Source organism: Staurois parvus, unplaced genomic scaffold (genome assembly GCF_062004578.1).
Source record: "Staurois parvus isolate SC_StPar_1 unplaced genomic scaffold, SC_StPar_1.0 ptg000867l, whole genome shotgun sequence".
In the NCBI taxonomy this organism is placed as follows: Eukaryota; Metazoa; Chordata; class Amphibia; order Anura; family Ranidae; genus Staurois; species Staurois parvus.
This window is the reverse complement of record NW_028318663.1, coordinates 484-144662: the sequence shown is the minus strand read 5'-3', so window position 1 is coordinate 144662 and position 144179 is coordinate 484. Positions and strand designations below refer to the sequence as shown.

The window sequence follows — 144179 nt, the reverse complement described above, 5'->3', positions numbered from 1 at the left end:
GAACACAGTCTGCTGAACATAATACTACACAAACATTAGATGTTGCCATGGTTTAATTACACATAACATGTAAACATTCACAGTGCAGGGAGGAAAAAGTATGTGAACCTTTGGACTTAATAACTGGTTGACCCTCCTTTGGCAGCAATAACCTCAACCAAACGTTTCCTGTAGTTGCAGATCAGACCTGCACAACGATCTGGAGTCATTTTGGACCACTTCTCTTCACAAACCTGTTTCAGTGTAGCAATATTCTTGGGATGTCTGGTGTGAATCGCTCTCTTAAGGTCATGCCACAGCATTTCAATCGGGTTGAGGTCAGGACTCTGACTGGGCCACTCCAGAAGGCGTTTTCTGTGCTGTTGCAGCCATTGTTTTGTTGAATTACTTGTATGCTTTGGGTCATTGTCCTGTTGCATCACCCATCCACTGCGGAGCTTCAGTTGGCGGACAGATGGTCGTATGTTTTCCTGCAAAATGTCTTGATAAACTCTGGAATTCATTTTCCCATCAATGACAACAATCCGTCCATGCCCTGAGGCAGCAAAGCAGCCCCAAACCATGATGCTCCCTCCGCCATGTTTCACAGTGGGGATGAGGTTTTGATGTTGGTGTGCTGGGCCTTTTTTTCTCCACACATAGTGTTGTGTGTTCTTCCCAAACAACTCAATCTTGGTTTCATCTGTCCACAGTATATTTAAATGAACAACATAAATAAAATAGTAATAATAAACTTATATCAAGTGCAGGTGCACAGTGGTAAAAATAGAGTCCTAAAGGGATAATAATCAATCCATATGTGAGAAAAAACTCAGCCCAAATGAAATAGTAAGGTCATTCAACGCACATACACAGTGCACCACAATGCACAAATGTGAGCACTCTGTGCACTGTGTTGAAATGCGTTAGCAAAATGGCGCAAATGTACTCTTTTGCGTACTAAATATAATTCAATGGACCTCTGCGCCTCTGGAAATAATGTAGTCCTTTGCGTGTTATGGTGCATTGACGGTCTGTTTAAAATGAGCGATCTGCCTTAACGCAACACGCATGCGTTGACACGGTGAACAGGCCTTACACATCATCACAATCCACACAACCTAAAATTTGTACCTTGTGCTTCTTCAGGCCCCATTTACATATCCTGATTTGGGATCGCGGGCAGAATCGCCACAATTCTGCCCACGATCCCAATTTTTGGCAGAACACGCATTTAGGTGTAATTTTTTAGTGCCACCCCAAATGCGATGCGATTCTGCCATGAAAGTAGCAAAACGCAAGATTTAAAAAAACGTGCCACTCTTGTTGCCCAGAAAGGAGCACGAGTTTCTTTTTGGGTGACAAACGTGCATAGGGCAGCCTATGAAGTCAATGGGCTGCCCTACATACGACAATGCACAATCGCTTGCAAGGACGCTCAACCAAAATCGCAAGCTTTGTCTTCCCGCTACGCGAAAAGTGTGAATGCAGCCTAGTGTTCTAAAGTGACCCCATTTGCCAGTGCGCATGCTCCCGGCCACGAAGGCGTTAAATGGATTAGCTCTCCCAAAGCCCGCGCTGAAGCTGTGCTTCCTAGACAAAGCCGAGCGCTGAATTATTCATGCTCACAGCTGACTGTGGATGGACGTGAGCCCAAGAGCTTACACTTGTCAGCGCCGTTCAGCTGCTCTTGGCAGCCCGCTATTGTGCTGGGTGCAGCCCCTGCCATGGGCGACGCTTGGCACCGTCAAGTTTACCGCGCCTGTAAAAGCTGCTGCTGGTCTTGGACGGGCCACAAGCGGCTCCATGCAGAGAGCAGGCTGTAATCTCCGGCTGAAACAATCGCGCCTTTTCTGGGATGGCGGTTTACGTGGTGACGGCCATCCCCGAGGCTTAGCCGGCAGATAATATTACAGCTTAGGAACATTGTGACAACTTGCATGTGACACTCTTATCTCTATTAAACTCCAATAGAATGGATGTTTTGAGTAGACCCAGCGGGGAGGTTGAGGGGGTCAGTGCATGCAGACACATCGGAACAAAGGCTCCCCATCGTGGCACGCCATGGAAACGATTGGATTAAAGCTATGAATAATTAAATCATGAAAAATTGCCAACAATCGCTCTATTCAGGCCGTCTGGCATCACCTGGGTTGCTGGTGACCGACCCGCTGTTTGCTATTTATCGATGTCATGGTGGCGGTGACAGGTTTTCATTAAGCCATTCATGCCTAGCTGCGTATTGTGCGCTCGGGGGCACCAATAGACGGGCAGACAGGTGCGGGGAGATCTGAAAAAAGAAAGGAGATTGGATTGGGTGCTGTAAACCCAACTGAAGCATCTGATAGGCCTTATCGAGAGGTCCAAACAACACTGAAGAGTCAAGATATGTGTTAGAATTTAAGTAGCTGTGATTTTCAGATATTACAAGTCCTTTTGCTGTTGAATCCATTAGATCCAACTATTTAAAGCCTAGCCCTGGGCTGGTCATGAAAAATTAAATTGCACATCCCCAGTAGATGAAGAGTATAGTGCAAGTGGCATAGGAGTACCTGGTGTAGTTCCCCAGTGTGGCCATGAGGTGTCCCCCTAGTTAGTCATGAAAGTAGACTCAGGAATCCCTTGCAGTGAGTAGGCAGTGTACTATCGTATGTAGCCACTAGGGGCCCAAGAGTAGTAGTGGGGTGTTACCATAGACAGCCTTGCTCATGCCAATGTGGGACATCATGGGAATAGGGCACTGTATTTATATTGTCCGTCATCAATATGCCCAGGGTGGTCATGAGAAGTGTGTGGAGAACCAAATGACATCAAGGGCATAAGCTGTGAGGCTCTAATATTGTAGGGTAGGGCATGGGAGTGCCCAGGGTAGTTCCCCAGTGTAGCCACAAGGTATCACCCTAGTTGCCATGAGTAGATGGTGTGGTATCCTAAGTAGCCACTAGGGTCCGCCAAAGTAGTAGTGGGGTGTGACCATAGACCGTCCTGCCCATGCCAGTGTGGGGCATCTTGGGAAGTAGGGCTTTGTATAAATAGTCTGGTGGGAGTCTGCCCAGGGTGGTCATGGGAAGTGTCTGGAAGACCAAGCTATAGCAATAATGTAGGCTGTGAGGTTCTAGTATTGTAGGGTAGGGGCGTAGGAGTGCCTGGTGTAGTTCCCCAGTGTAGCCAAAAAGTATCACCCTAGTTAGACATTAGAGTAGGCTCAGGGATCCCTTGTAGTGAGTAAGCAGTGTAGTATCCTATGTAGTAGTGGGGTATGACCATAGACAGCCCTGCCCATGTCAATGTGGGACATCTTGGGAGGCTGGGCTCTGTATAGTCCGATGAGAGTCTGCCCAGGATGGTCATGGGAAGTGTTCAGTGGACCATTAAGGACATAGGCTGTGAGGCTCTGTATTGTAGGGTAGGGGCACAGGAGTGCATGGTGTAGTTCCCTAGTGTGGCTAAGAGGTGTCAGCCTAGTTAGCCATGAGAGTAGGCTCAAGGAACCCTTGTAGTGAGTAGGAGGTGTAGTATCACAAGTAGCAGCTAGGGGACCCAGAGTAGTAGTGAGGTGTAACCCTAGATAGTCCTGCCCATGCCATTGTGGGCAGTCTTGGGAAGTAGGGCTCTGTATAAATAGTTTGGTAGGAGTCCACCCAGGATGGTCATGGGAAGTGTCTGGAGGAACTAACTACATCAAGGACGTAGGTTGTGAGGTTCTAGTGTTGTAGGGTAGGGGCATAGGTGTGCCCGGTGTAATTCTCCTGTGTGGTCACATGGTCTTGCTCTAGTTACCCATGAGAATGTGCTCAGGGCTCCCTTGTACTGAGTAGGCAGTGTAGTATCCTAAGTAGCCACTAGGGGCCCCAAGAGTAGTAGTGGGGTATGAGCATAGACAGTCCTACCCATGCCAATGTAGGGCATCTTGGGAGGCTGGGCCCTGTATAGTCTGATGGGAGACTGCCCAGGATGGACATGGGAAGTGTTTGGAGGACCAAACCACATTAAAGACGTAGGCTGTGAGGCTCTGTATTGTAGGGTAGGGGCACAGGATCACCTGGTATAGTTCCCTAGTGTGACCATGAGGTGTTACCCTAGTTAGCCATGAGAGTAGGCTCCGGGACCCCTTGTAGTGAGTAGGCAGTGTAGTACCCTATGTAGCCACTAGGGGCCCCAAGAGTAGTAGTGGGGTGTGACCATAGACAGCCCTGCCCATGCCAGTGTGGGGCATCTTGGGAAGCAGGGCTTTGTATAAATTGTATGGCAGGGGTCTACCCAGGGGGGTCTTGGGAAGTGTCTGGAGGACCAAGCTACATTAAGGACGTAGGTTGTGAGGCTCTATCTCTTGGAGCTTCCTCTTCGGGTGGGACAGGGGAAGAAAGGTGTAGGACTATCAGGACTACTATTATGGGTCTCCTAGCATCTCTTCTGCGGCACTCTAGTTACTAGAGTGCCGCAGATGAGATGCTAGGAGACCCATAATAGAGTCTAGTAAACCCTCTATGAAGTATGGGCTCCTCCACTCCGCTCTTCTCTCATTCTCTGAATTATTTGCAGCCACAAGGAACATGCCGCCACCTCTGGGATGACTGAAGAAAATATGTCTCTTCCTTCTCCTCAACCTCAAGATGGGGACGTCCTCGTGAAATGGACGTGGAGTAGATGAGGCTGTCATTGGGATCCATTGCCATAAGGCCTGATGCCCTCATGGGACGGGCTACTAGGAGGGTGGTGGTTGGACCAGGCTGGGAGCTGCTCTTTTATTCAGAAAACTATAAGGCATACACTAGATGGAGCTGATGATACAGGAATGAATCTATTGGAAAACATGATGAAGTTTTGTTCAGTTTTCACGAAGGTTCCTTCCTGCAATGAATGTTGTATGAATGGACCCCTTTAGTGTAAGTATCCTTTAAAAATCAAACTTTTTTGTCCATGTATTGCTGGTTTTTGAGAGGTTTGCTTTTAAAGGACAGGTCTACTTTAATGTGACTTTAATCTCTGTTTTTTTTTTTAAATACCTTCTATTGCTCTCAGCCCCCTTCAAATATTTAATTTTTTTTTCCTGTTGAAGGGTGGCTACCTTCATTCTCCATGGTCCCACTGCTGCTGTCATCAGACTTCCCATAAGAGGATGGCCTGCCAGTAACACACTTCCTGTCATAGGGTGACAACACTATCTGTACCATGTTTATGAAGGAGCAGCGTTGTCATCCTAGGACAGGAAGAGGATTTGGACTACAGCACACCTCCAACTTTGATCATTTTTATAACCTAAAGGGTAGGTGTTCTGTAATAATTAAAGTGAACAGATATAGTGAATGTAGGGAGATCCGATATAGTGAATGCAGGGTCCAGGGAGACTGGATACAGTGAATGCAGGGTCCAGGGAGACCAGATATAGTGAATGCAGAGTCCGGGGAGAGCGGATATAGTGAATGCAGGGTCCGGGGAGACCGGATACAGTGAATGCAGGGTCCAGGGAGACCGGATACAGTGAATGCAGGGTCCCGGGAGACCAGATATAGTGAATGCAGGGTTCCAGGGAGAGTGGATACAGTGAATGCAGGGTCCAGGGAGACCAGATATAGTGAATGCAGGGTGTGGGGAGAGCGGATATAGTGAATGCGGGGTCCAGGGAGACCGGATACAGTGAATGCAGGGTGTGGGGAGAGCGGATATAGTGAATGCGGGGTCCGGGGAGACCAGATATAGTGAATGCAGAGTCCGGGGAGAGCGGATATAGTAAATGCGGGGTCCAAGAAGACCAGATATAGTGAATGCAGGGTCCGGGGAGAGCGGATATAGTGAATGCAGGGTCCGGGGAGACCAGATATAGTGAATGCAGGGTCCAGGGAGACCGGATATAGTGAATGCAGGGTCCAGGGAGAGTGGATATAGTGAATGCAGGGTCCGGGGAGACCAGATATAGTGAATGCAGGGTCCGGGGAGACCAGATATAGTGAATGCGGGGTCCGGGGAGAGCGGATATAGTGAATGCAGGGTCCGCGGAGACCAGATATAGTGAGTGCAGGGTCCGGGGAGAGTGGATATAGTGAATGCAGGGTCCGGGGAGAGTGGATATAGTGAATGCAGGGTCCGGGGAGAGCGGACATATTGGATGCAGAGTCCGGGGTGAGCGGATATAGTGAATGCAGGGTCCGGGGAGACCAGATATAGTGAATGCAGGGTCCGGGGAGAGCGGATATAGTGAATGCAGGGTCCAGGGAGAGCGGATATAGTGAATGCAGGGTCCGGGGAGAGCGGATATAGTGAATGCAGGGTCCGGGGAGAGCGGATATAGTGAATGCAGGGTCCAGGGAGACCAGATATAGTGAATGCAGGGTCCAGGGAGAGCGGATATAGTGAATGCAGTGTCCGGGGAGAGCGGATATATTGGATGCAGGGTCCGGGGAGACCAGATATGGTGAATGCAGGGTCCGGGGAAAGCGGATATAGTGAATGCAGGGTCCGGGGAGAGCGGATATATTGGATGCAGGGTCCAGGGAGAGCGGATATAGTGAATGCAGTGTCCGGGGAGAGCGGATATATTGGATGCGGGGTCCAGGGAGAGCGGATATAGTGAATGCAGGGTCCGGGGAGACCAGATATAGTGAATGCGGGGTCCGGGGAGACCAGATATAGTGAATGCAGGGTCCGGGGAGACCAGATATAGTGGATGCAGGGTCCGGGGAGACCAGATATAGTGGATGCAAGGTCCGGGGAGACCAGATATAGTGGATGCAGGGTCCGGGGAGACCAGATATAGTGGATGCAGGGTCCGGGGAGACCAGATATAGTGGATGCAGGGTCCGGGGAGACCAGATATAGTGGATGCAGGGTCCGGGGAGACCAGATATAGTGGATGCAGGGTCCGGGGAGACCAGATATAGTGGATGCAGGGTTCGGGTTCAGTAACACTAAGTATTCTTAACTCAAAAAAGTCCTGTCTGTTGTTCTCAGCCTCCTCCAATCTCCAAATGTCTTTTTTAATTTTTTTGCTACTGTGAATGTAGAGGATGTCCTGTTATTAACACGCTTCCTGTCTTAGGGTGACAACACTTCCTGTACTGTGTGTATGTAGGAGCAGCGTTGTCACCCTAGGACAGGAAGTGTTTTAGGACTACAGAACACCTCCACCTTTGATCATTTAATAACCTAAAGGGTAGATGTTCTGTAATCCTTAAAGTGACACTGAACTCTGGTTTAAAAGAAAATCCTATTCAAGTGTGTATTCTTAACTGAAAAAAAGTCCCTTCTATTGCTCTCAGCCTCCTCCAGATCTCCAAATTCCTTTTTTTTCCTGTAAGAGGGTGGCTAGGTTCGTCCTCCATGGTCCCACTGTATGTAGGAAGGTAGCCCCCCTCTCTTGCTCCAAGATGGACTATGGATGATGGGATCTGTAGTGTGCATAGAGCAGTGTACATGACCGCAGCTAATGTGCACTGCTCCTTCCAAACAAATGGCAGTGAAGGGGAAAAGGGGAGGTTTGGGAGCTCACAGAGGATGCTACAAGGAGGCAAACCATGTAAAGAAAACAGATTACAGGGCCATTAAGTAGTGGATGTGTACAGATTATTTCTGGAGAATCAAGGTATCATTTAGTGTCACGTGAAGTTTGCAGCTTTCCCTGGTCATGCTGCCGTTGAGGTTCCTGTTATGGGGTGACAACTGTCTCCCAGTTGTGCTCTGGCGTTGTCACCCCCGTCATATCCATCCTCAGTGGAGACTGCAAACAGCCAGGAAGAAGTCCCTGTGATGACGTGGAATAGATGTAATGGATGTCAGGGACCACAGGGGACGCTAGTTGGACAGCTGTATAGCGGCGGTTCCATCGCTCAGTGCGTGTTGGTAAACATGACACACGGGCACCTGTCTTGGCGTCTCCAGCGCTCCAGTCACTCCTCTGCTTATGAAAACATCCACCTGTCTGCTGTCAGTTAAACAAACAGGATTTTACCTTCCAGTCAACAGCGGGCTCCAGCCTCCGCTAAAGGGGCCCGGGAGAGTCACAGAACCAGTTCTGGTGTGATTTCCCCACGGGGCCCCATCTTGTTTAACCCCGTAAGGACCAGTGTATTTTTCACATTTCCTGATTTTTTATTTTTTTTGGGGGGGCACTAAACTTTTCATGATGGGGTCATCTTTGGGCTAGAATCTCAGTCCTGGATGTAGATGGTGATCCTGAATGATGCCTGAACAAAGATGGCGCCGTCCTTTTGGAGGGAAGAGTAGGGAAGGCATTGTTAGGGGGAGGCCTGTGATCTCCATGAGAGGCAATAAATACTTGGAAGTGTTCCACTGACACAGCACTCAGCATGCAATCGACGTGAAAAACGTATATCCCATGCAAGGTCTGCTTTAAAGTGTTACTAGACCCAGAACCCTGCATTCACTATATCTGGTCTCCCCGGACCCTGCATTCACTATATCTGGTCTCCCCGGACCCGGCATTCACTATACCTGGTCTCCCCAGACCCTGCATTCACTATATCCGGTCTCCCCGGACCCTGCATTCACTATATCCGGTCTCCCCGGACTCTGCATTCACTATATCTGGTCTCCCCGGACCCGGCATTCACTATACCTGGTCTCCCCGGACTCTGCATTCACTATATCCGCTCTCTCCAGACCCTGCATTCACTATATCTGGTCTCCCCGGACCCTGCATTCACTATATCTGGTCTCCCTGGACCCTGCATTCACTATATCTGGTCTCCCTGGATCCTGCATTCACTATATCTGGTCTCCCCGGACCCTGCATTCACTATATCCGGTCTCCCCGGTCCCTGTATTCATTATTTCCGGTCTCCCCGGACCCCGCATTCACTATATCCGCTTTCCCAGGGCCCCGCATTCGCCATATCTGGTCTCCCCGAACCCTGTATTCACTATATCTGGTCTCCCCGGACCCTGCATTCACTATATCTGGTCTCCCCAGACCCTGCATTCACTTTGTCTGGTCTCCCCGGACCCCGCATTCACTATATCTGGTCTCCCCGGACCCCGCATTCACAATATCTGGTCTACCCAGACCCTGCATTCACTATATCTGGTCTCCCCGGACCCTGCATTCACTATATCTGATCTCCCCGGACCCTGCATTCACTATATCCTCTCTCCCCGGACCCCGCATTCACTATATCTGGTCTCCCCGGACCCCGCATTCACAATATCTGGTCTACCCAGACCCTGCATTCACTATATCTGGTCTCCCCGGACCCTGCATTCACTATATCTGATCTCCCCGGACCCTGCATTCACTATATCCTCTCTCCCCGGACCCTGCATTCACTATATCTGGTCTCCCCGGACCCTGCATTCACTATATCTGGTCTCCCCGGACCCTGCATTCACTATATCCGGTCTACCCAGACCCTGCATTCACTATATCCGCTCTCCCCGGACCCTGCATTCACTATATCTGGTCTCCCCGGACCCTGCATTCACTATATCTGGTCTCCCCACACCCTGCATTCACTATATCGGGTCTACCCAGACCCTGCATTCACTATATCCGGTCTCCCCGGACCCTGCATTCAATATATCTGGTCTCCCCGGACCCTGCATTCACTATATCTGGTCTCCCCGGACCCTGCATTCACTATATCTGATCTCCCCGGACCCTGCATTCACTATATCTGATCTCCCCGGACCCTGTCACCACATATTTAGAGGTGGATCTGGGTGGGACCAACCTGTAAAGTAAGTGTGATGGGTGGTTCCTGCAAATTTAGAGGTGGGGGGGGGTTGGGCAGGACCAACTTGTAAAGTTTGGTGGGCTTACTCTTCATATTTAGGAGGTGGGTTCTGGGCAGCATCAACCCATAGAGTGGGCATGGTTGGTGGTCACTGCAGATTTAGAAGGGGGGTGGGGGTTTGGGGGTTGCCTACCTATAAAGTTGGTGTAATTTAGGCATCCCCATCTAGAAAGTGGGTGGATGAATGTGGGCGGAGTTACGAGTGTTGCAGAATCTGGCACCATAGTATGGGTTAGTATAGTTTACCAGTCGGCGTTCACACAATGCAAGCATCTTTGCGCACTTTACATTGAGGGAAATGATGGAGGGGGGGAGGGGCGCTTTGCAAGATACCGTCAGGTTGCCCAGCAGGTAAATCAACTTGCATCATCCTTTTAAGGCGGAACTCTAGCTTTCTACATTTTTGTTTAGATATGTATTTGGTGAAAGCGATCAGCATACACATTTATCAAACAGGGTCCGCAGCCTCTAATGATGTCAAATGCCCACAATGCGGCCTAAGCCTCAGATTGCATTAAGAGAAATGATTGATAATTAGATTGCATTTTCCACCCGGTCTGCCAGCTTCTTATCCAATCACAGGGGGCCGCTGTGACATCATCATGGCAGCCAGAAAACATGGTTTATACAAAAAGACAAAGCTCCAATTCTTCGTAACCCCGAGCAACCAATCAGAATTCATCTTTTCACCAGTCTGTCATCGCCGTATCTCCCGGCTCTGCCTAGCAGAATAAGCCCCTTTTTATAATCCCATAATTCCCCTCTTCCTCCTCTGGATTAATTCTGGATATTTCACCGATCTCATTCCCGTCACGTCGTGCGCCAAGCTTGCCGCTCGGAAGGAAACCACATGGATCGCGTCCAACGCACAGAAAGGGGGATCTGATTTTATGTTTATTTAATGGCACGCTGAGGAGCTGAGTATGAAAATAGAAACACCATTAGCATCATTACGGGGGAAACCTGCGTGCCGGAGTAGCACCGCTGTCCCCAGGCACGCAGAGGGTTAAACACGGCGTATTGTTCCTGCCGGTGACCTGTATTCTTTTATATAGACACCCATTTTATTTATCCCTGAGAGAGCGGCTAAAAATAGTCACAGACTCCCCTCCCCCCCCTTCTCCTTCTCCATCCGGGGAGACAGGAAAATATCCCGTTGCCAGGAGACCAGTGTTACTGGGGGAGACAGCCATCACTAGGCGACAGCGGTTGCCTGGGTGATGGCAGGGGTCTGAATCATCCGCACTGCAGTTGGATGGAGTGTTGTGTACATCCAATGAGGAGGCCGTCCCCGGATAACGACTGCATCTTCCCTGGATGTACATCCCAGATATATATATATATATTGTATACATAGACAGAGCCTTCCCTGGGCGTACAGGAGGAGGAGGAACATGGGATCTATATATACAGAGAGATGTACAAACTGTATAAATAGAGATAGATAATTATGGGATGGATAGACAGATTGATAAGAAAAATAGATAGATAGATAGATAGATGGATAGATGGATAGATAGATAGATAGATAGATAGATAGATAGATAGATAGATAGATAGATAGATAGATAGATACATACATACATACATACTGTACATACATACATACATAGATAGATACATACATACATAGATAGATACATACATAGATACATAGATACATACATAGATACATACATACATACATAGATAGATACATACATACCTAGATAGATACATACCTAGATAGATAGATAGATAGATAGATAGATAGATAGATAGATAGATAGATAGATAGATAGATAGATACATGCATACATACATGGGTAGATAGATAGTTGTGGTCAAAAGTTAAATGAATAAATAAATAGTGCTGCGCTACTCACTAAACCTAATCAAAAAGAAAAAAAAGTAAACATCCAATTCAGCCCCTAACTGAGGTCATATAAGTGCATACCTTAGAAATAACCAGGCATAAGTCATGCAACTTCACTATACGTGAAAATAAACATATTAATAGATATATATCAAGGCATAAATGATGATAATAATAATATATATAACAAAGCACACAAAATATAAAGAAAATCTTAAATAATATATTAAATAAAGACCCGGCTGAGCCCTCAACACATCGACAGTCTGTGAATAAATGTCTGCAAATGTAGTAAAAATCAGGATCTGTAATGCAGAAAAATCTGCAAATTAGCATATATTCCACACATGACTTGAACAGTGATCACCCTTAAAAATCCTCCACCAGCTAGCGTGCCCTCTCACCTTCCATTTTGACCTATAGGGAATATAGGTCAAATACGCTTAAATATCAACCCAAAATCCAACCAGCTCTCCTCTGTAGGCGTACTTTACTGGCTCCTTCTCCAATTCCTCATCAGAAATCCCTGTTCAAAAAAAATCAAAGGATATCTCATAGTGTAATACGTCCATGTTTAACCACTTTGGGCTGGCGCCTCCCAGCCTTTTAAGAGTTTCAGAAGCCGGGAGGCGGATGGAGTTTTAAGGTCATATAACCGCCGTGATTCGTCATCACAGCAGTCACATGATCAGAAAAGGTCCCGATCGCAAGGGGAGATCGGTACCTTTCCGTGAGTCACGGACATATGTACAGGGAGCACGCACAGCGTTCGCTCTCAGCACATATGTATTTTCTAATGGCACGCAAATATGCGGCCACTCAGCGTCAAGGCCCAGACGCCGAAAGGCCGCATATTTGCGTGCTCTCATCGTCTAGGGGTTAATGTATAAAAACCAGATATAGAATACTCAACTTTTAAAATCAGGCCAGCAGACCCATACAAGCATTGGTAATAAAATACATAGGAACAGGTGTACCAAGATGGCAGCCGCCTTCTGACCAGAAATGATGTCACCACACTTCCTTCCACTCCGCTCTAAAGTTTGCACACCCTGGCAAAAATCGTGAAATTTTTGGCATGGATATTGAAAATATGACTGATCATGCCAAAAAACTGTCCTATATTTGAGGAAAGTGATCATAGGAATCTAATTACTATCACATGGTTGTTTGTCTACATATTAAATCATGATAACTGAAATCACCCAAATGGCCCAGATCAAAAGTTTCCCTCCCCTGGAATGTTGGGTCTTTGTTCAGACAATCAAGGTTACACAGATTAAAATGCCAATTAGAGGTTAATTTCCCACATCTGTGGCTTTTTAAATTGCAATTAGTGTCTGTGTATAAATAGTCAGTGAGTGGGTTAGCTCTCATATGGAGCTAGATATTGAGCCATAGGGAGCAGAAAAGAACTGTCAGAAGACCTGCGTAAATAGGTAATGGAATGTTAAAAAGATGGAAAAGGTGTTCAAAGCACTGAATATGGCAGTCAATACTGTTCAATTCTGGGATCTCTGGATACTAAGCTAAATACAGGTAGACCAAGAAAGATTGCAGCCACAACTGCCAGAAGAATTGTTCGGGATACAAAGAAAAACCCCAACAGGTAACCTCAGGAGAAATACAGGTTGCTCTGGAAAAAGACGGCGTTGTTTCAAGGAACACAATATGTCAATACTTGAACAAAAATGAGCTTCATGATGGAGTTGCCAGATAGAAGCATTTAATGCACCAATGCCACAAAAAAGCCAGTTTATAATACAGTATGCCCAACAACACCTTGACATGCCTCACCGACCTTTTTTGTGCCATTGGTGCAGTAAAGGCTTTTATCTGGCAACTTGACCATGCAGCTCATTTTTGTTCATGTATCGTCATATTGTGCTCCCTAAAAACAACCACACCGTCTTTCTCCAGAGCATTTCTCCTAAGGTTACCTGTTGGCTTTTCTTTATATCCCAAACAATTCTTCTTCTCAGTTGTGATCAGGGACGGACTGACCATTTGGAAACTCAGGCACTGCCCGAGGGCCCGGGGTCAGTAGGGGGCCCCACGAGATGCCCCTGGTACCTTTTTTCATAGGCTTTTTTGAGTCTGGGCAAGGACACAGGGGCCCCATGATCCCCTATTTCCCGGGGGCCCCATGAGTTGTCAGTCCGCCCCTGGTTGTGACTGCAATCTCTCTTGGTCTTCCTGATCTTGGCTTGGTATCAAGAGATCCCAGAATTTACCATTTCTTAATAAGTGATTGAACAGTACTGACTGGCACATTCAATGCTTTGGGCATATTGTTAGAACTTTATAAGGATGGAAAAGGATATATTACCTTGTTACGCAGGTCTTTTGACAGTTCTGTTCTGCTCCCCATGGCTCAGTATTGAGCCTGTTCAGTGCATCCACATGAGAGCTAGCAAACTTGCTGGCTATTTATACACAGACACTAATTGCCAGCTAAACCCACAAACAAATACTAGAGTACATCCTCACCAAACCCTATTCCCAAGGCTTGCATCTAAAAAAAAGGCCATTGTGGACATTTTAAACCCCTGTCCTGGTTGGGTCTGTCACAGTAGGACCAACCCACTAAAAAATATCTAGGATGGTCTTTATTAGATGTAACTGTTAACAAACGAAAGCCAGCACATTTCTATGGCTACAAGTCCCCTTTCATCAAGTTTCTGTTCCAGAACCAATGGCTTAAATGAGGCCTTTCAGGTCTACAATTGGGATCCTATTCCTCATAAAGGCCAGTCATTGGGAAATAGAAGCCTAAGGAACCTTTGTAGCCTTTGAAACATTGTTTTTTGTTTGCTGACTGTTACATTCAGAGCCAGGACAAGGTCATCCAGCACTCAGGGCAAAGATGGCAAATTGCGCCCCTCACCTGGTCATGATGTGCAAGAAGCTTAGGGGATCCTACGCTCGGCAGTCATTTGCTTCTGAGAATCACTGCCACCGTCACTACTCCTGTCAGCCATGTAACAGAAGGAAGGTGCCCATCCCTACAGTAAACCATTGTGCCCAAGGCAGCCGCCCCTTCTGCCCACCCTTTGTTCCAGCCCTAGTTACATCTCTTAAAGACCATTCTAGATATTTATTAGTGGGTTGGCGCTCCTAATTGTTCAGAATGGCCTTTATTAGATGCAGCAGCCAACAAGGGAAAACGTTTCATGAGCTACAAGTCTCCCTTCATCAAGGTTCTGTTCCATAACTGCTGGTTTGTATGAAGAATAGAGCCCTGATAAAGGGGGACCCTTGTAGCCCTTTGTAGAGGATGAGGGTGGGTTTGTAGTAATGGAAGGGAGGCCACTGGCACAGAGGGTATGCTGTTCTGCCATCTTTACCAGGCACCTTTTAAAGATTATCCTCCTGGTATGAATTAAATTTTTACAGAAGCTTTACTTTGGGTCCAAAAGTTGACTAGTCTAGTTTAGACCCTGGATGAAGTTTGATTGCTGAGCCCCCAAAACGAGATAGCTACCCAAGTTTTTTTTACCTGTTGCTATTTGCAGAATCACTAAAATACCGTTTTGGATTCTAAAAACTAGAGATGAGCGAAGTATTCAAAAATTCGATTCGGCTGATTCGGCGAATTCGAGGAATAAATTCGATTCGATGCGAATATATTCGCTGCGAATTTAACTTATAAAAAGGGTGTTTCTAGGCTTCAGAGAGCCTTTATATTAGTGCAGAACACTGTACCCTTAATTTAAATGCCCTTGGAGTCTGCTGGGGAAGAGAAATAATACTGTCAGTCAGTATGACATGCAGATGAGTGCCGTCGATCTTAGAATCACCACACACTTCACTCATTTGGGCAGTCACGGGGCCAAAACCAGAGTGTGGAGCCACAGTGTGGCGGTGGAGGCAGCAGCAATGGGAGGCCATACAGCACCCTATGACAAAATGGAACCCACCAGCAGTGTGAGGAGACCTGAAAGTGGCACATGGCACAGTGTGGCGATGGAGACAGCAGCAATAGGAGGCCGTACAGGGACCCATGAGACACTCTGGACCTGGCAGCAGCATGAGGAGGCGGTACGGGGGCCCATGGCAGATTACGGGCCTGGCAGCAGCAATGGGAGGCCCGTAATCTGCCAGCACCCTATGACAAAATGGAACCCACCAGCAGTGTGAGGAGACCTGAAAGTGGCACATGGCACAGTGTGGCGATGGAGACAGCAGCAATAGGAGGCCGTACAGGGACCCATGAGACACTCTGGACCTGGCAGCAGCATAAGGAGGTGGTACAGGGGCCCATGGCAGATTACGGGCCTGGCAGCAGCAATGGGAGGCCCGTAATCTGCCAGCACCCTATGACAAAATGGAACCCACCAGCAGTGTGAGGAGACCTGAAAGTGGCACATGACACAGTGTGGCGATGGAGACAGCAGCAATAGGAGGCCGTACAGGGACCCATGAGACACTCTGGACCTGGCAGCAGCATGAGGAGGCGGTACGGGGGCCCATGGCAGATTACAGGCCTGGCAGCAGCAATGGGAGGCCCGTAATCTGCCAGCACCCTATGACAAAATGGAACCCACGAGCAGTGTGAGGAGACCTGAAAGTGGCACATGGCAGAGTGTGGCGATGGAGACATGGGCCCCCTGGCCACGCTTGACTTTCTGGCCACATAGTCGACATACGGCTACATTTACTTCCTCGGGCGGCTTGACGAAAAATTGCCACACCGCCGAGTAGGAAACTTTGCCCCCGCTACTCCTCACTGGCTGACTGCTACTTCCTCCGTGCACACCGGCACCACTACTGGCCGTGGTGGTAGGCTGCAGTGGAGCTGGTGCTCTACTCCGTGGCCGTTTGCCTCCACTGACACTGCTGCGACCCTGCTGCCTCCTGGGCAACCCACCGACTGTTTTGCTCGCTGCCAAGCTGGCACCCTCTTCTCCTGATGATGCGGAAGCAATAGCCTGATGACGACGAGGCTGCCAAGTGCGATCAGCCTCATCATCATCAATTACGGTCTCCGCCTCACTACTAGCCCCCTCGGCTGCGTGTGGGTCAGGAGACAGACCTGTCTCTAGACCGGCTACCGAGCCACTCTCCTCGCCAGTACTTCTTCGCCTGGCTGCTGAAGAGGCGGATGTCTCCCCCCGTTCCTGACCGCCCTCTGTTTGCTCTTCCTCACTGTACAGTGGGGCTGAGCCCACAGCATGCGCTACTTCGCTTGGTGAGGGAACACCAAAGGACAGGGGCAGGTAGAGGACACGTGATTTCAGTGGGCTTGCTCCCGGGCCATGCCAACTAACGGTTGTGTCTGACGTACCCACCGACCGTTGGCTGTAGGTGTCAGAGGTGACCTGGGAAGAGGAAGACGACCGAGCCAACCAATCGATGATGGCAGGGTTGTCGGTGGAGACACGACCGCTGGATGACACCGGGAGCACTGGCCTCTGGCTGCGACTAGTGCTGCCTCGACCCCTTCCTCTGCTGCCACGTCTGCTCGCTCCTAAAACATGGCCTCCTCTGACACTCCTCTGCGTGTTGTCTGACATACTCTTTAATTCAACAATTCTGTGTCCCTGAGTAACAGTTCTGTGTCCCTGAGTAACAATTCTGTGTCCCTGAGTAACAGTTCTGTGTCCCTGAGTAACAGTTCTGTGTCCCTGAGTAACAATTCTGTGTCCCTGAGTAACAGTTCTGTGTCCCTCAGTAACAATTCTGTGTCCCTCAGTAACAATTCTGTGTCCCTCAGTAACAATTCTGTGTCTGTCCCTGAGTAACAATTCTGTGTCCCTCAGTAACAATTCTGTGTCCCTCAGTAACAATTCTGTGTCCCTCAGTAACAATTCTGTGTCTGTCCCTGAGTAACAATTCTGTGTCTGTCCCTGAGTAACAGTTCTGTGTCCCTGAGTAACAGTTCTGTGTCCCTCAGTAACAATTCTGTGTCCCTCAGTAACAATTCTGTGTCCCTCAGTAACAATTCTGTGTCTGTCCCTGAGTAACAATTCTGTGTCCCTCAGTAACAATTCTGTGTCCCTCAGTAACAATTCTGTGTCTGTCCCTGAGTAACAATTCTGTGTCCCTGAGTAACAGTTCTGTGTCCCTGAGTAACAGTTCTGTGTCCCTGAGTAACAATTCTGTGTCCCTGAGTAACAATTCTGTGTCCCTCAGTAACAATTCTGTGTCCCTCAGTAACAATTTTGTGTCCCTCAGTAACAATTCTGTGTCTGTCCCTGAGTAACAATTCTGTGTCCCTGAGTAACAGTTCTGTGTCCCTGAGTAACAATTCTGTGTCCCTGAGTAACAATTCTGTGTCCCTCAGTAACAATTCTGTGTCCCTCAGTAACAATTCTGTGTCTGTCCCTGAGTAACAATTCTGTGTCCCTGAGTAACAGTTCTCTGTCCCTGAGTAACAATTCTGTGTCCCTGAGTAACAGTTCTGTGTCCCTGAGTAACAATTCTGTGTCCCTGAGTAACAATTCTGTGTCCCTCAGTAACAATTCTGTGTCCCTCAGTAACAATTCTGTGTCTGTCCCTGAGTAACAATTCTGTGTCCCTGAGTAACAGTTCTCTGTCCCTGAGTAACAATTCTGTGTCCCTGAGTAACAGTTCTGTGTCCCTGAGTAACAATTCTGTGTCCCTGAGTAACAGTTCTGTGTCCCTGAGTAACAATTCTGTGTCCCTGAGTAACAATTCTGTGTCCCTCAGTAACAATTCTGTGTCCCACAGTAACAATTTTGTGTCTGTCCCTGAGTAACAATTCTGTGTCCCTCAGTAACAATTCTGTGTCCCTCAGTAACAATTCTGTGTCCCTCAGTAACAATTCTGTGTCTGTCCCTCAGTAACAATTCTGTGTCCCTGAGTAACAGTTCTGTGTCCCTGAGTAACAATTCTGTGTCCCTGAGTAACAGTTCTGTGTCCCTGAGTAACAATTCTGTGTCCCTCAGTAACAATTCTGTGTCCCTCAGTAACAATTCTGTGTCCCTCAGTAACAATTCTGTGTCTGTCCCTGAGTAACAATTCTGTGTCCCTCAGTAACAATTCTGTGTCCCTCAGTAACAATTCTGTGTCTGTCCCTGAGTAACAATTCTGTGTCCCTGAGTAACAGTTCTGTGTCCCTGAGTAACAATTCTGTGTCCCTCAGTAACAATTCTGTGTCCCTCAGTAACAATTCTGTGTCCCTCAGTAACAATTCTGTGTCTGTCCCTGAGTAACAATTCTGTGTCTGTCCCTGAGTAACAATTCTGTGTCCCTCAGTAACAATTCTGTGTCCCTCAGTAACAATTCTGTGTCTGTCCCTGAGTAACAATTCTGTGTCCCTGAGTAACAGTTCTGTGTCCCTGAGTAACAGTTCTGTGTCCCTCAGTAACAATTCTGTGTCTGTCCCTGAGTAACAATTCTGTGTCCCTCAGTAACAATTCTGTGTCCCTCAGTAACAATTCTGTGTCTGTCCCTGAGTAACAGTTCTGTGTCCCTGAGTAACAGTTCTGTGTCCCTGAGTAACAATTCTGTGTCCCTCAGTAACAATTCTGTGTCCCTCAGTAACAATTATGTGTCTGTCCCTGAGTAACAATTCTGTGTCCCTCAGTAACAATTCTGTGTCCCTCAGTAACAATTCTGTGTCCCTGAGTAACAATTCTGTGTCTGTCCCTGAGTAACAGTTCTGTGTCCCTGAGTAAGAATTCTGTGTCCCTGAGTAACAATTCTGTGTCCCTAAGTAACGATTCTGTGTCCCTAAAGTATCTGTGGCCCTAACTCTGTCCCTAATACAGAGAGGTCTGTCTCTCTTGAATGACCGGAGGCAAATGGAGAATTGTAAGATGGCCGCAATTTATAGCTCCACCATTACACAGTGCTGGCTGGCTGCTGATTGGCTAATGCGATCACATGTCATGAATGAATGCATTATGGGTCAGCGCGCCTTGTCTGCGCGCCTTCCCAGAGATCCCCTCTCCGTCGCCACACATGTCGCCGCCATTTTTGGAAAAATTTCGATTCGCGCATCCGAAGTCTGCTAACTTTCGGATTCGGCGCGAATCGAATTTTTCCTAATATTCGAAACGAATTCCACTTCGCCAAGTTCGATTCGCTCATCTCTACTAAAAACCTTTGTCACTGTAAAATAAGGGAAGAAGGGTGCACCAGCCTAGTGCATTACCTGAGATGAAACTTTAATAGTACAAAGATAGATATACCCACAAACAACTGTGATATCAATAGCTTATTTCGAAGGGCGTGCCCCTCTTCCTCAGAACCGTCTGGCATCGAGGAAGATAGGAGCACCCCTCGAAACGTGTCAGCCATCTGGAGGGTTTTCCCACGGTTTGGGAGTTGACTTGGTGACAAGGTCACTTTGAACTTAGATGTATACCCAAAAACAACTGTTATATCAATAGCTTATCAAAGTCCAAAGCGACCTAGTCACCAAGTCAACTCCCAAACTGCGAGAAGACCCTACAGATTGTTGACGTATTTCGAAGGGCGCGCCCCTCTTCTTTAGAACCCATCTGGCATCAAGGAAGATTGGAGCACCCCTCGAAACGCATCAGCCATCTGGAGGGTTCTCTCACGGTTTGGGACTTGACTTGGTGACCAGGTCGCTTTGAACTTAGATATATATTCACAAACAACTGTGATATCAATAGCTTATTAAAGTCCAAAGCAACCTGGTCACCAAGTCAACTCTCAAATCGCAAGAAGACCCTACAGATTGTTGATGAGTTTCAAAGGGCGTTCCCCTGTTCCTCAGAACCTGTCTGACATTGAGGAAGATGGGAGCACCCCTCAAAATGCATCAGCCATCTGGAGAGTCCTCTCGCAGTTTGGGAGTTGACTTGGTGACCAGGTCACTTTGAACTTAAATATATACTCTCAAACAACTGTGATATCAATAGCTTATTAAAGTCCAAAGCGACCTGGTCACCAAGTCAACTCCCAAACCGCGAGAAGACCCTACAGATTGTTGACGTGTTTCGAAGGGCGCTCCCCTCTTCCTCAGAGCCTGTCTTATACCTATACAAGGGTAATGCCTTATACCTAATACCATAGAAAACAGGTAACTGTATGGAATGGTTGGGGGGATGAGGAAAGAGGGTGTCCTATAAAGGGTAAGGGTGAGTGTGGAAGACGGCCTCTATCAGAAGACAACAATGGGATAAATGACCACAGAATTGTATTTTGTAGGCTACTTCTATGCAGATCCTTCAGATCTTAGAAGTTCAGTAGGGATTTAAATGCTTCTGAGGTGTGGCGTTTGGTCCAGCCTGCCCAGGTTCCAGACCCATGCAGTCATTGTCGCTCACTGTCAGTTCCTCTATGAGCACAGTTCCTTGGCTTTCCATTATTGAGGGCTATGTCTGATGAAGACCATTCTGGACATTTTCTAATGGGTTGGCTCGCAGTCATTTCTTATATTTGAATATTTCTAAAAAGACTTGAGGATCTGCCAACTAAGCCCTCAAACAAATACTAGGACACATCCCTACCAAATGTTCTACTGAAGGGCCAAGTGCTCCTCCTTTATTCTCTTACATAAATCAAAATTCTGGCCCACATGTGTTTTTTATGTCTTGTATAAAAGTGCATCAGGTTATTATTGTTCTATAGTATGCTGACATCTAGTGGAGGTCTTGGGCCACTACAACTTGTTTACTATGTGATTTTTGTTTCTCCCTCTGTCCCACCCTCCTGTTTCATGCTAGTTTCTTCAGTCCCAGCTGGACCCTCCCTGTTTGTTTCATGTTTCCCCAGTTAGTATTAGGTTATTCACAAAGACTGGGCTTAGGAACGTCATTGTCTTCTGATGCTTCAAAAAACTGTAAAAGCATCTGCTGTACCGCAGTCATCTGAAGTAAAATTGCGTTGGAGAGTTAAGCTGCCTGTGGATGGTGCCAAGTTAACAGGTGATCATACTGTCTGGACAGACTGGGTCTAAGAAGGTATGTCAATGCATAAAGTGACATGTGAAACTAAACACTTTAGCTGGAACCTACAGGAGATGATCAGCCGAAGTCCAACATGTGGTCTCAACACATCACCACTGCAAAACCCCAAATTTGCAGTCCAATTAACTGACAAAACTGACAAAAAGTCACATCCAGCATTACCGCCTACACCAAGCAAATAAAATCTGATGGAGGTTTCACGACTTCCCCACTATGTCTAAAAATTTTGTGTCAAAGGCCTCATTCACATGGTGGTGCTAACCACACCTCTGAAAAGTGTTCAGCAATGGATTGCCTTTCAGCGGTGGCTTAGAGCTGGTTTACCGGTCTTCAGGAGGCAACACTGCCACCTCTTTTAAGTGTTAGTAAACCCACAACAGTACAATCAGTCTGTATATGCAATAAAGCATGCTTGTTATACTCACTGTGGTACCTAAGGGGTTAATCCTCTGCATTGTGTAAAAACACTATTTGATCCTGTCTTCTCTGATCCTCCCCTTCTTACAGTGTCCCCCTCTTATCTCCTGATAAGACATATCGTGTGGAGTCACTCTGCACATGCTCAAGTTTGGTGTCTATTGCTACAGAGATTTTTTGTTTTTCTTGGAAGAGTGCATGTGATCAGCACAGGGCCAATCAGCACTGCCCAGACAGAGGGTAAGGGGTCCTGCATACTCTTAGAGCAGAATTAAAACTCCTCCTACAAGTTTTAACATGTGCTTGGCTGGACACTGATAGAAGTCACACGACTGCTATATACTGCTGATGAAAAAAGATATTTAGCAGTTTATATTTACTAAAATAATTGCATTTCCATGTTGTGTGTACTGTGGGAGACCAGATATAGTAAATGCAGGGTCCGGGGAGACCAGATATAGTGAATGCAGGGTCCGGGGAGACCAGATATAGTAAATGCAGGGTCCGGGGAGACCAGATATAGTGAATGCAGGGTCCGGGGAGATCAGATATAGTGAATGCGGGGTCCGGGGAGATCAGATATAGTGAATGCAGGGTCCGGGGTGACCAGATATAGTGAATGCAGGGTCCGGGGAGACCAGATATAGTGAATGCGGGGTCCGGGGAGATCAGACAAAGTGAATGCGGGGTCCGGGGAGACCAGATATAGTGAATGCAGGGTCCGGGGTGACCAGATATAGTGAATGCAGGGTCCGGGGAGATCAGATATAGTGAATGCGGGGTCCAGGGAGATCAGATATAGTGAATGCAGGGTCCGGGGTGACCAGATCTAGTGAATGCAGGGTCCGGGGAGAGCGGATATAGTGAACGCAGGGTCCTGGGAGACCGGATATAGTGAATGCAGGGTCCGGGGTGACCAGATATAGTGAATGCAGGGTCCGGGGAGACCAGATATAGTGAATGCAGGGTCCGGGGAGAGTGGATATAGTGAATGCAGGGTCCGGGGAGACCAGATATAGTGAATGCGGGGTCCGGGGAGATCAGATATAGTGAATGCAGGGTCCGGGGTGACCAGATATAGTGAATGCAGGGTCCGGGGTGACCAGATATAGTGAATGCAGGGTCCGGGGACAGTGGATATAGTGAATGCAGGGTCCTGGGAGACCGGATATAGTGAATGCAGGGTCCGGGGTGACCAGATATAGTGAATGCAGGGTCCGGGAAGAGCAGATATAGTGAATGCAGGGTCCGGGGAGACCGGATCTAGTGAATGCTGGGTCCGGGCAGAGCAGATATAGTGAATGCAGGATCCGGGGAGACCGGATATAGTGAATGCAGGGTCCGGGGAGAGTGGATATAGTGAATGCAGGGTCCGGGGAGAGTGGATATAGTGAATGCAGGGTCCGGGGAGAGTGGATATAGTGAATGCAGGGTCCGGGGAGACCGGATATAGTGAATGCAGGGTCCGGGGTTTAGTAACACTAATACTTTTTCCAGATCTCAAGGGGTATTTCACATTATAATGCCATGCAGCCAAGCATTTGCCACGTGGTTGCTGTGCGGCTTCATGGATTTCAAAGGACGCCTTTAACAAACCTGCACTGCGGCAAGGTGTACAAATGCGAGCGCCCGCTATGTCTGCTGTAGGTAGTCAGTCAGGGGCAAAAAACCTGAATCAGCTGTCTGTTTTTACCACCCCACGTGTAAATGAGGCCCATCATGGCTGCAAAAACTGACATCAACCTGGTCCCTTCCCAGCCAGTCCTGTGCAATGATCAAGTTGCCCGTTTCCCAGAGTCCTTTGCTTGTGTTTGGTTCTCTGCATACTGGATGGCAATAACAATACGGGAGGGAGGGGAGAGGCAGGCAGAGCGGGAAAGCGTGCCCTGTGAGTTTGTTGCTATTTTAGGATGCGCGCTCATTTCCCCCCTCCCATCACCTTACACCAGAGAAACCTGACCAGACTCTTAAATAATCGAGCAGAGAAGATCGGGAGACAGACAGCTACAAAGCAAAGGCTTTTAAAAGGTGTCTGTGCAGCATGGGAGCAGATGCTGCCGGGGTCATTGTCACCTCCCAGCGGTCCCAGGTGGGATTTCGGGGAGACGGGGAATTGAAAAAAAAATGTATTTCAGGAGCCAAGGCAACAAATAATAGCGGCAAGAGGAGAGGGGGAGCAGCGCGCTGCTATTCTAGGAAACGTAAACCAGGCGTGGAACATGAATGTGTGTTCTGCTAAAGAGAACCGGTCAGTGGAACAAAATAAAACATGGAAGAATAATGAGTTATAGGAATGACAAGATGGCAGCTGGATGGGCGGGGGCAACCCAACAGCCACATAGTCTTCAGAGCTGAAGATGGCCAATGTCACTTCTGATAAGGGGCAATTGGAAATCTTGGTTTAAGGAGACAAGGCCAATTGGCGGCATCATTGTAAAGGGGCCCCCTGCCCAACGATACTCTCCTTGCTGGTGCTCCCTTGACATTTCGTTCTCTAATGCAATCAGTGCCTAAGCCTAGGTTCACTCTCACCCTAGGTTCACACTTACCCTAGATTCACTCTCATCCTAGGTTCACTCTCATCGTAGATTCACACTCACCCTAGGTTCACTCTCACCCTAGGTTCACTCTCACCCTAGGTTCACTCTCATCCTAGATTCACACTCACCCTAGGTTCACTCTCACCCTAGGTTCACTCTATCCCTAGGTTCACACTTACCCTAGGTTCACACTTACCCTAGGTTCACACTTACCCTAGGTTCACTCTTACCCTAGGTGCACAGTCACCCTAGGTTCACTCTCCCCCTAGGTTCACACTTACCCTAGGTTCACTCTCCCCCTAGGTTCATACTTACCCTAGGTTCACTCTTACCCTAGGTTCACTCTTACCCTAGGTTCACTCTTACCCTAGGTTCACTCTTACTCTACGTTCACATTTACCCTGGGTTCACTCTTACCCTGGGTTCACTCTTACCCTAGGTTCACTCTTACCCTAGGTTCACTCTTACCCTAGGTTCACTCTTACCCTAAGTTCATTCTCACCCTGGGTTCATATTTACCTAGGGTACCTCTCTAGGGTAGATTCACTATTTTCCTAGGTTCACTCTCACCCTAGGTTCACTCTTACCCTAGGTTCACACTTACCCTAGGTTCACTCTTACCCTAGGTTCACTCTTACCCTAGGTTCACTCTCACCCTAGGTTCACTCTCACCCTAGGTTCACTCTCACCCTAGGTTCACTCTCACCCTAGGTTCACTCTCACCCTAGGTTCACTCTTACCCTAGGTTCACTCTTACCCTAGGTTCACACTCACCCTAGGTTCACACTCACCCTAGGTTCACTCTTACCCTAGGTTTACCCTAGGTTCACAGTCACCCTAGGTTCACTCTTACCCTAGGTTCACCCTAGGTTCACAGTCACCCTAGGTTCCCTCTCACCCTAGGTTCACTCTTACCCTAGGTTCACTCTTACCCTAGGTTCACACTCACCCTAGGTTCACACTCACCCTAGGTTCACTCTCACCCTAGGTTCACTCTCACCCTAGGTTCACTCTCTCCCTAGGTTAACTCTCACCCTAGGTTCACTCTCATCCTAGGTTCACATTTACCCTAGGTTCACTCTTACCCTAAGTTCACTCTCGTCCTAGGTTCACTCTCGTCCTAGGTTCACTCTCGTCCTAGGTTCACTCTTCTCCTAGGTTCACTCTCATCCTAGGTTCACACTTACCCTAGGTTCACACTTACCCAGGTTTACCCTACGTTCACAGTCACCCTAGGTTCACTCTCACCCTAGGTTCACTCTCACCCTAGTTTCACTCTCACCCTAGGTTCACGCTTACCCTAGGTTCACTCTCACCCTAGGTTCACTCTCACCCTAGGTTCACTCTCTCCCTAGGTTAACTCTCACCCTAGGTTCACTCTCACCCTAGGTTCACATTTACCCTAAGTTCACTCTCGTCCTAGGTTCACTCTCACCCTAGGTTCACTCTCACCCTAGGTTCACATTTACCCTAAGTTCACTCTCGTCCTAGGTTCACTCTCACCCTAGGTTCACTCTCATCCTAGGTTCACTCTCATCCTAGGTTCACTCTCATCCTAGGTTCACACTTACCCTAGGTTCACTCTTACTCAGGTTTACCCTACGTTCACAGTCACCCTAGGTTCACTCTCACCCTAGTTTCACTCTCACCCTAGGTTCACGCTTACCCTAGGTTCACTCTCACCCTAGGTTCACTCTCACCCTAGGTTCACCCTAGGTTCACAGTCACCCTAGGTTTACTCTCACCCTAGGTCCACTCTCACCCTAGGTCCACTCTTACCCTAGATTCACACTTACCCTGGGTTCACTCTTACCCTAGGTTCACTCTCACCCTAGGTTCACTCTCACCCTAGGTTCACTCTCACCCTAGGTTCACTCTTTCCCTAGGTTCATACTCACCCTAGGTTCACTTTCACCCTAGGTTCACTCTCACCCTAGGTTCACTCTCACCCTAGGTTCACTCTCACCCTAGGTTCACACTTATGCAGATTTCAGTGCATTTCCCGGTTTGCAGAAAGCCCATTTAACATGATTTCCTATGGCTCTAGTTCATATCTGTGTGTTTTGAGCTGGTGCGGATTTTTGAAAGGGTCAGGGACTGTTTTCTCACAGCAGATTGTGTTTTACGTGTAATAGACGTCAATGGAACTGCACTAAAAATGCAAGTGTTGCCTTTTTGATGCGTTTGACGCATAATAAGCGGAAAGCTAACTGAGCCCACCAGGCTCCACTTATAACTCTAATATCCTGGTTGGGTGGGGTGGAGACCCTTTACATCCAACCAGGAGGACCCAGGAGCGTGACATAATTTCCATCTAGGTGAGAGAGGAAGCCAAAAAAAGTAAAAAATGCTTTTAAAAACAATCTAATAATGTGGGAGGGAGGGGGAGGAGTCAGGTACAAATATATTTTTTGGGGGGTTATGGACCCCTTTAAGGCTCCATTCACACCAATGCGTCTTTTAGTGCTTTTTGCAGAAACGTCCTACAGTCCATGTAACATGGCTTCCTAAGGAACATGTTCACATCTATGCTTTTTTAAGCTGCTGTTTTTGGAAAGGGTCAGGGTCAAGCAGCATTTTTGTTATAATAGAGTTCAATGGAGAAGCTGCTGAAATGCATGGTAGTGCGTTTTTGCCGCGGTTTGCGGTTTGCTTTTTTTTTTTTTCTGCCCAGCAACAAAAAAAATTTCCACTTTACCAAAAAAAAGAAAAATAAAGAATAAAAAGAAAGAGCTGAACAAAACGTACAACAAAACCGCATGTAGAAAATCAAAACAAACTGCAAAACAAACAGAAAGCAAACTGCATACAGACTATAGAAACGCAGTTCCGATGTGTTGCGGATGCGTTTCTGCATGCGCGTTTTTTGTGCATTCCAATGCATTCTTGATGTGTTTTACTACGTTCCAGTACAGTTCTGTTCAGAAAAAATGCCACCTGTTCCACTTTTTTTTCTGCAACCTGAACGCACTGGGACTGCAAGCACTGATGTGAACTATGACATTGCCAACCGTATCACCTACTTTCTGTGCGTTTTAGATGCAGAAAAAAGCAGCTGAAATGCATGTAGTGTGAACTGGCCCTAACATCAAGCCGACTTTGAAATCGTGCGATTTACAGTTAAGTTGCACGATTTCAAAGTCAGGGGACCAGCCAATTTCAGGTGCGATTTGCAAGCCATCTGACACAAATGTCTATGCAAATCACACCAAAAGTACTGCATGTACCACTGTAGACATCGGTGCGACCAAGTCAGAACCGCACCGATATGACCGCTCCAATTGCAGACAATAGGGTGCGACTTGGCATGCGATTTGCAAGTCGCATGGCGTGAAAATCACATGCCAATTCGCATACAGTGTGACCAGGGACTAATGCAGGCCATACATGGTTCAAATTCCATACGAAAATCATTCAGAATTCGAACCATGTATGGCCTGCATAAGGCTCCAATCACACCTATGGAGGTGCATTTTTGGGCAACACATTGAGGGCAGTCTATTCATTTCTATAGGCCGACCTATGCATGAAAACCGCACAAGAGAAGTGCACAACCCTTTTCTTTTCTTTTTAATCACACTGCAAATCGCATGCCAAGTCGCACCCTATGTGACTGGGGTGTAAGGCCTAAAATGAGCGTTTTACTGTGTGGAAAAAAAACCAAAAAAACATATCTGGCTGCAAAAGGGTGAAAATAACGATGTGATTACGTAATGCTGACATGCTATTGGATGTTCAGTGACAGGTGCACTTTAATGGGCATCTTTCTGCAGCGCCAGTCGCGGTGTCCCCGCCTGAGCTGCGCACGTTATCTCTCTGGCCCGGCCCATAAGGAAGAAAAAATATATTTGAAATATTTTTTAAAAAATATACTTCCCAAATATAGTGACATATATTTGAGATGCTACAATTTTGTCCATATTCAAAATATTTCAAAATATATTTCAATAAATATCTATATCTATCTATCTATCTATCTATCTATCTATCTATCTATCTATCTATCTGTCTATCTATCTATTCATATCTATCTATTATCTATCTATCTATTATCTATCTATCTATCTATCTATCTATCTATCTATCTATCTATCTATCTATCTATCTATCTATTATCTATCTATCTATCTATCTATCTATCTATCTATCTATCTATCTATCTATCTATTATCTATCTATCTATCTATCTATCTATCTATCTATCTATCTATCTATTATCTATCTATCTATCTATCTATCTATCTATCTATCTATCTATCTATATATATATACTGCATGCTGAAATGCATTTTTATTACAAAGTGTATGAAAAATATTTTGAAAAAATATGTTTCAAATATACTGTATGTCTTTAAAAATACAAATGTACATTTTTGGAAATGAATTAATAAATATATTTTAAAATTATTTTTTTACATGTTAAAAAAAATCTGAAGAATATAGTTTAAAAATATATATTTTAAAAAATATTTTTCATAGATTTTGTAATATATAAAGAAACATATTTCAACATGCAGTGTGTATGTACAGTATATATATGTGTGTATATATATATATATATATATATATCTATTTCATTTTTTAGAAAAATATATTGAATATGGCCAAAATTGTAGCATTTCAAATATATGTCAATATTTCTAAAATATATTTAAAATATATTTTTCTTCCACGTGGGGTTTAATTACGACGGAATGTTTGTATTTCCAAGCTGTCAGCGTGATATTTTTTTGATATCATGAAATTTTAAAAGCGGGAGGAGGGGGGCGGCTGCTGAGTTAAAATATAAATGAGTGCGGGGGTTAATTATGAGTCTCTCCAACTGCTGGAGAGGAAAAGGGAAATGTTTTCTAGAAGTCGAATCACGTTTTATTCACGGATTTGCTCGTTTGACGCCAAAGCGAGGCCCAACCCCCGCCAGCCATGGAGCCCTTTAAACGAAAGGGGCTCGTTGCATTACCTCTGTCTGTCCGATCCCGTCCTGATAATCAATGTGGATTTCAATCTCAAGGGTCCATTCAGATGGGCGGACAGGCCGCTGCGTTGGGAACTGGACGCACTGTGAGCCGTGACATCTGTGGAATGTCACTGGTGCCAATGGTGTCCCCACGCATCTTGCAAACGCGGGTGCATTCACAGCCACCAAAACACGTGGTGCCTCAGCAGGGACAGGTCAAGGGGTGGGCAGGAGGGGCGGCTGCCCTGGGCACTGTGGTATCATGTGAGGTGGTGGGGGCACCACGAGAAGATGGGAGGGAGGGGGGAGGGGATTTGTGTTGGGAGGGGGAACTCGGGGGGAGAGAGGGGTAAAAATTGTTCTAGGAGCGGAAATTTGAGGAGGTGTGCCAGATTAGGGATTTGAGGGGGTTTGTGTTTGGAGGGGGGGGGGAGGATTTGTGCTGGGAGGGGGGATCTGGGGGGGGGTTTGTGATAGAAAAGGGGAAAGGGGAGCGACTGATTTGTGCTAGGAGGGGGAAATTTGTTTTGGGGGGGGGGGAATTTGTGCTTGTAGAAATGATTTGGGGGAGGGTATTTTTTCTAGGAGAGGAAATTTGGGAGGGAGGATGTGCTCGGGGGGGATTTGGAGTGGTGGGAAATTTAACATTAGGTCATTTGTGCTGGGGGGGCATTTTTTTCTTTTTTGGGGGGGATTTGTAATTGTAGGGGTGATTTGAGGGGGTATTTTTGCTAGGAGAAGAAATTAGGGAGGGGGGATTTGTGTTGGGGGGGACTTGGAGTGGTAGGAAATTTAGCAGTAGGAGATTTGTGCTGGGGGGGATTTTTTTTCTTTTCGTGGGGGGATTCATGCTAGTAGGGATGATTTTGGGGGGGGGGTATTTTTGCTAGGAGAGAAAATTTGGGAGGAGGGATTTGTGCTGGGGGAATTAGTTTTTTTTGGGGGGGGACTGTGCTTGTAGGGATGATGGAGGGGGGGTATTTTTGCTAGGAGAGAATATTTGGGAGGAGGTATTTGTGCTGGGGGGGGGGGGGGGGATTTGGAGTGGTGGGAAATTTAGCAGTAGGAGATTTGTGCTAGGGGGGGAAATTTTTTCTTTTTGGGGGGGGGATTCATGCTAGTAGGGATGATATTGGGGGGTATTCTTGCTAGGAGAGAAAATTTGGGAGGAGGGATTTGTGCTGGGGGGATTTTTTTTTTGGGGGGGAGGGACTTGTGCTTGTAGGGATAATTTTGGGGGGGTATTTTTGCTAGGAGAGGAAATTTGGGAGGGGGATTTGTGCTGGGGGGGGGGTTTGGGGGGGGGGAATTGTGCTTGTAGGGATGATTTTGGGGGGGGGAGTATTTTTGCTAGGAGAGGAAATTTGGGACGGAGGATTTGTGCTGGGGGGATTTGGAGTGGTGGGAAATTTAGCAGTAGGGGATTTGTGCTAGGAGGGGGATTTTTTTTTTGTTGGAGGGGAGGATTCATGCTTGTAGGGATGATTTTGGGGGGGGGGGGGGGGCTATTCTTGCTAGGATAAGTAAAAAATAAAATAAAAGCAATCAAAATAAAATAAATTAAATTATACATAGAATAAATAAATAAATAAATAAATAAATAAATAAATAACTAAAAAACATAAAAGCATGCGAAATAAAACTAAAATAATAAATAAAATAAAAATGATAAAATCAAGAAAATAAAATAAATAAGTAAAAATAAAAGAGCACACACACACGCAATAAAATAAATATGATGATAAATGAAATAAAAATGATAAAAATAAATAAATTAGTAAAAATAAAATAAAAGTATGCAAAATAAAATAAATAAAATTATAAATAAAATAAAAATTGATTAAAAAAACAAATAAATAAAATAAAAATAAATACGCAAAATGATAAAAACAAATAAATTAGTAAAAATAAAATAAAAGTATATAAAATTATAAATAAAATAAAAATTGATTAAAAAAACAAATAAGTAAAATAAAAATAAAATAAACACGCAAAATGATAAAAACAAATAAGTTAGTAAAAATAAAATAAAAGTGTGCAAAATAAAATAAATAAAATTATAAATAAAATAAAAATTGATTAAAAAAACAAATAAATAAAAATAAAATAAACAAGCAAAATGATAAAAACAAATAAATGAGTAAAAATAAAATAAAAGTATGCAAAATAAAATAAATAAAATTATAAATAAAATAAAAATTGATTAAAAAAACAAATAAATAAAATAAAAATAAAATAAACACGCAAAATAAAAAAAAACATGCAAAATTGCATATTCGCAAAACACCAGGTATAAACCTAGCCATGCTGAACATAGCAGTGCTTGTTGGTCTAAATGAGGCTGCCCTGTGTGTGTGTGTGGGGGGGGGGGTACAGATGAGACATATTCCGGTCAGGTAATTATTAACGCTGTAGGAGGGGATGATTACTGTGTGCTAATAAGCAGTAAGAGAGTGAACTCCGACCCCAGGGATGAGTCATGTGACCAGGGATATATCAGTGCAGTCATGGCCTGTTCCCCTCCTGGGAGCCCCCGTCCAGCGATGAGCGTATCAGCACACATGGGGAATTGCACGTAAAAAAACTTCACGACCGTATCAAGATTTAAGTGCTTACATTTTGTTCCCTCCCCCGTCATCCACAGGCTAATGAAGAATTAAAAAAAAATAAAAAACCCTTTTCATGTTCATACCTTATTATAGACCCAATGATATCACCACTGGGTCTCTTTGCTTCTCTATGCAATGCAGGCTGATCATGGTTGGTGCTGGGGGCTGTACATAGCTTCCTGAAAAAAAATCAAAACGCCTTGCCTTATTCCGGCCATACATGGGTCGAAATTTGACCAATTTTGACTTTTTTTTTTTCTTATAAGAAAGAACTTCAGTTATGGTCAGTTTTCTGCATCTGGACACGGAAAGATGGCACCCCTAAGGCCGGCCATACATGGGTCGAAATTTGACCAATTTTTAGTCCAAAAATCAGACCTAAGAATAATCGGGTGATTTTCGCTCTGTTAGTGGGTCAATTTTCATGGTTCCTCCCCTTTTCAGTGATCGGTCATGTTGGAAAATTTGTGAAAAAAACTACCGATTTTCGACTCAATGACGGTCAAATCGTACGATCGTTTTTCTGAAAAGAATATGTGGATGAGCCGTGACCTGGAAGGAACAGAAGTTTCGCCTGTTATATGGGGTGAACTTTATGACTTGGTCGGCCGTTTTTCGAAATCATTAATGGCGCCATCAGATTACCAAGCGAACGATGTTTTCAATTTTCGGACTAAAAATAATTCGGAATTCGACCCGCGTATGGCCTGCATTAAAGTCAAAAGCTGCTCAAATCTATGCGACTTATGCGATTTTAAAGGGTTATTTTTTGTGTGTGTAAAATAACAAACATGTCTATACTTACCTGCTGTGTGCGGTGGTTTTGCGCAGAGCAGCCTGGATCCTCTTCTTCATGGGTCACCCGCAGGCCCCTCCCTCCTATTAAGTGCCCCCACAGCAAGCAGCTTGCTATGGGGGCACCTATTGCTCCTTGTGTCCATTCGCACACGGAGCCGCAGCTTGGCCCCGCCCCTTCTCTCTCCTCATTGACTGACTGGCTGTGATTGGCAGCAGTGGGAGCCAATGGCTCCCGCTTGCTTTCTCAGCCAATGAGGAGGCAGAGACCCTGGACTGCAGAGGCTGTCGTTTACATCACTGGATAAAAAAACATGTCTATACTTACCTGCAGTGTGCGGTGGTTTTCTGCAGAGCAGCCCAGATCCTCCTCTTCACAGGTCACCCACAGGCTCCTCCCTCCTGTTGGGTGCCCCCACAGCAAGCAGCTTGCTAGGGGGCACCTGTTGCTTCTTGTGTTCATTCACACAGAGAGCTGCAGCTTGGCCCCGCCCCCTCTCTCTCTTCATTGACTGACTGGCTGTGATTGGCAGCAGTGGGAGCCAATGGCTCCCGCTTGCTTTCTCAGCCAATGAGGAGGCAGAGACCCTGGACTGCAGAGGCTGTCGTTTACATCACTGGATAAAAAAACATGTCTATACTTACCTGCAGTGTGCGGTGGTTTTCTGCAGAGCAGCCCAGATCCTCCTCTTCACAGGTCACCCACAGGCTCCTCCCTCCTGTTGGGTGCCCCCACAGCAAGCAGCTTGCTAGGGGGCACCTGTTGCTTCTTGTGTTCATTCACACAGAGAGCTGCAGCTTGGCCCCGCCCCCTCTCTCTCTTCATTGACTGACTGGCTGTGATTGGCAGCAGCGGGAGCCAATGGCTCCCGCTTGCTTTCTCAGCCAATGAGAAGGCAGAGACCCTGGACCACCAAGGCTATTGTTTACATGACTGGATAACAAACATCTCTATACTTACCTGCTGTGTGCGGTGGTTTTGCGCAGAACACCCCAGATCCTCCTCTTCACGGGTCACCCACAGGCTCCTCCCTCCTGTTGGGTGCCCCCACGGCAAGCAGCTTGCTATGGGGGCACCTGCTGCTCCTTGTGTTGGAATTCGACCCATGTTTGGCCTGCATTAGTACTCGTAAGAAGAGGCCACAGCAGTGGGAGGGGTTATGCAAATCTGCAAATGCCTTGGTGACTGGATGTCAGTCTGGAGGATCGAACGTTCCTAGGTAATGCCCTCACTTGAGCCTTCATAAAAGAACTGAAATTCGATGAATGAAACGGGCAGTCCAGGTACAGTCAATACGGGGAGGAAAGGTCTTGATGATGCTGGATGTCCCCTAGACAGGAAATGAGGCAGAGCTCTTCATGACTGGCTGCAGCTACCAATGCACATTATGAGAAGCTCGCAGTGTGCGGTGAAATCAGACGAAGCCATTTCAGTCCAGGAGAGGATCCGATACACCTGTGCAAGACTGGAGGGGAGGAGCCGGTACACCTGTGCAAGACTGAAGGGGAGGAGCCGGTACACCTGTGCAAGACTGCAGGGGAGGAGCCCGTACACCTGTGCAAGACTGAAGGGGAGGAGCTGGTACACCTGTGCAAGACTGCAGGGGAGGAGCCAGTACACCTGTGCAAGACTGTATGGGAGGAGCCCGTACACCTGTGCAAGACTGAAGGGGAGGAGCCGGTACACCTGTGCAAGACTGCAGGGGAGGAGCCCGTACACCTGTGCAAGACTGAAGGGGAGGAGCCCGTACACCTGTGCAAGACTGAAGGGGAGGAGCCGGTACACTTGTGCAAGACTGAAGGGGAGGGGCCGGTACACCGATGCAAGACTGCAGTGGAGGAGCAGGTACACCTGTGCAAGACTGAAGGGGAGGAGCCGGTACACCTGTGCAAGACTGAAGGGGAGGAGCCGGTACTCCTGTGCAAGACTGAAGGGGAGGAGCCAGTACACCAGTGCAAGACTGAAGGGGAGGAGCCGGTACACTTGTGCAAGACTGAAGGGGAGGGGCCGGTACACCGATGCAAGACTGCAGTGGAGGAGCAGGTACACCTGTGCAAGACTGAAGGGGAGGAGACGGTACACCTGTGCAAGACTGAAGAGGAGGAGCCGGTACACCTGTGCAAGACTAAAGGGGAGGAGCTGGGACACCTGTGCAAGACTGAAGGGGAGGAGCCGGTATACCTGTGCAAGACTGAAGGGGAGGAGCCGGTACACCTGTGCAAGACTGAAGGGGAGGAGCCGGTACACCTGTAGAAGACTGCAGGAGAGAAGCCAGTACACCTGTGAAAGACTGGAGGAAAGGCTGGAGGTCGGCTTGAACTCCCCCTTCTTGTCGTGTCTACAGAACAGGAAGTTAGGTTATTCTTCCCATGGGGACACAGATGGCAAAAAAAAGCCATAAAAATAGTTCTGTCTTTACATATACATTAAAATTGTCCTTAAAAATGTTAAAAGAGCCAAAGCGCCCACTTAGTAATTTATAGATCATTAAGGGAATTACCTCCAACTCTTCTCACCGCATTAGGAAGCAGTAATTACCCGGAGCGGGGGCGGGGAGATGGCTCTACGTCCCATTAATTCTAAGCACCAGGTATGTGCGACGGGCGTAAATCTCCCAGCGGGTTTAATAGGCATTTTACAAGCATCGGGGCGTCCCAGTCACATGACCTCATATCCGTCATCAATCACCCGCGCTGTGTCTTCTCCGATCTTAAAGCCACAAAAACCTTCAGAGATATATTCCTCAGCCGCAAAACGCAGAGATCCACTCTTGTGTGCCCCAAATCCCTTTACAAATCCAGATATGACCTTGTAAAAGAAGCAGTGACATCATCAGTGTGCCATACGTAACCTGTGCAGAGGGCAGAGCTGTGGGAGGGGTGGCAGCAGGCTCCACCCACTACAGGCTGCCTGTAGAAAGCTACAAGTGGGGGGGCGGAGACAAGACCAGTCACCTTGCACAAGGAGAGAGGGCAGCAGTGAGCGGTCTTTATTACAGGAAGTCTCAGACTGATTAATGCAGCCCATACGTGGTTCGAAATTCCGAACGATTTTTCATCCGAAAATCGAAACGTCGTTTGCTCTGTAATCCAATGGTGCCACCAATGTTTTCGAAAATTGGTCGTTTTTCATGAACTTTCCAGTATGCCCGATAAACAAAATGGGGAGGATCCACGGAAATCAGCCGATGCCATTGCCCCACTAACAGAGCGAAAATCGTCCGATTATTCTTAGGCCTGATTTTCGTATGAAAATCGGTCGGATTTTGAACCATATATGGCCTGCATAAGGCTCCATTCACACTTGTGCGACTCCAAAGTCCTGCGATTTCAAAGACGACTTTACATTGCGACTTCGGATGGGTGTGGCTTGGATGCAACTTTATCTGTTGACTTTGGACCTGTTCCCGCCCGGCCAATAGCAAAATGGGACTCTCTGCGATTCGGATGGGTGTCCTATGATTGTCCTTCTGGATCACGCCTTGCACATGCTGCAGCAAGATCTGTGTACACAGCCAATGACAGATCTATGTACCGCCCTGTCGCCAGTACCATGTGATCGCTGTGGTCAATCACAGCAGGCCACATGACATTTGTAAACAATGTATGGCTTCCTTTCATGACATCCGTTGTACACAATTGGGCCACTCGCTGTGATTGGTCACAGTGATCACATGTACAGACTGGGACAATCACAGCCCATCTGTGTCTAGTGATTGGCCAATCACAGCTAATCACACAAAAAAAAAAATGATTTCATTCAGTTAAACACTTGCTTATAGCAAAGAAATTCTTTGCTATAAACAATCATAATGTGTAAAAAAAAACACACACAAAAAAAAGATCACTTCCACGGAGTAGTACAATGTTACTATGGTAACATTATACTACTCTGGTCACAGGGCTTATGAAAAAAAAAGAAAAAATAATTTAAAAAAAGTAAAAATTAGAAAAAATAAAAAAAAATGTTTTATTTTTTCTGTACTGTTACCAGCCAGTGTCCCTGATCACCGCCACACCAGTTGATGACACTGGACTGGACTGGTGACAGTATGTAAAAAAAAAAAGGAATTTTTGAATTTTTTGTTTTTTATTTCTTCACATTCCAAAAAGTTATGACAAAAAAATTACTACTTCAAAAAACTCACCATGCCCCTTACTAAGTAACTTGGACTGTCTACAAATGAGGAGAGAGAGGGGTCGAAGCCAAGCTGCGGCTCCGTGTGTGAATGGAGACAAGGAGCAGCGGGTGCCCCCATAGCAAGCTGCTTGCTGATTGGGCACCCAACAGGAGGGAGGAGCCTGCGGGGGACCCATGAAGAGAAGGGTCCAGGCTGCTCTGCGCAAAACCACCGCACACAGCAGGTAAGTATAGACATGTTTGTTATCCAGTAATGTAATCGACAGCCTTGGCGGCCAAGGGTCTCTGCCTCCTCATTGGCTGAGACAGCAAGAGGTAGCCATTGGCTCCCGCTGCTGCCAATCACAGCCAGTCAGTCAATGAGGAGAGAGGGGGCGGAGCCAAGCTGTGGCTACATGTGTGTGAATGGACACAAGGAGCAGAAGATGCTCCCATAGCAAGCTGCTTGCTGGGGGGGCACCCAACAGGAGGGAGGAGCCTGCGGGGGACCCATGAAGAGGAGGGTCCAGGCTGCTCTGCGCAAAACCACCGCACACAGCAGGTAAGTATAGACATGTTTGTTATCCAGTGATGTAAAAGACAGCCTTGGCGGTCCAGGGTCTCTGCCTCCTTATTGGCTGAGACAGCAAGAGGGAGCCATTGGCCTGGGTGACCGGGGGATGACATGTAGGGCGGGGTGATCGGGGGATGACATGTAGGGAGGGGTGATCGGGGGAAGACGTGTAGGGCGGGGTGATCGGGGGATGACGTGTAGGGCGGGGTGATTGGGGGAAGACGTGTAGGGAGGGGTGATCGGGGGATGACATGTAGGGCGGGGTGATTGGGGGAAGACATGTTCGGTTCGTTTTGTTCTGAATTGAAATTCAGATATATCTGAATCTTCGAATAACAAAAAATTTATCTGAATTTCCAAATTACAACACTGACAAATCCAAAATAACTAAAATTCCATCCAGGATTTGAATTCGAAAACAAATTTGAATATTGCTGATTTCCTTCAAAGACGTATTATTAGCCACCTGTCGAAATTCAAATTTTGAAAAGAATAGAATAGAAAAGAATAGCATAAAATAGAATAGAAAAGGAAAAGAATACAAACTAAAATAGGAAAGAATAGAATGAAATAGAACAGAAAAGGAAAAGAATAGACAAGAAAATAGAAAATAATACAATAAAATAGAATAGAAAATAAAGGAATAGACTAGAAAAGAAAATAGAATGGAATAGAACAGAAAATAAAAGAATAGAATAGAAAAGACTAGAGTAAAACAGAACATACTTGAATAGAAAATAAAAAAATATAATAAAATAGAATAGAAAATAAGGGAATAGAAAAGAATAGTATAGAGAAAAACAGAACAGAATAGAATTGGAAATAAAAGAATAGAATAAAATAGAAAATAAGGAAATAAAATAAAAAATAATAGAATAGCAAATAAGAGAATAGAATGGAAAAAAAAATAGAATAATTTTTATCTGAAATTCTGATTCAAATTTGAAAACAGTTTCAAATGTTGCTGATTTCCTTCAAAGACTGTGTGTATTACTGTTAGAATATAGGTGTCTTCTGAAATTTATTTTTTTAAAAGAATAGCATTCAATAGAATACATTTGAAAAGAATAGAATAGAAAAGAATAGAAAAAAATAGAATAGAAAATAAGTGAATAGAAAAGAATAGAATAGAGTAAAACAGAACAGAATAGAAAATAAAAGAATAGAATAACATAGAATAGAAAATAAGGGAATAGAATTAAAAGGAATAGAAAAGCAAATAAAAGAATAGAATATGAAAAAATAAAATAGTTTTTATCTAAAATTCAGATTCGAATTTGAAAACAGTTTCAAATATTGATGATTTCCTTAAAAGACTGTGTGTATTCGTGTTGGAATATAGCTGTCTTCCGAAATTCAAATTTTGAAAAGAATAGAATAAAACAATAGAATCGAATAGAAAAGAAAAGAATAGAAATTAAAGAAATATAATAGAAAATAAGAGAATAGAATTCAATAGCAAATAAAATAACAGAATAGAAAAGAATAGAATAGAAATGAATAGAAAAAATAAAATAGAAAATACAAATTTGAATATTGATTTATTTCAAAGACTGTGTATTTGTGTTAGAATATAGGCTTCTTCTGAAATTTGAATTTTGAAAACTGAATAGAATAACGCAGAATAGAATATAAAGGAATAGAACAGAATAGAATAGAAGAGAACCGTCTTCCAAAATTTGAATTTCAAATAGAATCAATTCAAATTCAAATGCCAGATTGGAATTTTCCAAATTTGGCTGAATTTAACCATTTGCCGCCCGCCCTATGGCCGAATGGTGGGTGGCAAATGTCATCAGCGTTCCGGGTGGACGCCATATGGCGTCCTTCCGCACATGCGCAGATTGCGCTCCTGCAGAGTGGCGCAGTGGCGTGATCTGTCACCGGCCGTGTACCTCGAACACAGCCGATGACAGATCTGAGTATGGGCCTCGTTGCCGGTACCATGTGACCTGCTGTGACCAATCACAGCAGGTCACATGACAGTTGTATACAATGGATGGCTTCATTCATGCCATCCATTGTATACTAGTGTGTCTAGCTGTGAATGGTCACAGCGATCACATGCACAAGCTGGGCCAATCACAGCCCAGCTGTGTCATGTGATTAGCCGTGGCCAAATCACAGCTAAGCACAAAAAAAACAACAACCCTGAATGAATTGATATCATTCAGGTAAATGCTTGCTTATAGCAAAGTAATTCTTTGCTATAAGCAAATTGTGTAAAAAAAAAAAAAATACTGATCACTTCCCCAAAGTACTACAATGTTACTATGGTAACATTGTACTACTTTGGTCATAGTGAAATATGAAAAAAAAACTTAAAAAAAGAAAAAAAAATTAATAAAAAAAAAAATTATAAAACAAAATTAACAAAATTAAAAAAAATATATATATTTTTTTTCATACTGTCACCAGTCAGTGTCCCTGATCACCGCCATGCCAGTTATATGATGACGCTGTACTGCACTGGTGACAGTATGTAAAAAAAAATAGTGAAAATAATTTTTTTAATTTTTACATTTTCCGGAAAATTCGGACAAAAAAAATACAACTTCAAAAAACTCGCCATTCCTCTTATGAAATACGTTGGACTGTCTACTCTGCAAAAAGGGGTCATTTGGGGGATATCTGTACTGTCCTGACATTTGGGGGATATCTGTACTGTCCTGACATTTGGGGGATATCTGTACCGTCCTGACATTTGGGGGATATCTGTACCGTCCTGACATTTGGGGGATATCTGTCCTGTCCTGACATTTGGGGGATATCTGTACTGTCCTGACATTTGGGGATATCTGTACTGTCCTGACATTTGGGGATATCTGTACTGTCCTGACATTTGGGGGATATCTGTACTGTCCTGACATTTGGGGGATATCTGTACCGTCCTGACATTTGGGGGATATCTGTACCGTCCTGACATTTGGGGGATATCTGTCCTGTCCTGACATTTGGGGGATATCTGTACTGTCCTGACATTTGGGGGATATCTGTACTGTCCTGACATTTGTGGGATATCTGTACTGTTCTGACATTTGGGGATATCTGTACTGTCCTGACATTTGGGGGATATCTGTACTGTCCTGACATTTGTGGGATATCTGTACTGTTCTGACATTTGGGGGATAACTGTCCTGTCCTGTCATTTGGGGGATATCTGTACTGTCCTGACATTTGGGGAATATCTGTACTGTTCTGACATTTGGGGGATATCTGTACTGTTCTGACATTTGGGGGATATCTGTACTGTTCTGACATTTTTGGACCTCAAGAAATTAGATTGGCTGTCAGTACTTCAGGATTGATCAATATTCAGATATATCCCATAGTTTGTGAACTCTATAACTTTCCTACAAACTAAATAATACATCTTAATTTGGGTTATTTTCACCAAAGACATGTAGCAGAATACATCTCGGCCTAAATTTATGAAGAACAATTATTTATTTGCAAACATTTATAACAGAAACAAAGAAAAACGTTTTTTTTTCAAAATTTTTAGTCTTTTTTTGTTAATTTAGCAAAAAATAAAAACCCCAGTGGTGATTAAATACCACCAAAAGAAAGCTCTAGTTGTGTGAAGAAAATGATAAAATTTTAGTTTGGGTACAATGTTGTATGACCGCGCAATTGTCATTCAAAGTGTGAGAGCGCTGAAACGTGAAAAATGGCCTGGGCAGGAAGGGGGGAAATTGCCCGGGATTGAATTGGTTAACTCAATTCGACGGAATTTGGAAATTCTGAATACATGAAACAAATTCCAAAAATGAATAAAACAAACTAAACAAATTTAACTCGACGTGTGCTCCCAGCCTGAGCGACGTTAGACTGGACCAAATGTATTCATTTGTATGATGTATATGATTGCACAATGTATCAGTCTGTATGATATAACAGGATGTACAATGTATCACTTTTGTATGATGTATCAATCTGTACAATGTATCACTTTTGTATAATGCGTTGATTTCTACAATGTATCACTTTTGTATGATGTATCAATCTGTACAATGTATCACTTTTGTATAATGCATTGATTTCTACAATGTATCAGTTTATCTGATATTTTTACAATGTATCAATCTGTACAAGGTATGAGTTTGTGTAATAGAACTTTTTTCACTGACTGGAAACCAAATATGCAGCCCAATCTTTCAATCTGTTCATTATATTGATTTCTACAATGTATCACTTTTGTATGATGTGTTGATTTCTAAAATAAAATCAATACAATGAGGTATTGATTTTGAAGATATATCAATCGGTATTATGTATCAATTTGTATGATATATCAATATGTACAATGTATTGATTTCTGTGATGTATCAGTTTGTATGATGTATTGATTTCTATGATGTATTGATTTCTGTGATGTATCAGTTTGCACAATATATTTATTTCTATGATGTATCAGTTTTGTACGATGTATTGATTTCTATGATGTATTGGTTTTTACAATGTAATGATTTCTATGATGTATTGATTTATGTGATGTATCAGTTTTGTATGATATATTGATTTCTAAATTGTATTGGTTTCTACGATTTATTGATTTCTATGATGTATTGGTTTTGCATGATGTATTGATCTCTTTGATATATTGGTTTGTATGATGTATTGATTTCTGTGATGTATCAGTTTTGTATGATTTATTTATTTTATTTATTTATTTATCGAGTTTATATAGCGCCAAAGGGTTTGCTCAGCGCTGTACAATAGGGGGGGACAATACATGAAACAGTACAGTAACATCAAACAGCACACAAGGGGTAAGAGGGCCCTACTCTTTTGACCTTACAATCTAGGAGGGAGGGGGTGGAGGTACAGGAGGAAATGGCTGTGGGGGATGGAGTGGTAGGAGGAGGGAAGGGCAGCGGCTGTTAGGTGAGGGTGGGGTAGGCTTCCCTGAAGAGGTGGGTTTTCAGGGAGCGCCTGAAGGTGAGGAGGGAAGGTGACAGTCTGATGGATTGGGGTAGTGAGTTCCAGAGGATGGGGGAGGACCTGGAGAAGTCTTGCAGTCGTGCGTGGGAGGAGGAGACCAGGGAGCAAGATAGAAGGAGGTCCTGTGAAGAGCGAAGGGTACGGGTAGGGTGGTACTTGGGAATCAGGTCGGTGAGGTAGTTAGGGGCAGTGTTGTGAATGGCTTTATAGGTCAGAGTGAGCAGTTTGAATTTAATGCGTTGGGCAATGGGGAGCCAGTGGAGGGAGAGGCAGAGGGGGGTGGCAGAGGTGGAGCGGCTGGTGAGGTGGATGAGTCTGGCAGCTGAGTTCAGGATGGTCTGAAGCGGGGTGAGTTTGCACTGGGGTAGGCCGGTGAGGAGGGAGTTGCAGTAGTCAAGGCGTGAGATAATCAGGGAGTGAACGAGTAGTTTAGTGGTGTCTGGGGTAAGGAAGGAGCGTATTTTGGCGATGTTGCGAAGGTGGAGCCTGCATGTATTTGTGAGTGATTTGACATGAGGTTGGAAGGAAAGGTTTGAGTCCAGAATGACGCCAAGGACCTTGGCTTGCTGGGCGGGATGATGTATTGATTTCTATGATGTATTGGGTTTTGTATGATGTATTGATTTATATGATATACTGGTTTTTACAATGTATTGATTTCTATGATGTATTGATTTCTATAATGTATCAGTTTGTATGATGTATTGATCTCTTTTATGTATCAGTTTTGTATGATGTATTGATTTCTATGATGAATCACTTTGTACAATGTATTGATTTCTATGATTTATCAGTGCTGAATGATGTACTAATGTCTATGATATATCGGTTTGTACGATGTATTGATCTCTATGATATATCAGTTGGTATGATGTATTGATCTCTATGGTGCATTGATTTGTATGATGTTTTGATTTCTGTGATGTATCGCTTTGTACAATGTATTGATTTCTATAATGTATCAGTTTTGTATGATGTATTGATTTCTGTGATGTATCAGTTTGTACGATGTATTGGTTTGTACAATGCATTGATTTCTATGATGTATCTGGTTTTGTATGATGTATTTATCGCTATGATATATTGGTTTGTACAATGTATTAATTTCTATAATGTATCAGTTTGTACAATATATTGATTTCTAAGATGTATTGGTTTGTACAATGTATTGATTTATCGGTTTTGTATGATGTATTGCTTTTGTATGATGTATTGATTTCTATGATATATCGGTTTGTACAATGTCTTGATTTCTATGAAGTATCCATTTTTTATGATGTATTGATTTCTATGATGTATTGGTTTTGTATGATGTATTGATTTCTATGATATATCAGTTTATACGATGTATTGATTTCTAAGATGTATTGGTTTGTACGATGTAGTGATTTCTGTGATGTATCAGTTTGTACGATGTATTGGTTTGTACAATGTATTGATTTATAGGTTTTGTAAGATGTATTGGTTTTGTATGATGTATTGATTTCTATGATATATCGGTTTGTATGATGTCTTGATTTCTATGAAGTATCCATTTTTTATGATGTATTGATTTCTATGATGTATTGGTTTTGTATGATGTATTGATTTCTATGATGTATCGGTTTCTATGGTGTATTGGTTTGTCTAGTGTATATATTTGTACAGTGTGTCTTTTTAATGATGTATCAATCTATACAATGTATCAGTTTGTATGATGTATCTTTTTTTTTCACTGTCCAAAAACCAAACATGCAACCATATCTATCAGTTCATCCAATGTATTTTTTTTCTTTTACATCCACTAGTTGCAAAGATTCTCCACTGCTGTGCAGAATTTCCGCATCCAAACGCAAATGCTCATTTTCGCTCATGATGGCGCGCAATGCTAGCACAGTGTCCCATCGTCTGCAAATATCGGGCTCCAAACAGGAGCTGCCCATGGTTGCTCTTATTAAATAAGCCTCTGATTTGTTTCATTTCTGAGGAGCAATCCGCTCTTCGTCTGCCCCTCCAGAAGGGGGGGGGGGCTCAGATTGGCATGTAATAGGCACCTTACTTTCTGATTTCTGTACTGCTAAGGAGGAGGAGGGACAGTGACAGAGGAGAGGAGGGGGCGGAGGGGAGCGACAGAAAGGGAGGAGGCCAGCCTGGAGTCATGTATTATTGATAATGATGGTGATGTCTCTTTAACCAGAGAGCTGTTTGACACCCTGTGTGTGTATGTGTGTGCGTGTGTGACAGAGGGTGGGGAGTCCTCGGCTTTTCATGTCGGCTTTTACCCATCGCTCTCCGTGACGCCGACGCTGCCTGCTGGGTAAGGAGATCTGATTCCCCTCCAAGCCATTATTTAAAGGATTGTGCTTTTTTATCCTCCTCTTCCTTGGATTGGCTCCATCTTGTGTCTTTGCACCTGCGAGTGTCTCCAGCTGTCGCCCCCCCCCCTCCTCCACCTCCCGCTTACGACAGATCCTTGGCGTTGGGGTGAATGGGACCCCCGGGCTGAGCTGGGATCCCTGTGGATTTCCAGCGTCTCGGGCTGTCATCTCCGCCGGCTGCAAGGCGTTCTGGGATACGGGATGTTGGCGTGACCTATTTTGGAGGCTGATGGTCTAGTGTGGAGATCGGGGGAATTGTCGTCTTCGGACCCCCCCTCTTCTTCTTCCTACAAGGCTGGGGACCCCCCTCTTCATTCAAGGCCGGGGGGCTCCCAGGAAGGAAGGTGTGTGTGGCCCCCATCAGTACCTGTGTGACCCCCCCGGAGAACGGAGAGGAATGATGCCGTGAGCTGAGCCGGCACTGTTGACGGTAAGATTTGGTGATTGTACATGTCTTCCATATTGTCTGATGTCTTCACTCATCTGCCTTATATACAGGCCATACACCTCCCTACACACCTAATACACAGTCACCTCCCTACACAACTAATACACAGTCACCTCCCTACACAACTAATACACAGTCACCTCCCTACACAACTAATACACAGTCACCTCCCTACACACCTAATACAGAGTCACCGACCTACACATCTAGCCCTAATATGCAGGCACCTACCACGAGATCTACCCCTAATATACAAAGTCACTTACCGCTAGACTCATCCCCAATATACAGAGTCACCTCCCTACACATCTAATAGACAGTCACCTATCTACACACCTAGCCCTAACTTATAATCACCTATCGCTAGACTCATCCCTAATATACAGTCACCTACCACTAGAGCTATACCTAATATAGAGAACCACCTACCACCAGACTCATCCCTAACATACAGTCACCTACCACTAGAGCTATACCTAATATAGAGAACCACCTACCACCAGACTCATCCCTAATATACAGAGTCACCTACCTACACATCTAGCCCTAATATACAGGCACCTACCACTAGATCTATCCCTAATATACAAAGTCACTTACTGCTAGACTCATCCCCAATATACAGAGTCACCTCCCTACACATCTAATAGACAGTCACCTATCTACACACCTAGCCCTAACTTATAGTCACCTATCACTAGACTCATCCCTAATATACAGAGTCACCTACCTACACATCTAGCCCTAATATACAGGCACCTACCACTAGATCTACCCCTAATATACAAAGTCACTTACCGCTAGACTTATCCCCAATATGCAGAGTCACTTACCTACACAACTAGCCCTAACAGACAGAGTCACCAACTGCCAAAAGCATCCTTAATATACAGCGTCACCTATGCTAGACCTATCCCTTATATACAGAGTCACCTACCTACAGACCTGTTACTACTGTACAGTGTCATTTACCACTAAATCTATTCCTTATATACAGAGTCACCTATGCTAGACCTATCCCTAATATACAGAGTCACCTACCTACACACCTATTCCTTCTATACAGAGTTACCTACCACTAGATCTATCCCAAATATACAGGGTCACCTACCTACACACCTAGCCCTAATAGACAGAGCCACCCACTTATACACACCTATCCATACTATACACCTACCCTAGACCTATCCCTAACACTGAGTCACCTACCCTAGACCTATGCCTAATATACAGAATCACCTACCTAAACACCTAGCCCTAATATACAGACTCCCTTCCCACTAGATCTATCCCTAATATACAAAGTCAACTAACACTAGACCTATTCCTACCATGCATAGTCACCTACCTACACACTTAGCCCTAATATACAGAGCCACCTACCTATACACACCTAATCCTAATATACAGTCACCTACCACTAAATATGTCCCTAATATACAGAGTCAACTATAACTGGTTTCAGGAAATAGACCGTTCCTCCTAATACACAGGTATCAGGACACAGACCTCTCCCTCCTCCTAATACACAAATATCAGCACACAGACCTCTCCCCTCCTCCTAATGCACAGGTATCAGGTCACTGACCTCTCCTCTTCCCCATTCCTAATACACAGGTATCAGGACACAAACCTTGCCTCTCCTCCTAATATACAGGAATCACGTCACAGACCTCTCCACTCCTGCTTATACAAAGATATCAGGGCACAGACCTCTCCCCTCCTAATACACAGGTATCTCCCCTCCTAATACACAGGTATCAGGACACAAACCTCTCCTCTTCCCTCCTCCTAATACACAGGTATCAGGATACAGACCTCGCCTCTCCTCCTTATACACAGGAATCATATCACATACCTTTCCTTCTTATACACAGGTATCAGGGCACAGATTTCTGCCCTCCCAATACACAGGTATTTCACCTCATAATACACAGGTATCAGGAAACAGATCTCTCCCCTCCTCCTAATACACAGGTATAAAGTCACAGACCTCTCCTCTCCTCCTAATACACAGGTATCAGTACACAAACCTCCCACCTCCTCCTAATTCACAGGTATCAGGTCACAGACCTCTCCTCTCCCCTCCTGTTAATACACAGGTATCAGAACACAGACCTCTCCCCTCCTGTTAATACACAGGTATCAGGACACAGACCTCTCCCCTCCTGTTAATACACGGGTATCAGGACACAGACCTCTCCCCTCCTGTTAATACACGGGTATCAGGACACAGACCTCTCCCCTCCTGTTAATACACAGGTATTAGGTCATAGACCTCTCCTCTCCCCTCCTGTTAATACACAGGTATCAGAACACAGACCTCTCCCCTCCTGTTAATACACAGGTATTAGGTCATAGACCTCTCCTCAGACTAATCATCCACACCAGCAAGTTATTAATTTTTAGCTTCTGTGTGTGGTCGCTCCATGTATTTTCTATGGGACAGGTATTCGGGTCTTGTACTCAGTAGGTGGACAGGTCACTCCTTGCAGGTGATTGGACTCTTGTGAGGCTACTGCTGAGATTACAGGATAAAATGCTGGCAGAATCAGTTGTTTTCAGTCAGTATGAGCCAACTAGTGGTCCAGAACCATAGACTTCTGTGGGATCATCTCTGACCTATACCCTTCTATGGGATCATCTCTGGCCTATAGACATCTATGGGATCATCTCCAGCCTATAGACTTCTATGGGATCATCTCTGGCCTGTAGACTTCTTTGGGATCATTTCTTGCCTGTAGACTTCTTTGGGATCATCTCCAGGCAATAGATTTCTGTGGGATCATCTACGGCATATAGACTTCTATGGGATCATCCAGAGCCTATAGACTTCTTTGGGATCATCCATGTCCTGTAGACTTCTTTGGGATCATCCATGGCCTGTAGACTTCTATGGGATCATCTCTGGCCTACAGACATCTATGGGATCATCTCTGGCCTATATGCTTCTATGGGATCATCTCTCGCGTATATGCTTCTATGGGATCATCTCTGGCCTATATGCTTCTATGGGATCATCTCTCGCGTATATGCTTCTATGGGATCATCTCTGGTCTATAGGCTTCTATGGGATCATCTCTGGCCTATTGACTTCCATGGGATCATCTTCAGCCTATTGACTTCTATAGGATCATCTCCGGCCTATAGACTTCTATGGGATCATCTCCAGCCTGTAGACGTCTATGGGATCATCTCCGGCCTATAGACTTCTATGGGATCATCTCTGGCCTAAAGACTTCTATGGATTGTCTCCAATCATATCTGACCATGGGACACAGTCCCTATAGACTTCTATGCAACCATTTCTGGCCTATAGACTTCTATGGGATCATCTCTGGCCTATAGATTTCTATGGATTGTCTCCAATCATATCTAACCATGGGGCACAGTCCTATAGATGTCTATGGAATCATCTTTAATCATATTTGGCCTTGGGACACAGCACTAGTGTCTTCTATGGGATCTTCTTTGAACTTTCCTGGTCTTGGAGACACAGTATTATATACTTCTATTGGATCATCTAAGGCCATGGGACACAATCATATAAATTTCTATGGGATCATCTTTGATCATTTCCAGCCTTGAGACACAGTACTATAGACGTCTATGGACCGTCTCCAATCATTGCTGGCCTTTGGAAACAGTTCTATAGATTCTATATGATCTTCTCCAGCCATCTCTGGTCTTCGGACACAGTACTATAAACTTTAGTGGGATCGTCTTAGAACTTCTTCTTCTTGGAACACAGTCCTGCAGACTTTTATGAATGGTCTCTGATCATCACTGGCCTTAGGACACAGTCCTATAGACTTCTATAAGATTGTCTCCAACCTTGGGACACAGTCCTGTAGATTTCTGTGAATTGTCTCTGATTATCTCTGGCCTTTGGGCACAGTCCATTAGACTTCTATGAGATTTTTTTCCAGCCAGCTCCGGCCTTGGGACACTGGACTATAGACTTATATGGGATCATCTTTGATCATCTCTGACCTTGAAACACAATTCTATAGACTTCAATGGGATGATCTTCAGCCTTGGAACACAATCCTATTGACCTCTCGGGGATTATCTTTGATTGTCTCCAGGCACAAACCTATAGACTTCTATGGAACTGTCTTTGCCTATGTACACAAATGTGGGCAGGACAGTGAAGATTTGCAACATTGGATGTATACAAACAGTGGAATTGCAGCTTTCAAATGGAGGTAAGTATGTATCTGTGGAGAGGGAGAGTGGGTTAGGTTAGGTTGGGGAAGGAGGCAAAACAGATCAACTCACCTTGTTTTAAAGTTCACCTCTCTTTTAAAGTGGTTGTAAACTCTTACATATACCCAGTGAAGTGACTGGCCTCAGGTGATACACAGCGATGAAACAAATCCTCCTGCATACGTTGTACCTGTTTATCTGTAGTATTCTCTTCTCCACATTTGTTCAAAGTCAGAATATAAAAAGCTTGTCTGAGAGTTCAGAAAAAATGGGGCAGAGAGCTGAAGTTACACTCTGCAGAGCTCAGTGAGGAGAGCTCTGAGAGGTGATTGGAGGGAAGAGGTACACCCCTGTCCACACAGCACGCAGAGGCTGTCAATCTGCTGGAGGTCCCTCCCCTGTCACCATTTATCTCTTGGTATCAGGAAAACTCATCAGAAGGGACTCATGCTGATAGCAGAGGAACAAGGCAGCAGACAAAAATGACACTTAGTGCTCTTAATTGAGATAAGTACACACTATAGAGGGATATGCTTTGCTCATATTTCATATCTGAGGTTTACAACCACTTTAAGGTGATTTTATTTTAATGTAGTTAAAAAAAATTGCATTCTATTGATTCACTTACAGAAGACATGTACTATATCATCACCAACATATGGTGGTTGTTTTCACTAGAGTCAGGGAAAGTTAATATTTCTTTTAGGTTTTTATTTCTGTCTGTGGCCCTTTTGAGGTTTTCATCCCTCACTTCCTGTCCCTGTGACACCGGTACAAGGAATGGGGAAAGCAAGAAGTCCCAGCAGGATGACACATCCTGCAATAAAAACAACGTTCTAACTCCTTCATACTGTAGCTAACTTGCTTTTGATTGTACCTCTGTTAAAGAGATTTTAAATTACTTCCCATCTAAAATGGGAGTGAGGGGAATTCTCCCCAACTGGCAAATGTAGAGGTATTTGACAAACTACATACAGAGTAAAGAAACACACTGACGTGGGCGCTGAAGTAAGTAGACAGTAGATGTATAGTAGAGTAAAGAGTAGACAGGATAGGCGTAGAGTACTGTAGACAGAATAGATGTAGAGTAGAGTGGACAGAGTAGATGTAGAGTAGACAGTAGACAGAGAGTAGATAGGATAGACACAGAGTAGACAGGATAGACGTGGAGTAGACATAGAGTAGACAGAATACATTTAGAGAGGAATAGGCAGAGTAGTTGTAGAGTAGACGTTGAGTAGAGTAGACAGAATAGACGTAGAGTAGAGTAGAGTAAACAAAACAGATGTAGACAGAATAGATGTAGAGTAGAGTAGACAAAATAGATGTAGAGCAGAATAGACAGAATAGACATAGAATAGAATAGACAGAATAGACATAGAGTAGAATAGACAGAATAGACATAGAGTAGAATAGACAGAATAGATGAACAGTAAACAGAAGAGATGTAGAGTGGACACAACAGACGTAGAGTAGACAGAGTAGACAAAGAGTAGACGTAGAGTAGACAGAGTAGATGTAGAGTAGAGTAGAGTAAAGTAGACAGAGTAGATGTAGAGTAGAGTAGACAGAATAGATGATGAGTAGAGTAGACGGAATAGACGTAGGGTATAGTAGACACAGTAGATGTAGAGTAGAGTAGACGGATTAGACGACGAGTAGAGTAGACAGAATAGATGTAGAGTAGACAGAATAGACGTAGGGTAGAGTAGACAGAATAGACGACGAGTATAGTAGACAGAGTAGACGACGAGTAGAGTAGACTGATAGACGTAGGGTAGAGTAGACAGAATAGGCGTAGGGTAGAGTAGACAGAATAGGCGAAGAGTGGAGTAGACAGAATAGACGACGAGTAGAGTAGACAGATAGACGTAGGGTAGAGTAGACAGAATAGACGTAGAGTAGAGTAGACAGAATAGACGAAGAGTGGAGTAGACAGAATAGACGAAGAGTAGACAGAATAGACGTAGAGTAGAGTAGACAGATAGACATAGGGTAGAGTAGACAGAATAGACGTAGAGTAGAGTAGACAGAATAGACGAAGAGTGGAGTAGACAGAATAGACGAAGAGTGGAGTAGACAGAATAGACGAAGAGTAGACAGAATAGACGTAGAGTAGAGTAGACAGATAGACATAGGGTAGAGTAGACAGAATAGACGTAGAGTAGAGTAGACAGAATAGACGAAGAGTAGACAGAATAGACGTAGGGTAGAGTAGACAGAATAGACGTAGAGTAGAGTAGACAGAATAGACGAAGAGTGGAGTAGACAGAATAGACGAAGAGTAGACAGAATAGACGAAGAGTAGACAGAATAGACGAAGAGTGGAGTAGACAGAATAGACGTAGGGTAGAGTAGACAGAATAGACATAGAGTAGAGTAGACAGAATAGACGAAGAGTAGACAGAATAGACGTAGAGTAGAGTAGACAAAATAGACAAACAGTAGAGTAGACAGAATAGACGACGAGTAGAGTAAACAGAGTAGATGTAGTGTAGACAGATGAGACACCTTTTTGCCAAAGTACAGTATATAGGTAAAGGACACACCCAGCCATTCCTTTAGTTACATTTCCATGGACCAAAATGATTGTTTAAACTCACTAGTACTTTTCTTTCCCTTCACTTTAAACTTCACTTTCCCTTTAAACTCACTAGTACTTTTCCTTCATGCTGGCTCTTTGAAATAATGAGTGTTATCATTTAGTGGTTGGATAAAAGGTCTAGTGCAGTATAACTGGGAAGGCTCTCATTTATCCAAGTCATGGACAACTGGACTTGTGCTGGAATATTGAAATATATTTTGTAGCTTATCTAAGCTACTTCTAAAATTCTGTTGAGTGTCAGGAACAAAACCTGGCATTTATGTCCACACAGGTAGCACCAATACTTCTATCCAGTCACCACAGAATGTGTCAAGGCAGATATTGATTATCTTTGAACAGGTTGGGGTGTGTAAACGTTGTGGGATCTCCCTGCTCTTGTTATATAATTCCATCCTTAGTGCCCGGAAGTCTGCATAGGTGCTAACTTTTCGAGTCACATGGATGAAGGTTTCAACTGCTCTAAAATTGGTGGGTTAGAGATGTTTAAGAACATTATATGTGGAAGACAGATGGTGTTGAAGGCCCCCATCCCTTTTTAAAGGTGGTTGCTCAAGTTTGAAATAGGTGGTCTCTTTCCGCCCCTTCTGAGCCAGCTGTCCTCTCTGTCCAAATTGTACACCTCACCATCCCCAAAAGAATGTCCCTTTTCTGTTAGATGCAGGAAGGCTGCTGAGTCCTGAACTGTAGAATTTTCCCTCCTTTGTTGGGCCATTTATTTGAGGAGATATTACTTCATCTTCCTCATGTACAGGACTTTGCATTCCACAGTATACCACTCTGCCTCCAGCCAGGAAAAGAGTCAGGCTCTATCTGACTAGCTGCAGGTGCTAATGCACATTGTAAGAGGTTCACAGTATGTAGTGAAAGCAGAGCATGTACTTTCATTACGGAAGAGGAGCATGTACAATTGTCCAAGACTGAAGGGAAGGCTGGAGGTCAGCTTTTAGTAGAATAGGGGAAGGCTAGAACCCATCTGTGTCTCTGTTGCAAATGTTTCCTCAATTCCTTTCTAGTGGACATATTGTCACCATGACAGGAAAGGAAGAGAAATTTATCTAATAGAGCTATGGGCAATAGATAGCAGTAAACCCGGACAGGTTTTGGCTATAGATACGCTTGAACCCGGACAGGTTTGGTTGATAGCAGTAAACCTGGACAGGTTTTGGCTATAGATACGCTTGAACCCGGACAGGTTTTGGCTGATAGCAGTAAACCTGGACAGGTTTTGGCTATAGATATGCTTGAAAGAGTAAGGAAACTTTTGAAGTTTTGAACTCCCTGTCTACAACTCCATACTTAAGTAGTTCTTGCACTCCATCCATGTCCCACCTCAAAGTCCCTACATGTGTAGTAGAATACTATAGACCCAAAGTCCCTACATGTGTAGTAGAACCCCATAGACTCAAAGCCTATACATGTGGAGCAGAACCCCTTAGACTCAAAGTCCTTACATGTGCAGTAGAACCCCAAAGACTGAAATCCATACATGCATAGTAGACTACTGTGTGTGTAATGGCACCCCATAGACTCACAGTCCCTTCCCTACATGTGTAGTAGAACCCCATAGACTCAAAGCCTATACATGTGCAGCAGCACCCCATAGACTCAAAGTTCTTACATGTGTCGTAAAACTCAATAGACCTAAAATCCCTGCATGCATAGTTGAACCGCAGAGACTCAAAGTCCTTACATGTGCAGCAGAACCCCATAAGCTGAAAGTCCATGCATGCATAGTAGACTACTATGTGTGTAATGCACTGCATAGACTCAAAGTCCCTACATACTGTATGTAGTAGAACTCCATAGACCCAAAGGTCCTGCTTATGTAGCAGAACCCTATAGATTTAAAGACACTGAGTGTGTAGTAGAATCCCATAAACCCAAAGTCCCTACATGTGTAGTAGAATCCCATAGACCCAAAGTCCCTACATGTGTAGTAGAATCCCATAGACCCAAAGTCCCTACATGTTTAGTACAATCCCAAAGACCCAAAGTCCCTACATGTGTAATAGAATCCCATAGACCCAAAGTCCCTACATGTTTAGTAGAATCCCATAGACCCAAAGTCCCTACATGTTTAGTACAATCCCAAAGACCCAAAGTCCCTACATGTGTAGTAGAATCCCATAGACCCAAAGTCCCTACATGTGTAATAGAATCCCATAGACCCAAAGTCCCTACATGTTTAGTAGAATCCCATAGACCCAAAGTCCCTACATGTTTAGTACAATCCCAAAGACCCAAAGTCTCTACATGTGTAGTAGAATCCCATAGACCCAAAGTCCCTACATGTGTAGTAGGATCCAAAAGACCCAAAGTCCCTGCATATGTAGCAGGGTGGATTTGATTTAAATCATGATTTAAATCACTAGTGAAAAGATCCGATTTAAATCATACTTTTTAAAGCGTAACTGTCATCTCTGTCCCGCAGCGGCTCCTCCTCTGACCCGCTGTTGACTCACCGACAGTCCCATTCACTTTAATGGGATAGCTGGTGATGCGGCAGTGACACAACAAGGTGAGGGAGGTGGTGGCAGCAGGTGAGTGGATGCCCACTAACTGCCATGATGGATCTAAAATGACAGGTGCTCTTTAAATGTAAGGAATCTGACTCATTCTTGCTGGTAGTTAGAATCTTTAATATTTGCAAACCAAATGAAGGTTTTCTTTTTAGAATAATAAGTTGTCAGGTTAGTAAAACAGCGATATCAGAACTGATTTTAGGTTATTAGGTTAAGCACACATAGTTGGAGAACGACTCAAATTCTTTTATTTCATGTTTTTTCTCGTGGTTACTATGAAATTGTGTGAATGTATCAATGCAGTGCATACTATCTCAGCTTGCCGAGCTTGGATTCATTGAATGAGTTTACAAAAAATGTAAATATTGCAGAATATACAGCCTCATGCTACATAACTACGCTCCATTTCATGCTGAATAAACTAAATTATTATTATTATATTATTATTATTATTATTATCCAGGATTTATATAGCACCAACAGTTTGCGCAGCGCTTTACAAAATGAAGGTAAACGTTACAGTTACAATACAATTTGGTACAAGAGGAAACAGAGGGTCCGGCTTGTTAGATCTTACAATCTAGGAGGAATTATTAATGTATTTTACATAGAAAACTATCTTTAGATATATTTTTAATCCAAAAGCATTTTATGAAATTAAATTTGATAAAGATAAAAAAAATCAAATTGAAATAAAATAAATCATATTTTTTAATTATTATTTTTAAACCGTCGATTTGTATCCACCTTGATATGTAGTAGAATCCCAAAGACCCAAAGTCCCTACATGTGTAGTACAACCCCCATAGACTCAAAGTCCTTACATGTGTAGTAGAACCCCCATAGACTCAAAGTCCCTACATGTGTAGTAGAACCCCCAGAGACTCAAAGTCCTTATATGTGTAGTAGAACCCCCATAGACCCAAAGTCCCTGCATGCGTAGTAGAACCCCCATAGACTCAAAGTCCTTACATGTGTAGTAGAACCCAATAGACCCAAGGTCCCTGCATGCGTAGTAGAACCCCAGAGACTCAAAATACCCTACATGTGCAGTAGAACTCCATAGGCTGAAAGTCCATACATGCACAGTAGAACCCTATAGACTCAAAGTCCTTATAAGCACAGTAGAACCTTGTAGACCTCATAGGGCCAGGAGATGCTTTGAAAGACAGCTCCCACTGAAGTCTGTGGGGTTTTACAGGACCTTTGTGGGTTTTAGAAAAAAAAAGTCTCAGGATGTGATCATTGTGGTGGGTTGTGGTGGCAAGAACTAGGTAAGTATGGAGTGGCGGAAGATAATGGTGGGTTATAGGAGCTCAGTTGGGAAAGATGGGAGGCAAAAGTGGTAGAGAAATTTTCAGAAAACATTCATAAGTTGCCTTCCACTTGGTAATTTCATCTTTACTTTGTTTTAGCACTGCAAGTTAAGATATCACCACTATGCGCCATGTGAATAAAAATGCACTCCGTCAGGGACCTCTATGTACACAATCATTAAATGAAGAGTTTCCTGTTACAGTGTGGCAGAATTATGTTCTACTGCACCGTTCACATTTACATCTTCTCCCCACAGCAGGCGCTCAATGCCAGGTGGGTGCTGGAAAGCCAAGGAGTGAAGCCAGAAGGAATTGGGGCAATGCCCATACCACAGTCATGACAGATTCCCTTTACATTGTTCCTAACGGCAGTTTTGAACAGCAACAGAACCTACTCCCTCCAACCTTTCCATTGCAGACTATTTATGTTACACCATACATATTGTATAGGAGGTTATGTACGTCAGGCATTCTTTGAATAATTTAAGGCACAAAAATCCCCTGAAGAATCCCAGAGTGTGGTTTTCTCACCTGTCAGACGTGTTCCACAAGTGGTATGTTTACTACCATCACCCCATAGATGTCAGCAGGAGGAGGACACAAAAATGTATGCAAATCCTAACAATGACCTTCTCTTATTTGTTCCTTTATGGTCTGTTAAACACACCAAAAAGAAAGAATTTAGTTTTCTGTTTCAAAAGTGAAAAAAAATATATCTGTAGATTTCTCCAGAAATCTTGAGCTGATAACACTGATTTTCCTCCACCAGTTCTTTACATGTGTTGCACTTTATTTGATTCAGTTACTGGAAGCTGCTGTATACTTTGCGAAGCCTCATACACCTGTAGTCCATGCCCAATCCATAGTAAGGTTCTGTTGCATAGCGGGCCCTAACATAGGTTCCCTGCCACTTAGAAGGTTAGACCATGCAACCACCAATCCACCCTAATGAGCTTTCATCATGTGCTCCTCTCCTGAACTGTCTACTCCTCCCTCCTTTTATTTTTTTACTCTTCTTCAGACATGATCCAATCCATGGGAATGTCCTGGTATGCAGTGGGCCCTAACATAGGTTAGGCCATGCAGCCACCAATCCAACCTCAAGACAGAGTCTTCATCACTGACTCTCCTTTTACTTAGACCATACAGCCACCAATCCACCCTCATGACAACGCATCTGTCACTGGCTTGTCTCCAAAATGGATTTCTCCTCCCTCCTTTTACTTTTTTTACTATCCATCAAAAATTATCCAGTCCATAGGAAGGTTCTGCAGCAGGCCCTAACACAGGGTCCATGCTACTTAGAAGGTTAGAGCATACATACACCAATCCACCCTCATACAACCTCCGTCATTGTCTCCTCTCCTGAACTGGCTGCTCCAGGGGCATATTTACCACACGGAAAACAAGGCACTTGCCTAGGGCGGCATTTTTCAGGGGAGCGGCACCTCCCCAAGAAGAAGGTGTGGAAGAAGGGACACACGTGGGATCCGAGAGAGGCTGCGGGCTGCTAGATGATGTATGTAGAGTCTGACACTCATTCCTGGGGATGTCTGGAGCTGTGAATATCGGTGTCTTTCTCTCTATCACCAGGAGGGGTAGTGGAAGGTTCTCCCAGGTGGGGGGCAGGGGTGTTGTTGGTCAATGTCAGGCTCTCTCTGCAGGAGGGGTGTTGGTCATGTCCATGGGGGCAGACAATTTTTGTGTTGCCTGGGGCAGCACAAAACCTAAATACACCACTGGGCTGCTCCTCCCTCCTATTACTTTTTTTACCCTCTACCAGATATGATCAAGTCCATAGGAATGTTCTGTTATGCAGCAGACCCTAACCTAGGGTCCCTGCCACCTAGGTCGTTAGACCATACATCCACCCTCCTGACAGTCTTCTTCATTGACTCCCCTCCTGAAGTGGCTTCTCCTCCCTCCTCTTACTTTTTTTTTACTTTCCATCAGACATGATCCAATCCATAGAAAGTTTCTGGACCTAAAATAGGATCCTTGCCACTTAAAAGGGTAGACCATACAGCCACCAATTCACCCTTCAGACAGAATCCACCCCCCCACCGCTACCTGCTCCTCATTCCATTTACTTTTTTACCCTCCATCATCAGGTTTAACATGAAGGTTTACACTTTGTTCCCTGTTCCCACTCACTGTAGGAGCACACTTTCCTCTTGTAGTAGGTTGTTGTTGACAACCAGCCACTAGGTTCCATTCATAAAAGCAGACTGCATGTGAAATTTAGATGTTTTCCAAAATACCACATGTGATCCTGAAAATGTAAATTCACCATTGCTTTATGCAGTATTTATGTGCCCCCCTGAACCATACCAGACCACATGCCCTGAACATGATCCCATGTTGATAAGGACAAGGGCCTGTTCTCCACAACCCTGGACGATGTTTGTGGGGGTCTGTGGGCAGGGGCTTATTGGAAACTGGAAGCACCCTTTAACAAGGGGACCCCAAATCCTGCCTCTTCCCATGTGAATGAGTATGGGGTACATAGTACCTGCACTCATTCACCAAAAAAGTGGTTAAAGAAAAAAAATGAGTAAAAACGCAACAACGGTTTTTGACAAATACTTCATTAAAAAAATATTTTTTGTAAATTGTCCATCAGTGTAGATCCATCTTCAAACATGGCAAATGCCGGACGGGTGGCCCCAGCCCTTTATTTAGCTTCGGGAGGCAGAGGAGCTGTCGTTCATCAGGAATGGACCATTTTTTTCTCTCTCTTTTTTGTGTCTGGGGGCTGGTATTTATCATGATTGAGTTTGGATCTACATGAGGGGACAATTTATTTTTCATTATTTTTGTTTTTCTAAAAAAGCACTTGGGAAAAACTGCCTCTTGTGGTTATTTACACTACACCTTTTTTTTTTGGGGGGGGGGATCTGGGGGCCCCTGTGTTAAAGGGAGCTTCCAGATTCCGATAAGCCCCCCACCCGCAGACCCCCACAACCACTGGCTAGGGTTGTGGGAAAGAGGCCCTTGTCCTCATTTATGTACAGCATAGCACGCAGTTGTCATAAAATAACGCAGCGCAGTATCACAAAAAAAATGGCCTGGTCAGGAAGGGGGGTAAATCCTCTGGAGGGCAAAATGAAGTACAGTACAGCACTGATCACTGTATTGGTGTCATTGGGAATGTCAGTGACACCAAGTCAGTTCCCCCCTCCAGTGTCAGAATGCCAGCCATAGTCCCGCTATAAGTTGCTGATTGCCGCCATTACTAGTAAAAACATATTTTTTAAAAATTCCAGTATCTATACCACCATTTGTAAACGCTATAACTTTCAAGTAAACCAATTAATTTACACGTATTGGGATTTTTTCTTTAGCAAAGACATGGAGCAGAATACATTTTGGCTGAAATTTATGAGAAAATTAGATTTTTAAAATTTTTTACTGGACATGTTTAATAGCAAAAAGTCAAAAATATTGTTTTTTTTTCTCAAAATTGTCAGTCTTTTTTTTTTGATAGTGCAAAATATAAAAATCGCAGAGGTGATCAAATACCACTGAAAGAAAGCTCTATTCTGGGTAAAAAATGACATAAATATAATTTGTGTGCAACGTTGCATGACCGCGCAATTGTCAGTTAAAGTAACGCAGCGCTGTATTGCCAAAAAATGGCCTGGTCAGGAAGGGGGGTAAATCCTCTGGACGGCACAATGAAGCAAAGAAGAGAAGTTCATTGTTGGGGGTTTACATACACTTTTAAGAGTTTTGCCTGGAATGCGGTTTGCATATTGCCCCCCCCAGGTATATATACTTGCCCAGCCATGCTCAGTCACCACCTACCTGCACTGCCAGAGCCCTTGATAAGGGAACGGGGCCTCCAGGTATGTAGGAGCACATGACCTCCCTTATGTGACCGTGCTCAGGCCTGAGCCACCAGTCACCAGGTTCAAACACTGTCATAGGGACAACAGCGAGGAAGCAAGGACGGGTAAGTTGGGGCCTTGGGGAGACGGGCGTGTGATGGTGTCTAAGGGCCCATTAACACTTGTGCATTGTGACAATGCACTCCAATATGCAATGTGCATGTATGGGCAGCACAGTGGCTAAATGGTTAGCTCTTCTGCCTGGCAGTACTCGGGTCGTTAGTTCGAATCCCAACCATGGCACCACCTGCCCGGGGTTTGCATGTTCTCCCTGTGCCTGTGTGGGTTTCCTCTGGGTACTCTGGTTTCCTCCCACACTCCAAAGACATGCTGGTAGGTTATTTGGATCCTGTCTAAATTGTCCCTAGTATGTGTATGTATGAATGTGAGTTAGGGACCTTAGATTGTACGCCCCTTGAGGGTTAGGGACTGATGTGAATGTACAATATATATGTAAAGCGCTGTGTAAATTGATGGCGCTATAGAAGTACCTTAAATAAAAAAAAAAATGTGTTAATATGTTACGACAACGCATGGCAATGCACCAGCTCCATATGCAGTGTGTTGTGGTGCCATTTTATTGTGAATGGTTTCCCAATGCATTGTACAGTACATCCCAACACCCTGCAATTGGTGTACTGCGTTCTTTAAAAGGGGTTTTTTATGTTTTTTTAAATGATGCCTTGGCAGCCCATTCATAATGCAACACGAGATATAACGTGTTACCACGTGTCAATGTAAGTGATACTAAAGGTTCACTTTTTTTTTTTTTAAACAACAAACATGTCATACATACCTGCTCTGTGCAGTAATTTTGCACAGAACAACCCCGATCCTTCTCTTCCCTGGTCCCCTGCAGGCACTCCTAGCCCATACCCCCTGCTGAGTGCCCCCAGAGCAAGCAGTTTGCTCTGGGGGCACTCGTGCATGCTCTCCATAAGGCTCCATTCACACCAGTGCATTTTTTAGTGCTTTTTGCAGAAACGCTCTACAGTCCATTTAGCATGGTTTCCTATGGAACATGTTCAGATCTGTGATTGATTGAGCAGCTGAGTTTTTGGAAAGGGTCGGGGACTTTTTAAAAGCAAAAAGAAGTGTTTTTGCTATAATAGAGTTCAATAGAGAATCTGCTGAAATGCATGGTAGTTGCGTTTTTGCTGTGTTTTGCATTTTTATTTTGCCCGGCAAAAAAAAAATTCTACTTAAAAAAAAGAGCTGAACAAAACACGGTAAAAACATGGCAAAAATGCATCAAAAATGTGTGTAGAAAAATGCAAAAAGCACTGTGAAACGGACAAAAAGCAAGCTGCATAGGTGTGAACGGAGCCTAGACATACAGAGCATGGCTCAACCCCACCCCCTGCTCCCTTCACGTTGGTTGTGCTTGACAGCAGCGGGGGCCAATGGCTCCTGTAGCTGTGTCTCAGCCAATGAGGAGGGAGAGACCCGGGACAGCTGCTTCTCCTGTGCACAGAGCTGCATCGAGGTGGGGCTCGGGTAAGTATTAGGAGGGCTGCACACTAAAGGTTTTTTACCTTCAGCCCGGGCTCACACTGATGCGGTGTGGAATTCTCAGCATTTTCTGTGTGAATTTCGCACCGCATCCGAATTGTACCCCGTTCATGCAAACCGCTACGGGTGTGTATGTTAAGTTAACAACACCCCAAAAGTGGTGCGATGTGCAGAATCGGATCACATAGGTGTGAATACCCGTGCGATCTGATTCTAGTGCGGACCCAAAAAAGGGTCCTGTACCTTTTTGGTGCGGTGCGATTAGAACCATACAAAATGTACAGCTCCGATTGCGCCGCACACAAATCACATGTGATGTGTACATGAATGCGGTGCGGTTCCTGTGCGAATCACATGAGATATACTGCATGAATGTGAACCCGGGCTCATGCATTCTAAAATACCTTCAGCCTTTACAACCACATTACTTTACTGCAAAACAACACTCGAAGTTGAATTTCAGATTCTTCTCAAGTAGCACCCTTGTGGCTCATGTGCAGTCCAGGCAGTCCTTCACGTCATGACAGAGCCTATTGGTACATCTGCACACGTGCAGGAGAATTTCTGTGCATGTGCAAAGACAAGGAAGGTATCAGACTTCCCTAGCCGTACTCTGCATGTGCATGGGAAACCACAAGCATGCGCAGATTGCCAGCAAAACTGATGCATGCACAGATGTGCCAAAGGGCTCTGAGACCAAAGGCACCTGAGCCCAACTGCGCATGTGCAGGAACAAGGAGAATGTCTTGCTAAAAATGCTGCTTAGCACAAATAAAGTACTTTAAAAAAAATAAAAAAATATTTCCATTTGTCAGAAAGGGAGGAGGAGGCAGGGAGAAGAACATGACATTTAGGGTGAAGGTCCGCTTTAAGGCTCCATGCACAGTAGTGTTTTTGTTTTTAAGCTCAAAAGATTCTGGAAAAAGCACCAAATAAAAAATGATGGTAATAGCGTTTTTTTAGTAGCATTTAGTTTTAGTGGCGTTTAGAAGCGTTTACGAGCGCTAGTGTTTTATTAGCATTTTTTACAGTACATACAGCTAGAAAAAAGCTGTTAGTAGCGTTTTAGTAGCGTTTAGCATTTTTTCTGGTGGAAAAAAGCTCCAAAAAGCTCTACAAAAACTATTTTTTTTCTGCTCCTAGAAACTGAAGCTCAAACAACACTAATAGCCTAAAGTATAATGCAGGGTCGTGGATAGGGGGGTACCACTGGTCCTCCTGTATGGGGCCCAGACCAGCAGGGGGGCCCAGGGTGAATCGGATGTCAGCAGGGAGGGAGATTGGCGAAGAAGGGATGGTGGGGGGGGGGTGGGCAATTACTGGAACTGATTCCCTGTATGGCTCTTTCTGCAGCACCCTCCCAGTGCATACATGCTGCCCAAGCCCCCCCTGTGTTCCCTCCCCCACGCCCCTGCAGTGCTGCCGGCTTCCCTCCTCTCCTTCCCACCAACAGATGCAAGAATACAATAGGATGGAGAGTGTGGGAAGGATCCGTAAATGTGTCACATTCACCAGTCCCTTCCTTTCCTGAATGAACACAATGGAGATTGGTAGAGAATAACTCACTGTGTTATTTCATAACTGAAGCATAGTAAACTGTTTATTTGGGGGCCCTGTTACATTGGCTGTAAGGAGCCCCGTGGTTTCTAACAGCAGTCCTGGTAGTGTGCATGGACACATAGGAGAAGGCTATCTAGCTTCTAGGAGCAGGAAATGAAAATGATGATTAACAGCTTTTAGTGTGCATGGAGTCTATGTGTGAATGGGCCTTAAGTATTTGCCTGAAGTTCATATTTAACTGCCCTGGAGAAAAGGGATCTAGAAATGCTGTTTGGCAGGCTTGTCTGGATCATAAGGCTAGCTGAGCAGAATTGCAAATCTTTCGGCATCTCAAATGCTTCCGATATGTTATTTTCAATGTGTCTTTAGCCGTTCCCCCAGCAACAAGCTGTAAGTTCCCCAGCAATGTAATTAGATGGCTTTTTTCTATCCGCCCCCCCTTTCGGTCCCCGGACAATACTCTGGCATGGAGGCAGCGGGGCGCCGTACTGTATGAGAATGGCCTGGCCCTGTTCAGGGATTAGAAATGATGGAGCTGTACTATGACCTCACCTCCCCTTTCCACTCACTCCATTCATCTCAGCGCAGGAAGTGTGTCATTACCATAAAACACGGCTCTGTCAGGTCCTCCTCATTTAAAATGACTAATTATAAGCAAGCTCACTCAATCCACCCCTTCCGAGGAAAGGCAGGATGGATGGTGAACCATCACACGACGAAGCCTTTCTGGATGGAGACACTTCCCCATCAACCCCCTCAGCTCTTTGCATCAGCTCAATATCTCCAGCAATTTATTTTCAGCTATTGCTTTTTATTCTTCTTTATACTTCCAACATTGTGCTGCATCTAGGGGGGTTAGGATTGCCACATCTAGGGGGGTTTCGGTTGCCACCTCTAGGAGGGTTAGGGTTGCCACCTCTAGGAGGGTTAGGATTGCCACATCAAGGGGAGTTAGGGTTGCCACCTCTAGGAGGGTTAGGATTGCTACATCTAGGGGGGTTAGGGTTGCCACCTCTAGGAGGGTTAGGATTGCCACATCAAGGGGAGTTAGGGTTGCCACCTCTAGGAGGGTTATAGTTGCCACCTCTAGGAGGGTTAGGGTTGCCACCTCTAGAAGGGTTAGGGTTGCTACCTCTAGGAGGGTTAGGATTGCCACATCTAGGGGGGTTAGGGTTGCCACCTCTAGAAGGGTTAGGGTTGCCACCTCTAGGAGGGTTAGGATTGCCACATCAAGGGGAGTTAGGGTTGCCACCTCTAGGAGGGTTAGGATTGCCACATCTAGGGGGGTTAGGGTTGCCACCTCTAGGAGGGTTATAGTTGACACCTCTAGGAGGGTTAGGGTTGCCACCTCTAGAAGGGTTAGGGTTGCTACCTCTAGGAGGGTTAGGATTGCCACATCTAGGGGGGTTTCGGTTGCCACCTCTAGGAGGGTTAGGGTTGCCACCTCTAGGAGGGTTAGGATTGCCACATCAAAGGGAGTTAGGGTTGCCACCTCTAGGAGTGTTAGGATTGCTACATCTAGGGGGGTTAGGGTTGCCACCTCTAGGAGGGTTAGGATTGCCACATCAAGGGGAGTTAGGGTTGCCACCTCTAGGAGGGTTATAGTTGCCACCTCTAGGAGGGTTAGGGTTGCCACCTCTAGAAGGGTTAGGGTTGCTACCTCTAGGAGGGTTAGGATTGCCACATCTAGGGGGGTTAGGGTTGCCACCTCTAGAAGGGTTAGGGTTGCCACCTCTAGGAGGGTTAGGATTGCCACATCTAGGGGGGTTAGGGTTGCCACCTCTAGGAGGGTTATAGTTGCCACCTCTAGGAGGGTTAGGGTTGCCACCTCTAGAAGGGTTAGGGTTGCTACCTCTAGGAGGGTTAGGATTGCCACATCTAGGGGGGTTAGGGTTGCCACCTCTAGGAGGGTTAGGGTTGCCACCTCTAGGAAGGTTAGGATTGCCACATCTAGGGGGATTAGGGTTTCCACCTCTAGGGGGGTTAGGGTTGTCACCTCTAGCAGGGTTAGGATTGCCACATCAAGGGGAGTTAGGGTTGCCACCTCTAGGAGGGTTAGGGTTGTCACCTCTAGGAGGGTTAGGTTTCCACCTCTAGGGGGGGTTAGGGTTGTCACCTCTAGGAGGGTTAGGATTGCCACATCTAGGGGGGGTTAGGGTTTCCACCTCTAGGAGGGTTAGGGTTGCCACATCAAGGGGAGTTAGGGTTGTCACTTCTAGGGGGGTTAGAGTTGTCACCTCATCCCTTTAAACCGAACACACATTAATGACGCAGGTTCTGGGGCTGATTAAGGCGCTCATTAAACTCAGTGCCTTATCTGCAATAAATTGGCCTCAGATCCTGTGTCATTAGTATGTGTTCAGTTTTAAAGGGATGAGGTGGCAACCCTAAGAAGGGGGGGGGGGGGGCAAGTGGAAGTCACAGTGAATGTAGTGATAAGTGAAATGTTCTCAGCTAAATTGATTTATCAGCAAAATACCAGATTCCGCTGACGTGGACTGGAATTAGACATACTGGAGAGGGTAGAGCTTAGCCCTGAGGTCGGGAAGGTTGAGCCTCTAGTGATTAGCAATTAAAATTGTCATGGGCTAGGATCCATATCTACTGAGAGATGGACAAGTGATTGGAGATTCTGGAGGAACAGGGGGCAAACTGGAGCACAGACAGACATGGGGGAGCACAGGGGTACTTGGAGTCACAGTAGTGCACAGGTGCATACTTGTAGACATTGGGGTACACAGGGGCACACAGGAGACATGGGGACTTACAGGAGACATGGGGGTGCATTTTGAGGCACTGTGTTGCACAGGGGTGCATTTGGAGGGACAGGGTGTACTTGAAAACTTTGTGATACGCAGGGGCACATTGGAGATATGGGGGCACACTTGGAAGCACAGGGTCATCCGGCGGTGCATTTGGAGACATGGGAGTTCACTTGGAGACATGGAGGTGCACAGGAACACATCGAAGACATGTAGGTGCAATGGGAAGCACATGGTCACAAAAGGGTGCACTTGGAGACATGGGGGTGCACAGGAAAGTAATTGGAGGCACAGTGTCACACAGGGTGCACTTAGAAACATGAGGTGCACAGGGCACACTTGGAGACACAGGGATTCATGGACCTCCGTAGAGATATGGGGACACATTTGGAGGCACAGTATCATTCAGGGGTTCACTTGGAGACACGGAGGTGCACAGGAACACACCGAAGACATGGAGGTGAAATGGGAGGCACATGGTCACAAAGGGATGCATGTGAAAATACAGGGGTGCATGGGGCACCCTGGAGACAAACTTGGAAGCACACGGTTATCCAACGTTGCACTTGGAGACATGGGGATGCACAAAGGAGCAGTTGGAGGCAGCACAGGGTCACACAGGGGTGCACTTGAAGATACAGGGGTGTACAGGGCACACTGGAAACATAGGGACACATTTGGAAGCACAGGGGTATCCAGCAGTGTACTAGGGGACATGGGGGTGCACAGGGAAGCAATTGGAGGCACAGGGTCATACAGGGGTGCATTTGGAAGAACGGGGTGTACAGGTTGCATTTGGAGGCACAGTGTCACAGAGGGGTGCATTTGGAGACTTATGGGTGCATTTAGAGACACAAGGTCGCAAAGGGGTGCACTTGGAGATACAGGCGTGCACAGGGGCTCACTGTAGACATGGGGGCACATTTGAAGGCACATTTGTCTCCCAGGGAGCACCTGGAGACAAGTGAGTGCACAAGGCGCATTTGGAGACACTGGCACACTGGAGACATGGGGTGCACTTGGAGGCACAGGGTAGCACAGGGCACACTTTGAGACATAGGGGTACACAGAGTGTGTTTGGGGACATGGGCACACTGGAGACAAGTGTTCTCATCCAGTGTTTTTACACAATGCAGAGGATTAACCCCTTAGGTTCCACAGTGAGTATAACAAGCATGCTTTACTTCATATACAGACTGATTGTACTGTTGTGGGTTTAGTAACACTTTAAGATAATAGCAGGCTTCTAGTAGCATCTGCTCACAGGTGAACCCTATTTTCCTTTAAAAGTTTAAAATGGCCGAGGGATACCCTTCCGAGCAGTATGGGTGCCAGCACAGTCCCATGGGTCTTCGTTTAGAAATTGATTTGGATTGCTTATTAGCAATCTTCCCCAAGTCCAGAAATGGATCTAGAATTGTTAATAGGTTATATGCAGAAAACTAAGTTATATACGAGGGGAGACTGAATAGTTCTCGGCCTACCCATGAAGCATTTCTCTTAGCCCAATTTTAATTTTTTTTTACTCATAGAACATATCTTTGCAAGGTTCCACACCACATTTCTCACAAATAGCTTTTTCTTTGTTTCAGTTATTGAAGACTGAAGTGCAGAACGTCATCATTGTCTGAAAGACGGAGAAAGTGAGCAAATGTGCTGTTATCCGATACCTGCTGGCTGTCGCTGTCTCGGGACCCACCAACTTGACACCTTGTGCATGTTCAGCACTGCTGTTAAAATGTGTCCAACACGTTCCTGGGATATGCCCACTTTCTCTGTCACACGCCTGTCTGCCGTTACGAGATCCTGGATTGCTGTGATGTTTTCCTCCGTACAGGCAGTTGCTAGCCTTCAACTGCGAGGGGCATCTTGGACAGAGGAGTTCCCCCTCTCGAATTCTGCCACCCACTTTTTAATAGTAGAATAGGAAGGGGCATCCTCCCCTAATATTTCCATCATGTCCTTGTGGATGTCCTGTCCACTTATTCCCAGGTACTGGATAACAGCACGTTTGCTCACTTTCTCCATCTTTCAGACAATGATGACCTTCTGCGCTTCAGTCTTCAATAACTGAAACAAAGAAAAAGATATTTGTGAGAAATTTGCTTTTAATCCTTGAAAACATACGTACTATGAGTAGAAAAAATAAAATTGGGCTAAGACAAATGCTTCATGGGTAGGCCGAGAACTTTTCCGTCACCCTTCGTATAGTCCATAGGGCGCTCCTGCTGGAACTAGATCTCGGTAGCCACCAGGCGGGTGCCAGTATGGATATCAAGGATAAGGAATCCCAACAGACACTGAGGCAGCTCTTCATAGAGTTGAAGGCAAAGCTCTAGTGCATGTAGAGTTGGAGGCAAAGCTCTAGTGCATGTAGAGAGTTGGAGGCAAAGCTCTAGTGCATGTAGAGAGTTGGAGGCAAAGCTCTAGTGTTTGTAGAGAGTTGGAGGCAAAGCTCTAGTGCATGTAGAGAGTTGGTAGCAAAGCTCTAGTGCATGTAGAGAGTTGGAGGCAAAGCTCTAGTGCATGTAGAGAGTTGGAGGCAAAGCTCTAGTGTTTGTAGAGAGTTGGAGGCAAAGCTCTAGTGTATGTAGAGAGTTGGAGGCAAAGCTCTAGTGCATGTAGAGAGTTGGAGGCAAAGCTCTAGTGCATGTAGAGAGTTGGAGGCAAAGCTCTAGTGCATGTAGAGAGTTGGAGGCAAAGCTCTAGTGCATGTAGAGAGTTGGGGGCAAAGCTCTAGTGCATGTAGAGAGTTGGAGGCAAAGCTCTAGTGTATGTAGAGAGTTGGAGGCAAAGCTCTAGTGCATGTAGAGAGTTGGGGGCAAAGCTCTAGTGCATGTAGAGAGTTGGAGGCAAAGCTCTAGTGCATGTAGACATGGAAAGAAGGTGCCTCTAAGTGTAGTGTTGGCAGTTTATTAACATATAAAGATAAAATTCCACTTACAGGAAGTCAAAACATGACAGGCGCATCATAGTAATGTTCCTGATGGTATGGGCTAAGGGCCGTCCGGCTGTCCAGCAGTTGCGTGACCCGTGGAACACAGGGATGTTGGAACTAAGATGGCTGTAGCACCTTGGGAGGAGTCGTGGAACGCATACGTCAGAAGTGACATTAGGTGGGGGCAGTAATGCGTTTCGGAGTATGCGCAAAGGGCTCCTCCATCAGAGGTCTTTTTTAAAAATTTTCCTCTAATGGAGGAGCCCTTTGCGCATGCTTCGAAATGCGTTACTGCCCCCACTTTACGTCTCTTCTGACATATGCGTTCCACGACTCCTCTCGAGGTTCTACAGCCATCTTTGTTCCGACATCCCTGCGTTCCATAGGTCACGCTGCCGCTGGACGGCTGGATGGCCCTTAACCCATACCACCAGGAACATCGGTTGAATTTACTATAATGCGCCTGTCATGTTTTGACTTCCTGTAAGTGGAAGGCAGGGTCTCTGCCTGCTCATTGGCTAAGACAGCAAGCGGGAGCCATTGGCTCATGCTGCTGCCAATCACAGCCAGTCAGTCATTGAGGAGAGAGAGGGGGCGGAGCCAAGCTGCAGCTCCTTGTGTGAATGGACACAAGGAGCAGCGGGCGCCCCCATAGCAAGCTGCTAGCTGAGGGGGGCACCCAACAGGAGGGAGGAGCCTGTGGGTGACACGTGAAGAGGGGGATCTGGGCCTTTCTGTGAAAAACCACCGCACACAGCAGGTAAGTGTAGACATGTTTGTTATTTTACACACACAACCCTTTAGAATCGCATAAGTCGCATAGATTCTAGCTGCTTTTGACTTTAATGCAGGCCATACATGGTTCGAATTCTGAAACGATTTTTTGTCTGCAAATCGAAAACGTTGTTTGCTCGGTAATCCGATGGTGCCATCAATGATTTAGAAAATCAGCTGACCAAGTCATAAAGTTCAACTCATATAACAGGTGAAACTTCTGTTCCTTCCAGGTCACGGCTCATGCGCATATTCTTTTCAGAAAAACGATCGTACGATTTGATCATCATCGAGACGAAAATTGGTCGTTTTTCACGAATTTTCCAACATACCCGATCACCGAAAAAGGGGAGGAACCACGAAAATCGGCCGGTGCTATTGATCCAATATCGGCCGATTATTCTTAGGGCAGATTTTCGGACTAACAATCGGTCACATTTCGACCCATGTATGGTCGGCCCTAGGGGCACCTTCTTTCCATGTCCAAATGCAGAAAACTGAACATAACTGAAGATCTTTCTTAACTACTTCCCGTCCTCCCCATGTATATATAAATGGACGAACGGTGGCAGTGCAGGGGCGGGTGGTCGTTTATAAACATCCTCCCCGCCCCTTGCTTGTGTGCACTCCCTGGAAGCGTGCAGCACCGCGATCCAGTGCCCGCTGTCTCCTACGGACACAGTGGAACACTGATCACTGTACGGGACCTCTGTGTGAGGTCCTGATCATGTGATCACTGATTGGCCAATCAGTGATCACATGAAGAGTAGCAAGCAAGATGTCACTTCTGACATCATTGCTTACTACGTGTGGAATCTGTGAATGATCACAGAGGTCACATGGTACAGAGCTATTCACAACAGCCTTGTACCATGTGACAACCTGCGACCAATCACAGCTCCCACAGTAGTTCTCAATGGCTGCAAGAATGCAACCAGAGAGAAGGAGAAATGATTGATTTTACAGCCTTTATGAGTATAAAAACAATCAGTGTAAAAAAAAAAAAATTGTCATCACCCCCCGTAAGTAGTACAGTGTCACCATAGTGACATTGTACTGCTAGGGTGACAGTATGGAAAAAAAACACCCAAATAATAATATAAAAAAAAATGTAAAATATTTTTTTTTAAATTATAATTTTTGGTTATAAACTAATTTGGGTTATTTTTTTTTCACTAAAAAGATAACTGAATACATTTTGGCCAAGATTTATGAAGAAAGATTATTTATTTGCAAAATTTTATAAAAACACTTTTTTTCAAAATTTTTGGACTTTTTCATTTATATAGCAAAAAAAATAAAAATCCCAGAGGTGAATAAATACCACCAAAATAAAGCTTTATCTGTCTCACAAAATGCTAAAAAATACATATGGGTACAGTGTTGCATGACTGCGCAATTGTCATTCAAAGTGTGATAGCGCTGAAAGCTGAAAATTGGCCTGGGCAGGAAGGGGGGGAAAGTGTCAGGACTGGAAGGGGGGGGGGAAGTGTCCGGACTGGAAGAAGGGTGAAAGTGTCCAGACTGGAAGGGGGGGAAAGCGTCTGGACTGGAAGGGGGTGAAAGCGTCTGGACTGGAAGGGGGTGAAAGTGTCCGGACTGGTAGGGGGTGGAAGTGTCCGGACTGGAAGGGGGTGGAAGTGTCCGGACTGGAAGGGGGGGGAAAGTGTCCGGACTGGAAGGGGGGGAAAGTGTCCGGACTGGAAGGGGTTAAAGGAAACCAAAAAAGAAGAAAAGTAAAATATTTATGGTAATGTTTCCAGCATCAGTAAAATTGCAGCAGGACCCTGTTATTCACATAATGTGGCTGTGTAGCTGAGGTTTGCTGCATGGTTTCCTCGTTGTTTTCATGCGGAACATTTTAATAGTGGATACTTAAAGGCCCATTTTCCTTTTTCTTGGATAGTGGAAGGAAGGCGTAATTACATCCAAATAATTATTTTGTGAATAGCCGACGCACAGGAAGTGCCGGCGTATCGATGTAAGTGGTTTTACCAACAGAATGGGATTTATGGCAGCTCGGGCCTTATGGGGGCTGTAACAGCAGGTTGCCAGGCAACAAGCATCACATAAGCCTCCAAAATTATAGGCCGCACTCACTGTCAGATCTTAACTGCTAACGCAGGGACAAGTAATAAATGATAAAGAAGAAGAAAACAATATATATATATATATATATATATATATATATATACACACATACACACGGCTCAAAAAAAATGAAAGGAACACTTTGAAAACACATCAGATCTCAATGGGGAGAATCTCCTGCTGGATCTCTATACTGACATGGACGGGGTGATGTGTGAGGAACATAAGGATTCCCCATCGTTTGATGGAAATGATCGACCTACAGAGGACTGAATTCAAAGACACCCCGAAAATCAAAGTGAAAAAATGATGCAGCAGGCGAGTCCATTCTGCTGAAATGTCATTGCAGCAACTCAGAATGGTCCTCAGTAGTTTGTATGGCCCCCACGTGCTTGTATGCATGCCTGACAACGTCGGGGGAGGCTACTAATGAGACGATGGATGGTGTCCTGGGGGATTTCCTCCCAGATCTGGACCAGGGCATCACTGAGCTCCTGGACAGTCTGAGGTGCAACCTGGGGGCGTCAGATGGACCGAAATATGACATCCCAGAGGTGTTCTATTGGATTTAGGTCAGGCGAGCGTGGGGGCCATTCAATGGTATCAATTCCTTCATCCTCCAGGAACTGCCTGCATACTCTCCCCACATGAGGCCGGGTATTGTCATGCACCAGGAGGAACCCAGGACCCACTGCACCAGGAGGAACCCAGGACCCACTGTACCAGGAGGAACCCAGGACCCACTGCACCAGGAGGAACCCAGGACCCACTGTACCAGGAGGAACCCAGGACCCAGTGCACCAGCGTAGGGTCTGACAATGGGTCCAAGGATTTCATCCCCATACCTAATGGCAGTCAGGGTGCCATTGTCCAGCCTGTAAGAGGTCTGTGGGTCCCTCCATGGATATGCCTCCCCAGACCATCACTGACCCACCACCAAATGGTCATGCTGACAGGGCAAGATCTAGCCTGTCTGATGTGGGGGTGCAGTAAAAAATGTCAGGGGGCAGAGCATGCCAGGTCAACAGGGCAGTGTATAGAAGTCAGTAGGACAGTGTACAGGGGGGCCAGCAGGGCAGAGAGATAGGGTCAACAGTTTGAAGGGAAGAGTACAGAGGCCATTAGTTTGTGGGGCAGTTTACAGTGGGTTATCAAGGCAGCGTATAGGGGTTAGCAGGGCAGTGTACAGGGGTTCAGCAGGACAGAGGATGAGAGGTCAGCAGGGGAGTGTACAAGAGTCTGTAGGGAAGTATACAGGGGTCCAGTAGGGCAGAAGATAGGGGTCGGCAGGGCAAAAGACAGGGGTCAACAGAGGAGATGACAGGGGTCAGCAGGGTGGAGAATAGGGGTTATCAGGTCAAAGACAGGGCAGTAGGGCAGAAGACAGGGAAGTAGGGCAGAGGAAAGGGGGTCAGCAGGGCAGAGAAAAGGGGATCAGCAGGGCAGAGGACAGTGGTCATAAGGGCAGTGTACATGGGTCAGCAGGATGGAGGACAGGAGTCAGGAGGGCAAGGTACAGAGGGTCAGCAGGCTAGAAGACAGGGGTCAGAAAAGGAGAGGACAGGGTCAGAACTGCGACATAGCAGTCATTTTGTAGGGCTCTGGCAGTGATCATCCTGTTCCTTCTTGCACAAAGAAGCAGATACCGATCCTGTGATGGGTTAAGGACCTTCTACGGCCCTGTCCAGCTCTCCTAGAGTACCTGCCTGTCTCCTGGAATCTCCTCCATGCTCTTGAGACTGTGCTGGGAGACACAGCATACCTTCTGGCAATGGCACTTATCCTGGAGGAGTTGGACTGCCTGTCTAACCTCTGTAGGGTCCAGGTCTCGCCTTATGCTACCAGTAGTGACACTGACCCTAGCCAAATGCAAAACTATTGAAAAACAGTCAGAAAAAGATGAGTAGGGAAAAAAATGTCAGTGGCCTCCACCTGTAAAACCCTTCCTGTTTTGGGGGTCATCTCATTGTTGCCCATCTAGTGCACCTGTTGATAATTTCATTAAGACCAAAGCAGCTGAAACTGATTAACAACCCCCTCTGCTACTTACCTGACCAGATCAATATCCCAGGAGTTTCATGGATTTGATGCTAGACTCGGATTAAAAAGTGTTCCTTTAATTTTTTTGAGCAATATATATATATGTATATATACTGTGGTAGTGCGGTATCCTGCCAGTATATATACTGTGGTAGTGCGGTATCCTGCCAGTATATATACTGTGGTAGTGCGGTATCCTGCCAGTATATATACTGTGGAAGTGCGGTGTCCTGCCAGTATATATACTGTGGTAGTGCGGTGTCCTGCCAGTATATATACTTTGGTAGTGCGGTATCCTGTCAGTATATATACTGTGGTAGTGCGGTATCCTGTCAGTATATATACTGTGGTAGTGCGGTGTCCTGCCAGTATATACACTGTGGTAGTGCGGTATCCTGCCAGTATATACAGTGTGGTAGTGCGGTGTCCTGCCAGTATATACACTGTGGTAGTGCGGTATCCTGCCAGTGTATACACTGTGGTAGTGCGGTATCCTGCCAGTATATACACTGTGGTAGTGCGGTATCCTGCCAGTATATACACTGTGGTAGTGCGGTGTCCTGTCAGTATATACACTGTGGTAGTGCGGTATCCTGCCAGTATATACACTGTGGTAGTGCGTCATCCTGCCAGTATATACACTGTGGTAGTGCGGTGTCCTGCCAGTATATACACTGTGGTAGTGCGGTATCCTGCCAGTATATATACTGTGGTAGTGCGGTATCCTGCCAGTATATACACTGTGGTAGTGCGGTGTCCTGCCAGTATATACACTGTGGTAGTGCGGTATCCTGCCAGTATATATACTGTGGTAGTGCGGTATCCTGCCAGTATATACACTGTGGTAGTGCGGTGTCCTGCCAGTATATACACTGTGGTAGTGCGGTATCCTGCCAGTATATATACTGTGGTAGTGCGGTATCCTGCCAGTGTATACACTGTGGTAGTGCGGTATCCTGCCAGTGTATACACTGTGGTAGTGCGGTATCCTGCCAGTGTATACACTGTGGTAGTGCGGTATCCTGCCAGTGTATATACTGTGGTAGTGCGGTATCCTGCCAGTATATACACTGTGGTAGTGCGGTATCCTGCCAGTATATACACTGTGGTAGTGCGGTGTCCTGCCAGTATATACACTGTGGTAGTACGGTATCCTGCCATGGTGAATATCACAGTGATAACCCAGGATCCTCAACTATACAGGTTGAGGGGCTCCAGGCAGTTCTCTTAATGCAGAGGAAACTGGTTTGTCAGCTTCCTCTTTGGTTTGTAAAGTCTGTATTGGGACCTGTCGCCTGGAGATTTCTAAGTGATTTGGGAAGGATGAAATCTCCAATCCTGGGCCCATGTTTTGAAAGCAGCCAGCACACTGATTGCACAGGTGTGTGCAGGCCTTTTTGTAGCGGCCCAAACCTTGATTCTGGGCTCCACCCTGGCAGACAGGAGAGCATTGCCCAGGAGTCAGGAGAGCGCCACCTAGGAGAGGTGGGAGGCAGAGCAGCAAGGGGCTGCTAGCTGTGTGAAAGGAGTCCAATGCTGTGTGCTGGGACTAACCAGGGGTCTGGGAGACCCACATAAATGGTGGTACAGCTAATCAGCAGGGCTGATAAAGACAGCCAGGAGGTTGAATGGTTTCATTTGTTTTGATGGTGAACACCCCTGCGTGGGAAACTTATGTTATGAAACTTTCCTTTTATATAAAAGTGGGCTAAAATGGCCCTTAAAAAGAAAGCGAGTTGCTGTGTGCTTTACAAAAGCTCTACCACTTGATGTGAGTTCCCACAAATGATGGTGGAGGCAGGGTTCAGAATTGAAGATTGAAGAATTTGAAGATCCCGGCCAAAGAAGTAAGCTCATCAGTTATATGAACTGTGTCTATGTGCCATGGACAGCGCAATTGGTGTGTGCCGGTGAGGAGAACCTGCAAGAGCAAAGTAACCTGCCTTAAAGAGACAGTGCTTCATTTCTTTGTTGCACTTGATGTGAGTTCCCACAATAAAAAAAAAAAAAATATATATATATATATATATATATATATATATATATATATATATATATTTGAAATAACAATTACTAATGCTGGGGCAGGCTAACTAGTGAGTCCATAACTATGTATCTATATATTCTATTAGTATATACAGTCTGTATTCTAGTTTTTCTAAACATTTTAAAAACCCTACATCCAGCTATTTTGTTTTTTTTTTTTTTATTGACAAGCCTTACAATTTCTGTCAGGCTTCCATCTCTGTTTGTGACCCCCCAACAAGAAGAATTTCCCTTACTTCCTGTCCCAGTAAGGAAAGGTTGTCAAATGGATTTGGAAGGTATAGACAGCAATACGATATGAGTATATATTCTAACCTAGGGATAGGCAACCTCGACACTCCAGCTGTAGTGAAACTGCAAATCTCATCATGCCTCTGGGAGTCATGTCTGTGGCTGTTTGAGCCTTGAAGTACCTCATGGGACTTGTGGTTCCACAACAGCTGGAGGACCGAGATTGCCTAGGCCTATTCCAACTCTTTCACACTCTACTAAAGATGTGCTGCAGAGATTTCCTGTCCTTACAGCAAGTGAGGGGAAATCTCCCCAACAAAAACCTTGAAGAGAGACTCGGTGTGGAAGGGAGAAAGCAACAAAAGCAGAACATCTATAGTCCAGATTTAATTTTATTCAGGCTCCTATATCATAAAAAAATCCAAAATGTTTCAGGGGTCTCCCTTCTTCAGGGCTGTAAATAACATATGATGTAAATACAGTATTGAATGGTGCGTCAGATGAATAAAATATCAAGTGTAAATATGTAGTGATGTATCATAAAGAACTGACAGAGGCTCTAACTCTTTCTGTTGGGTTTGTCTTAAGCAGCCTATAAGCCTGAGGAAGGCTACCTGTGGTGCTAGCAAACATGCAAAGACAGGGGTTCTCAACTCTTGAGTACACAAAACATTTTGTAGTTCTCTGTTTTCCATTTCTGCATCCACAACATTACAGCCAAGAGTAGGACTGGAGCTTATAGTGTGTGCAATGCTGGTGCTTGTTAAACTAAGAAAGTCCAGCACTAGCTCTGCACTTGTACACTGACACCATTTTTAACCCCTAGCCTACAGGGCACTTGTACCCCCTTCCCGCCCAGGCCAATTTCCAGCTTTCAGCGCTGTCACACTTTGAATGACAATTGCGCGATCATGCAACACTGTAAACATATGAATTTTTTATCATTTTTTTGTGACAGAGCTTTATTTTGGTGGCATTTAATCACCTCTGGTTTTTTTTTATTTTTTCTTAAACCAAAAATCACTGAAAATTTTGAAAAAAAAAGTTTTTTCTTAGTTTTTGTTATAAAATTTTGTAAATATGTGATTTTTATCCTTCACTGATGTGCGCTAATAAGGCTGCAGTGATGGGCACTGATAGGTGGCACTGATGAGGAGGCACTGGTAGGTGGCACTGATGGGCATTGATGAGGAGACACTGGTAGGTGGCACTGATGAGCATTGACGAGAGAACCACCTTGCTCCTGTCATTGTACTATATGGCGGGCGGGAGGCAGTTAAAGGAGAATTGTTTTCTGCTCGGAGTTGTCTGGTTGTGTGTGTATGTGGTTAATCTGAGATACTGAAAGAAGGGTCTTTTATAGTATGCAACCTACCAAGCTGCCCTAAACAGACATGCTTGTTCTAGTAGCTCTCAACTCTCGAGCCGACTGAACATTTTGTTGGCCAATCAGTGATCACATGATCGGGACCTCACACAGAGGTGTTCCACTGGGTGTTCCAGGGAGCGCACACAAGCAGGGAGCGGGGAGATAAACGGCCACCCGCCCCTGCACTGCTCCTGTCCGGCCGTTTATATACATGGGCCGGACGGGAAGTGGTTAACCTCCCTGGCGGTCTAACTAATCAATATTTTTTGAATTTTAAAGCGGTACATTTTTTGCATGGAAATTTGTTGTTTTATATTGTAGGCCTTTAATTCTTAGGAATAACTCACTGAAATCTGTCCAAACAAGCGTCTAGTAAACATCCCGGGTATGATAAAGTTTGAAACACGAAAGTATACATTATAATATAATAAATTATAAAAAATAATATAATACATTTAATTCAATAATGTAATCAAACCAAAAACACTGAAATCTGAAATAGAGCGCCAATGGACACTTTTTGGACGCCATGGACGTTTCTCAGTTTCCAGGCAGAAAGAATGGTAAAAGTGCAGACTGGACAATGCACTCGGGACACAATTTTTAGGTGAAATGGTTTTATACAGTAATGTCATCCTAACAGATTACAATGTATTGTGTGTATGTCAAATTTTTCCTTTTTTTAATCTCCCGCCTGTTCCGCCCCTCCCCCACCCCTCCCCCGTACGTCCCGACGCTTGCAGTGAATGAAAGAGATGCCGGCATCGGCCGGAGGACATGGCCGGCGGACACAGCGGGAAGACCTCGCGGGATCGTGGGACAAGGTAAGTCTCGAGGGATTGCTACAGTGTAATCCCGAGTGTTGCTCGGGGGTTACTGCTTTTGGTACTGAAATGAACCCCCGAGTCACACTTGGGATTACCACCAAGAAGGTTAATGGTGGGTAGCAAACGATTAGTTAAGAGAAAACGAGATTACTGTGGATGGAAAAGTTTAATCCAAACAACTTTTATTGACAAGATAATAGAGAAAATGGAACAGTATTTACAGAATCAACAATGACATTACTGCAACAGCAGGATTACGCATAAATAGAACAATGTGGATACGCAGATCCCGTAATAAACAGAATAACAGAAATAGTAATCAAACAAAACAGGGACCACAAGGAACCAAAACTTTCTTGACAATACCTTGCTTTTTCCTTTTTCAGTGTTCACAGTACCAATGTATACTTGGATGTCTACTAAGAAAGCCCAGCACTAGCTATGTACTTTACCTTTTAAAGGTCTCAAATCTTCAGCAATCAGAACATTTTAAAGTTCTCAGTTGTCCTTGTTTGGAGCCAGAACAACCACAGACAACAACGAGACTGCAATAAATTTCAAATGATGCTATGCTTCAGTATACTTAGCGGTCTAATAAGAAAGCCCAGCACTAGTTCTTAACTTGCATAGTAACACCACCTAAAAGGGTGGCTTGCTCATCTGCATCAACCAGTTGTGTGTCTATGTTTAATCTAAGATACTAATAATCGGTCTGTCATGAGGAAAGCTACGCATAGCCCTAGCAGACATGTTGAGACTAGTAGGTCCCAACTCTTGAGCAGACAGAAAATTTTACATTTCTCAGGTATTATATTATTAATATTATACAGGACTTATATAGCACCGACAGTTTGCTCAGTGCTTTACATTATGGAGGGAGACAATACAGTAACAATACAGTTCAATACAAAAGGGATTAGAGGGCCCTGCTCCTTGGAGTTTACAATCTAGGAGGGAGGGGATAGTGGTACAAGAGGTAATTAGCTGTGGAGGATGGAGTGGTTGGGGGAGTAGTTGATTCCAGTATTAGCTGGGGTCGGGGTAGGCTTCCCTGAAGAGATGAGTTTTCAGAGTGCGCCTAAAAGTGAGCAGAGTAGGCGATAGCCTGATAGCTTGGGGTAGGGAGTTCAAGAGGATGGGTGAAGCCCATGAGAAATCCTGGAGACGAGCATGGGAGGAGAAGACAAGAGAGCTAGAGAGTAGGAGGTCTTGCGAGGAGCGGAGAGTACGGTTTGGGTGGTATGTAGAGACAAGGTCGGTGATGTAGTTAGGGGCAGAGTTATGAATGGCTTTATACGTTTTTGTTTTGAATTTTATCCGCTGGGCAATCGGAAGCCAGTGGAGGGATTGGCAGAGAGGGATGGCAGATACAGAACGGTTAGTAAGGTGGATGAGTCTGGCAGCAGCATTCATGATGGACTGGAGTGGGGATAGCCTGCGATGAGGTAGGCCAGTGAGGAGGGAGTTACAATAGTTAAGGCGTGATATAATAAGGGAGTGGATGAGTTGCCTTGTTTGGAGCCAGGACAGCTACAGACAAGAACAAGAGGCAATAAATGTTAAGGTGCTCCTGTGCTTCAGTGTTCACATTACCAATGTATACTTGGATATCTAATAAGAAAGCCCAGCACTAGTTCTTAACTTGCATAGTAACACCACCTAAAAGGGTGGCTTGCTCCTCTGCATCAACCAGTTGTGTGTCTATGTTCAACCTAAGATACTAATAATTGGTCTGTCATGAGGAAAGCTACGTATAGCCCTAGCAGACACGTTGAGACTAGTAGGTCCCAACTCTTGAGCAGAGAGAACATTATAAAGTTCTCAGTTGTCCTTGTTCTTGTTTGTGGCTGTTCTGGCTCCAAACAAGGACAACTGAGAACTTTATAATGTTCTCTCTGCTCAAGAGTTGGGACCTACTAGTCTCAACGTGTCTGCTAGGGCTATACGTAGCTTTCCTCATGACAGACCAATTATTAGTATCTTAGGTTGAACATAGACACACAACTGGTTGATGCAGAGGAGCAAGCCACCCTTTCAGGTGGTGCTACTGTGCAAGTTAGGAACTACTGCTTGGCTTTCTTATTAGATATCCAAGTATACATTGGTAATGTGAACAGTGACGCACAGGAGCACCTTAATATTTATTGCAGTCTTGTTCTTGTTTGTGGCTGTTCTGGCTCCAAACAAGACTGCAATAAATGTCAAGGTGCTTCTATGCTTCAGTGTTCACATTACCAATGTATACTGGGATGTCTAATGGGAAAGCCCAGCACTAGTTCTGCACCTAAAAGGAGGTTGGTTTGCTCCTCTACATCATCCAGTTCTGTGCCTATGCTTAACCCATAATATTGATAATTGGTCTGTAACGAGGAAAGCTATCTATAGCCCTAGCAGACTCGCCATGACTAGAAGGTCCTGACTCTTGAGCAGACGGGACATTTCAAAGGTCTCAGTTGTCCTTGTCTGTGCCCAGAACAACTGCTAATAAAAACAGGACTGCCATAAACTTCTCCAGCCAATCACAGCTGCGGCACTCACCAAGCATCGACCCGAAGCATTCTTTTATTGCTTTCTCAGTAAAGTTCCCTGTCCATTGAACTGTCTGCATCCGTAACTCCTTTCCATTTTTATTACCACTCTTTGGCTCTTTACTTAGCTCAGGGTGGAAAAAAAAACCTTGCAGACTCCAGTCTATAGTTGTATGCTTTTTTTATTTGTTAAAGAGGTCGTTTATTTGCACCGTAGCATGCGGCTAATTCTGACTTTTGTCTCCTGCAAGTTAAAAGAGTCCGGGTTATGGAAAAAACAGTTCGATGCTTCATTAAAAATGAATTTGGAGAGAGCCTAAGAGCCACCGGGGGCGGGTGCATGGCAACAATTAGACGGTAACCTTTACCCTTCCCGCCGCTAAAATGGTATCGACACTAAAAGGCTTTAAAGATGGAAAAAAATGAACAGCGGTATGGCGAGGTAACTTCCGTTTCGAATGATACGGATGGAAGATGTACATTTATGTGCAGTATCATGTCATAATATGAGAATGAGGTATCAGGGCTCACAGAAAAGCTACATAATGTATGCAGTGCTGTGAAATATGTGTCTGTCTTAGTGGTGTATTTAGGTTTTGTGCTGCCCTCTGCCCTGGGCAACACAAAAATCGGCCACCCCAACCTCCTCTGAAAGAGAGAGCCTGATACAGACCAAACCCCCCCCCCCCAAGCGCAGAGAGAGCATAACACCAACCAACAACCCCCCCAAAGGAGAGAGCCTGATGCCAACCTACACCCTCACCCCCCCAAGTGTGGAGAGAGCATAACACCAACCCCCCCAAAGGGGAGAAGGGAGAACCTGACAACAACCAACACCACCTCCCTCCCCCGCCCCCCGTCAATGAGAGAGCCTTCCACTACCACCGCCTCCCCCATACACCCGCTGCAACCTCCCCCCCAACAAGAGCGAGGAAGAAACTCACAGACACCTTCATAGCTCTGGACAACCCCGGGAACTAGAGTTGGGTTCTGCATACTCCGTTAAGCACCTGCAGCCTCTCTCTGATCCCACTTGGTCCCCATGTAGCATGTGCTCCTTCTTCTGAGAGGCAGAGCTGCCTCCCTGAAAAATGCCGCCCTAGGGAAATGCCTTGTGGTAAATACGCCCCTGGTCTTTCCCCTTTTTTTTTTTTTTTTTGCATATTTGTCCCACGTAAAGTGATTCTAAAGGGTTATTTTTTTTAAAGAAAAAAATAACAAACATTCCCCGCTGTGTTTAGTGGTTTTTGCACAAAGTAGCCTGGATCCTCCTCTTCTTGGGTTCCCCGCAGGCTTCCCTGGCCCCTCCCTCCTGGCGGGTGCCCCCACAGCAAGCAGGTTGCTATGGGGGCACCCGGTGCTCCCTGTGTCCATTCACAGCCGTGGCCACGCCCCCTCTGTCTGAGGGATAATCAAGATGTTTTTTGGCAAGCCTTTGTGTTCTTTTTGGTCAGCAGTGGCTTTGGCCTTGGAACTCTCCCATGGAGGCGATTTCTCTTTCTTATTGCATTGAATCATGAACACTGACCTTAACTGAGGCAAGTGAGGCCTGCAGTTCTTTAGATGGTGTTCTGGGTTCTTTTATGACCTCCTGGATGAGTTGTCGTTGTGCTCTTGGAGTAATTTTTATAGGCCGACCATTCCTGAGAAGGTTCACCACTGTTCCATGTTTTCCCCATTTGTGGATAATGGCTCTTGCTGTGGCAAGCTGGAGTCCCAGAGTGTTAGAAATGGCTATTTCTTATCTGCTCTTGAATTTATTTAGATTGAGCCATGATGTGTTGCTTTTTGAGATCTTTTAACGCGCTTCACTTTGCCAGACAGTTTCTATTTGAGTGATTTCTCAGGTCTGGCAGTAATCAATCCTGGATGTGGCAAGTGAAATTTAACTCCGCTTTTCAAAAATTGTGGTTAGTCACAGTTCATTCATGATTTAGCAAATGGGGGGGGGGGGCAATTACTTTTTCACATAGGGCCAGGCAGGTTTGAACAGCTTTTTTTCCTTTTAATAAATCAAACCATTTAAAAAACTGCATTTTGTATTTACTTGGGTTATCTTTGTGTAATATTAAAATTTGTTTGATGATCGGAATCATTTAGGTGTGACAAATATGCAAAACAAAAAGGGGGTAAAATACTTTTTTTAGCATGTAAGAGGGGCTAGAAATCCGTGCCAAGTCCTTGCCACGCTCCTGTCTTTGCTAGAACACTGTCCCTCCTGCTGAGGCTGAACCCTCCACTATATTGTGCCCACTCCATGCCACAGGCCTACACATCACATTCCTGGCCATTGACCTTTATATCCCAAGGAAGGAATGTCTACACAAATGAGTAGATTTGCTGCACTTCACTGGTGGAATTTAGAGAATGGTATAACAGTCATATCACATCCACATACATTTCAGAGTTACTTGACATTACATAGTCAATCATATTTAGTGGATGGCCCGCAGCAGTCATATGTGCAAGCATATGCAGCATTTTAAGCAGCCATCTCCCTATAACAGTCTCTCCTTCCACCCAGGCTGGAGAACCACAGACCTTTGGCTGGAGGACAGTGGGCCTTGTGGCTGAATGAGGGTGATCTGTGACTGGAGGAGGGTGGGCCTGTAGCTGGAGGAGGACAGCCTTATGGCTGGAGGAGGGTGAGCTGTGGCTGGAGGAGGACAACCTTGTGGCTGGGGGAGCTGTGGCTGGTGGAGGGAGGGCCTGTAGCTGGAGGAGGGTGGTCTTGTAGCTGGAGGAGGGTGGTCTTGTGGCAGGGGAGGGTGGTCTTGTGGGTGGAGGAGGGTGACCTGTGGCTGGAAGGGTTGAGCCTGTGGCTGGTGGAGGGTGGGCCTGTAGCTGGAGGAGGGCAGCCTTATGGCTGGAGGAGGGTGAGCTGTGGTTGGAGGAGGGTGGTCTTGTGGCTGGATGGGGGTGGCTTTGTGCCTGTAGGAGGGTGAACTGTGGCTGGAGGAGGGTGGCCTTGTGGCAGGGGGAGGGTGACCTGTGGCTGGAAGTGGGCGGGCCTGTGGGTGACCTGTGACTAGAGGAGGGTGGCCTTGTGGCTGGAGAACAGCAGACCTTTATCTGGAGTAAAGTGGGCCTGTGGCTGGAGGAGGGTAACCTGCAGTTGGAGTAGAGTAGTTTTGTGGCTGGAGGAGGGTGGAACTGGCGACGTCCCATTGGGGTTAGCTGATGATGTCAGAAAGAAAAATGGTGGCATGGGAATTGGCTTGCGACAACGGATCACAGATGGATAAATCTGGACTCCCTGCGCATGTGACCATGTTATTTGAGCATAGGCAAGTGAAAAGGGTAAGAGGGGGTTAAAAGCAAAATATCCCCTTTGTCAAAGTTCCTCTTTAACAAAGCCTAAAGATAACACATGAATATAGTTCTACTTAAAAGTTACAGTCTGCCACATTCCAGATCCAAGGTAGTTGTTGCAATACTTCTCGTTCCAGAACTTTTCTTAAAACTCCCAAAAAAGGGTGATTGGGTAACGCGTTTCGCTGCGCATGTAACACTGTATGTGATGTGTGAACGTTCTATGGAAATGAGCTCAGTGTGTTACATAAGGGGTTTGGGGCATGTTTAATTATCTGTGAGAGAAGCTGACAAAAAAAAACTTTGCAGCCTTAGCTTGCTGTGATCACAGGGATTGGCCACAAGTTAAACAGTGTGATTTCACTTTTTGTTGGCAGCGTAATGCCATGTGAGAACACGGGAATGGTGAACAAAGGTATACTACAGAAAAATAAGTATGTTCTAAAAGTGACACTTCTAATGAAATAATAATAATATAATATACACCGACTGGCTTTAATATTAAGACCACCCTCCATAACCCTTTGAGGCATGGACTGGACCTCTGAAGGTATGCTGTGGTATGTGCCACCAAGCCATCAGTAGAAGATCCTTTAAGTTGAGAGGTGGGGCCTCCATGGATTGGACTTACTTATTCAGTACATCCCAGAGATGGTTGATTGGATTGACATCTGGATAATTCGGAAGCCAAATCAACACCTCAAACTCGTGTTCCTCAAACCATCCTTGAATTCATCAGACCAGGTCACCTTCTACCATTGCTCCCTGGTCCAGTTCTGATGCTTGCGTGCACATTGTAGGTGTTTAGACTATGGACACGGGTCAACATGGGCACCCTGACTGGTCTGCAGCTACATATCTCATACACCACAAACTGCTATGCACTGTGTGTTCTGACACCTGTCTATCAGAACCAGCATTAACCTTATCAGCAATTTGGGCTACAGTAGCTCTTCTATTGGATTGGACTACACAGGCCAGCCTTTGCTCCCTAAGTGCATCAATGAACCTTGGCCGGACATGACCCAGTCGCTGTTTCACTGTTTTTTTGTTTTTTTCTTGGACCACTTTTGCTTGGTTTTGACCATTGCAGACTGGGAACATCCCACAAGAACCGCAGTTTTGGAGTTCCTCTCACCCAGTCGTCTAGCCCTTACAATTTGGTCCTTGTCAAAGTCACTCAAATCCTTATGCTTGTCAATTTTTTTTCTGCTTTTAACACATCAACTTCAGGTAAAACATGTTAAACTGAGATACTCTACATGCAGCTTAAGGATTTAAACAAAAAAACTATATTTGACTCCGCCCCTACCCACCTCCCAGTACGGCCCTTTTAGAGAATACAGAGTCCGAGTATCATTTTGTGATAAATTGTATGGAAATTTCTATCGACAGCAAGAAAAGCAAGAAAATAAATCCCCTGCAGCCAGCAACAGTAGATCCCCCCCCAGCAACAACAGACCCTCTTGCAACATGATACTCCCCCCAGTAACATGATACTACCCCCAGTAACAATAGATCCATCCCAGCAATATTATACAGTACCTCCTAGCAGCCAGCAACAATAGAGCCTCCCCTCAACAGTAAATTCCTCCCAGCAACAACTGACCCCCTGGCAACAATAGGTCCCCCACCAGCAACATTAGTTCTCTCTAGCAACATTAGCCCCCTACAACAATAGATCTTCTAGCAGCCAGCACACCCAATCGCCCCTTGCCATTACATACACTTAATAATGGAGGTGCCGGAACTGTGTTCCCTCATGTTCCTGCTACAAAGAAAGCCCTGTATATACAGTATCTTTGCAGTACATGCTCATTTCTCCATAATTTGTCCCCTTACAAACACTGCAAAAAGTGCCTGTTGATCTGTCCGAAATCCAGAGAGCTCCTAACCTGTCTGAGTTGGCAATGCTGCCTCTGCTGCACTGAAATGTCATGCAGTGTTGTCCAATGCAAGCCCTGCCTGCGTTCTCCTCTGCTGGACTACCCAACACCTCCCCTTCATCTCCATAACTCAAGGGGGAAGTGGTCTGCCTCTCACCACATGGATTTAGATGATATCTCCCGCTCAGGTACAACAGAAGATGATTCTTGTGTTTCTGCTCCAAAGTGAGGCGGGGAGGCAGCCATCTCTATCTCCGGTGGTGTGTCATATACAGTCAGGTCCATAAATATTGGGACATGGACACAATTCTAACATTGTTGGCTCTATACATCACCACAATGGATTTGAAATGAAACAAACAAGATGTGCTTTAACTGCAGACTGTCAGCTTTAATTTGAGGGTATTTACATCCAAATCAGGTGAACGGTGTAGGAATTACAACAGTTTGCATATGTGCCTCCCACTTGTTAAGGGACCAAAAGTAATGGGACAATTGGCTTCTCAGCTGTTCCATGGCCAGGTGTGTGTTATTCCCTCATTATCCCAATTACAATGAGCAGATAAAAGGTCCAGAGTTCATTTCAAGTGTGCTATTTGCATTTGGAATCTGTTGCTGTCAACTCTCAAGATGAGATCCAAAGAGCTGTCACTATCAGTGAAGCAAGCCATCATTAGGCTGAAAAAACAAAACAAACCCATCAGAGAGATAGCAAAAACATTAGGCGTGGCCAAAACAACTGTTTGGAACATTCTTAAAAAGAAGGAATGCACCGGTGAGCTCAGCAACACTAACAAACCCGGAAGACCACGGAAAACAACTGTGGTGGATGAGCAAAGAATTCTTTCCCTGGTGAAGAAAACACCCTTCACAACAGTTGGCCAGATCAAGAACACTCTCCAGGAGGTAGGTGTATGTGTGTCAAAGTCACCAATCAAAAGAAGACTTCACCAGAGTGAATACAGAGGGTTCACCACAAGATGGAAACCATTGGTGAGCCTCAAAAACAGGAAGGCCAGATTAGAGTTTGCCAAACGACATGTAAAAAAGCCTTCACAGTTCTGGAACAACATCCTATGGACAGAGGAGACCAAGATCAACTTGTACCAGAGTGATGGGAAGAGAAGAGTATGGAGAAGGAAAGGGACTGCTCATGATCCTAAGCATACCACCTCATCAGTGAAGCATGGTGGTGGTAGTGTCATGGCGTGGGCATGTATGGCTGCCAATGGAACTGGTTCTCTTGTATTTATTGATGATGTGACTGCTGACAGAAGCAGCCAGATGAATTGTGAAGTGTTTCGGGAATATTATCTGCTCATATTCAGCCAAATGCTTCACAACTCATTGGACGCTTCACAGTGCAGATGGACAATGACCCAAAGCAGACTGCAAAAGCAACCAAAGAAGTGGAATGTTCTGCAATGGCCAAGTCCATCACCTGACCTGAATCTGATTGACCATGCATTTCACTTGCTGAAGACAAAACTGAAGGGAAAATGCCCCAAGAACAAGCAGGAACTGAAGACAGTTGCAGTAGAGGCCTGGCAGAGCATCACCAGGGATGAAACCCAGCATCTGGTGATGTCTATGCGTTCCACACTTCAGGCTGTAATTGACTGCAAAGGATTTGCAACCAAGTATTAAAAAGTGAAAGTTTGATTTATGATTATTATTCTGTCCCATTACTTTTGGTCCCTTAACAAGTGGGAGGCGCATATGCAAACTGTTGTCATTCCTACACCGTTCACCTGATTTGGATGTAAATACTCTCAAATTAAAGCTGACAGTCTGCAGTTAAAGCACATCTTGTTTGTTTCATTTCAAATCCATTGTGGTGGTGTATAGAGCCAAAAATGTTAGAATTGTGTCCATGTCCCAATATTTATGGACCTGACTGTAGATGTATAGTAGTCTATTCCATGTCAGCGAGCAATGCATGTGGGCAGCTCACAGGCATTAAATTGTCCTCCTGATCATCCACTACATATTTGAAGCTTGAGATCTGTCACGGTAATCAATAATGGAGTATAACTGAAGTCTTCAAATTGGGATCCAATAATACAAATATTACATTCGAAGTAAAAGGTTCATTTAATCCCTGCCCTACCTTGGTGCCCACCCAATTACAATGGAATTCTTTGTGCTTCCAGAAACAAGGACAATGAGACTCTCTCCTGTCCCTACCACGTGCAGCAGGTGCCTAATCTGTGGTACCTTGGTATTCACCGAAGCAACAGAAAAGGGAATGGGCCGGTGACCCCGGTGGTGACAGGGCTACTTTGCTGCAAAATGGCACCAGAGTGCTGCCTTCAACATCACCCCACCAGGGGGGAGCAGGAACAGGGTGGCTATGATGACAAGACAGGAGAGCCACAATGTCAGGGTTCAGCCTTAGGTCAAAGCAGGCAGCAGGAGAGCATAGTCAGTGTCCAGGAAGAGGTTGAGGCAGACGAATGTAGTCATTGTCCAGACAGAGGTCAAGGCAGGTAAGAATAGTCAGTGCTCTGGATGAGATAGAAGCAAGCAAGAGTAGTCAGTGTCCAGGAAGAGACCAGGGCAGATGAGAGTAGTCAGTGTCCAGACAGAGGTCAAGGCAGGTAAGAATAGTCAGTGCCCAGGAAGAGGTTGAAGCAAGCAAGAGTAGTCAGTGTCCAGAGAGAGCAAGTCAGGCGAGAGTAGTCAGTGTCCAGGGAGAGAACAAGGCAGGCGAGAGTAGTCGGTGTCCAGGGAGAGATCAAGGCAGGCGAGAGTAGTCGGTGTCCAGGGAGAGATCAAGGCAGGCGAGAGTAGTCAGTGACCAGGAAGGGATCAAGGCAGATTAAAGAAGTCAGTGTCCAAACAGAGGTCAAGGCAGGCAAGAACAGTCAGTGTCCAGGAAGAGGTTGAAGCAAACAAGAGTAGTCAGTGTTCAGGAAGAGACCAGGGCAGATGAGTGTAGTCAGTGTCCAGACAGAGGTCAAGGCAGGCAAGAATAGCAAGTTTCCTGGAAATGGTAAAGGCAGGCAAAAAAGTCAGTGTCTAGGCAGAGGTCAAGGCAGGGGCAGGCAACAGTATTCAAGAAGGAGCAGAAGGTAGAGGAGACATAGGCAGAGCCAAACAACCCGGATCAGTAATAGGTAAGGCAGTAATTTCCAAGAAGTCTCAGCACTGGGAATCATAAGGGAAGGAGTTTAAATACCCTCCTTGGCGAAGGGATGCACTTTACCACACTAGCAGTCCCAGTGGCCACATGATCGGGAGCCTGTCCCCCTGACTCCCAATGATTAATACGGATCGAGAGCTGTCTGCGACAGCTCGGTCACTGTGCTGGGATCGCGCAGTGAGCATGCACAGAAAGCTATTCCGCCCTTGGACGCATATGTGCAGTGTGTGTGCATTAAAGCCCACCCTCTTTGCCGCCACACATATGCTTACATGAGTGGCAAGAGGTTAAATGCCATTGCTGAGTGCCAAAAGGCGATTGGTCGGTTTGTGCTGTACACTGATAATTGATTGGTGGACAGAGGATCCTGCACACCACCATTGATCTTTGCGCTGCGTTGTTGAATAATCCAGTTTTTTTCAATTTCGTTCTAATCCATTCTCCTTCTCTGCCTCCCACGCTGTCTATTTTCAGTGCTGTATTCATCTCTTTCCTGCTCTCCTCCCACCTCTTCCTCTCCACTGACAGTCCACCATCTTCTTTTCGAGGGATGCCCCCCCCCCCACACACACGCATTAGCGTTCGTGTAGCAGCGAGTCACGCCACAGTGAATAATTGCTCAGCGGGGATTCGCAGGCTGTGGATTAGCTGGGAGTCATTCCACGCCGAACACTCCGTGATGTCATCCTATTCGCAGCCTGGGCTCGCTGACCCCGGGGAGAAGCTCCGGCTTGTGTAAAGGGGAACTGCGCACTTACATGTGAATGTGATTGGTTGTATGCCAAAGCTGAGCTCCGGGGAAAGCAAAAATCCTCCCTTGCAGTGGGGCAAGGGTTAAATGCTCATTTATCCTTAGATTGTACACCCCTTGAGGGTTATGGACCTTAGATTGTACACCCCTTGAGGGTTAGGGACCTTAGATTGTACGCCCCTTGAGGGTTAGGGACTGATGTGAATGTACAATATATATGTAAAGCGCTGTGTACATTGACGGCGCTATATAAGTACCTATAATAAATTTAGGTCTAGGGGGTTCCACAGGTTGTAAGACCCTGCAGCTTCTTCTCCCCTACGCTCCAGTGATTGCAGGTATGACATCATCAAGACCGATGCAGGGCCCATAGCTCTGCACTGAATGTGAGGATGGAGTGTGTAGGGGAGTAGAGGAGAGCGCCACTTGCTGGAGGAGTGATGGATTGGGTAAGAGGGCTTAGACCTAAATGAGCATATAACCCTTGGAGTGCTGGGGCAGCCCCACTGAAAGGGGCAACTCTCACTGCGACCACCCTACGCTCTGGTGGTTGCAGGTCCTATGACGTCATCAGGACCGATGCAGGGCCCATAGCACTGCGCTGAATGCGAGGATGGACTGTGTGGGGGGAGTAGAGGAGAGCGCCACTTGCTGGAGGAGTGATGAATTGGGACCACCCTACACTCTGGTGGTCGCAGCTCCTATGATGTCATCAAGACCTATGCAGAGCCTATAGCCCTGCACTAAGAGTGAGGTCTGAGTGTAGGGGTGTAGAAGAGAGCGCCATCTGCTGGAGAAGAGATGAATCTGCTAATTAGGCTTTTTGTTACCCCCCTCCTAGACCTAAATGAGCATTTAACCCTTGCAGTGCAGGGGCAGCCCCACCGCAAGGGAGGATTTTGTTTTTCCCCCGGAGATGGGCTTACAAGGACACCTGTCATGAGAGATGTATGAGGGCTCTTTTTGAAAAGGCTACTTGCCTGGCTGTCAATCAAACCCATTGTTTTCTGCATTGTAGACCTAAAACACAGATATGGAATTCTGAATTTAATCCTTTTTAAAATAAAAGACAAGCCACCAGCAATCCACATGTGGGCAGATGGTGGCTCAGTGGTTAATACTCCTACCTTGCAGTTCTGAATTCCCAGGTCCAACTATGACACTACCTGCATGGAGGTGCTCTGTGTTTTTTTCCTGCCACCCTCCAAAGACCTGCTGGTAGATGAATTGGCCCAACGCATGTCAGAAAGGGACCACTGTAAGCTTCTTGACAGCAGGGACTGACGTGAATGTACATTAAGGACTCTCTTACCCTCTGAAGAGTGATTTGCATTTTGGATTGCTTTTCAGAAAACATTTGTCAGGCGGTGAGTAGGCATTATATCACCTTCTCACTGCCTGATTTAACCCTGTAAATGCTGCGCCATCACTTGCCTTGCATGAGGTTGCAGTGTGGCCCCACTGATCTCAATCGGTGAATTTGAACGGTGGTGCAGTCTGTAAAACTCTGCCGTTTAAAAATGCCACGTCCACGAAAGAAAGCGTTGCAGGCCATGGCATGTGCAGTGTTAAGATTCGACTGGGTGCCAAGTGTGTGTGTGTGTGGGGGGGGGATGTTGGAGTAACCGCAGCTCAGCTGCTCGTTTTTACCACCACCCGCCGCTTGTGTGAAGAGCCCTGTGGGAAGCACTGTGTGAATAAATAAAATAAAAAAGCTTCCACGTAATTTAGCTAATGAGGACAAATCTACCACAAATCGCTTCTTACAGCAGAACCCCAGGAAGTAGGCAGAACCTACCCTTTGGGCCCTCGCTGTGGGTATGAAATTGTCGCTTAGCCCAGGGGTAAGGAGTCATACGTACCTCATTCCTGGTCCTGGCAGGTTTCCTCCATCCATGGGACTGGCCAAGTTCAACCACAGGTAAGTGTTTGCCTCCTCCACGCACAATGCAGGGTTAGTAGCCCTGTACTGTACATGACGATGGTTGGAACAGTCTTCTGGACCAAGGAATAGGGTAGGCAGCACACCTTACCCTGCATCTCTAGATGAAAGGGACATTGAACCCTTGCAGTGGGGGGAGGGGGTGCAAAGGTGGGTTTTGTCTAATTTCCTGAGTTAAAGGGGTTGCAAACCTCAGACATGAAATATGAACAAAGCACATCCCTCTATAGTGTGTGCTTGTCTCAGTCCAGAGCACTAAGTGTCATTTCTGTCTGCTGCCTCATTTCTCTGCCATCAGCATGAGTCATGTTTTTTCTGACACCAAGAGTAAAATGGTGACAGGGGATGGCGCAGCGTGTGAGGGGGTGTGTCTCTTCTCTCCAATCATTTCTCAGAGCTCTCCTCACTGCTGTAACTTCAGCCCTGCCCCCTACTTTTCAGAGCTGAGAGATCCTGTGTAAATTCTGCACTTTGAATGGAAGTATGGGCCAGCCAGATGTTACATAGTTAGTCTGGCTGACAACAAAGACAAAAGTCCATCCAGTTCAACCATTAAAAAAAAAAAAAAAAAAAAAGTTATAATCCTACACCCACAGTTGATCCAGAGGAAGGCAAAAAAAAACCCAGCAAAGCACGATCCAATTTGCTCCTGCAGGGGAAAAAAATTCCTTCCTGATCCCCCGAGAGGCAATCGGATATTCCCTGGATCTACCTGTAGATAAACAGGTACAACTTATGTAGGAGGATTTGTTTCAGCTGTGTATCACGTGAGGAAAGAAGGGTTTACATCCAGCTTTAAGCTTTAATACTTCTTTCAATAGGCTTTTTTGTCACATGACCTCAAACCCATTACAAAGACTTGTTACTGTCCAGACATTGGGTGAGTTCCAAGGAATCTCTTACATTACCCCTCTCCAGCACGGAGTGACATCTAGGCTGGGAGAAGCAGTTCCGATTGACAATGATGCTATGGTATTGGACGTGACGACGTGACGACATGGTGACGTCACCATTTGGATCAATGGGTAGGCAGGGATCATAAACACTACTGTGTTAATGGAGGCTGTGGCGTGATGACGTCTCTGTTTATGTTAATGGGAAGGTGTAATTCTGAGAGCTGTCTGTGCCCCCATTAGGGGGATTCAACCTCTCTATTTGTTTTCATTGTTGCCAAAAGTGAAAGAAAATCTCAAGTTTTGGGTTGTCACCAGAACAGGAATAAAGGGGAAATCCTCAATTGGGGGAGACTGGTTCTGGTGGCTTTGGAGGGATTTTGTTTCCTAAGGTACTCTGCATCATAAACAATTGCTGTTTATATAAACAGAAAATACTTGCATTTTTTTAATACTCTATTGCACCTTTGTACTCTAGATTTCCTGCAGCCTATTTGCAACCACTTCCTGACTATGTTCATTTTCTCCAGCCAGGGCTGGATCCAGCCCCTCTGATCTGGGGGTGCAGTAAAAAACAAAGTCGGGGCAGAATGTCAACATTTTGTGAGTCACTGACAGTCTGTCACGCAGAGTCACGACCTGGGAAACAGTATGTATTAGGCTGTCAGATTAGGTTAGATTGGGGTGATTAAACAGAATCTGTGCCCCTTTATATCAGATGGCCCTATCAGAGTCCCCCTTTACATTAGGAGTCCTCATCAGAGTACCCTTATATATATGGTCCCATCAGAGTGCCCCCTTATATCAGTGTTACCAATGAGGTCCCCTTTACATCACAGTCCTATCAGAGTCCCCCGTACAAAAGGGATCAGAGTTCCCTTACATCAGAATCCATCTTAGTAGCCCCTATTCACATTGGGTCTCCATCAGAGCTGCTATCAAAGCCCCCCTTACTTCCAGGTCCCCATCAGAGTCACCATTTATATCTAGTTCCCATAATAGTGCCCCTTATATCAGTTGTCCCCATCAGAGTGTCCCCTTACATCAGATGTCCCTATCTGTGTCCCCCTTACATCAGATGTCCCCATCAGAGTGCTCCCTTATATCAGATGTCCTCATCAGAGTCCCCTTACATCAGATGTCCCCATCGGAGTCCCCCTTATATCAGATGTCCTCATCAGAGTCTCCCTTACATCAGATGTCCCCATCAGAGTCCCCCTTACATCAGATGTCCCCATCGGAGTCCCCCCTTACATCAGATGTCCCCATCGGAGTCCCCCCTTATATCAGATGTCCCCATCAGAGTGCTCCTTACATCAGGTGTCCCCATCAGAGTGCTCCTTACATCAGATGTCTCCATCGGAGTGCCCCTTACATCAGATGTCCCCATCGGAGTCCCCCTTACAACAGGTGTCCCCATCAGAGTGCTCCTTACATCAGATGTCCCCATCGGAGTCCCCCTAACATCAGATGTCCCCATCGGAGTGCCCCCTTACATCAGATGTCCCCATCGGAGGTCCCCTTGCATCAGATGTCCCCATCAGAGTGCCCCTTGCATCAGATGTCCCCATCAGAGTGCCCCCTTACATCAGATGTCCCCATCGGAGGTCCCCTTGCATCAGATGTCCCCATCGGAGTGCCCCTTGCATCAGATATCCCCATCGGAGTCCCCCTTACATCAGATGTCCCCATCGGAGGTCCCCTTGCATCAGATGTCCCCATCGGAGTGTCCCTTGCATCAGGTGTCCCCATCGGAGTGCCCTTTACATCAGATGTCCCCATCGGAGTGCCCCTTGCATCAGATGTCCCCATCGGAGTGCCCCTTACATCATGTGTCCCCATCGGAGTGCCCCCTTACATCATGTGTCCCCATCGGAGTGCCCCTTACATCAGGTGTCCCCATCGGAGTGCCCCTTACATCAGGTGTCCCCATCGGAGTGCCCCCTTACATCATATGTCCCCATCGGAGTGCCCCCTTACATCATGTGTCCCCATCGGAGTGCCCCCTTACATCAGATGTCCCCATCGGAGTGCCCCTTACATCAGGTATCCCCATCGGAGTGCCCCTTACATCAGGTGTCCCCATCGGAGTGCCCCCTTACATCATATGTCCCCATCGGAGTGCCCTCTTACATCAGGTGTCCCCATCGGAGTGCCCCCTTACATCAGATGTCCCCATCGGAGTGCCCCTTACATCAGGTGTCCACATCGGAGTGCCCCCTTACATCATATGTCCCCATCGGAGTGCCCCCTTACATCATATGTCCCCATCGGAGTGCCCCCTTACATCAGATGTCTCCATCGGAGTGCCCCCTTGCATCAGATGTCCCCATCGGAGGTCCCCTTTACACCAGATGTCCCCATCAGAGCGCCCCCTTACATGAATTGTTACCTCCTTACATCAACTGTCTGCATCAGACTGGCTCATGGATTAGTGGATGCACTGTCAGAGTCCTGGGAGCTAAAATCTGGGGGGGGGGGGGGAGAGCACAGCCCACTCCAGCACCCACCCCCCCCTTCCCCCAGATCCAGCCCTGGCTGCAGCTGCAAATGCACATCAGTACTCAGGGTGGGTTTGTAGGTGGCGACAACAGTGGACCACACCTGTACAATGTGTATTGAAAGGGCTGTATAGGAGTAACGTGTGACAGGGTGACAACATAGAAGCACAATTTGGAGACAGGGACAGAGTGTTGTCACCCTAAAACAGGAAGTGTCTGATCCCCATGCCAGGGTCACCTGGTATTATTCTAATGAAAGCTGTAGATTATAAAGTATGAATAAATTATTATCATAATGTGAAAATACATTAACGTGTTCAAGTTCATTGGAGATTTTAGTGATTGAGGTTAAAACACCAGTTGGTCCAGGTCATTCTGAATAATACGGAGAAACATATTTCCAAGCAAACCTTTTGCAGGGGAAACATTGAGGGATTCAGCTCTGATCATAGAAAATGGAGTTTCAGCACCCTGGACAGCGGCGGGAGAACTGTGAATGGACAGAGCTCAGTATCCAGCATTTCCTGGAAGAGCCAGTAATGGCGTCCCTCTACACCAGGGGTCTCCAAACTTTCTAAATGAAGGGCCAGTGGGGGAATAGTGCCTTGTCATTGGTACCACTGGGAGGAATAGTACCCTATCGGTGTCAGGTGGAGGAATAGTGCCCCGTCGTTGGTGTCACTTGGAGGAATAGTACCCCATCATTGATGTCAGGTGGATAAATAGTGCCCCAATGTTGGTTTCAGGTGGGGGAATAGTGCCCCATCATTGGTGTCACTGGGAGGAATAGTGCCCGTCGTTGGTGTCATTGGGAGGAATAGTACCCTATCGTTGGTGTCAGGTGGAGGAATAGTGCCCCATTGTTGGTGTCAGGTGGAGGAATAGTGCCCTGTCGTTGGTGTCACTGGGAGGAATAGTACCCTATTGGTGTCAGGTGGAGGAGTAGTGCCCCATTGTTGGTTTCAGGTGGGGGAATAGTGCCCCATCATTGGTGTCACTGGGAGGAATAGTGCCTGTCTGTGTCACTGGGAGGAATAGTGCCCTATCGTTGGTGTCAGGTGGAGGAATAGTGCCCCATTGTTGGTGTCAGGTGGAGGAATAGTGCCCCATTGTTGGTGTCAGGTGGGGGAATAGTGCCCCATTTTTGGTGTCACTGGGAGGAATAGTACCCAATTGGTGGTGTCAGGTGGAGAAATCGTACCCTGTTGCTGGTGTCAGGTGGGTAAATAGTGCCCCATTGTTGGTGTCAGGTGGGGGAATAGTGCCCCATTGTTGGTGTCAGGTGGCAGAATAGTTCCCATTGTTGGTGTCAGGTGGATGAATAGTGCCTCGTCGTTCGTGCCACTGGGAGGAATAGTATCCTATCATTGGTATCAGTGGGAGGAATAGTATCCTATCATTGGAATCAGTGGGAGGAATAGTTCCCCATAATTGGTATCAGTGGGAGGAATAGTGCCCCATGATTGGTGTCAGTGGGAGGAATAGTGCCCCATCATTGGTGTCAGTGGGAGGAATAGTGCCTCATCATTGGTATCAGGGGGAGGAATAGTGTCCCATCATTGGTATCAGTGGGAGGAATAGTGACCCATCATTGGTATCAGTGGGAGGAATAGTGCCCCATCATTGGTATCAGTAGGAGGAATAGTGCCCCATCATTGGTATCAGTGGGAGGAATAGTGCCCCATCATTGGTATCAGTGGGAGGAATAGTGTCCCATCATTGGTGTCAGTGGGAGGAATAGTGCCCCATCATTGGTGTCAGTGGGAGGAATAGTGCCCCATCATTGGTGTCAGTGGGAGGAATAGTGCCCCATCATTGGTATCAGTGGGAGGAATAGTGTCCCATCATTGGTGTCATTGAAAGGAATAGTGCCCCATCATTGGTGTCAGTGGGAGGAATAGTGCGCTGTTGATGATAGTGGAAGGAACTATGTCCCACTGTTGCTGACAGTGGTGGTAATAATTGCCCAGGGGCCGGATAAAAGCAAGCAAAGGGCCACATTCAGCCCCAGGACCAGAGATTGGAGACCACTGCTCTACACCAGTCTTTTAAGAGTATTATTTAAAGCTGAACTCCATGCAGATATTAAAGGCAAATGAATGCAATTAATGAAATCGATAATACATCATTAAATACATTTTTAAATCAAAGCAGTGTAAGTCCCAGAATGTGACCTGGTATCGGCCCTTGCAGTCCTTATACAGCAGGGCTGGAGTGTGAGAGGAAGAAGCACTACAATGAGTCAACTAGTACATGAGCATACTGATAGGAGGAGAGTGCAGAGTGACAGAGGGATGAGCTCATTACTGCGCTGCTTCTCCTTTCACTGCCCAATCACAGGCTGGGGGTGGGTCTAGGATGGCCTATGTTTTACAGGAAGTTGCTGGCTATCAGACTGAGGACATCTAGTGGCCAAAAACTGTCCTGAAGAGGAAAATGTCCACATTGAGGGTAAATGTTGCAGCAAAAGCTGGTTTTGTTATTTATTCTTTTAATGGACTATTCATTTTTATTTTGCTATTTTTGGCTGGGAGTTCTACTTTAATGGAGCTGGCCAAATATATAAAGCAAGGCACACGCAGTCAGATTTTTACTTGACAAAGGGAATGAAACTTACCGATGGCTGGGAAGTGTGAGGTTCCCACAATGTCATTTGATTATACAATGCTCTGCATAAATGACTACACCTCTTCTCTTTTAAAAAGTAAGATTTTAAATCAGTATCCCAATGAAGACAAGAATCATTTCCAAACTTTGACATAACTGAGTTTTATAGAACATTTGTTTAGCTCATGACATGAAAGGAAGGTTAATAATTGAACTTGGATCACAAAATCTTCAGTTTTACTCAGATTAGTTGATACAAAAATGAATCCCCCCCTCCCCCCCACACACAACAAAAACTCCTCCTTCTAGTATTTTGTATGACCTCCATGATTTGTAAGGACGGCACCAAGTCTTCTAGGCTTGGAAGGAACAAGTTGGTGACATATTGCAACATCGATCTTTTTCCATTATTCAAGAATGACCTCTGTTAGAGCCTGCATGCTGGATGGAGAGTGATGCTCAACTTGTCTCATCTCCCCATAGATGTTCGATTGGGTTCAGATCAGGAGACATACTTGGCCACTGAATCACTTTCACCCGGTTCTTCTTCAGAAATGCAACAGTGGCCTTAGATGTGTGTTTTGGATCGTTGTCATGTTGGAAAAGCGCACGATGACCAAGGGCATGGAGTGATGGTAGCTCTGTACTGTGTGAGGGATCAGTATTGTGATGGGTCTCCGTACTTTGTGAAGGGTTCTATATTGGAGAGGGAGCTTGTATTCCAGGGGGGGCTCTGTACTGCGTGGGCAGGTCTGTACCATGGGAGGGTCCTTGTACTGTGAAGAGTTTGTATTGTGGGCAGGCTGTGCTGTTAAGGGGCCCTGTACATTGGGGGCACTCTGTACTGTGTGAGGGATCTGTATTGTGATGGGTCTCTGTACCTTGTGGAGGGCTCTATATTGTGGAGGTAGCTTTGTACTGTGGGGGGGGGCTCTGTACTGTGGGGGGTTTCTACTGTGGGCAGGCTGTGCTATTAAGGGGCCCTGTACTTTGGGGGTGCTCTGTACTGTGTGACGGATCTGTATTGTGATGGGTCTCTGTACCTTGTGGAGGGCTCTATATTGTGGAGGGAGCTTTGTACTGTGGGGGGGCTCTGTACTGTGGGGGGTTTCTACTGTGGGCGGGTTGTGCTATTAAAGGGCCCTGTACTTTGGGGGTGCTCTGCACTGTGTGAGGGATCTGTATTGTGATGGGTCTCTGTACCTTGTGGAGGGCTCTATATTGTGGAGGGAGCTTTGTACTGTGGGGGGGGGGGCTCTGTACTGTGGGGGGTTTCTACTGTGGGCAGGCTGTGCTATTAAGGGGCCCTGTACTTTGGGGGTGCTCTGTACTGTGTGAGGGATCTGTATTGTGATGGGTCTCTGTACCTTGTGGAGGGCTCTATATTGTGGAGGGAGCTTTGTACTGTGGGGGGGGGGGGGGCTCTGTACTGTGGGGGGTTTCTACTGTGGGCAGGCTGTGCTATTAAGGGGCCCTGTACTTTGGGGGGTGCTCTGTACTGTGTGAGGGATCTGTATTGTGATGGGTCTCTGTACCTTGTGGAGGGCTCTATATTGTGGAGGGAGCTTTGTACTGTGGGGGGGGGGGGGAGGGGCTCTGTACTGTGAGGGGTTTGTACTGTGGGCAGGCTGTGCTATTAAAGGGCCCTGTACTTTGGGGGTGCTCTGTACTGTGTGAGGGATCTGTATTGTGATGGGTCTCTGTACCTTGTGGAGGGCTCTATATTGTGGAGGGAGCTTTGTACTGTGGGGGGGCTCTGTACTGTGAGGGGTTTGTACTGTGGGCAGGCTGTGCTGTTAAGGGGCCCTGTACTTTGGGGGCACTCTGTACTGTATGAGGGATCTGTGTTGTGATGGGTCTCCGTACCTTGTGGAGGGCTCTACATAGTGGAGAGAGCTTTGTACTGTGGGGGGGGGGGGGGGCTCTGTACTGTGGGGGTTTCTACTGTGGGCAGGCTGTGCTATTAAGGGGCCCTGTACTTTGGGGGTGCTCTGTACTGTGTGAGGGATCTGTATTGTGATGGGTCTCTGTACCTTGTGGAGGGCTCTATATTGTGGAGGGAGCTTTGTACTGTGGGGGGCTCTGTACTGCATGGGCAGGTCTGTACTGTGGGAGGGTCCCTGTACTGTGTGGAAGCTCAGTTCTGTTTTGGGGGGTCTATACTGGGTGTTAAAGAATCTGAAAATGACATTTGAAAGTACGTTAATATTTTTAAGAATATATGAGATACTAGAATTAGGTTTAAATGTTAATAAAATTTTTTGTTGCTTTTCCACAGCTGTCAACATGTCTAACTCAAATAACGGAGACACCAAGGCCCAGTGCTTGCCCCGTAATGGGCTGGTGAAGATCCCTGGTCCCACCAATGGCCTAGGCTCTGCCAGCATCACCAAAGGAACACCAGCCGTCAAGAACAGAATTTGCCAGCCTGCCTCAGTGCCATCCATTTTAAGTCAAGCCTTCCCCAAGCACACAGAGCATGTCAGTCCTTCAGTGTTACCCATTTTGCCACCACCTGCGACCCACAGCATCCCGCTGGGTCTCAGCCCTGGAGAAGAAAACCCTCCCATTCCTTGTGGCCTCTCCATGGACAGGGTTCAGAGCCAGGGCATGGACTGTCACCTGGCCCTTGATGAAAAGATCCTCAACCGGCTCTTCTGTTTCTTCTCAGCCTGTGAGAAATGTGTTCTTGCACAGGTCTGCAAGACGTGGAGGCGGGTTCTGTACCAGCCGAAGTTCTGGGTTGGACTGACCCCCGTTCTGCATGCCAAGGAACTTTACAACATGCTGCCCTCGGGGGAGAAGGAATTTGTCAGTCTGCAGGGGTTTGCGGTGCGTGGGTTTGACTCATTCTGTTTGGTTGGGGTTTCAGACCTGGACATCTGTGAGTTCATTGACAACTATCCCCTGTCCAAGAAAGGGGTCAAGTCTATAAGTCTGAAGAGGTCGACAATCACCGACGCTGGCTTGGAGGTAAGGAACCCATTACAGAATATGGCATGTTCATTTCATGAGAATCAGAAATTTAAGGACATTACCAAAAATCTGAAGGAGTCCACCATGTATGGTTATTTTCTTTGGTCAACAGGTCATTGGTAAACGTTCATTGCTCACTAACTGGTCCTTAGCTTTAAGCTGTCTGTTCAGTCATGATTGCAATGGTTGGATAAATAGACACAGCTTGCTTTTCACTAACTCCCTTTTAAAGCAGGGCACCTAAACCGGACAGAGATCCAATAGACATTCTCAACCAGGGTTTGATGGAATCGTAAAGTTCCCTCAGAGGTTACTAGGGGTTCCTTGACCTGTTGTTGATTGTTCTCCCATTTGATGATGTCTCCATAGTTCCTGGGCCAACACCTCTTGAAAAAGTCAGCAGCATGACTGACTTTTAGCTTAAAATATCATTGGTGTCATGCTGCTGGCTTTGCCAGGTGGTGTCGGCCCAGGAACTATGGAGACACCATAAGAGGACAGTCAACCAGTAGGAAGAATGCAACCCTTACATGCTGGTCAGGTAAGAGACATTTTTCCCAATGACCCCCAATAAACTGTTTTTTAGTCAGGGTTCCTCGAGACCTGAAAATTATTTTAGGGGGTTAAAAGGTTTAGAAAAGCTGGATTAAAGTATATCTAAAGACTTTTCCATCCTGAGGTTCTGAGGAAGACAAGCTTGTGCCTTCTCAAAATGTCAAATTTAATCTCCACTGTGCCTTCACCTCTCAAGACCCATGAGTGCAGCTTTCTCTTTTGGAGTATAAGACTTTTCCATAATGTAGGAAATGGTAAAAACCTTTGTCAAGCCTTTTTTGTGGTTTGAGCCCCAATGAGAAGGTTTTCTTGGACTTCCTTGTGAAATTGACAAATACGTGTATATTTATTGGTTTGTGTGAACTTTATAGCGTGTACAATCTATGGTATATATTCTGGAAGTTACACAGCTGTAGACGCTATACTTGTAATGGCAGTGATCAGCAACTTACAGTGTGACTGTGATAGTGTTGTGGGCAATCTGGCGCTAACAGACACTGCCTGGGAGGGACACTAACTGACTAACTGGCACTGATGTTGCTAGTGCTAATACAGTGATCAGATACAATGTACTCTGTACTAAGGGGCAATCAAGGGCTTACCTGTGTGCCTAACAACTGTAATGTGTGTAATATGTGCTGCTTTTACTTACAAATCTGGCTGCTTTTTCTCCCTGCTTTGCAGAGAGAAGAAACAGCCAGATTGCTGTTCTGCTTACACAGAGTTCTGTGCAGGGGCGGACTGACCATTTGGAAACTTGGGCACTGCCCGAGGGCCCGGGGTCATTAGGGGGCCCCATGAGATGCCCCTGGTACCTTTTTCATAGGCTTTTTTGAGTTTGGGCAAAGACACAGGGGCCCCATGATCCCCTATTGCCCGGGTGCCCCATGAGTTGCCAGTCCGCTCCTGGTTCTGTGTGTTTGTAACACAGCCGATCAACAGGTTTCAACCAAAACCATTGGCTGAAACCTGCTGACAAACTCATGCTGTGTCCAGCTGCAGCACGAGTCAGCAGGGGGTGCTCGCCTGCGCACCCCAAACCTCAAAGAAATCCGGCAACGTACATTCATGTTGCCAAGCCTGCACCTGCCGCCCCCTTGCAATGTACTGTGAGTGGGCACCAAGTGGTTAACAACAACCCTAACCCTTCAGGGATAAAGTTGACCAAAGGGGCAATCACATGGCTTTGTTTCTAAACAAAGGATTAGGTTTTCCTTTAGGGTTAAGCTGGCCATAGACTTGTACACGCAGCGATTTGAAAAGCAGTTTCGGCACTACTTTTGCCAATTTCTGGTGCGACTTTCATTGACATCTGGGCATGAAGTTGCACAGATGGCTTACAAGTTGCACCTGAAGATGCACTGACATGTGACTTTGAAATTGTGCGACTTCACTTGATTTCAAAATCATATTTGGTGTGAACCAAAGCTTAACACTTTGAACACCTGATCTGCTGCATGCTGGCAGGGGATAGCTTTTTTTCTACTAAGGCTGTGGCTGCCTTCTAAAGAAAACCAACTGTAAGATTTTGAACACTTTCGCAAGCTTCATGCTGACAGGGGATTGCCTTTTCTGGTCAGGTTGTGGCTGCTTCTAAAGAAAACCAACCGTAAGGCTTTGAACACTTTCTCAAGCTTCATGCTGGCAGGGGATAGCCTTTATATTCAGGTTGTGGCTGCTTCTATAGAAAACCAACTGTAAGGCTTTGAACACTCTCTCAAGCTTCATGCTGGCAGGGGATAGCCTTTTCTACTTAGGTTGTGGCTTCTTCTATAAATTGTGCTATATAAATCCTGTATAATAATAATAATAATAATAAAACAGCTGTAAGGCTTTGAACACTTTCTCAAGCTTCAGGCTGGCAGGGGATCACCTTTATATTCAGGTTGTGGCTGCTTCTATAGAAAACCAACTGTAAGATTTTGAACACTCTCTCAAGCTTCATGCTGGCAGGGTATAGCCTTTTCTGGTCAGGTTGTGGCTGTTCCTAAACAAAACCAACTGTAAGGCTTTGAACACTTTCTCAAGCTTTATGCTGGCAGGGGATCACCTTTATATTCAGGTTGTGGCTGCTTCTATAGAAAACCAACTGTAAGGCTTTGAACACTTTCTCAAGCTTGATGCTGGCAGGGGATAGCCTTTTCTATTCAGGTTGTAACAGCTTCTATAGAAAACCAACTGTAAGGCTTTGAACACCTGCTCTACAGCATGCTGGAAGGTGAGAGGTTTTTCTAGTCAGGTTGTGGCTGCTTCTAAAGAAGACCAACTGTAAGGCTTTGAACATTTTCTCAAGCTTCATGCTGGCAAGGGATAGCTTTTTCTACTTAGGTTGTGGCTGCTTCTAAAAAAAACAACTGCAAGGCTTTAAACACTTTCTCAAGCTTCATGCTGGCAGGGGATAGCATTTTTCTATTCAGGTTGTGGCTGCTTCTATAGAAAACCAACTGTAAGGCTTTGAACATTTTCTCAAGCTTCATGCTGGCAGGGGATAGACTTTTCTACCTAGGTTGTGGCTGCTTCTATAGAAAACCAACTGTAAGCCTTTGAATACCTGCTCTACTGCATGATGGCAGGTGAAAGGCTTTTCTACTCAGGTTGTGGCTGCCTTCTAAAGCAAACTGTAAGCCTGTGATTACCTTCAGGTTCGATTAATCTGGAATGTATTATCTGAATTAAACTGAACATCCAGCAGGTCTTTAACTGTGAATGTGTCTTTGTTTCCCACCAGGTGATGCTGGAGCAGATGCAGGGCGTCGTACGATTAGAGCTCTCGGGATGTAACGATTTCACGGAAGCTGGCTTGTGGTCCAGCTTACACGGACGCATCACCTCCCTGAGCGTTAGTGACTGCATCAACGTGGCGGACGATGCGGTGGCGGCAATCTCCCAGCTCCTCCCCAATCTGGGCGAGCTCAACCTCCAGGCTTACCACGTAACGGACACCGCCTTGGCTTACTTTACTGCCAAACAGGGCCGGGCCACGCACACGCTGCGCCTTCACTCCTGCTGGGAGATCACCAACCACGGCGTAGTCAACGTGGTCCACAGCCTGCCCAACCTCACCGTCCTCAGCCTCTCCGGCTGCTCCAAAGTGACCGACGACGGGGTGGAGCTGGTGGCCGAGAACCTGAGACGGCTCCGAGGACTGGACCTGTCGTGGTGCCCCAGGCTGACGGACACGGCACTGGAGTACATCGCCTGCGACCTGCACAAGCTGGAGGAACTGGTCCTCGACAGGTAGGTGTGGAAGGTCACAGGATGGCCATGAAAGTTACTTGTCACCCCAATAATCTAAATCTGGTGGGAGGCAGAAGTGAGCTCCATACTTTGTATCTTACAGTGTTACTAAACCCACAACAGTACAATCAGTCTGTAAATGCAGTATAGCGTGCTTGTTATACTCACTGTGGAACCTAAGGGGTTAATCCTCTGCATTGTGTAAAAAGGCTGTTTGATCCTGTCTTCTCTGATCCTCCCCTTCTACTGTCCCCAATCCATCTGCTGATAGAACAGAGCCTTGGGGCAAGCTGCACATGCTCAGTTTGGTGTGTATTGCTAGAGAGATTTATTTTTTTCTTGGAAGAGTGCATGTGATCAGCACAGGACCAATCAGCGCTGCGCAGACAGAGGGTCAGGGGTTCTGCATACACAGGTGTCCTCTGCCAGTCACTCAGAACATACTGAACCCACCAGATCTACAGGACAGCCAGGCAACTAGCATTTTCAACAAGACAGGTGAACAGTGGCAGTTCCCATACCTCATTTAAAGTGCACCTGTTAGGAGAAAAACACAGGGGCTGCTCTTGTTTGCACTCTCCTGAAAATGCTTTTTGCCTGGCTTTGTCTGGTTTCATACAGTCCTGCAGCACCGACCGGGAAGCTGGTGGCAGCTGATGGAGGTCAGAGAGAAGCCAGGACGGCTCACCTTTATTCTTGTGACTCACAAAGTCTCATCAGCAGCTGCTCTGGCAGGAAAGTCGTCCCCGGGACTGGAAGGTATGACTTGTCCGGGACAATGACTCCTCTGTGTTGTCCTTTCCGCAGGTGTGTCCGGATCACAGATACAGGACTGAGCTACCTGTCCACCATGACGTCACTCCGCAGCCTGTACCTCCGCTGGTGCTGCCAGGTGAGACAAGGGGCACAAGAGAGATATCTGAGAGATGGATGGATGGATGAAGGAAGGGATGGGGAGGATGGATGGATGGATAGCTGGAGCAGAAAGAAGAAAGGAGGAATGGAAGGATGGATGGAAAGAGAGAGGGATGAATGGAGGGATAGATGGAGTGAAGGAGGGAGAGACAAATTGGAAGGATGGATGGAGGAAGAGAGGGAGAATGGATGGATGGACAAAGGGAAGTATGAAAAGGATGGATGGATGAAGGGAAGTATGGATGGATAGATGGAATGAGGGAGGGAAAGATTGGATGGATGGATAAATAGATGGAGAGGATGGATGGATGAAGAGGATAGAATGGTAGATGAAGAGAGAGATGGATGGAAGAAGGGAAGGAGAGGTTGGATGGATTGGATGAAGGGAGGGATGGATTGAGAGGATGGGAGGATAGATGGATGGGTGATTGTATAGAGAAAGGGATGGATGGATGGATGGATGGATAGATTGGATGAAGGGAGGGATGGATTGAGAGGATGGATGGATGAAAGGAGGGATGGATAGAGGAAGGGAGGGAGAGGATGGAGGGAGGGAAAGATGGATGGATAGATGGAATGAGGGAGGGAAAGACTGGATGGATGGAGAGGATGGATGGATGAAAGGAGGGATGGATGGATGAATGAATGTATAGTGGAAGGGAGAGAGAGGATGGATGGAATGAGGGAGAGAAATATTGGATGGATGGATGGAATGAGGGAGGGAAAGGATGAATGGATGAATAAATGGATGGAGGAAGGGAGGGAGAACATGGATGGATGGATTGATGGAAAGAGGTAGGGATGGATGGAGCGAAGGAGGGAGATATTGGATGGATGGAGGAAGAGAGGGAAGATGGAGAGGGTGAATGGATGGAGAGAAGTAGATAGGGATGGTGGATGGATGAATGGATAGAGGACAGGAGGGGATGGATGAACGGAGGATAGATGGAATGATGGAGGAAAAGATTGGATGGATAAATGGATGGAAAGGATGGATGGATAGATGGCTGGAGGGAGGGAGGGATGGAGAGGATGGATGGATGAAAGGAGGGATGGATGGACGAATGGATAGAAGGAGGAAGAGAATGGATGGATAGAAAGAGGAAAGGATGGATGGATAGATGGAATGAGGGAAGGAAAGTTTGGATGGATGAAGGGAGGGATGGAAAGGATGGATGGGTGAAAGGAGGGATGGATGAACGAATAGAAAAAGGAAGGGAGAGGATAGATGGAGAGAAGTAGAAATGGATGGCGGATGGATGAATTGGTAGAGGAAAGGAGGGGAATGGATGGATGGAATGAGGGAGGGAAAGATTGGATAGATGGATAAATGGATGGAGGGATGAGATGGATGGATGAAAGGAGGGATGGATGGATGAATGAATGGATAGAGGAGGGGAGGGAGAGGATGGATGAATGGATGGATGGAATGAGGGAGGGAAAGATTGGATGGATGGATGGATGGATGGATGGAAGAGAGGGAAGGTTGGAGAGGATGGATGGAGAGGAGTAGACTGGGATGGTGGATGGACGAATTGATAGAGGAAAGAAGGGAAAGGATGGGTGGAGGTATTGATAGATGAGGGAGGGAAAGGATGGATGGATAGAGGGAGGAAGGGAGAAATTGGAGGGGTGGATCGATGGATGGAGGGAGAAGATGGATAGATGGAAAGAAGGAAAAACGGAAAGAGGGAAAAATGGATAGATGGAATGAGGGAGGCAAAGATTGGATGGATGGATGGAGCGGGGGGTATTGGATGGATCAATGGATGCATGGAGGGATGGAAAGAGGGAAGAAAGGAGGGATGGATGAAAGGGTGGATGGAAATAGACAGGGATGGTGGATGGATGAATGGATAGAAGAAAGGAGGGATGGATGAATGGATAGATGGAATGAGAGAGGCAAAGATTGGATGGATGGATGGATGGATGGATGGATAAATGGATGTAGGGAGGGATGGAGAGGGTGGATGGATGGATGGATGGATGGATGAAGGGAGGGATGTATAGATGCAATGAGGGAGGGAAATATTGAATGGCTGGAGGGGGGTATTGGATGGATCAATGGATGCATGGAGGGATGGAAAGAGGGAAGGAGGACTGGATGGATGAGGGAGGGATGGATGGATGGAGCAAAGGAGGGAGACAGTGGATAGTGAGAAGTAGACAGGGATGGTGGATGGATGAATGGATAGAGGAAAGGAGGAAAAGCATGGATGGATGGACAGACAGAGGGATGGATGGATGGATGGATGGAAAAAGGGAAAGATGGATGGAATGATGTTATGAGGGAGGGAAAGATTGGATGGATGGATGGACGGATGGGGGGATGGATGGAGAGGATGGATGGACGGACGAAGGGAGGGATGCAGAGGATGGATGAAAGGAGGGATGGATGGTGGATGGATGGATGGATGAAAGGAGGGATGGATGAATGGATAGAGGAAGGGAAGGGGAGGATGGATGGATGGAAAGAGGGAAAGATGGATGGATAGATGGAATGAGGGAGGGAAAGATTGGATGGATGAAGGGATGGATGGATGAAGAGGATGGATGGATGAAAGGAGGGATAGATAGATGGATGGGGGAGGTATGGAGAGGATGGATGGATGTGTGGATGAATTAATGAATAGAGGAAGGGAGGGAGAGGATGGATGGAATGAGGAAGGGAAAGATTGGATGGATGGATGAATGGATGGAGGGGGTATTGGATGTATCAATGGAAAGAAGAGGGAAGGAGGGAGGAAAGGAGGGATGGATGGAAAGAGAGAGGGATGGATGGAGGGCTGGATGGATGAGGGAGGGGTGGATGGAACAAAGGAGGGAGAGATTGGATGCAAGGATGGATGCTGAGAAGTAGGCAAGGATGGTGGATGGATGAATGGAAAGAGGAAAGGAGGAAAAGGATGGATGGATAGATTGGATGAAGGGAAGGATGGATTGAGAGGATGGATGAATGGATAGATGAAGGGAGGGAGAGGGTGGATGAATGGATGGAATAAGGGAGGGAAAGGATGGATGGATGGAATGAGGGAGGGAAAGATTAAATGGATGGATGGATGGATGGAAGAGAGGGAAGGTTGGAGAGGAGTAGACTGGGATGGTGGACGGATGAATTGATAGAGGAAAGGAGGGAAAGGATGGATGGAGGTAAGAGGTAGATGGATAGATGGAATGAGGGAGGGAAAGATTGGATGGAGGGAGGGAGGGAAAGATTGAATGGATGGATGGATAGACGGATGGATGGAGGAAGAGAGGGAAGGATGGATGGAGAGTAGAAATGGATGGATGGATGGATGGATAGATGGATGGATGGAGGAAGAGAGGGAAGGATGGATGGAGAGTAGAAATGGATGGATGGGTAGAGGAAAGGAGGGGAATGGATGGATGGATGGATAGAGGGAATGAGGGAGGGAAAGATTGGATGGAGGGAGGGAGGGAAAGATTGAATGGATGGATGGATGGATAGACGGATGGATGGAGGTAGAGAGGGAAGGATGGATGGAGAGTAGAAATGGATGGATGGATGGATGGATGGATGGAGGAAGAGAGGGAAGGATGGATGGAGAGTAGAAATGGATGGATGGGTAGAGGAAAGGAGGGGAATGGATGGATGGATAGAGGGAATGAGGGAGAGAAAGATTGGATAGATGGATAAATGGATAAAGGGAGGTATGGGATGGGATGGATGAAAGGAGGGATGGATGGATGGATAGAGGAAGGGAGGGAGAGAATGGATGGATGGATAGATGGAATGAGGGAGGGAAAGATTGGAGGGATGGATGGATGAAGCAAGGGATGGAGAGGATGGATAGATGAAAGGATAGAGGAAGGGAGGGAGAGGATGGATCAGGGGCGGACTGACAATTCATGGGGCCCCCGGGCAATGGGGGATCATGGGGCCCCTGTGTCCTTGCCCAAACTCAAAAAAGCCTATGAAATGGATGGAAGGAAGATGGATGGAAGGAGGATGGATGGATGGATGGAAGGAAGATGGATGGATGGAAGGAGGATGGATGGATGGATGGAAGGAAGATGGATGGATGGATGGAAGGAAGATGGATGGATGGATGGAAGGAAGGAAGATGGATGGAAGGAAGATGGATGGATGGAAGGAAGGAAGATGGATGGATGGATGGAAGGAAGGAAGATGGATGGAAGGAAGATGGATGGATGGAAGATGGATGGATGGAAGGAAGGAAGATGGATGGATGGATGGAAGGAAGATGGATTTGGATATTCTTAAAAAGCTATTTAAAATCCTGAATGATTCCCTGCTTGCTGTGTTCGCAGGTGCAGGATTTCGGATTGAAGCATTTATTGGGTATGAAGAGTTTACGCCTCTTATCTCTGGCTGGTGAGCAGAATCCATGTCTGTCTGTACATATATATTGTACATTCACATCAGTCCCTAACCCTCAAGGGGTGTACAATCTAAGGTCCCTAACCCTCAAGGGGTGTACAATATAAGGTCCCTAACTCACATTCATACATACACATACTAGGGACAATTTAGACAGGAGCCATTCACCTACCAGCATGTCTTTGGAGTGTGGGAGGAAACCGGAGTACCCGGAGGAAATCCACGCAGGCACAGGGAGAACATGCAAACTCCAAGCAGGTGGTGCCGTGGTTGAGATTCAAACCAACAACCTTAGTGTTGCTAGGTGGAAGTGCTATCCACTTAGCCACTGTGCTGCCCACATGTGTATGTGGACTCCCTCCATGTGTCTGTAGGTCTGTATTAGATCATGTACACCTAGACTCCCTCCATGTGTCTGTCGGTCTATATCAGATCATGTACATGTGGACTCCCTCCATGTGTCTGTAGGTCTTTATTAGATCATGTACACGTGGACTCCCTCCATGTGTCTGTAGGTCTTTATTAGATCATGTACACCTGGACTCCCTCCATGTGTCTGTAGGTCTGTATTAGATCATGTTCATGTGAACTCCCTCCATGTGTCTGTAAGTCTTTATTAGATCATGTACACGTGGACTCCCTCCATGTGTCTGTAGGTTTGTATTAGATTATGTACATGTGGACTCCCTCCATGTGTCTGTAGGTGTGTATTAGATCATGTACATGTGGACTCCCTCCATGTATCTGTAGGTCTTTATTAGATCATGTACACTTGGACTCCCTCCATGTATCTGTAGGTCTTTATTAGATCATGTACACTTGGACTCCCTCCATGTGTCTGTAGGTCTATATCAGATCATGTACATGTGGACTCCCTCCATGTGTCTGTAGGTCTGTATTAGATCATGTACACCTGGACTCCCTCCATGTGTCTGTAGGTCTGTATTAGATCATGTTCATGTGAACTCCCTCCATGTGTCTGTAAGTCTTTATTAGATCATGTACACGTGGACTCCCTCCATGTGTCTGTAGGTTTGTATTAGATCATGTACATGTGGACTCCCTCCATGTGTCTGTAGGTGTGTATTAGATCATGTACATGTGGACTCCCTCCATGTATCTGTAGGTCTTTATTAGATCATGTACACTTGGACTCCCTCCATGTATCTGTAGGTCTTTATTAGATCATGTACACTTGGACTCCCTCCATGTGTCTGTAGGTGTGTATTAGATCATGTACACTTGGACTCCCTCCATGTATCTGTTGGTCTTTATTAGATCATGTACACTTGGACTCCCTCCATGTGTCTGTAGGTGTGTATTAGATCATGGGTTGAATTCCCATCAAGCGTGGGTAAATCTCCCATCATCCATTACTCTTTGAGCTTGGTCTGACTCATTTTAGAGACAGGCCTAGACTTGGACAGTTCTAGGAGCCATGCTGAGGCATTAAATACTTTGCTGTTGTTTCAGGTTGCCCATTGCTGACAACCACTGGCCTTTCGGGCCTTGTTCAGCTACAGGATCTGGAAGAACTGGAACTCACCAACTGCCCGGGTGCCACACCTGAACTCTTCAAGTACTTCTCCCAGCACCTGCCCCGCTGTGTTGTGATCGAATAAAACGCAGGAGCTGACCTTTAGAACCGTATCCTCCGAACCATTCCCAGCACTGACCATCTGATCGGAGACTTTGGCAGTAGGGGTGGTGGGCTGACACAGCCGAACCATCGAATTGTTGACAAGCAAAAGGAGAACAAGATCCTGGGAGACACTTTACGCTCCGGTTTGTGAAGACCTCATTCCATGTTCCGAAGAAAAAAAAAGGGTTGTATATTTCCCACGCCTCATCTCTTGTCTTCTCTGTCGTGGACTGTTATGAAACTCACAAGTAGAGCCGGCTCCCATCTGATTAAAAAAAAAAACCCCATCAGCGTACTCTACAAGGATTCTATGGTGTGAGGTTGAGTCCAGCCCATTGTGGAATGTTGCTTCGAGTTCAGTGGTGGTCCTTCATGTTTTGGTTCCTAATGCTTCAGAAGATTATTATCTTAGTCTGTTCCAGAGCATCCATTGATTCTGGTTTTTGTTGATGTCCTAAGTTTGGAGCCATCACAGCTGACAAGATTGACAGAAGAACAAAGAAATCTACGAAGAATTCTTCTCGAGAGGCACTGGCATCTATGGATGTGCTTCTTAGAAAGTTAGAAGGTTCAAAGAAGGTTCTGCATGGCTGTAGAAAAAGTCTCAATGCTATCTTTATGGCTTGTATCGAGATGGAGGGATTAAGTCGATTCATAGAAACCCATCCTATAACACAGTCCCGTTTCGACTGTTTTTACACCTTGTCGACCTGTTCTTTCTATGGTGTAAACATTTCAGGCTTTTGACCATTGCTTCTTCTAGCTCAGAATTTCTATATTTTTTCCTATAGGCGTAAACCTCACAATAGCTTTCTTGGCATGAGCGCAGTCATGCCGTTTATAAGGTGGTGGAAGCCAACTTGAGAACGCTGTTTTGGCCAACATGAGGAAGGATGAAGAAATGCATTGTTGCATCACGTTCAGCTACAGGTTACCTACCCATGACACTGGTCAGTCATGAGGTGCCTTGGGTGGTCGTCCTTCGGTATATGGATCAAAAACGACGCCATCAAGTCCGAAACAAAGAGTATGGTAGATTGAAAGACACGGTGGGACCATTGACCAGAACATCTTCTGGGTGGAAATCGCCTTGTACAAACCTTTTTGCTTCGACAGAGAGGATCCTTTCCTCTCGTGTACATCTTCCCGGCTTGCCCTAGTGCCTGTACATTACTGCTTGTGCTCACTTCACTGCTTTCACTGAGACCAGAAGATGGAGGACATTTGAATTGCATTACTTCCATCCATGGCCTGTGCCCTCAGCTTACCAGGGAGGAGCAGTGTGGTTTGTTTTTCTTTTTTTTTTATGGCGTTTGTGATTTTGACGCCTTTGTCCCAATTTCACAGGAACTGTGAGATGTCACACAACGATGTGATAGTTTAAAGGATGCTTCAGGGGTAAAAGGCCGTCTCCAACCAAATCTGATATGTCAGTTTTGTGTAGTTGCTGGCAAGGCTTATTCTATCTCTGAGGGACTCCAATGTTGAGATATTTTTCCAACGAAAAGCAACCATTGCAAAGCCAAATAATGACATGATGTGCCCACGGTGGATTCTCAATAATAAAAGAACAAACGATAATTGGTGGATTTAACTGTGAAAAAACTGACAAGTTTCTTGTGGGAGGGCATTGAGACATAAACAACCACGAGGGGAGGTCTCACTGTTGGAGTCTCCCGGAGATCTAAGACATGAGTGGACAACTCAGTGAACCAATGCCTACACAAAACTAAGAAGTCAGTTTTGGGTGATGGCCTTCAAGATACAATCAGATCATCCTTCATTGTCCCTTCTCGTGTACCTATTTCTGTCCATCTCTTCCAGAGGGTCTCCTAATCTACTGATCTTCTCCTCTCCCTTCCTCTCTCATGTAACATGATGAATCTCTATGTACGTGTCCCATGATCTCTGCCTTGCATGTTTCTTTCCTTTCGTCTCTTTTTCAACTCTTCCCACTTCTGGAGAGCACCGTCTTTGGAACAATCTTGTGCTGTTTTCTCACCATGCTTTAAATATAATAAAATATATCACTCTTCAAAGTTTTCATCCAGAGAAAAACAAGCAGTTGTATTTGCTTCAGTGTATTGTCTCTGTATTTTTTTTATTAAGTCTTCTCAACTCTAGGAACAACAGAAACATAGGTAGATATGGGAGTGTCGGTCAACAAAATGCCGTTATTCAGGCAAGGTGTAGTTAACCATTTTGAATTAGTGGTTGTATACAGTACCTCATATGAACAAAGCATATCCCTCTATAGTGTGTACTTGTCTCAATCCAGAGCTCTAGGTGTCTGTGACGGAGGTGTAGGCGGGACAGAACGCACACAAGGTTTTTATTGAGGGATTTGGGACACTTGATCGGGGCAACAAGGGTTAAGTCCCGGGCACACAACAGAGGGACAGTTCGGGCAGGTAATGGGTGATCCGGGCACACAACACGGGGGGCAGTTCAGGCAAAGATAATCCAGGCACACAGTAGGGGGCAGTGGAGGCAAAGAGAGTCCGGGCACAGCAGAGGGCAGTTCAGGCAGGCAAGGGGCAATCCAGGAACACAACAGAGGGGCTTGCAGGGATACTTAGCAGCAGGCGGGCTTGCAGGGACACTCTGCGGCAGGCAGGCTTGCAGGGACACTCGGCGGCAGGCAGGCTTGCAGGGACACTCGGCGGCAGGCAGGCTTGCAGGGACACTCGGCAGCAGGCGGCTTGCAGGGAAACTCGGCAGCAGGCGGCTTGCAGGGACACTCACGGTAGGCAGGCTTGCAGGGTCTGGCAGGGTCTTGGCTGTGGGGTCTGGCCGCAACTCAGACCCCTCACAGCACTCTGTCCCAAGCAGGGGATGAACGCACCATTTGGGTCCTGCTGCGGTCTTTTATCGCCGGAGCAGGACGCTTCCCGGTTGCAACGGCCAGCCCGGCATCGGGTTTCCGAGGCAACAAGCCCCACCTCCTTACTCCGGCCACGCACAGGGACCGCGGCCTTTGTCTCTCGCGGGCGCAGAGCGCAGGAACCTCGAGGTCCTGCTGTGCCTGCCAAGACAAGGGGAGGGGGCGCGCGGAGACACCCAGGTGGCCTGCACGTGGGGTATCCACATGCAGGCACAGCGGGGTGGCCGACTCCTCTGCATCCGGCCGAGGAGAGGTGCAAACTGCACTGCAGGGAGCAGATCTCTGGCGCCCGGCACACCACTTTGTGTGGGCTATGTGCGGGAGCAGGGACATGTAATGGGGAAGGGAGGGGGGAAGCGAGGGAGTGAGAGGGGGGACCGTGACAGTGTCATTTCTGTTACCCCATTCCTCTACTTTCTGAGTCACTTCTGACACGTTTTCCTGACAACAAGAGAAAAAAATATATATGGACTTTAAATGGATGTAGAGGCGAGAATACTGCAGATAAACAAGTACAACTTATATGGGAGGATTTGTTTAATCTCTGTGTATCACCAAGGTCAGTCACTTCACTGGGTGAATCTAAAGGTTTACAACCACTTTAATATCTAGAGAAGAGGTTCTCTGTGAACGCAAAGGAATATTGTGATTAGCCAATGAAGTGCCTGGTTTGATTGGACCATATTCTTTGAGGATTTGCATATATGATACTATAAGGTCAATATTTGGGGACACCTGACCTTCAACCGCCTTCTTTTACACTACGTTTCCACAAGATTCTTGAGGGTGTCTCTGGGAGTTTGTGACCACTTAGCCAAAAGACCATTTGTGGCCTCAGAAGACCTGACTCGCAATCTTCATTCACATTCATTCCAAAGGTGTTCAATGGGGTGTTCAGTATGGCTGAAACATAAAATTATGACATCACGGGGAGACAATTGTTTTCTTGGGCACAAAAATAGGCATTGGAAAGAAGCCTCCATAACCCACAAAAGCTATTTAAAGTCCATTGCATACATAAAAAAATACCCAAACCACCATAATTTGCCCATTCCTATGGACATTAAAACATTTAGGCAAAATGTCACCATTTCACTGAAATTTCCCACTTGTCTCCACAATTTTGGATAAATAAAAACTCTTAGCGGTAGACTTACTAAAACAAAGTGCAGCTATGTATGGTAGCCAAAAAGCCTCTAACGTCAACTTGTTCAATTAAGCTTTGGCAATAAAACCTGGAAGCTGATTGGTTTCCATGCAGAATTTCACCAGATTTTTTTTTTTTGCTCATCCTTACCATAGAGGCTCTTACATTGTATTTGAGCATAGATTTGTTGATTGCACGCTCTAGAACAATCCATTCTTAACCAAGGTTTCATGAAACCCTAAAGTTCCTCCAGAGGTTTCCAGGGGTTCATTGAGCTGTAGCTGACTGCCTTCTGATTTGGGGATGTCGGCAAAGTTTCAGGTCCAATGCCAATTGGCAGAGCCAGCTCCAAGACACCAATGATCTACTTAGCTTTTTCGAAGGGTGGCATTCTGAACATCAATGTAAAAAGGCCATTCTTCCCACTGACCACCAATATAAGGAGCATTCTTCCCACTGATCACCAATGTAAGGGACATTCTTCCCACTGATCACCAATGTAAGGGGCATTCTTCCCACTGACCACCAATGTAAGGGACATTCTTCCCACTGACCACCAATGTAAGGGACATTCTTCCCACTGACCACCAATGTAAGGAGCATTCTTCCCACTGATCACCAATGTAAGGGACATTCTTCCCACTGATCACCAATGTAAGGGATGTCTTACCACTGATCACCAATGTAAGGAGCATTCTTCCCACCGACCTACAATGTAAGGAGCATTCTTCCCACTGATCACCAATGTAAGGGGCATTCTTCCCACTGATCACCAATGTAAGGGATGTCTTACCACTGATCACCAATGAAAGGAGCATTCTTCCCACTGACCACCAATGAAAGGAGCATTCTTCCCACTGGCCACCAAGGCAGGGGGCATTTTTCCCATTGGCCATCAGCGTAAGGGGTATTCTTTCCACTGATCATTAATGTAAAGTACATTTTTCCCACTGACCACCAAGGTAAAGAGCATTCTTCCCCCTGATCATCAGTGTAAGGTGTATTCTTCCTACTGGCCACCAAGGTAAAGTACATTCTTCACAATGACCACCAATGTAAGGAGCATTCTTCCCACTTGCCACCAAGGCAGGGGACATTTTTCCTACTGTCTACCAATGTAAGGAGCATTTTTCCCACTGACCACCAATGTAAGGGGCATTATTCCCACTGACCACCAATGTAAGGAGCATTCTTCCAACTGATCACCAATGAAAGAAGCATTTTTCCCACTGACCAATAATGTAACTAGCATTCTTCCCGCTAACCACCAATGTAAGGAGCATTCTGTCCACTGACCACCAATGTAAGTAGCATTCTTCCCGCTAACCACCAATGTAAGGAGCATTCTTTCCACTGACCATCAATGTAAGGAGCATTCTTTCCACTGACCACCAATGTAAGGAGCATTCTTCCCACTGATCATCAGTGTAAGGGACATTCTTCCCACTTGCCCCCAAGGTAAAGTACATTCTTCCCACTGACTACCAATGTAAGGAGCATTCTTTCCACTGGCCACCAAGGGCAGGGTCATTCTTCCCACTGACCACCAATGTAAGGGACATTCTTCCCACTGACCACCAATGTAAGGGACATTCTTCCCACTGACCACCAATGTAAGGGACATTCTTCCCACTGACCACCAATGTAAGGGACATTCTTCCCACTGACCCTTTTCAATTAATTTTAGCAGGGGTTCCCTGAAAATTATTTCAAAGGTTCTACTGGGGGGTAAAAAGATTGAGAAAAGTTGATCTAGAAGCTGCTATATATGTTGGAGGTTTCCCTATAGGCAGGTTCAATCTGTTTTCTCCACTGTAGGTGGCGCTCATCTGGAGCAGTACTGCAGCTAGAGGGGATGTCAAGAGAAACTTGGTTTCTCTATGGTTCCCTTGGTTCACAGGAGCAGCGTTCCGGTTGGCTATGCTGCATCCAGGTGACCCTGGCAGCCATCTTGGGTTGTGCAGAGTCTTTTTAAGTCCTTACCCCCTGGTTTTGGCACGCATTCTCAAAGGGGCGAGTGTATGGAAAGTGTATCACCTGTCAGGGATAGCACTAGTAATAGGGAGAGGTTCGAGAGAAGTAGGGAAAGCTCAGGGCCTACGTCTATACTCCCTCAAGCTCACGCTTTGGTTTGTCTGGCCAGGTCGCATTCCACCTCCTTTGGCAAGCGCCGTCTTCAGCTCGGGCCTATTTCCATTGGTGCTCCACTACACTGACTGTAAGTCCCCGGTCGGGTGATTTGCCTGCCCCGCTGTTGCACTGTTTGCAAGTTCTTCAATGCATTGTTTACTGCACTCCTGGCCTCTGTGTGATTACAGCTGCCACACCACGCTGCACCTACCCAACATGCCTAGGGCATCATTTAGCATTTTACTTGTTTTTGGATGCAGCAAACCTGTAGTGAGGAGAATTCTACTGTCAGCTCTATGTTTTGATCATCATGGGATGCGAATGTTCCTAAGAAGTTGGCAAGGGTGGTGTCTGAGAGGACCTGTCATTACAACGTGAACATACAAGAAACAGGAGTGGAAATGCTCCAGTACTCCTCTAACTGTGTCACTTATCATAGGTGAAAATTAAAACCTTGCACAGCGGCGGTGAAAATAACACAACTTCCCACAACATGTATGCTGAGCTGAGAGAAAGGTAGAATTTTCAGTTATGTAACAACAGCTATCATGATATATATGTCTGAAGTGTCAAACTCCATTATGCGGAATGAAAGGAAGCCACCGGCACTCCGCTGAGATTCTCACACATATATTTGTGGAACGTCACATTAGTCAAACAGAGCATCACCACCGCTCTGTTCTCCTTCCGTGGACCTTGAAATATCCAGTACTTCCTAGTATAAGTGGGCCTTGCAACCTTCCCTCATTACTACAAAGGTTCCCTGACCCAGATTAGAAGTTCTATCTTCTCTGGTGAAACTCTTGAATTTACTGAATCAGCATCATAGTTAGGTGTAGTGCAGACTCCAGGCCGGTCTTGTTTTGTCCCAAGTTCTGGCAGCCAGCCAGGCACACAGCACTTTCCAAATCTCTCAACACAATAACCAGGCAGCGAGTGTCTTTTTGAAGTTTAATGCTGGTAAACCTGGTTGGGGTGTAGAGACAGCCTTGGGATACTCCAAATGTAGTGCAAACTGTAACAGAGGACACTCTCTGGTAGTAGCTATATTTTTCAAGATGGACCTCTTGTAATAGGTGGTAGTGGACATACAGCTTAGGGGACTCCTACTGTAGAAAAAGCCCTAAGTCTGCAATCCTGGAACAGCCTCTTCCAGGGTTAAGCAACAACAATCACTAGGATCTCTCTCTCGCAGGCCATGGATGCCTTCTTCCAGTACCAGCCAGACCCTGTACCATGAGCCTCCAGGCCAGATCCTCAGCAGACTTTCTCCCAACTGTTCTCAATAACTATAGAGATAGGCCCTTAGCTCTGCCTGAGGTGGGACCTCAATGAAACTCTGACAGTTTTCAGCCAACTTGCCCAGATGGGCAACAGCCCTTCAGACTGGGTCTTCTCCTCCAGGACAAGGACCCTGCTGTTCCAGGCACAAGATTATTTATACACACCTCAGCCCCCTGCTGGTCACCACCTTGACCACTGGCTCAGGCTATATGAATATTTAGTCTGGGGTCTGCCTCTTCCAACCCACTTTATAGAACTCACTAGAAGACAAGGGGGAGGAAGATGAGCATGCAACCAGCAGGACTCGGAACAGCCAAAATCAATCAAACTCTGCCATCTGGCTACAGAGGAGCCAACAACTAAATTTACCTAATTCTACTAGCAACCTAACTAGGGGGACGCTACATAGGCCAGTAACATTTTCAGAATTTGGTCAGCAATGGCAGCCAGAATATTAATACCCGTATTGGTTTCCTTTAATAGGGTATTTCTGCATCTCATGTGCATGTTGCGGTGTTGCAGTGCCATTCATTTTGATTGGCACGCCAGTGCACTTAGGCAATGCACTTGTATAGCATCACAACATAATGCATGATAGTACATTGCAGTGCACCACATTGCTAAAAATGGAGCAAATCTGGTGTTGTGTTGGCAGCCCATTTATTATAATGGGCTGCCTTAAAGAACCACATTTTATTGCACGACATAATGCATGGTAACGCACTGCAAAAATCTAAATTGGCTCAAAAGCATGTTGAGGTGCTGCAATGCCATTCATTCTTAATAATACCCCAATGCACCTTGCCAACAGACGTGTCTTGTAGAACACCAAAACTCAACACCGTGCATTGTGGTGCGCTGAATTACAAAAAAATACATGGACAATTTTGGTGTGTTTTTGTACATTAAGCAGCTTTAAAACAACGCACGTTTACGCACATCAACTTGCATATGTTAACGCATTATGAAGGTGTGAACCCAACATAAAGAGAACTTATCTGGAAGGCTATTATGTGACACAGCCGAGGCTCCCGTCCACCAATGAAGGTGAAGAGGAAAAGCTGAAGTACTTAAATATGTCCAGCAGAGGTCACCGGAGTACAGACATTCCTCGGCCCTTGGCAGGCTTGGGGTCCCTGCTGCGCTCAGCTGCTGTTATGTCTGTGGCTGGCCTGCAGCAGCCTGGGAGCTGAGCGCACCATCACTGAACTGATTTTCCACTTATTGGATGCTGGGAAAAGCTGAAGGAGGAAAATGCTGAGCAACAGAATGGGAATGCATGTCAATGAGGAAGTTCAATTAACCCCTTCCCCCTTATTCTAGAAATCTGCTTCCTCAGCGACCAGCAATGGCTGGGAGCAGGGCCTTAAATAGGAAGTGATATGAGCGTTCACCGGCGTGGCACCAGAAGAAACACACAATGAATTTAAAGGTTTGAAAACATTGTCCGTTCGCTGTATGCTGGTGTTGTAGACATGGGCAAATGTACCATCTGTGCAGCTGAACGAGGACCCTCCGGAACATAGGGCTCCATTTTTACTCAATATGGACTAGATGTGTTTCTGTAACCCTTCCCAGTGGTTTGCAGATCTGGATACGGTTCACTTCTACCTAATTGCCAATCCATACACAGTGAATAAATGTTTTTACTTGACCAGTAGCTGCATTGGTGACTCTGTCCTCCGCTGTAGTCTTTACATTGACCTTCGTGCTTCCATTGCATAGCTATGTTATGCTAGAATAGCCATTCTCATGTAGAGTTCCAGTGAACCTTAGGCTTCCTCTAGAGCAGGGGTGTCCAAAGTTTCTAAGCAAAGGGCCAGTATACTGTCCTTTAGGCTTTAGGGGGGTAGGACTGTGGCCGATGTGAGTAGAAAATGCCGCAGCATCAGTGCCCCATCAGTGGTTTTAATGGGAGGAATAGTGCCCCATTGATGGTGTCAGAAGGGGGAGTGGTGCCCCAACATTGGTGTCAGTTGGTGGAACAATGCCTCAAGAACCAGATAGAGGCAAGCAAAGGGATACATCTGGCCTTTGGGCCGCAGTTTGAAAACCACTGCTCTAGAGGTTACTAGCGGTTCCTTGAGCTGTGGTTGATTGACCTCCCATTTGATAGTGCCTGCATAGTTCCAAGGCCAATCCATTTGAGAGAGCCAGCTGTAGGACACCAATGATGTTTTTGGCTGTCTGTAAAGTTCCCACTGACTATCAATGTGAGGATCATTCTTCCCACTGACCACCAATGTAAGGGGCATTCTTCCCACTGACCACCAATGTAAGGGACATTCTTCCCACTGACCACCAATGTAAGGGGCATTCCTCCCACTGTACACCAACGTAAGGTGCATTCTTCGTACTGCCCACCAACGTGAAGAGCCTTCTTCCCACTGACCACCAATGTAAGGAACATTCTTCTCAATGACCACCAATGTAAGGGACATTCTTCCCACTGATCACCAATGTAAGGAGCATTTTTCTCACTGACCACCAATGAAAGGAGCATTCTTATCCTGATTGTGACTGATTGGCCAATCAGTGATCACATGAAGAGTAGTAAGCAAGATGTCACTTCCGACATCATTGCTTACTACTTGTGAAATCTGTGAATGATCACAGAGGTCACATGGTACAGAGCTATTCACAACAGCCTTGTACTGTGTGACAAGCTGTGACCAATCACAGCTCTCACAGTATTTCTCAATGCCAGCAGGAATGCAGCCAGAGAGAAGGAGAAATGATTGCTTTTACAGCCTTTATGGGTGTAAAAACAATCAGTGTAAAAAAAAAAAAATCTTCATCACTCCCCACTATGGTGACACTGTACTGCTAGGGTGACAGTATGTTAAAAAAAAACCCATAAATAATAATATAAAAAAAATAAAAATAAAAAAAATTTTATAAAATTATAATTTTTGATTATAAACTAATTTGGGTTGATTTTTTTTTACTAAAAAGATAACTGAATACATTCTGGCCAATATTTATGAAGAAAGATTATTTATTTGCAAAATTTTATTAAAAAAATACTTTTTTTTTTAAATGTTTGGACTTTTTTATTTATATAGCAAAAAAATAAAAATCCCAGTGAATAATAAATACCACCAAAATAAAGTTTTATCTGTCTCAAAAAAATACCAAAAAATTAATACGGGTATAGTGTTGCACGACCGCCCAATTGTCATTCAAAGTGTGACAGCGCTGAAAATTGGCCTGGACAGGAAGGGGGTAAATGCCTCTGGACTTGAAGTGGTTAAGGAACCTGGAAGTGCCGGTGAATGCTCTTTAGGGAGAAGACCAGGTGTTGGACCCAATGAGTATTATAGTCACCAGCATCAGGAATCCCCACTAAGAAATGTCATTGGGCATTGCTGGAGGGCATGGAGATGGGAAGTGGCTACAAACGGGCTGCAGGAGATCCACAACAAACTGATACAACTAATGAAAATATGATATTTTATTAATAAAAGGCAATTGTTGATAATCCTCAGATAAGCTTTACATGTATTTTAGGCCCTGCCTATTGTGGCTGAGTGTTGAGAATGGATTATTTTTGGACAGACGTGTCTTTTCATCCTGACGGTATAACTCCCCGGATAGTGTTACGTACATCAGGAGGAAGGAGCCGCAATCTATACGTTGTCTATTCTGAGGAAATAATCACAAAAATATCCAATATCTCCCCATTGTACTCCACCATGGACAGCACAGAGCCACTCAGGCAGATTCTATTGTTTCATGGATTGTCCCCTCCCCCTCCTATTCTCCTCTCTCAGCTGTGTCTGTGCCCGAGGACTACTGACTCACAATGTCCGAGGACAGGCAGGTCACAGCTGGACTGGCCACACTTGTTCTGGGGGACACTGGACATCTCCTAGGCAACAAAACTGCAAGGGGACACTGCTGAAATAAAATGACAACCTTCCGCCAAATCCCCTCCATGGACCTAATGAAGGCCAGCCGGACATCGCCTGAAAAAAAAACCACACACACACTCTACAACCCATATATAATCTATATACGGTACAATCCATATACAATACAACCCATATCAATCCAAAACTGGTTTAGAGGCACTCACGGGTCTTGCAGAGAAGAAAGATCAAAAGCAGCAGTGTTTATATTGTCCACGTCTCGATGAAGCTCAGTCCATATTTTCTCAAGACAGTACAACCCATATATCATACAATTTATATACTGTACATTCACTACAGCACACAATACATATACCCAGCAGAGAGAGAGAGATCAGAGAGAGAGAGATCAGAGAGAGAGAGAGATCAGAGAGAGAGAGATCAGAGAGAGAGAGAGAGAGAGAGAGAGAGAGATCAGAGAGAGAGAGATCAGAGAGAGAGATCAGAGAGAAAGATCAGAGAGAGAGAGAGATTTAGTATCAATAGTCCTGGGTACACTTCATCTTATATATAGAATTTTAGAACTGACCACACACCATCCAATCTCTGCTATCTGTAAGATCTGCGATGGTGTTTCCTGTAGTCTCTCCTCCCTGTATACTGGAGAGAGAGAGATGAGAGAGAGAGCGAGATCAGAGAAAGAGAGAGCAGATAGATCAGAGAGAGAGAGATCAGAGAGAGAGAGAGAGATCAGAGAGAGCAGATAGATCAGAGAGAGAGAGATCAGAGAGATAGATAGATCAGAGAGAGAGAGATCAGAGAGAGAGATTTAGTATTAATAGTCCTGGGTACACTTCATCTTATATATAGAAATTTGTAGAACTGACCACACACCATTCAATATCTGCTATCTGTACAATCTGCGATGGTGTTTCCTGTACATAGTCTCTCCTCTCTGTATAACAGAGAGAGAGAGAGAGAGCAGAAAGAGATCAGAGAGAGAGAGATCAGAGAGGAATCAGAGAGAGAGAGAGAGAGAGAGAAATGCGAGAGATAGAAATAGAGAGAGAGAAATAGAGAGAGAAATGAGAGAGAGAAATGAGAGAGAGAGCGCACAAGAGCGAGAGAGATCAGAGAGAGAGATCAGAGAGAGGGGGGAGATCGAGAGAGAGGGAGAGATCGAGAGAGAGGGAGAGATCGAGAGATGAGGGAGAGAGGGGGGAGAGAGAGGGAGACAGAGGGGGAGATAGACCAGAGAGAGAAATCAGAGAGAGAGAGAGAAATCAGAGAGATGAGGGAGAGGCAGAGAGAGAGAGAGAGATGAGAGAGAGAGATCAGAGAGATATCAGAGAGAGAGGGAGATCAGAGAGAGATATCAATCAGAGAAAGAGAGATCAGAGAGAGAGAGATCAGAAAGAGAGAGAAATCAGAGAGATAGATAAATCAGAGAGAGAGAAAGAGATATCAGAGAGGGAGATTTAGTATCAATGGTCCTGGGTACACTTCATCTTATATATAGAATTTGTAGAACTGACCACACACCATCCAATATCTGCTATCTGTACAATCTGTGATGGTGTTTCCTGTACATAGTCTCTCCTCCCTGTATACCGGAGAGAGAGAGAGAGAGAGGGGGGGAGACAGGGAGAGAGAGAGATCAGAGAGAAATCAGAGCGAGAGAGAGAAATGCGAGAGATAGAAATAGAGAGAGAAATGAGAGAGAAATGAGAGAGAGAGAAATGAGAGAGAGAGTGCGAGAGCCAGAAAGATCAGAGAGAGATCAGAGAGAGATCAGAGAGAGATCAGAGAGAGAGAGAGAGAGATCAGAGAGGGGGAGGGATCGAGAGAGAGGGAGAGATCAGAGAGAGAGGGAGAGATTGAGAGAGAGGGAGAGATCAGAGAGAGAGGGAGAGATCGAGAGATGAGGGAGAGGGGGGGAGAGAGAGGGAGAGGGGAGGGAGAGAGAGAGAAAGAGGGGGGGGGGAGAGAGATGAGAGAGAGAGACCAGAGAGAGAGAGAGATCAGAGAGAGAGAGAGAGAGAGAGAGATCAGAGAGAGATTTAGTTTCAATAGTCCTGGAGATGGGTATACTTCATCTTATATATAGAATTTGTAGATCTGACCACACACCATCCAATTTCTGCTATCTTTACAATCTGCGATGGTGTTTCCTGTACATAGTCTCTCCTCTCTGTATACAGTACAGTGGGGTATATACAGTATATATCTATATTTCACTTTCAGCGTCCTCTCCATCCATATACAGTGGCGAGCAGCGAAGCTCCCGGATAATTTTCATAAAATTGTTGCCAAACATTTTTTCCCCCCAATTAAAATTCCATGGTGTGATCCGTGTCACCGTTTCCTGTATGTGAAAATCATAATCAGACGTTCACATGGCGGCCGGTGTGGCGTTGCTCCCGGGAGGGCCGGCCTGTCAATATTGATACAATCCCTCTTGTGAGTGTAATTGGGATTCCATCACTGGAGAGACTGAATGATGGTAACCGGCTCCCCGCCCCCTCCCCCCTCTTCGCCTTTTGTATTCGCTGCGCATAACGTCATCGCTCAGCAATGCAGGGATACACAGACGGCGACATGAAAAGGACAGGATTTGACCGTTCATTCACTGCCGTCGCCACTGGGAAAGGAAAAAAACGTATGAATGAAATGCGAACGCAAATCAGATCACATGCCATTATGTTATAGTGTTTATATGGAGAGTGAGAGAAAAAAAAAGTCTGAAGGTGAAGGCGCAGTGTGGGAAACGGGGGCTGGATACGTTCCGATCGAACGGTCACACGACCCTATTATCAAATGACAGGCCGATCTACCAGGGGAGGACGGGCCGTGTACCAAAGAAGAACTGGCCTATATACTGGGAAAAGATGGACCCATACATCGGGGTAGGGCAGGCCGATCTACCAGGGGAGGATGGGCCGTGTATCAAAGAAGAACTGGCCTATATACTGGGAAAGGATGGACCCGTATACCAGAGTAGGGCAGGCCGATCTACCAGGGGAGGACGGGCCGTTTATCAAAGAAGAACTGGCCTATATACTGGGTAAGGATGGACCCGTATACCGGGGTAGGACAGGCCGATCTACCAGGGGAGGACGGGCCGTGTACCAAAGAAGAACTGGTCTATATACTGGGAAAGAATGGACCAATATACCGGGGTAGGACAGACCCATCTACCAGGGGAGGATGGGCCGTGTACCAAAGAACAACTGGCCCATATACTGGGAAAAGATGGACCCATACATCGGGGTAGGACAGGCCCATATACCAGGGGAGGATGGGCCGTGTACCAAGGAAGAACTGGCCCATATACTGGGAAAGGATGGACCAATATATGGGGGTAGGACAGGTCCATATACCAGGGGAGGACGGGCCCGTGTACCAAAGAAGAACTGGTCTATATACTGGGAAAGAATGAACCCGTATACGGGGGTAGGACAGGCCGATCTAACGGGGGAGGACGGGCCGTGTACCAAAGAAGAACTGGCCTATATACTGGGAAAGAATGAACCCGTATACGGGGGTAGGACAGGCCGATCTAACAGGGGAGGACGGGCCGTGTACCAAAGAAGAACTGGCCTATATACTGGGAAAAGATGGACCCATACATCGGGGTAGGGCAGGCCGATCTACCAGGGGAGGATGGGCCGTGTATCAAAGAAGAACTGGCCTATATACTGGGAAAGGATGGACCCGTATACCGGGGTAGAGCAGGCCGATCTACCAGGGGAGGACGGGCCATGTACCAAAGAAGAACTGGCCCATATACTGGGAAAGGATGGACCCGTATACCAGGGTAGGACAGGCCGATCTACCAGGGGAGGACGGGCCGTGTACCAAAGAAGAACTGGCCCATATACTGGGAAAGAATGGACCAATATACCGGGGTAGGACAGACCCATCTACCAGGGGAGGATGGGCCGTGTACCAAAGAACAACTGGCCCATATACTGGGAAAAGATGGACCCATACATCGGGGTAGGACAGGCCCATATACCAGGGGAGGATGGGCCGTGTACCAAGGAAGAACTGGCCCATATACTGGGAAAGGATGGACCAATATATGGGGGTAGGACAGGTCCATATACCAGGGGAGGACGGGCCCGTGTACCAAGGAAGAACTGGAACATATACTGGGAAAGCATGGACCCATATACCGGGGTAGAACAGGCCGATCTACCAGGAGAGGACGGGCCCGTGTACCAAGGAAGAACTGACCCATATACTGGAAAAGCATGGACCCATATGCCAGGGAAGGACAGGCCCATATACCGGGGAAGGACAGGCCCATATACCGGGGAAGGACAGGCCCATATGTTGGGGAAGCAGGGCCCAACTACTTGGGTAGGATGGCCCATGTATTGAGGAAGATCAGGCCCATCTGCTGGAGAAGGACAGGCCCATATACCTGGGAAAGGATAGGCCCATATACAGGAGAAGGAAGGGCCCATATATCGGGGAAGGACGGGCTCATATAAAAGGGAAGAATGGCCCATCTACCAGGGAAGTACAGGTCTTTATAATGGGGAAGGATGGACCCATATACAAGAGGAGGACAGGCACATAACTACTGGGGGAAGGACCTGCCCAGCTATCGAAAACAGGAAGGGCAGGCCCAGATACCAGGGAAGGATGAAGCCATATACTGGGGAAGACGTGCCAATAGATCTGGTAAGGGTGGGCCCATCTACCCGAGAAAGATGACCCATATACTAGAGAAGGGCAAGCCCATAAATCAGGGAAGGATGAGCCCATATACTGGAGAAGGATGAGCCCATATACTGGGCAAAGATAAGTCCATATATCGGAGAAGGATGGGCCCATCTATTAGGGACTGATGGGCCCATCTATTAGGGACTGATGGGCCCATCTATTAGGGACTGATGGACCCATCTATTAGGGAAGAATGGGCCCATCTATTAGGGAAGAATGGGCCCATCTATTGAGGAAGTACAAACCCATCTAACAGAAAAGTGCTTCTCTATGCAGTGCAGGCAGATCACGGCTGGTGGGAGGCGAGCTCTGTCTGCTGTTCTGCAGTTGCTAATGCACATTGTGAGAAGCTCACAGTGTGCAGTGAATTCAGAGGAAGCCATTTCAGTCCAGGAGAGGAGCCGGTACAACCGTGCAAGACTGAAGGCCAGAGGTCAGATTTAAATGATATCTAAATTCTCATTCAACCTTTTACACATTGATGTAATTTGAAACATTTATTTTCAGATTTATATATCTGCAAGAATACCCGGTGATCCTGCCATGGAGGTCCTTATTCAGGCACTTCCCGTTATGGGGCGACAACTGTCTACCAACCCGTATTGTCCGCCTGTCCCATGTGCCCCCTGGTGGAGACTACATGTGGCTGCCACAGATTGAGCAGGCATGGTCCGCCATCATTATCAGGAAGCCAGTCCAGAGCAATGATGTGTTGCTGACACTGGAGCGAGGGCATGCAGACCAGAAGTGGCTGGAGAAAAGCAGCATTAAGATACGGAAAAAAAATAAAAAAGGTAAAAAATAAACAATATAGCAATAATAAAAATTAAATTTATAATAAAAATGATAAAACTAATAAAAAAAAATAAAAATGTCTGTTAATAATTAAAAAGGGTGAAGGAGCTTACAAATTTCTCCTCCCTAAAGAAAGTACCCATTTTATGGACCAGTTTGTGATGAAGGTGATTACAGTGTGGTGCTGTGCAGGGGACAATAAATCAGGGAGGACAGAGGAGGTCATGAATATTCCAGATGTTTCAGAGAAGATACAAGGGCTCTGGTCTTGGAAGCAGCCAGGGGGTCCCTGTGTTTCTCTGGCGGCAGGACAAGGGTTAATGTCTCCAGTTCAAGGCGCTGACAGGTTGATGGATGACTCGGAGTAACCCAAAGCCATGCACTGGACACAAGAGCCCTCCAGACCTCTCCCTCTATGGCGTCCTGTTACCCTCCACTGAGTGGGCTACAAAGACCAGCTAAACCTTTGCCCTGGAGCTCTTAAAGCTGAACTCTGGGCACAAAAAAAAATGTAAATATATTCCTCAATAGCTACAAAGGATATAAACCCACTCTAGGAGCACAAAATGCCTTTGCAAGCCCAGATATTACTTTGTAAAATTAGTAGTCTAGGTGTAATCCTAGACTCCCATCTGTCCTTTCAGCCCCAAATCCAATCGCTGTCCAAATCTTGTAGACTTCACCTCCGCAACATCTCCAACCTCCGCAACATCTCCAAGATACGCCCGTTCCTAGCCTCGGAAACCACTAAGCAACTTATTCCCTCCCTTGTTATATCTCGCCTTGACTATTGTAACTCCCTCCTCATTGGCCGACCTCACCGCAGGTTATCTCCTCTTCAGTCTATCATGAATGCTGCTGCCAGACTCATCCACCTTACTAACCGTCCTGTATCTGTCATCCCTCTCTGCCAATCCCTCCACTGACCTCCACTCAGTATCCTCCACCCCTCATATCTGCCATCCCTCTCTGCCAATCCCTCCACTGGCCTCCATTCAGTGTCCTCCATCCCTCTCTGCCAATCCCTCCACTGGCCTCCATTCAGTGTCCTCCATCCCTCTCTGCCAATCCCTCCACTGGCCTCCATTCAGTGTCCTCCATCCCTCTCTGCCAATCCCTCCACTGGCCTCCATTCAGTGTCCTCCATCCCTCTCTGCCAATCCCTCCACTGGCCTCCATTCAGTGTCCTCCATCCCTCTCTGCCAATCCCTCCACTGGCCTCCATTCAGTGTCCTCCATCCCTCTCTGCCAATCCCTCCACTGGCCCCCATTCAGTGTCCTCCATCCCTCTCTGCCAATCCCTCCACTGGCCCCCATTCAGTGTCCTCCATCCCTCTCTGCCAATCCCTCCACTGGCCCCCATTCAGTGTCCTCCATCCCTCTCTGCCAATCCCTCCACTGGCCCCCATTCAGTGTCCTCCACCCCTCTCTGCCAATCCCTCCACTGGCCCCCATTCAGTGTCCTCCACCCCCCTCTGCCAATCCCTCCACTGACCTCCACTCAGTGTCCTCCACCCCTCTCTGTCAATCCCTCCACTGGCTTCCCATTGCCCAACGGATAAAATTCAAAACATTAACAATAACATATAAAGCCATTTATAACTCTTCCCCAAATTACATCACCGATCTTGTCTCCAAATATCACCCAAACCGTACTCTTTGCTCCTCACACAACCTCCTAATCTCTAGCTCCCTTGTCTCCTCCACCCATGCTCATCTCCAGGACTTCTCCAGAGCCTCCCCCATCCTCTGGAACTCTCTACCCCAGTTTATCAGACTATCGCCTACTCTGCTCACTTTTAGGTGATCTCTGAAAACCTATCTCTTCAGGGAAGCCTATCCTACCTTCATCTAATAATGGAATTATTTATTTATTTATTTTTTATTTATTACAGGTACTTATATAGCGCCATCAATTTACGCAGCGCTTTACATATATATTGTACATTCTCATCAGTCCCTAACCCTCAAGGGGTGTACAGTCTAAAAACTTACATTCATACATACACATACTAGGGCCATATTAGACAGGATCCAATGAACCTACCAGCTTGTCTTTGGAGTGTGGGAGGAAACCAGAGTATCCGGAGGAAACCTACGCAGGCACAGGGAGAACATGTAAACTCCAGGCAAGTGGTGCTGTGGTTGGGATTTGAACCAACGACCCGAGTACTGCCAAGTGGAAGTGCTAACCATTTAGCCACTGTGCTGCCCAATGTACTGTATATTCAGCCTGACTGCAAATACAGAATGCTGGGTGGGGCTTTGACAAATTGTTGAGCAGGTTGAACACTGGATTTGTAGAAAATACAGAGATAGTGGGGCTCCACCTAGGGTGTTCCAGAGATGTTTATGATTTTATAAGTCTGTAGGATAAGAGCCGACGCGTTTCAGGGGTTCACACACTCCTCCATCAGGGCTTAAATATTTTGTACCTTCAGTGATGCCTAGACTCATGGGACTGAAAATGCTTGTAAAAACCTCATTAAGTGAATGCACCAACAATAGCTGCTGCAGCCCTTTTTCTTAATGCTGCAGCTAATATTGGGGCTTACAGGTAGAGGTTTATGTATAAAACAAAATTTGCAATACGCATGTCTTAAGAATTCACAGAGGCACAACAAATGATCGACGCATTGTTTGCAATTTGATTATCAAATATGATCACCAGCATCATTGGCCATAATAAGGGTTTTTTATCCATTGAGATATTTCAGGAAAATATCTCATTATGGCCACTAGAAGGAGCTGATTGTCGTATGAATTTTTGGCGCGTTTTTCATACAGCGTTTTAGGCGTTTTTGAACTTTGGTGTTTTTTTATTAGCCAGTAGAGAAAAATATCATCTGTTACATCATTTGTTGCTAAGTTTTTGTTTTTAGTTTTTTCCATCAGCTTTAGTTTTTATTATTATTATTCATTTTTTATTATTTTGTTTGGGTAAAGGGTTAGTTAAGGTTAGGTTAGGGTTAGGATTGGGTTTGGGTCAGGATTAGTATTTTATTTATTATTGTCTTCTTCTTCTTATTATTATACAGGATTTATATAGCGCCAACAGTTTGCTCAGCGCTTTACAATATAACGGGAGACAATACAGCAACAATACAGTTCAATACAAGAGGGTTAGGAGGGCCCTGATCCTGGGAGCTTACAATCTAAGAGGGAGGGGCTGGTGGCACGAAAGGTAATAACTGTGGGGGATGGACTGGTAGGAGGAATAGAAGATTCCATTATTAGCTGAAGGCAGGATAGGCTTCCCTGAAGAGAGCATACAATCTAAGAACTTGTTTATTATTTTATTTATAGTTTTGCCTATTATTTCTCATTATTTATTTGTTAGGATAATAATAATAATAATAAAAAAAAAATGTTAAATATATACACCAATAAATCAAAATAATCATAAATAAATACTTGTAATAGTAAATTAGTATAGTAATAATAAATAACCCATAACCGTAACCCCAAAACCTAAAAAAGTAATAATAATAATTTTTATTATTATTATATTTTTTGTTTGGGTGTTTATTACTATTATTGTTATTAGCTTCACGCTACAAAACTAACCACCCTGCCCCAGCATCCTTTTAACTTGTTTTTTTAGCCCAGGTGGTTGGAAGGACTGCCTGATCACATATCCCCACTGGGATTGGTTGTCACAGTGGTCACATGATCAGGAGCTGGTCCCCCCCTCACTCCAGAGAGGGACTGGGAGTTGTCTTTGACAGCTCAGTCACTGTACTGGGACCAGGGGTGGACTGACCAGTTGGAAACTCGGACACTGCCCGAGAGCCCGGGGTCAGTAGGGGGCCCCATGAGATGCCCCTGGTACCTTTTTCATAGGCATTTTTGAGTTTGGGCAAGGACACAGGGGCCCCATGATCCCCTATTGCCCGGGGGCCCCATGAGTAGTCAGTCCGCCCCTGACTGGGACCATGCAATGAGCGCACTCTCAGAACAGAAACCTCTGCAGCCCATGGACCCATATATATAGCGTATGGGCGTTGAAGCTCACCCTCTTTGCTGACGACATATGCATTACCTGGGCATGAAGAGGTTAATCAATGGTCACTTTTGGCACTGGACATTAATACCAGGAGTGTTAGCGCCACTTCTGCCTATACATTACCGGACGTGGCTGCAAATAATCATCCCATCCATTCACAGCCGTACTCGCAGTGAGGTATCAGACCCTCTATGGCCACCCCAAATTACAGTGAAACGCAAAAAAAAAAAAAAAATTGGAAAACGAGCGGCTTTCTGTAATCGCGCCTTTCTTATGCAGATTTCTACATGAATGGTCGCAGTCCTACGTGCGTCTCTGGGCGCCATTAAACGTGCATCGGCTTACACAAATCTCAAGCGTTACGTTCTGGCCGTTTTCGATTGTTGGGAGGTATTCTGCATCGCTGAATAGAAATGTTAATTTTATTTCACAGGGATTTTTTTCCTCCCTCTCTTTAAATAAACACAAATGCGTGGAACGAATCGGTAATCTCGGTGTGATGTTTCAATCGTGCGCGTCAGCTGTTGCCGACGCTAATTCGGAGGGAGAGGCCTGGCCGCGGATTGTACGTATACAACGCTATAGGCAATTAGTTATCATAATCGTTTTGTCTTACAGAGGAGGGGGGGCGACAGGCCTGGCTGTAATCGTGTAAGCTTGTGGAACTGAAGTGCGCATACGGTAGATGCCATGAAGGCAGCAGAGACGGTCGGATAAGCGTAGCAGGCGGGGAGGTGGGGGGGATGGAGAAAAAGAATGGGGGCAGAGACAGTAAGGGTAGGGGTCCGTCCATCCGCCACAGAGATGGCTAAGGGGGGAGGGGGATGGGAAATATATATGAATGTGACCTCCTCACTGCACAATTAACTATCCTTTAATGATGTTTTAATAATCAGCTTCAAGAAGCGCAGCCAGCTCATTTTGCTACATTGTTATTCTTAATAAACGGTTTCGGAGGGAAATGTTTATAGAAGGTGGAAATCGATCCCTTCGTATTATTTCATAATAATAAAAAAAAGAAAGAAAGAAAAGAAAAACGTAATTACTAATAACTAAACAATAATATCAAAATTGATGAAATAATAAAAACTAGCAAAAATTACTAATATTTAATAATATGACATAGTAATACCTAGTATACACTAGATTATATAAGAATATATAACAAAAATAATATTATTTAGGTGTTGCTAGTTATGATTATTATTTTTGTTATATATTATTTGTATATAATCTAGTATTTACTAGGTATTATTATTATTAGTAGTATTAGTAAGTTATTATTAAATGTTGTTAGCAGGGGCGGACTGACCATTTGAAAACTTGGGCACTGCCGAGGGCCCGGGGTCAGTAGGGGGCCCACGAGATGCCCCTGGTACCTTTTGCATAGGCTTTTTTGAGTTTGGGCAAGGACACAGGGGCCCCATGATCCCCTATTGCCCGGGGGGGGCCCACGAGATGCCCCTGGTACCTTTTTCAAAGGCTTTTTTGAGTTTGGGCAAGGACACAGGGGCCCCATGATCCCCAATTGCCCGGGGGCCCCACAAGATGCCCCTGGTACCTTTTTCATAGGCTTTTTGAGTTTGTGCAAGGACACAGGGGCCCCATGATCCCCTATTGCCCGGGGGCCCCACGAGTTGTCAGTCTGGCCCTAGTTGTTAGTATTTCCTAATTAATAGTTATTGTTATTTATTGTTAGTTATTATTAGTTTTAATTATTGTTAGTTTTTATTAATATTATTAAATATTATTTAGATATTGCTAGTTGTGATTAAGAAATAATAATAATAATAATAATAAAAACAATAACTAAAACTAATAATAACTAACAATAAACAACAATTATTAAATATTTACATTTAATATTAACTTAATAATAATAATACCAACAACTAACAATAACTTATAATAACTAGTAATTACTAAATACTAATAATATTTAGCAATAATAACTAAAAACTGACAGATTGCTTGCATTGTTTCTATGTGCATTTGCTATGTTGCTGCCTTCACCATCTGTAGCCCTGTTTGTGTCATTATGATGTTTATGTTGTTCTGTAGTGTTTTGCCTAAATTATGGGCTGATATTCTCTTTACAACTCTGCCCTCTCGCCAGCCTGATTCAGATGTGAAGAGTCTGCTTTGCTAGCCAGGCTTCCTTTTATTACCTCCTGATTGAATAAATGGCAAATAACCACCCACACCCTTCACATTATAAAGCTAGACCACCTTTATAGGGCACGTTGCTGGAGCTCTTTAAGTGATTCTTTATACAAGTGATGCACTTCAGGCTTTGCAATTCAGCAATTGCACAAAGCGAAAATACACAGCAAACTACTTTGAAAAACACCAAACAGGCTGCAGGTGATCTTGTTTCTCCATTCAGCTCTCCTTCCTCTGTGTAACATGCTCTCTCCACCACTCCTGACAGTTGTGTCCTTTCTTCTTTAACTCTTTCCTTCACCCCTCTTCTCCACCCTACAGCTTATATAGATCACCCTCACTCCTGTCCTCTCCCTATTTCTGCACGCATCAACTTCTGCTAATTCTACTCCCACATGCTAATAAAACCTCCAGGACGCTGGTGCATGTCCCTCCATAAAAATCAACCTCACATATTACCTCCCTCTCCTTTCTGCTTCTCCTAACCTCTAGAGATATATCCCCAAACCCTGGGTCTCCATCACTTAACTGGGCTCCCATCACCCCACAGCCTCTGGCAACAGCCGCAATCCAAACTATTTAATTTCCATTCCTCTTCTTCCCAAAACCAGCCTCTCCTTCTCTTGCACCCTCTGGAGTGCCTGCTTTGTCTGTAAAGTCCCCTCTCTCCACAACCTTTTTTATTACCTACTCCTTTAATCTACTTGCTGTTACTGAAACCTGGCTTCATGAATCTGACACTGCTTCTCCTGCTTCCCTCTCCCATAGTGGCCTTCTCTGGACTCACTCCCCCAGACCCAGTGGACGGAAGTTAGGTAGAGTGGGAAACCTTCTAGGGCAGTGATGGCGAACCCGTGGCACGCGTGCCACAGCCGGCACGCCGAGCCTTATCTGTGGGCACGCCAGGAGAATACCGTATTTTTCGCTCCATAAGACGCACTTTTTTTCCCCCAAAAAAGGGGGGGAAATGTCAGTGCGTCTTATGGAGCAAATATAGAGCGGCCGGTCCGGTATTTCCACCGCCGCCGTGTCAGAATACCGGGCCGGCCGCTCAGCTCTGCAGTGGGACCGTACCTGTCCCTCTATCCAGCGGCGCGCTGTCTTCCCGGCTTCTGTAGTGTGCGTGACAGCCGGGTCCCAAGTGCGCATGCGCAAGAAGCAGTGCTCTTTGTGAATGGTAAGGCGGTACCTGGGACACATGACAGATCCCAGAAGCCGCCGGACCAATCACAAAGCGCAGCACTTCTCGCGCATGTGCACTGGGCATCCGGCTGTCCGACGAGCGCCCACACTACAGAAGCCGGGAAGACAGCGCGCGGCTGGATAGAAGAACAGGTAAGATAAAAAAAAAACTCTGCGGAAGTAAGAGCGGGTACCTGTCAAATTCAGGTACCCGCTCCCCCTCCCTCCCCAAAGGTCAGCAGTCATCTGTACTGTCCGCAGTCTCTGGTCATCCCTGTACTGTCCGCAGTCTCTGGTCATCCCTGTACTGTCCGCAGTCTCTGGTCATCCCTGTACTGTGTCCGCAGTCTCTGGTCATCCCTGTACTGTCCGCAGTCTCCGGTCATCTCCTGTACTGTGTCCGCAGTCTCTGGTCATCCCTGTACTGTGTCTGCAGTCTCTGGTCATCCCTGTACTGTGTCCGCAGTCTCTGGTCATCCCTGTACTGTCCGCAGTCTCTGGTCATCCCTGTACTGTTAATTAGTTTGCACTACTGTACGAGTTGTTTTTTCTAAACCAAAAGCTCGATATTCAGGTTTCATTGCAGTGTTGGCACTTTGAAAGAAATAAGTTGGTTTTGGGTTGCAGTTTGGGCACTCAGGCTCAAAAAGGTTCGCCATCACTGTTCTAGGGCAACATAGCACCTTTCAGGTACTCCACCCACCTCCCTCTCTGACACTCTTTTCTTTGAAGCACATTGTATTAATCTGTTTTCTCCCATATCTCTAAGGATAGCTGTGATCCACTGGCCCTCTGGACAGGTATCAACCTTCCTTGATGACTTCTCTGCCTGGCTACCCTACTTTCACTCTTCTGGAATTCACATCGGTGACTTCAACATCCCTGGTAATGCTAATACTCCTTCTACTTCTAAACTTCTCAGTCTAAGATCTTTTACCCTAAAGTAATGTATACATGCTTCTACTCACGCTGATGGCGACACCCTTGACCTTGTATTCTTCAACCTATGTATTCCATGCAACCTCTCCAACAATCTTTTTCCTCTCTGATCACTACCTTATTCATTTCACTCTTTTCCTTTCTTCCACCTCCTCTCCACCAACAGCCCAACAGTTACCCGTAGAAACCTTCACCGCTTTCACCCTTCCCTTTTTTGCTACTGACCACCTCTATGACAATATCTCAAGCCTGTTCTTCCCCAAACTAGCCCCCCTCACTACATACAGAATCAAGCCCCTGCCCCCTACAACCCTCGCATAGGGCAAAGTTTAGAAAGACTTCAACCGATATAAATCTGCCCTCCAAAATACAATTCCTGCCTCCACACTGTCAAGCAGATCTATTTTATCACTCTTATTACCAACCTCTCACCCAGTCCCTGTCAACTCTTCTCTACCTTCAATTCAGCTCTTTGTCCTCTACAGCTTCTGCCCACTAACTCCCTCACTGCCCAAGAGATCGCCAAACACATAAAAAATAAAATTGATACAATTTGTGAGGAGATCTCCGCTGCACAGATTCCTCCCCCACTTATCACTCCATGTCCGTGGGTGCTATAGTTGCTTCCCTCATTCAACCCTGCTACTGTAGGTGAGGTTGATAAACATTTTTCCAATGCCCACCTAACCGTCTGCCCCCTGGATCCTGTTCCCTTGTAAATGCTACGGTCACCCTCTGGCTCTATCCTACACTCTCTAACTCACATCTTCAATCTTTCACTCTCTTCTGGCATCTTCCCCAACTCTCTAAAACATGCGCTAGTCACCCCCTTACTTATAAAAGCCCTCACTGGACCCCACCAATCTTAACAACCTATGCCCCATCTCTTTGCTCCCCTTTACTTCCAAACTCCTTGAACACCTGGTCTTCTACCGACTGAGAGACCACCTTGCTGAGAATAACCTTCTTGAACCCCTTCAGTCTGAATTTCGCCCTCAACACTCCACAGAAGCTTCTCTCCTAAACTCACAAACAATCTATTAAAGGCTAAAACCAATGGACACTCTTCTGTACTTATACTCTTGGATTCCTCTGCTGCCTTTGACACGGTGGACCAATCTCTCCTCTTCAAAAAACTCTACTCCTTTGGTTTCTGTGACTGTACTCTTCACTGGTTCTCATCCTACCTATCCCACCACCTCTTCAGTTTCACTTACAATTCTATCTCCTCCTCTCCTCTTCCTTTCTCCTTTGGGGTTCCCCCAAGGTTTTGTTCTTGGACCTCTTCTATTCTCGAGCTACACCTCCTCCTTTCCAATATCATTTCTAAGCTGATGACACCCAAATCTATCTCAATGCCCTTCAGCTCACTCCATCAGTCTCTGCTTGCATCAATAATTTACCAACAGACATCTCAGTCTGGATGTCACAACACTTTCTCAAACTCAGCCTATCCAAAACAGAGCTCATAATATTTCCTCTCCCACGTGCCCCTTCCCCTGAAGATCGAAGGCACAACTATCAACCCATCCCCACATGCCAGGGTGCTAGGTGTAACCCTGAACTCTGAAATATCCTTTCCGCCCCACATCCACTGTCTAAAGCTTGCCACCTCAATGTCCACAACATCTCCAAAATATGGCCCTCCCTAACCAATGACACCACAAAGCTTCTAATTCACTCCCTGGTCATTTCTCGCCTCGACCACTGCAACTCCCTCCTCATTTGATTACCTTTACATAGGCTATCCCCCCTTCAGTCCATCATGAATGCTGCTGCCAGGCTCATCCTCCTTACCAACTGTTCAGTGTCCTCCACCCCTCTCTGCCAGTCTCTCCACTGACTTCCACTCAGTGTCCTCCACCCCTCTCTGCCAATCCCTCCACTGGCCCCCATTCAGTGTCCTCCACCCCTCTCTGCCAATCCCTCCACTGGCCTCCACTTCGTGTCCTTCATCCCTCTGTGCCAATCCCTCCACTGGCTTCCCACTCAAGTGTCCTCCACCCCTCTCTGCCAATCCCTCCACTGGCTTCCACTCACCCAATGAGTAAAATTCAAAATACTAACAATAACTTACAAAGCCATCTACAACTCACCCCCCAGCCGCATCACTGACCTTGTCTGAAAATACCAACCAAATCGTTCTTTGTTTCTCCCAAGACCTCCTGCTCTGTAGTTCCCGTGTCACCTCCTCCCATGCTCACCTCCAGGACTCCTCCCAAGCCTCTCCCATCCTCTGGAACTCCCAACCCTAATCTGTCTATCTCCTGCTCTGTCCAGTTTTAGGCGATCCCTGAAAACCCTTCTCTTCAGAGAAGCCCATCCCACCTCCACCCAACAACTGTACTTTTATCTTCTCCATCAGCCCATCCCCCCCAGTTATTAACTTTTGTACCTCTTGACCCTCCTTCTGATTCCTCCTGTATTGAATTGTATTGTAACTGTACTGTCTGCCTTCATGTTGAAAGTGCTGCATAAACTGTTGGCTCCATATACATTCTGTATTATAATATTAGTAATAACCAGTAATTACTAAATACTAAAATGTAGACACTTGAGCTCTGGAAGGTTTTAGCTCCTTCATGACCAGGCCATTTTTTTCTATTTAGCACTGCGCTACTTTAACTGGTAATTGCGTGGTCATGCAATGCTGTACCCAAACAAAACTAATATAGTTTTTCACACAAATAGAGCTTACTTTTGGTGGTATTCAATCACCACTGGGTGTTTTATTTTTTGCACTATAAATGAAAAAAGAGCAAAAATGTTGAAAAAAAAATTAAAAAAAGGTTTCGTTTCTATTATAACATTTTGCAAACAGGTAATTTTTCTCCTTCACTGATGTGCATTGATGAGGCTGCACTGCTAGGCAGCAATGATGGGCACCGATGGGTATCACCGATGGGCACTGATAGGCAGCACTGGTGGGCATTGATGAGGAGGCACTTATGATGCTGCACTGATATGCGGCACTGATGGGCACTGATAGGCAGCAATGATGGGCACTAATAGGCAGAAATGATGGGCACTGATAGGCGGTACTGAAGGGCACTGATAGGCGGCAATGATGGACACTATTAGGCGAAAATGATGGGCACTGATAGACGGCACTGATGATGCTGCACTGATGGGCACTGATAGGCAGCAATGATGGGCACTAATAGGCGATAATGATGGGCACTGATAGGCGGCACTGATGCGGCTATGATGGGCACTAATAGGCAGAAATGATGGGCACTGACAGGTGGTACTGAAGGGCACTGATAGGTGGCTATGATGGACACTATTAGGTGAAAATGATGGGCACTGATAGGTGGCACTGATGATGCTGCACTCATATGTGGCACTGATGGGCACTGATAGGCAGCAATGATGGGCACTAATAGGCAGAAATTATGGGCACTGATAGGCGGCACTGGTGGTCATTGATGAGGAGGCACTTATGATGCTGCACTGATGGGCACTTATAGGCAGCAATGATGCGCACTAATAGGCGATAATGATGGGCACTGATAGGTGGCACTGATGATGCTGCACTGATAGGTGGCTATGATGGGCACTAATAGGCAGAAATGATGGGCACTGATAGGTGGTACTGTAGGGCACTGATAGGCGGCTATGATGGACACTATTAGGCGAAAATGATGGGCACTGATAGGCAGCACTGATGATGCTGCACTCATATGTGGCACTGATGGACACTGATAGGCAGTAATGATGGGCACTAATAGGCAGAAATGATGGGCACTGATAGGCAGCACTGAAGGGCACTAATAGGTAGCACTGAAGGGCTCTGACTGGCGGCACTGACTGGCGGAACTGATAGGCGGCACTGACTGGGGACACTGACAGACACAGATTGGCAGCACTGTTGGAAACTGCTGGGCAGCACTGCTGGGCAGCACTGTTGGGCACTTTTGGGGCTCCACTGATAATCAGGGCACTGCAAAATCCATTTTGTCAGATGATCACAGAGCAGACAATTTGCTCAGAGCAGCTTCATCAATGGATATTGATGTTTGTCATTTCTGAGATGGATAAAGCATTTCTGTCAGTGCTGTAGGTACAGAGCTCTATGGGAGGCTCGGGATTGGATGATGTATGTTACACAATTGTTAGTCGGTCACATTGGCGCTCCCCGTCTTGTATATCTTCATATAATAAGATCAAAGCCTTGATGTAGACCTCATCCCATCTCCCACACAGCCAGATGACAATCCCTCTATAGACCAGATCAAAGTCACTGTCATCTCGGGGAGGTCACATCCTCTGCCCCCTCGCCCCCGTACAGTACCACCACAGCTGCATCAAGGGTCTCATTATATCATGGCTGCAGCTGGAAACCAACCATTCATTTCAGAGCCAAATAATACAAGCGTGCATCATTATTAATTGGCCGACTCCAGGCTCAGTGTTTTGGATGGAGTGGAGTAGAGTTGGAACCTGTCAGGTTTTTGCTGTCTGTTTCCCCGTTGGGAAGATTTATCCTCATCTCCTGCTCCGGTGTCATCACTGGTAGTGACAGGATATTGCTCTGATGGAGGCACAGTTTATTTAGTAGCCGGGAAGTGTTGGGACATCTGTCATGTTTTTATTTTCTTGGGGTCCTAGTGATAACTGCACCCTACTTCTTGTCCTGCTGTCACTGGGATTGGAAGATCACAACTGGCAATAAAAACTGGACAGATGTTCTAGCGCAGGCAGGCAGGACAAGGGGGGGGGGGGGGGGCAGGAGGGGCGGCTGCCCTGGGCAATGTGGTATCATGTGAGATGGGGGGGGCATCACGAGGCGTTAGAGGAGTTGTGTAGGGAGGGGGAATTTGGGCAGCGACAGGGGGTTAGAACTGTTCTAGGAGGGGAAATTTGGGGAAGTGTGCCAGGAGTGGGGATTTTGGGGATTTGTGTTGCAAGGGGGGATGGGGGAAGAGGAATTGTGCTGGGAGGGGGGATTTGGGAAGTTTGTGCTAGAAAAGGTGATATGGCAGAGGGGGGAGGGGATTTGTGCTAGGAGGGGACTTTTTTGGTGGACGGGTTGTGCTAGTGAGGACATTGGGCGGATTTGGGAAGTTTTCTTTGGGGGGGGGTTGTGCTAGGAGAGGAAGCTTGGGGGGGAATTTGTGCTAGGAGAGGAAGTTTGTGGGGGGGGATTTGTGCTAGGAGAGGAAGTTTGGGGGGGGAATTGTGCTAGGAGAGACAGATTGAGGGGGGATTTGTGCTAGGAGGGGGAAGTTGGGGGGGGGGGATTTGTGCTAGAATGGGAAGTTTGGTGGGGGGAATTTGTGCTAAGAGAGGAAGTTTGGGGTTTTCTTGTGCTAGGAGGGGGAAGTTTTTTTGGGTGGGGGGATTTGTGCCAGGAGAGACAGATTGAGGGGGGATTTGTACTAGGAGGAGGAGTTGGGGGGATTTGTGCTAGGAGGGGAGTTTGGAGGTTTCTTTGTGCTAGGAGGGGAAATTTTTTTGGGGGGGGGTATTTTTGCTAGGAGGGGAAGTTCGGGGGGGGGGGGATTTGTACTAGGAGGGGAGGTTTTTTTTTGGGGGGGATTTGTGCTAGGAGGGGAAGTTTGGGTTTTTTTTGTGCTAGGAGGGGAAGTTTGGGGGGGGGGGGGGTTGTGCTATGAAGGCAAGTTTGGGGGGATTTGTGCTAGGAGGGGAAGTTTGGGGTTTTTGTGCTAGGAGGGGAAGTTTGGAGGGGGGGATTTGTGCTAGGAGGGGAAGTTTGGGGGGTTGTGCTAGGAAGGGAAGTTTGGGGGGGGGGGGTATTTGTGCTAGGAGGGGAAGTTTTGGGGGGGGTTGTGCTAGGCGGGGAAGTGTGGGATTTTTTTTTTTGTGCTAGGAGGGGTAGTTTGAAGGGGGGGATTTGTGCTAGGAAGGGAAGTTTGGGGGGGGGGGGGTTTGTGCTGGGGGAGGAGTTTGGGGGGGGTAATTTGTGCTAAGAGGGAAAGTTTGGGTTTTTTTGGGGGGGGGGATTTGTGCTAGGAGAGACAGATTGTGGGGGGATTTGTGCTAGGAGGGGAAGTTTGGGGGGGGTTTTGTGCTGGGGAGGAGTTTGGGGGGGGGGGGGGTAATTTGTGCTAAGAGGGGAAGTTTGGGTTTTTTTGGGGGGGGGGGATCTGTGCTAGGAGAGACAGATTGAGAGGGGATTTGTGTTAGGAGGGGAAGTTTGGGGGGATTTGTGCTAGTATGGGGGCGGTTAATTTGTGCTGGGAGGGGGGAATTTGGAGTGGAGGTGAGGATTTGTACTAGGATGTGAATTTTTTTTTTCGGGGAGGATTTGTGCTGGGGCATATAGAGAGAGAGAGAGGACTTGAGCTAAGGGGGGGGGGGATTGGGTGCAAAAATTAGTGCTGGGAGAGGGTATTTCAGCAGGGGGGTTGATTTGTACTGGGAGGAGGGGGAATTTATACTTGGCTAGTAAGCATGTAGATTAGTGCTCAATTTTTTGGGGGGGGTGGGGAGGAGGGGATTTTTGCTAACAAAATGGTTATACATCTTGGGGGGGGGTGCAATTTGGCATGTTCGCCCTGGGCTCCAGATGACCTTGTCCCGGCACTGCAGGCAGTGGTGTCCCACCACTTGAGTCCCCAGTGATAAACCAACCCGGGGGTGACTCAGCCCTCCGGATTCAACCTATAACTTGATATAATAGGCTTTTAATCCAGCCGAATGAATGATTCACTTATTTATTTTCATTTAATTTGGGTTCTATCCGGAGTCAGGCCCCAGCCACACCTCCGCGTTGTTTTGGTGCTCCATGCACAGGGCAGCCCAATCATTGCCCTACACGTGACAAACATGCCAAAGAATCTCCTGCACCTTTTCTGGGCGTAGAGCTTTTCACGCTTTTGTTACTCGCGTTTTATGTTTTAGCGTATTTGTTGTGCTGTGAAAACGAATATTTGCTGGCCATGTTTGGGATGCCATTAATGGCGCCGCAAGTGTGATGAGCATTTTATGCAAGTTCTGTAAACATGCAAGTTCACGTAACCGCGCATCTGTGAAATGAGCCTCAGCGCCGGGAGTTTTATATGGTCTTTTTTTTCATAATGTCTTTATCTGCACTTGCATTCCCAAGTGGGATTTGGATCAAAAACGAAATTTTCATTGTCGGCCATTGCGCTAACCCAACACATATTACCATGAAGTACCTGCGTTTGTGTGTTGCAGCGCCATTCATTTCTAATGGCACCTTAAAGGCATGAAGCCAACATAGCACCAATGCACAAAGTGTTGCAGAGCTCCACAACGCACGCTAACGCACTTCCGTGCACTATGGTTTGCGGAATCAGAATCCGGAATCAGTCTCTTTATCTCTTCTTTGTATTTGAATGGTTTATATTTTTCCCCAGTCAGGTGACGCCCCCCCTCCTCTCCTATGTGGTCACATAATGGTGTTTACACAGCCGGCACACCTGCCAGAGACGCTCATATAGAAAAAGCCATGTGACCCCCTCCCATCCCGGGAATAAAGGGCTGATGGTAGAAATAATGGATTTATTTTGGGAAGTAAAGAAGAAATGATCCTTCCCCTCAGCTGTCTTCGCCACAAGACACCATCTGACCGCCATCATTCCCAATCTTCCCAATACATTATTAACATGACACCAGATGAGTTACAGGCCAGACTTCGGCCATCAAATCAAAAGACTCAGCCGGGGTTCACACTAATGCGGTGCGGTACATCGCATGTGATTCACACAGAAAACGCACTGTATCCTGTGCAAATCACATGCCATGTATGTGTGGTGCAACTTGAGCCATACACTTTCTATGGCTCAAATCGCATTGCATGCACACCAAAAGGGTGCAGGACCCTTCTTGTTCCCTGCACCTGGGTGTGCGTTTTGCAATCTGTTTCAGGGTGTTGTTAATT

At 46.0% G+C, this 144179-nt stretch overlaps 1 protein-coding gene and 1 long non-coding RNA gene across 2 annotated transcripts; both read left to right on the top strand.

Annotated features, from left to right (window-relative positions):
• The first annotated feature begins 44575 nt into the window (after positions 1-44575).
• FBXL16 (F-box and leucine rich repeat protein 16) lies at positions 44576-113255 on the top strand. Its single transcript, XM_089655749.1, has 6 exons — positions 44576-45231; positions 99785-100479; positions 103766-104274; positions 105082-105166; positions 109483-109546; positions 111026-113255. Exons 2-6 carry the CDS (start codon positions 99793-99795, stop codon positions 111172-111174), a joined length of 1494 nt encoding a protein of 497 aa, XP_089511875.1. The 5' UTR covers positions 44576-45231; positions 99785-99792; the 3' UTR covers positions 111175-113255.
• Positions 113256-132355: 19100 nt separating this feature from the next.
• Positions 132356-136256, top strand: LOC149443205 (uncharacterized). Its single transcript, XR_016306689.1, has 2 exons — positions 132356-132590; positions 136140-136256. It is a non-coding gene; the product is annotated as an uncharacterized LOC149443205 (long non-coding RNA).
• The last annotated feature ends 7923 nt before the right edge of the window (positions 136257-144179 follow it).

Bases quoted from the DNA above. Each gene is read 5' to 3' on its own strand.
- FBXL16 (XM_089655749.1), top strand. From the start codon at position 99,793: ATGTCTAACTCAAATAACGGAGACACCAAGGCCCAGTGCTTGCCCCGT. The intron at 104,275-105,081 runs GTAGGTGTGGAA...TCCTTTCCGCAG, and splicing joins GAGGAACTGGTCCTCGACAG to GTGTGTCCGGATCACAGATA. The intron at 105,167-109,482 runs GTGAGACAAGGG...CTGTGTTCGCAG, and splicing joins ACCTCCGCTGGTGCTGCCAG to GTGCAGGATTTCGGATTGAA.